This window comes from Scyliorhinus torazame, chromosome 15, assembly GCF_047496885.1.
Source record: "Scyliorhinus torazame isolate Kashiwa2021f chromosome 15, sScyTor2.1, whole genome shotgun sequence".
NCBI classification, from domain to species: domain Eukaryota; kingdom Metazoa; phylum Chordata; class Chondrichthyes; order Carcharhiniformes; family Scyliorhinidae; genus Scyliorhinus; species Scyliorhinus torazame.
The window spans coordinates 31,649,802-31,793,980 of NC_092721.1; positions in this window are offsets into that span (position 1 = coordinate 31,649,802).

Genomic DNA, 144,179 nt, shown 5'->3' on the forward strand with positions numbered 1-144,179 from the left:
GCAGCCCTGGCAGTGCCAAGATTTTATTGGTGGGCACTGCTGAGACTGTAACCAATCCAAAGTAGAAGGTACAATGGATCCCAGGTTAAAGTAAGCCCAGGCATTGGGTCGGAACGGTTCAGCCAGCTGAGTGACAGAGTTGAGGGAGTGGAGGTGATCTGTTTTGTAGAGTGGCCTGGTAGTAATAAAGGGAGGGTACTATCGCAGGGGGGTGCCCTTCAATGCGCAAAGGGACCACCCGCCCTCTTCCTATCTAACGTTTTAAAAACATCTTTTTTTTAAATAGATTTAGAGCACCCAATTTTTTTTCAAATTAAGGGGCAATTTAGCGTGGCCAATCCACCTTTGGGTTGTGGGGATGAAACTCACGCAGACATGGGGAGACTGTGCAAACTCCACACGGACAGTGACCCTGGGCTGGGATTCGAACCCGGGTCCTTAGTGCCGCAGTTTCAGTGCGAACCACTGCGCCACATGCCACCCCTTGTTTTAAATGCTTCTGAACAGACACAGTCATTTCCGCCTGATTGGCCACGCCAACTCTATTATAATGTGAGCAGTGTATTATCAGGGGCAATGAGCTTGTTAACAAGCTCAACTGACCCTTGATTATTTATTTAAATATGGTGGGTGAGCTGCTGGTTTTGGTACCTGCCCAGCGACTGTGTTATGGGGGCGGGGGGGGGGGCACTCATCATCTTTTAAGTGCTCCCCCCCTCCCCCATCGTAAAAACATCCGGCGGGAGCACGTAAAATCCAGCCCTCGGTTTCCATGGCAATTAACATATATTTGCTTGTCTCCAAAGTACATTGCGATGGTTCTCGTACTCGTCAACATGAGGAAGGTGGGATAAGGGCTGCAGTGGGTACAGCAATGGAGCTGCAGGAAAGATTAATGATTTCCAATTCTATTCAGGTAACTTTGGGCATCAGTTTAAACTCTCCATCAAAGTTATAAGTATTGTCATATGCCCAGAATTTGTATACATAAATAGGGTTTCTGCCATATACCTGGTAAAGATAGCTCAGCGAAACAGCATCATGAGGGACGATATTCCTGGCCGTTGTTTACCATAAGGTAGACAGCACAGAGTCTGTGAAAATCTAGCCTGGATGCCCCTATGGCATTTTCTCAAGTAATTTTACTTGTTCAATATATATTGAATTATTATTGACACATTTACAGTGGTGCTGACAGCACTTTGCTGTGATGTTTCATAGAGAGAGGGAGAGAGAGAGTCACCAGGCAGGAACTCACGACAAATCAAATTGATATCCTGAGGATAACCGAATTAGGCTCTCTCAAGTTAAAAATGGATTGTCGATGATTTATTGGTAGTTGCGCTCTTTTGACGTGTTATTTTTAAACAATTATTTATAGGCCTCCACGAGTGACTAATAAGGATAATATAACCAGGCGATCTCTTTGGAGTGTTTCTCCTTCTTAACATTTTAGATTGTTTACGGACCAAATGTGGGCTGTACCTTTTCGCATGGGCTTCTGTTGAATGTTGATACTTGATGTTGTTAATTAGCCTGTGAGCAGTAGGGCAAGGGAAGCATCAAGTATAAATATAGGATGTTCAATACATGTATGAAATGTAAAGTAGCTTATTGCTGAATCAGTAGGGGTAAGGTTATGGAAAGAAAAGTGTATTTTCCCTTTACTTATTTGGGAAATAAAAGACCCATTTCCAATCTTACTTGTCTTAGTATAGTTTGTTTACGTCCAAATGTTGCAGGCATGGGAGGCTTTGTTCAAGTGACCCATTTGTCGGGTGGGTGATAGTTGAACAAACCTACTGCTTTCCAAAGACAAGAAACCTTTTCAGGTCAGGCCTCGTCAGAATGAAGTTTGGCAAGCTGCCTCCATTGATAAGCAGCTTGCTGATTAAGGCACTGGCGCTGGAGGACAGGAAATCCAAGTGTTCATCTGTGGAACTGGTGTAAAAAGGATCATTGAAATCTCGAGGACAGGCTGATTGTGGGGGTAGGGGAGGGGGGTGGAGTATAGTAAAAGAAAAAAAACATGAAAAACAACTTTTGTGGCCTCAGGATGACCCAAAGCAATTTACAGCCAATTAAGTACTTTTAAATTTGTTGTCACAATTTTCCTCCCAAGTCCGAATATGATTGTGACCAAAGAGTCTGTTCTCGTGATGTTAATGGAGGCATAAATATTTGCCAGGACACCTGAAACACGCCATTGCCTTTGTAGCCACCTGGGTTGGCCACTTCCCGGCTTAAAATGGAGAACTGCAAAGGCTGAAGGGAAATTCAGCCAACACAGGCAAAGACTAGCAAATACAGAAATCATGTATATTGGAACCTGCAAAACAACCAGACAGCACTGAAACCAGCAGCCATCTGCATAGTAATGCAGCAGCCACCTGCATAGTAATGAGAAATTCCAAGGCACCATTGCAACAGTTAAGGGGAATAAAGCCAAGCCAGACTCCTCGGCGCCAGCAGGAGCCAAGACAAAGAAGGCCAACGGACATTTAGGGACCGCCCAACGATCAGGGAACAACTCCAGTATTGGAGAAATCGATCCAAGTGATCGGAACGCAGTCCAATCACTTGGAACCAGGTACGGGGTCTGCCCCGAAGGGCGGGAAGCCCCTGGGGACTATAAAGTAAAGCCCCCAAGTTCAAATTGTCCTTCTTGACAGGGTCACTCAACAATGCAAAGCAACCCCTGAGAGTGAACTGTTCAGCGGCCGCCAACCAAGTAAATCTCAAGTCAATACTCGCTACGAAATAGGTGCTCCTAGCTACCAGTCCATACCAGCTTTTGAATCCTGCAGACTCAGGACCTGAACGAAAGGCCATTTGTTCCCCTGACCTGGTGGGCCAATTCCAAAGCTAAGTATAGGCCTTTTAGTTATAGGAATAGCCTAGAAAGTAGAGTTTATGCATGACTGGTAATTTACTGTGTATAATAAATGTGTTTTGATTTGAATCTTACTAATTGGTGTGTTGAGTCATTGATCATTACTTAAACTTGACGGTATCATAAAGATACCTGGCGACTCTAGAGCAAATGTTAAACAAACAGAGCAAATTACGATTTAAGAGCCCACCAAAAGTTAGCAACACCGTCTTCAAAATAGTGCTGTTTAATATCTTACATCCATCAGAAAGGGCAGGTGGCATTGTGTCACTGAATGTTTCATCTGAAATTTTTTTTCAATTTTTCAAATGCCAATGCAAACTGACATTAGTAATGCACTGGAGGGTCAGCATATAATCAGATGGAATTTTCACTCCTTGGTCAGGGAGCACAGATTGGGGACAATTCCCGCTCTGCAAACGTAGCCAGGGAGAAAGAGCACCAGAAGGTCATATTTTCACACCGTGATTCAGGACTGGCGACTCCACAATAAGTGCAGAAGTTGCTGGTTATGGAGACAGACACAGCGGGTCGAGCTCACTGCTCTGGCGCTGTGTCAAGGTTTTCTTTGGTAAAAACGCATATAACAGCCGTCCATCCATCACCACTCACACTCCTCATCCACGCAAAAAATTCCCATGCGCCATCCATGTCAAACCACGTCACCTCATGCTCTCTACCCAGCCCCCAATTAGTTTGTACACCTTTTTGCATATATTCATATCCAAGTTTGACATCTTACCTCTCCCAAAACGGCATCTTATCACTCCCATAAGGCACTTGACCACCCAAAATGTGCCCCAGGCCTATATACAAAGGATGTGGAGATGCCGGCGTTGGACTGGGGTGAGCACAGTACGAAGTCTTACAACACCAGGTTAAAGTCCAACAGGTTTGTTTCGATGTCACTAGCTTTCGGAGCGCTGCTCCTTCCTCAGGTGAATGAAGAGGTCTGCTCCAGAAACACATATATAGACAAATTCAAAGATGCCAAACAATGCTAGGAATGCGACCATTAGCAGGTGATTAAATCCTTACAGATCCAGAGATGGGGTAACCCCAGGTTAAAGAGGTGTGAATTGTATCAAGCCAGGACAGTTGGTAGGATTTCACAGGCCAGATGGTGGGGGATGAATGTAATGCGACATGAATCCCAGGTCCCGGTTGAGGCCGCACTCATGTGTGCGGAACTTGGCTATAAGTTTCTGCTCGGCGATCGCCAAGTTCCGCACACATGAGTGCGGCCTCAACCGGGACCTGGGATTCATGTCACATTACATTCATCCCCCACCATCTGGCCTGCGAAATCCTACCAACTGTCCTGGCTTGAGACAATTCACACCTCTTTAACCTGGGGTTACCCCATCTCTGGATCTGTAAAGATTTAATCACCTGCTAATGCTCGCATTCCTAGCATTGTTTGGCATCTTTGAATTTGTCTATATATGTGTTTCTGGAACAGACCTCTTCATTCACCTGAGGAAGGAGCAGCGCTCCGAAAGCTAGTGACATCGAAACAAACCTGTTGGACTTTAACCTGGTGTTGTAAGACTTCGTACTATATACAAAGGAGCACCCTACCACTTGCTATTACTACAGCAGATGTAAATTTCTGAGCAAACCAAATCCCAAAGGGAAGCTTGGTTTCTAAGCCATACCATGTTTTTGTATTCTGAAAATGAGAAAAAAAAATACTGATCTCGGCAGCACAATGTCCTGTAACAGTTTTCAAATTTAACAAGGAAAGAAAACTCAAGCACACAAGATTACAGTTACTCAGTTAAAATTTGTCCTCCAAAACATTCCCCAGGAGACTTCCTACTTGGTCAGACCCAGAAGTAAACATCTTCAAGCAACAATCCCTTATAGATGTTTAACCATAAAAGTCCATTAATATTATCCAAGGCAAAATGCTGTATCTTAAATAAAGTATACCACATAACCACTCAAACCACTTCCCACTCTGCTGTGGAAATTCAAGACTTCAGAACAAGACTGCTCATTGAAGCCCAAGACTTTATTGGCTTGATGGCTGATTAAAACTGCACCTTCTCCCAGCTCAGAGCTATTTCTAGGAGACCTTCCTCACATAGCCAACCACAAACCAGCCCAACACCTCTCCTTACATATTGCTTTCCCCTTTCATCTTCAATTCCATTGTCCTCAGCACTCCTTTGAACTTAACTTTTCTAAAATATAAAAACCTTTCATGTCTTTCCTACTGCCTCCATTTTTCAGAGCAAATGAATGTTAGTAACCTTCCCTTGGTCGTTTATGAATCCTTTGCAAGCAGTAACATCTTTTACCTATTTACTTCTAAAACACTTGACCGTTTTTCGTTACAAATGCATACAGTTATCAACTTCATTCCTTTTCATGTCTCAATTCTTCCAGACAAATGATCTCCATTAACCTTTTCCCAGCTAAATTAAATTCATTTACACAAACACAGCATTCTTTTCAGAATAGCACAAAATATTAAAAGAAACATTCTCACTCCTTCCTAAAGGGTACCCCACCTCTCCAAAAGGACTTGATAGAGTTTAAATCTGCTCCTACCATACCTAATCTAGATGCCGCATGCAACAAAAATCAGGCATGACTCAGGGTAGCTATCTCTTCAAAATGCATACATGCAAATGCTGACCTGCACCCATTCCCACTCTGTTTTTAGGGGCAGGATTTCTGTATTTCAGCCTCCTCTGCCCTTTCTCAACAACGATGGGAAGGCCCCCCGTTATCGTGAAAACTCAAGTCTTGGTCTTCCAGTTGTAACTGGGTCTCAAACAAGCAGCTTAAAAACTAGCGGAATAGCTCCAACAGTGATCAGGAGGACTCTTGCAGGAGTTTAGGAAGGGAACTCACCTAAATCATACCACTCTGATGTACCAGCTAACAGCAGGGTACAAGTGATACAATAGAACAGAGTGGGCATTATGTGTTGAGCTGCAACTGGAGTCCTCCATTGACCTTCCATTGAGGTTACAACTTGGAATTGGTAGAACTTCAGTGGAATATTAGACTCCCTTAGTTTGCACCAAATTGGAACTTGAAAATTAAACGTTTCATAGTTCACATTCATTGACACCCTTAACCTTCTGCCAATAATCCCATTAAAATGAGCTACAAGGAGTTGAATTGCTTTCACCCTCTTAAATATGGGCATCAATGTCAAAATGTTGAATAAAGTCATTCAAGAGGACATTGGATGCTTATTTGATTAGAAACAATGTGCAGGAGTACTTGGAAAAGGCAGGAGACTGACACTAAAGTCACAATGCTCGTTTGGAGAACCAGTGCAGACTCAATGGGTCAAATGGCCTCTTTTGACCCACAACAATTCTGTGAGTCTGTGAACAAAGAACTTATTACCATTTTTTAAATTAGAGACCATCCAAACTATTTTGGAAAGGTGGAGTAAGAGATCCATAACTTTTGGCTGCTGTTGAACCACGATGAACGAGGTGTTGTGTATTTAGCAAGGATTTCAGCACCCAGGTCCCAATTTCCGCATGGGTTGCAAATTGTGTCAGCTTGGCAAAAAGAATGGCTTCAGCGATTGAATTGCATTTTGTCAACCACTTCAGACATTTAATGAAGATTATGCTGGTTAAAAATAGCATATCAAAGCTTTCTGCATTCCCTGCATTTTCTTACTACTTCCAAATGGTAACCCGTGCATATTGGGTTCCAATAGAGGTAAATATGATTCTTAAGGAAAAAGAGACGGCTAACCTGGAATGTTGCATTCACAAATACCAATGTTGTGTAATTTATTTTGCATTTGTTCTTTCACAGGATCACTGGCTAGGCCAGCATTTATTGCCCATCCCTAATTGCCTTCAAGAAAGTGGTGATGAGCTGTCTTCTCCAACTATTGTAGCTCATGTGGTGTGGTAGACACACTCCAAGTGCAATTACAAAGGGAGTTCCAAGATTTTGACAAAGCGAAAGTCTTGGAATAGAGATATAGTTCCAAGTTAGGAATAGCATGTGGCTTGGAGGGGAACCTTCAGGTTTTATGGGATGTGAATGTCACTGGCTGGCCAGCATTCATTGCCCGTTGCGAACTTCCCTCCATTTCAGAGGGTATTTAAGATTCAATCACATTGCTGTGGATCTGATGTCAGGTTTCCTTCCCTAAAGGATGTTAGTGAACCCGATGGGCTTTTACAACAATCAACAATTATTTTATGGTTAGCATTAGTCTTTTTAATTCCAATAAAAACTAGCGTAATAGCTAGTTTTATTGAATTCATCGGCCATGGTGGATTTCAGCTCAGGACCCCACACCTTGTTCTGGGTCTTTGGATTGCTCGTCCAGCGATAATTCCACTTTGTCATGAATCTTCTGTCCTGTCCTTCTAAGTGGCAGTCATGGGTTGGGAAATGACTGCGGAAGGATCCTTGCTGAGTTGCTGCAGTGCATTATGGTGATGGTGCACACTGCTACCACTGTGCGTTGTTCACGGAGGGAGTGAATGTTTGTGAAAGGCGTGCCAATGAAACTGGTTGCTGGATGGTGTTGAGTTTCATGAGTATTGCTTGATATGCGCTCGTCCAAGAAAGTGGAGAGTTTTCCAGCACACTCCGGACTGAGACATTGTAAATGGTGCATAGCTCTGGAGAGTCAGGAAGTGAGCCACTCATCACACAATTCCCAACCTCTGACCTGCTCTTGTAGCCATAGTAATTATATACTTCATCCAGTTCCATTTCTGTTCAATATTAACCCTCAGGATGTTGATAATAGGGTTTCAGTGATGTTAACAGCATTGAATAAGAACAAACGAAAGAGGAGCAGACATAAGCCGTTCACACCTTGAAGCTGGTTCCGCCATTGAATGAGATCATGGCTAATCTCCCACTTCATTTTCTTGCATTATCCCTGTATCCCTTGATATTTTTATTATGGTCTCTATCAATCTCAGTCTTAAAAATTCTTAACATCTGAGCCTCTACAATCATTTGGGGACAGAGTATTGCAAAGATTCACTACCCTCTGAGTGAAGAGATTTCTCCTAATCTCAGTCCTAAATGGTATCCTCCTTATTCTGAGACTGTTTCCCCTAGTCGTAGACCCTCCAGCCAGGGGAAACATCCTTTCTGCAACTACCCTGCCGAGCCCTGTAAGAAATGTGTATGTTTGAATGAGATCAACTCTCAATCTTCTCAACCCCAGAGAATAAAGCCCTCGTCTTTCCCCTTGGGACAATCTCTCCATCCCAGGGAATAATTTAGTGAACCTTCATTACACTCCCTCTGTGGCAAGTATATCTTTCCTTAGATAAAGAGGCCAAAACTGTACACAATATTCCAGATGCAATTTCACCAGGGCTCTGTATAATCGCAATAAGACATCTTTACTCCAAGATTCAAAACATTATGTAACAAAGGCCAACATACCATTTCCCTTCTGAATTACTTGCTCTGCTTGCATGTTAGCTTTTCAATGACTCATGAACAAGTCCTTTTGAAGTTCAACACTTCTCACCATTTAAGAAATACTCTGCATTTCTGTGTTTCCTACCAAAATGGATAACCTCACATTCCTCCACATTGTATTCCATCTGCCAAATTTTACCCACTCATTTAACCTCTCCAAATTCTGTTGAAGCGCCTTTACATCTTGTTCAGAAATCACACTTCCACCTAGTTTTGAGTCATTGCAAACTTAGAAAAATTACATAATGCCCATATTCTAATCATTGATGGCGAGTGTGAATAGCTCGGCCCAAGCACTGATCCTAGAAGACAATCTTTGAGGACAGTCTGTTAGAAGAGTCAACCAAAGTAATATGGATAATATTAAGCAGATCATTCAATATGTTTTCTCTCATTAACAACTGACCATTTAGTCACATCCTGCCAACTTGAAAATGACTTATTTATTCTTACCCTCTGTTTTTATTGTAATTCGCAAACTGCCAAACCGGTAAACAGCAGACACCATCTCCCTGGCCCTACTCTCATCCCTGGAGCATCTCGACAACAAGGATCCTGTGTCAGACTCCTATTCATTGACTACAGCTCCGCCTTATCACCATAATCCCAACCAAGCTCATATCAAAGCTCCAAAACCTCGGACTTGGATCCTCGAGTTCCTGACCCATAGACCACAATCAGTAGGGATAAACAACACCACCTCCACAATGGTCTTCAATACTGGGGTCCCGCAAGTCTGCATACTTAGCCCCCTATTATAATCCCTGTACACACAAGAGTATGTGGCAAAATCTGGCTCCGACTCCATTTACAAATTTGCTGATGACACAACCGAAGTGGGTCGGATTCAAACAATGAGTCAGAGTACAGGAGGGAGATAGAGAACCTAGTAGCATGGTATAATGGCAACAATCTCTTTCTCAATGTCAGCAAAACTAAGGAGCTGGTCATTGACTTCCGTAATGAAGTATCGTACGCCCTGTCTGCATCAACGGTGCTGAAGTGGAGATGGTTAACAGCATTAAATTCCTAGGTGTGCACATCATCCATGTCGTCCCAATGAACAAGAAAGCACAACAACACCTATACTTCCTTACGAACCTAAGGAAATTCAGCATATTCAATCGACTCTTACCAATTTTTACAGATGCACGACAGAAAGCATCCTACCTGGCTGCATCACAATTTGGCATGGCAACTGCTCGGCCCAAGACCGGAACAAACTACAGAGAGTCATGAACAAAGCACAGTTCATCACGTGAACCCGCCTCCCACCCATTGACTCTGTCTACACCTCCCGCTGCCTTGGGAAAGCGAACAGCATAATTAAAGACCCCTCCCACCCGGGTTATTCTCTCTTCCAACCTCTTCCATCGGGAAGGAGATACAGTCTGAGAACATGCACAAACAGATTCAAAAACAGCATCTTTCCTGCTGTTACCAGACTGCTGAATGACACTGTTATGGACTGAACTGATCTCTCTACGCATCTTCTCTACTGAGTAGCACTGCACTCTGTATGTTTCACCTCATGCCTATGTCTATGTATCTATATTGTGTATTTGTCGTATAGCTACCTTTTTCGTGTATGGAACGATTTGCCTGGACTGCATACAGAACAATACATTTCACTGTACTTCGGTACAGGTGACAGTAAATCTAAATCTAATTTTCTTTTTGTTAACCAGTTCTCATCTGTGTCAGTATATTGCCCCCAATCGCATGTGCTCTTATTTAGTTTATTAATCCCTTGTGTAGCATCTTGTCAAAAGCTTTCTGAAAATGTAAATATGTCACATTCTCTGGATGTGAAGGAGAGATGGTTAGATTCTGACTTGTTGGAGATGGTCATTGCCTGGAACTTATAAGAGGTTAATGCTATTTGCCACTTATCTGTCCAAGCCTGAATGGTTTTCAGGTCTTGCTGCATATGAACATGGACTGCTTCAGTATCTTATAATAATAATCTTTATTGTCACAAGTAGGCTTACATTAACAGTGCACTGAAGTTACTGTGAAAAGCCCCTAGTCGCCACATTCTGCGCCTGTTCGGGTACACAGAGGGAGAATTCACAATGTCCAAATTACCTAACAGCACATCTTTCAGGACTTGTGGGAGGAAACCGGAGCACCTGGAGAAAACCCACACCGACACGAGGAGAACGTGCAGACTCCACACAGTCACCCAAGCCGGGAATCATACCTGGGATCCCGGCGCTGTGAAACAACAGTGCTAACCACTCATAGGAGCTGTGAGTGATGCTGAACATTGTGCTATCATCAACAAACACGTACACTTCCGACCTTATGATGGAGGGAAGATCATTGATGAAGCAGCTGAAGCTGGTTTGACCTAAGACATGGCCCTGAGGAACTCCTGCAGTGATGTCCTGGGAGTGAGATGAATGACCTCCAACAACCACAAACATCTCCCTTTGTGCGAGATATGACTCCAACCAGTGGAGAGTTTCCCCCTGATTCCCATTGACTGAAGTTTTGTTGAGGGTCCTTGATATCACACTTGTTCATATGTTCCCCTGATGTCACGGGCATGAGTGAGAAAAGCGAACTCAATAAAGATACCTGGATGTATTTTTTCAGAGAGGATAATCAAGAATTGTGCAAGATAGCAGGACTCATTGAAAAAAACAACAGTGAGATGCTACAATGGAAAGTAGGTTGTCTTGATATAACAGGAGAATGAGATAAACAAAATAAAATAGTCCCTTATTCAAGGCCTAACCAGTGATATGTTGATTAGTCTAATTTGAGACGTCTCTTGGGGAGGATTCTCTGTCCTGCCGCACCAGTTTTCTGACGCAGCGTGGGTTTTCTCTGGGAGCTCCCGCCAACAGCAGGATTCTCCGTCCCGCCAGCCGGCCGGTGGGATTTCCCATTGTGGGCAGTCTCATGCCGTCGGGAAATCCCTGGGCGTGGGTGCTCTGCCGGCGCAACGGAGAATCCCGCCCACGGAGATCCCAGCCCCTCGTCTTTTCACTATTTAGCCACATTCTGTTTTGCAAGTCAAATTTGCCGGACACCACTTCTGACCAACTCTCGTCTCCTTTGAAGAAATCAATTTTAGGAACATAAATATTTTGAAAAACATCAGACATAAAACCTTCTTGGCCAAGGTGCAATTTCAGTGCAATTGTGCATGACAATAGTTTAATTAAAGATTAATGTTGTGTATATTGATGGTCAGCAGTATTATACTCCAGGGGAAAGTACCTCCCACTGGCACATGTGGAAGACAGATGCCATTCTTACCATACTTACTAAAATTATGTTGAAACCTGGATAAATGCATGTCTTTATTTTTATCCATGATGAATATTATCTTTAATATGCAGACTGGATTTTCTTGGGTGATACCACCTGATTCTGGACTGACAAAATGAAAATGAGCCGGATATCCATTCAGTCAGTCCTCAGGCACCAGCTGCCACTTATAGCTGCCTGCCAGAAGAGTCAGCCAAAGGAACATTGATTACACCCACCCATATTTAGGTAGCAATACTCGAATTATAGGACAAAGGCAAAAGCAAATCATTCAACTTATTTCCTCTCATTAACAACTTAGCAACAGTAGAGTTCAGGAATATTGCTTCATTCCTCGAATCCAGCGTTGCCAAGGCAGCATAGCAGTATGATCCATCGAATCCATAGAATCTCTACAGTGCAGAAGGAGGCCACTTGGCCCACCATGTCCACCCCTTCCCCCTTCCCCCCACCCCCGAAAGAGCACTCCACCCAGGCCTACTACCCCGTCTCATCCCCGCAACCTAACACACCGATTATGGGCAATCCACCCAAATCTGCATATCTCCGTGGGGCAAATCAGCAAGGCCAATCCACCTAAGCTGCTTTGGACTGTCAGAGGAAACACGAGCACCCGGAGGAAACCTACGCTGACACCACAAAGAGGGGTTCAACAAATTAAAGGCTTGTGTTACCTTATGTTGTTAATTACACTGGACAGCAGGAGAGATTTGAAATATATAACACAAATTTAATGCTTAACCAGCACTTCTGATGTGACAAATAGTAGGTGACTGCAGAAATAACTCAGGGAGGTCATCAGTAGGATTATACAGGCCCAACCCCAAAAGATCTACTGGGTTGACCTCAGTGGCATAAAGATTTATCTGCCGCAAATCCAGCAGGACCCCACCAAGCGGATAAATCAGAACCTTAACTCATAATTTCATTTTTCATTCTTGTAACATTATAATGGAAGTTCAGATCACAATAACGAAACATTCTGAGCCTGAACAAAATTGAAATAGCTTGTAACTCAATGCATGTTTTATGATAGCCACTTGGAAACTTTCATCAGTTGAGACTATGAACAATTAAGGTTGCATTTACAGGACAGTCGTGGTGTCAGTGAATAGTGAAACCTATGTTTGTAGTGTAAATTGATCCTTAATTATAGCTTCCTGGGTTGCATTGGTACCCAAAAGATGTGCTGGGGAAACACTTGGGAAGTTTCCACCTCAGGGTTTACCCGACAATTGTCCAGAAGTGCTATCTTCCTCTGGACCATTGAGCTGGGAGGGGAACCATCCAACAGAAATGATTTAAATAGTTAACTTCAGGCAGTTCTGCCAGTTTTATCCTCATAGTTACTCTGAAAGAGTTGGAAGGAAAAAAAACACTTCTAACTCCAAAATATTTATTTTAAACACCCAAACCGACCCCATACGGGACATATCCCACAGCCCCCAACCGCCAAGACACCTCCCACAGCATTGCAACTCGCGATGTTCCAAGGGCCTCCCCAAAATTGCCAACCCCCGATCACCCAGAGGTTTCCCCACACCGCCCCACAACCAAATACCTCTGCCCCTTCCTGATCTGACACCCCCCCTCGACCCAGACACAGGCTCGACTGTCACCCCATCGACCAGAACGACCACCCCTCCACACCCTGTTCCAGCTCAACACCTGACACTCTACCCCCTACGCCCGATGCCCCCCCCTACCCCCCACCCACCCCCGAACTGGCAACCAATACCCCCCGCACAGTCCCAGCTTGACATCCACCGCAGATTGCCACTCCGAGGAAGTTACAGGCTCATCTCTTAGCTCACTCCTGACAACTCTCAGTCTACAATTACATATACACTCATTCTTTTGGTTTATCTAATCTGTGAAATTATTTGCCATTGCAGCTTGTTCCAAAATGCAAATTAAATCATCTTTGACGTTACCTCCGTTCAAATTTTCAAATCGTGCCTTTGTTCCCCAACTTAAACCTATCGAAAATGTTGCCCTCTGGATAATGTCACAGATCTCCTTGGAATGCATCACGTCTTGACCTCTTAGTATGTTCTTAGCATTTTGTTCCTTCATTCATGCTCTGCGGCACTTCTGCACTTGCAACACTAATGACATATTTTTCTTGCAAGTTATTAACCTCAAAGGCTATTCAGGATACCAAAGCAACTTCCTGAAATGTAGTGGGAGGAAAGAGTTGTCAGAAAGTTAAATGTTAACTCATGGAATTAAAATATATCATAACTATTATTATCATCATTATTGATATTATTATCATTTGTTCATGGGATGTGGGCAGTGTTGGCGAGGCCAGCATTTATTGTTCATCCCAAATTGCCCTTGAGAAGAGTAATTATTATTATTATAAATATGAAAATTATTGTGAAGTCTGTCACTGAAGAGTACCAACTTTGGCCCACAGATCATGAGGAAAATGCCCTTGAGGCAGCAGCTTGCTCTCCCACTAGCTGACTTGCCAGATTTGGTGACCACAGCTAATTATGGCAATTATATTATACAGTCTGTGTGTGTTTCCACCTGTGCAGGAAATACTGTGGCTACCTCTTTAGAGGTGAGAAAAGGAAAGGTTTAAATTACAATCTGGTCTCACGAGGTTCTTGGTGTTGGAGAAGCTACTGCAGTCATCCCATCGACCTCCGGGGTCCTAGGTTTGGGGGCATCTACGTTTGGCGCATGACAGATGTTACAGGGCAGCACAGTGGCACAGTGATTAGCAATGCTGCCTCACAGCTCCAGGGACCCGGATCCAATTCCTGCCTCGCGTGTAGTTTGCACTTTCTCCCCGTGTCTGCGTGGGTTTCCTCCAGGTGCTCCGGTTTGCTCCGATGGTCCAAAGGTATGCAGGTTGGGTGGATTGGCCATGTTAAATTGCTCCTTAGTGTCCAAAAGGTTAGGTGGGGTTATGGGGATAGGGTGGACGCATGGGCTTAAGTAGGGTGCTCTTTCCAAGGGCAGGTGCAGACTCCATGGGTCGAATGGCCTCCTTCTGCACTGTTAAAAAAAAAGATTCAATGGTCTATACCTTCAAAACTAATGTTGAAATTGGTGGGTACAGAGGGAGGGGAAGTGACAAAGATCTCCTGCACCTCCGCCAACTGGGATTTCCAGCAGTCATTCAAGTAATAGGAACTCAGAAGATCTGTGCTCCTAACTTCTGTATTCCGAATGGGTAAAGTTTCACCACTCCCCCACACTCCCAACACCAAGCTGTCTCCTCTTTAAAGGGGACAGCTCTAGCAGTTGATCCTCGGTACATATTTCCATTCTCTTCAGACGCAACACACAATACGGTAGCACAGTGGCTAGCACTGTTGCTTCACAGTGCCAGGGTGCCAGGTTCGATTCCCAGCTTGGGTCACTGTCTGTGTGAAGTCTGCACGTTCTCCCCGTCTCTGTGTGGGTTTTCTCCGAGCGCCCTGGTTTCCTCCCACAAGTCCCTAAAGCTGTGCTGCTAGGTAATTTGGACATTCTGAATTCTCCCTCTGTGTACCCGAACAGGGGCCGGAATGTGGTGACGTGAGGCGTTTCACGGTAACCTCATTGCAATGTTAATTTATGCCTTCTTGTGACAATAAAGATTATTATAAAGATTATCATGAAAAAAGTTTAAAAAACGTCCATTTAACCCAAGCAACACTTCATGTACCTGAGAAATCAATCATATTAAAATTGCAGTGGATCAGAGGTACTTTTCCCAGTCCTTTAGCGATTGACTGGGAGAGGGGAATGCTAGCAAAATGACACTGAAATGTGAGAAGGCATCATGTGGTATATCATTTTATCAATAGTTGGAAAGATAGAAGTAACCCCACCCACCTGAAACCTAAATGGCCAATATGGCCATATTCACCTCCAATGGCATTTTACCAGTGGGCGGAGGCCCTGCTGCCATATGGTAACCTACAGAAAAACCCTGGAGGCCACCAAGTGGACATCAAGGGGGTCTTTTGTTGGGCACCCTTTGACCCACAAAAGAACACCTGTGGCAGCAATCCCTTTCACCTGTGACAGTGGGATCCATGTCGTCGCTGCAAGATCCACTCCAAAGAGGGACATCTGCTGTATTTTAATTTTTCACTTCCCAAACACCCACACATGCACATTTGGCACTTGTCGGCTGAAAAAAAGAAAACATTTTTCAAGGACTCACTCACCATATTATGATGGGGATGTTGGGTCTGAATGGAGCCCCTCAATTTTTTCATATTATTCCATGACCCCAGCTCCTGATGGAATTGGCAACAGATACCTTACATTTTCCCATTAAAATTATTGATCAGTCCAGGTCCCCAGAAATAGAGAATCTGCAAAATTGTGGTGTCTTCGACAAGAACAGGAGGCTTTGAGTGAAAGCTGCCATGTTGCCACTGCCAAGGGACAGGGCGTGAAGTGGGGAGGGGGGGATAAATGACAGGTATTAAGGAGGAGACTGAAGGGTCTTATGACGAGGACTGGGGCGGAGGAGCTGAAGGGAGGGACTGAGGGGGGAGCCGCACCATCTATCCAGGTTGGGGTGCAGCAGCATTCTGAGATCAATCTCTCAAGTGTAGGACCAGTCAGAGAAATGAGGTCCCACCCTTTTCAGGTCCAGTGAGAACACCGGTGTGTCATTGAATGGCGCATGGGGTTCGCTTCTAGCGTCAGTGGGAATCTCTCCGGTTTTCCCGCTGGTGGGAGCTGGCGGGAGAATCGTGCCCAAGATGTGACTCTGCCCCTGACTCATTCCATCTGCTGCTGAAGTCCTCGCCCATGCTTTTGTTACCTCTGGCCTTGATTATTCCAATTTTTTCCTGGTCGGCCTTCAATCTATCACCCTCCATAAATCTGTGTTCATCCAAAATTCTGCTACAGTATCGGATCCTAGATCAATTCCTGCTTACCCATCTCACCTGTGCTTCTTGGCTTCAGAAGTGGGAAACCCTCGATTATAGATTCTCATCCTTGTACCTTCATCGCAGTACTATTCTCTCCTCCTTAAAGATGCTGCTTCAAACCTACCTCTCTAATTCAGCTTTTAGCAACCTGTGCAACCGGTGTTGACTATTGCTGGCATGACACCCACCCAAGGCCCAAGATTGTCACTGGATGCCAGGCTACAGTTGAGTGATGGCATGAGTCTTCCATCAAGGCAATACCTCTGAGGTAAACGAGAGAAGGCCTTGCATAGATGTGCTCGCAGTAACAATGGCAGTCGAATAAATAGTAGGGAAGTAAGAATTTTTCAAAAAATTGTAAGAAAGTACTCTACATCGAAATTACATTTACTAAACCTTGCTCAGGTTTTATCAATCTTTCTTTCTAGCTTATCTACAAATTTGACCTCCCCGATAGGATCTCTCATATATTTAGCTGATATATGGTATACCTTCTGTCATGATATGCAAACATGCAGCTAATGAACACATAGAATAGGACACGACCAATGAGCAGTCAGGACACTCAGAGGTGGTATCTCACTATAAAACGGATGAGGCGCACACACCCCACCTTTTTCCACAGACCAGCATCTACAAAGTGAGACAGGGTGTATCCTCAGCATCACACCCCAGCACATGACTTAGAGCAAGGCTGGTTCAGTTAGACTGAATTACTACATTTAGATTAGCAGAGAGTCAAACTCATTGAAAACTGTGCTAATAGTTCAATAAAACACGTTGAACTCATTTCAAAGTCTGGAGCATCTTTTACTCAAAACTGCATCAAGTGGCAGCTTGCGTTATTCCAAATTACATAACACAACACCTTCCTTTCTTGTGAACTCAGGACTTCCATTGATAATGATCTTTTTCCAGTCATCCACATCTGGCATTCATTCTAGGCCATCTATTTTGGCAGGAAAAGGGCGATGGCCCATAACGCCCGTGTATCAGCAGGAAGCCATGGCCCACCTATGAGGAGGTGCAAAAGTGCCCACTTATCAGTGCTTTAAAACTGTGATGAACTTTCCAACTCCAGCAACAGCCTTGGGCCTGCATCGGGACACTCTAAGTAGGCCCCAGCACTGCACAGTTTGAATGTAGCCACGCCTCCTTGTGACGGGAAAACTAAGGGAATGCCCTTTGACATCAGGGATTTAAACCACAGGTTTTAATTTTTTTAAATAAATATTTTTATCAGCTTTTCCAAAATTTTTCACACAAGTTACATGACACAGATTTAACTAACATTTAACAATCCCTCCCTCAAACTGAAAACAATTAATTAACAATTGATTAATTAAGTGAGGTATGAACGGACACCATCTTTTGTGAATCCGCTCCGCATTCTCTCTTACGCTAAATTTAAGTTTCACTAGGCTGAGAAACTCCATTCAGTCTCCCAGCCATACTGGTGCACAGGATGGAGCAACTGACCTCTGTCATGATATCACATCAGCATATCATGGTGCAATCACACACACACTGATGGACAGGCAGTTGGACCAACCAGCACACACATAACATTGCAGCCAATCACCAGTGAGAGCACACGCACTATAAAACAGGGAACACCACAGTTCCCGCTCATTATACCAGGAGATAGCTCAGAGCACAGAGCTCACAGCGTGCCACTCAGACATAGTCCATGTGCTGAGTGCCTCACTAAGATAGTGATAGGGCTGGGTCCACAGGTTAGCTGGTGAAGCACGTACCCAAGCCAGCAGTTAGTTGTAACCATTGTTAAGATAATAAAACAGAGTTGTACCATCCTCAGCCGGTGAATCCTGACCCACCCTTGAGGCGGTCAACCCAAATTTGTCGCCCACCTGAGAGACTTGACTTATGAGCCTGTTAGCACATTGGACTTACTGAATTGTTTTACAGTACTGTTAACGAATTTCTTTTCTTGTCGTTCATTGTTCCAGAAGTTTTCTCTCGTTGTTTGCTGATTGCATTTGTTCTGTTATTGGTACAACCTCGTTGCTCTGTTGCACCTGACACCTTCCTCTGTATATAGTTCAGCCTCATGTACATGATGTAAATATTGCATACACATACTCAGATGCACTCAGTACACATTTCTATTTATTCGCATGTAGGCACATATCCTTTGTGAAAGGGGGGATGTCATGATATCCACATCAGCATATCATGGTACAATCACACACACACTGATGGACAGGCAGTTGGACCAACCAGCACACACATAATATCGCAGCCAATCACCAGTGAGAGCACACGCACTATAAAACAGGGAACACCACAGTTCTCGCTCATTCTACCAGGAGATAGCTCAGAGCACAGAGCTCACAGCGTGCCACTCAGACATAGACCACGTGCTGCGTGCCTCACTAAGATAGTGATAGGGCTGGATCCACAGGTTAGCTGGTGAAGCACGTACCCAAGCCAGCAGTTAGTTGTAACCGTTGTTAAGATAATAAAACAAAGTTGCACCATCTACAGCCGTGTTGGCTCATTTGTGCACATGAACACCCAACACGACAACCTCCAAATCAATAGGATCCGCCTTCTCTCCACCAGCGAGGCCAAGGCTAAGATATCAGTCCCCGCCCCTGTCTGGAGCTCCGGCGAGTCTGACTCCAAATATAACCCCTAGGGAACTGAGTTCTAGGTCCACCTGTAACACTGTTGAGATGGTGCTGAAGAAGGTGGGTTGGATTCTCCGCCGGCGGAATGCTCCATTTTGCTGGCAGCCCGCCCGGGGTTTCCCGACGGTGTGGGGCTGCCCCACAATGGGAAACCCCATTGACCAGCCGGCGAAATGGAGCATTCCGCTGGCGTGCTGCACAGAAATCTGGCGCGGCAGGATAGAGAATCCAGCCCTCTGCTCCAGAACCTCCTCAGTTTTAGGCCAACAAAAAGTTATGCAAAGGTTTTTATTTGGAGCCAGCATGCAATCGGTTTCACAGCTGTTTTAAAGTATGGTGATGATGTTTTTTTACAGCTTCTATTCACCTTTCTTTCAAACAGGCAATGCTATTGTTACTGGTGCTTTGAAAATAAATTTTAATTTTATTATTGAGAATTGAAGATGACTCTTTCTTTATATTTATTAGTGAAGATAGGTATTGCTGTTTGTTTTAAACCTGTGAAACTACTATTTAAATCTGCATTCTATTATTATATAATTTTACGTTGGCATGCTTAAAAGTGTGAGTATGTTTTAATTTAGAACATGGAAACTGAAAATTTAGTCGAAGAGAAGTCAGAATTTCTCTGACCAATAACAATGGAGATTCTTGAAGTAGGGCAAAATGTAAATAAAACCATTTCTTGATAGACCCGCAGAAAGTGACTTAAAGTGATGTCGCAAGATGGTTTTGATCTGGTCATAAGATTTAAAAGGTGTCCCTCAGGGCTTTTTGCTTTTAGCTGTCACTGTCCTTCTTCCATCTGATTTTATTTTAATTTGTGTTTATCATTATTATAATTCTGCCTTGTTTACTTCAATTATCTCATTCATTTATAATTATCTCATAATTGAATGTTGTGTTTTGATGTTTCAGTAATTCATTTGTAAAACTTTGTAAAGTTTAATGGAAAATATTTATCAACAAAAATAATGTTAGAAATACAAAACTTTAATACCGTGTTAACATTTCACTTAACGTTTAACATTAGCAACTTTGGTATGATATTTTGTTTAATAAATACATCAACTTTTCCAAATGTCTTGCAATAAAATATATCTTTTCACTTTAGCACAACGATCAATCAACTATTATTTTACTTGAACAAAAGGGTTCTGTTGTCTTTCTGTGAATAGAGGAGGGAGGGGAGGGAGGAGAAGGGAACAAGAGGGGGAAGGCAGGAGGGGAGGAGGGAGGGAGACGAGGAGAGGGAGAAGGTGAGAGCTTTCAATGTCCAAAAGCAGCAGTTGCCAGGTGAACACAAACTGGTCTTGCATCTTCTGGCTCTGGCTTGCACCCCTACACGTAGAGGTATGTCCGCATCAGGCCCCATATTGTCCACCTCCAAATCCTCCACATCTGATGGCAAGTCATCTTCTGGGTAAATGGTCAGTCGATGTGAAAGGCAAAGTTATGTAATGCACAATACACTATAAATTTTGTGAGTTTTATCTTCACTGTTAAGGCGGTGCGGCAGTTTAAGTTCAGCTTCAGATCTTCCTTCAACATTTCACAAATGCGTCCCATTGCAACCTTGCTGAAAAGCAGTCTCCTGACACAAATCGGCTCAGACATCATTTCACATGATATCCTTTGCCTGTATACTCTAAGCAGTGAGTAATTTATTTGCTTCATCAAGCACACATGTAGCCGGACTCCAGATTTTGAATCTGCACTGGATTCTGCAATACCTGTCAGAGAGATAGTTCACGTTAGCTTACAGGAGGCTTGCATATGTCAACTAAGGCATTAAACTTTGTTAAAGCATTTGAAGTAACCACTGAGTCTTGTCAGGATCAATATTGTATTCGGGAGACTCTTAAACAACACAGCTTTCAATGCATTGCAAAATCCAAGTGTACTTTCACTCCGCATCAGCTAGGAGGACAGGCGCGTTAACATCAGCATCCTTGAAGGAGTCAAGAACACCAACATAGAACATAGAACATAGAACATTACAGCGCAGTACAGGCCCTTCGGCCCTTGATGTTGCGCCGGCCTGTGAAACCACTCAAGCCCATCTACACTATTCCCTTATCATCCATATGTCTATCCAATGACCATTTGAATGCCCTTAATGTTGGCGAGTCCACTACTGTTGCAGGCAGGGCATTCCACTCCCTTCCTACTCTGAGTAAAGAACCTACCTCTGACATCTGTCCAATATCTATCTCCCCTCAATTTAAAGCTATGTCCCCTCGTGCTAAACATCGCCATCCGAGGAAAAAGGCTTTCACTGTCCACACTATCTAATCCTCTGATCATCTTGTATGCCTCAATTAAGTCACCTCTTAACCTTCTTCTCTCTAACGAAAACAGCCTCAAGTCCCTCAGCCTTCCCTCATAAGATCCTCCCTCCATACCAGGCAACATTCTGGTAAATCCCCTCTGCACCCTTTCCAATGCTTCCACATCCTTCCTATAATGCTGTGACCAGAATTGCACGCAATACTCCAAATGCGGCCGCACCAGAGTTTTGTACAGCTGCAACATGACCTCATGGCTCCGAAACTCAACCCCTCTACCAATAAAAGCTAACACACCGTACGCCTTCTTAACAACCCTCTCAACCTGAGTGGCAACTTTCAGGGATCTATGTACATAGACACTGAGATCTCTCTGCTCATCCAAACTACCAAGAATCTTACCATTAGCCCAGTACTCTGTCTTCCTGTTATTCCTTCCAAAATGAATCACCTCACACTTTTCTGCTTTAAACTCCATTTGCCACCTCTCAGCCCAGCGCTGCAGCTTATTTATGTCCCTCTGTAACTTGTAACATCCTTCCACACTGTCCACAACTCTACCGACTTTAGTGTCATCTGCAAATTTACTCACCCATCCTTCTACGCCCTCCTCCAGGTCATTTATAAAAATGACAAACAGCAGTGGCCGCAAAACAGATCCTTGTTGTATACCACTAGTAACTGGACTCCAGTCTGAACATTTCCCATCAACTACCATCCTTTGTCTTCTTCCAGCTAGCCAATTTCTGATCCAAACTGCTAAACCACCCTGAATCCCATGCCTCCGTATTTTCTGCAGTAGCCTACCATGGGGAACCTTAGCAAACGCTTTACTGAAATCCATATATACCACATCAACTGCTTTACCCTCATCCACCTGTTTGGTTACCTTATCAAAGAACTCAATAAGGTTTGTGAGGCATGACCTACCCTTCACAAAATCGTGTTGACTATCTCTAATCAAATTATTCCTTTCCAGATCATTATACATCCTATCTCTTATAAATCTTTCCAAGCCTTTGCCCACAACAGAAGTAAGGCTCACTGGTCTATAGTTACCGGGGTTGTCTCTACACCCCTTCTTGAACAAGGGGACAATATTTGCTATCCTCCAGTCTTCTGGCACTATTCCTGTAGACAAAGATGACTTAAAGATCACAGCCAAAGGCTCAGCAATCTCCTCCCTAGCTTCCCAGAGAATCCTAGGATAAATCCCATATGGCCCAGGGGACTTATCTATTTTCACACTTTCCAGAATTGCTAACACCTCCTCCTTAAGAACCTCAAGCCCTTCTAGTCAGTAGCCTGAATCTCAGTATTCTCCTCGACAACATTGTCTTTTTCCTGTGTGAATACTGATGAAAAATATTCATTTAGCACCTCTCCTATCTCCTCAGACTCCACGCATAACTTCCCACTACTGTCCTTGACTGGCCCTACTCTTACCCTAGTCATTCTTTTATCCCTGACATATCTATAGAAAGCTTTAGGGTTATCCTTGATCCTACCTGCCAAAGACTTCTCATGTCCCCTCCTGACTCTTCTTAGCTCTCTCTTTTGGTCCTTCCTAGCTAACCTGTAACTCTCGAGCGCCCTTACTGAACCTTCATGTCTCATCTTCGACCACTTTCTCCCTGCCTGACAGGTACATACTTATCAAGGACACGCAGTAGCTGTTCCTTGAACAAGCTCCACATTTCCATTGTGCCCATCCCTGCAGTTTTCCTCTCCATCCGATGCATCCTAAGTCTTGCCTCATCGCATCTTAATTGCCTATCCCCCAGATATATTTCTTGACTTCGGTATATATCTATCCCTTTCCATCACTAAAGTAAACGTAATCGAATTGTGGTCACTATCACCAAATCTAACACCTGTCCTGGTTCATTACCCAGTATCAAATCCAATATGGCCTCGCCTCTCATTGGCCTATCTACATACTGTGTCAGGAAACCCTCCTGCACACATTGGACAAAAACGGACCCATCTAAAGTACTCGAACTATAGCGTTTCCAGTCAATATTTGGAAAGTTAAAGTCCCCCATTGAGGTCATGATCATCCAAAACCAACTCCGCTGGGCCGGCCACATGCTTAACATGTTGGAGTCCAAATTGCCAAAGCAATTCTTCTTCACTCAGCTCAAAGTTGATTCCCGAACAAGAGGAGGACAAAGGAAATGTCTCAAATGCAACCTGCAGGCTTACCTGAAGAAATGCAACTTAGAAATCGGGAGGCCCTTGCTCGGAAGAGACCTACTTGGAGGAACCTCCAGACTGAAGGCTCCATGGCAAGAGGAGGCCTGGAAAAGGAGCCTGAGAAAGGAATGCATGCAATCTAGAGTGCAAGGACCCATCACACGTTCTGGAAACACGTGTTGTGTGTAGCCATAGTTGCGGCTCTAGGATTGGGCTCATCAGTCACGCAACGATCCACAGACCCCAGAACCAGCAACACGGCGTTTCTTAGATGGACAATCATACTCCTTCGCGAGGGCTCGCCGAAGGTTACATACACTCCATACCCACTGGGTCCATTACAGTTCCTTAAATGGAATTAACGTCCTCATGACAAACCAAAGCTTAAAAGACATCTTTCTTTCACATTCTGTGACTCCAAACTCACTTTATAGAGCAAAGTACTTTTTTTACTGGAATCAACAGCCTCATGACAAACCAAAGTTTAAAAATATAAATATCTCTCACTTTATGTGCATGTTAAACAAATTTATAAACAATTTTATCAAACATTAACCCACCGAAAAATGGTCTCTCGATGTCTCCTGCCTTTGCTCAATGATTCTACACGAGAAAAAAAACAAGCAAAATGTTTGCCTCAGATCATGGCAAGCCAGTTAAGTTAGCACTGTCCGTTCAATTTCCATTTAGCGGGTTCAGCGCAATGCTTCCACGAAAACAATTTTTGAAACAGGTCGGGAGTTTGAATGCGGCACACATTCAGCGCTCACATCCATGTGTCGAGACTTCCCCCTAGTCCAAATGCATGTCCGGCACAATCTCCGTATGTCAGAAGATTGTACAGATGCTATGGGCCAAAGTTGGGTCCCAAAGGTGTCATAAAACCCTGCCCCACATTAGGCCGCATATGCCATGATGATGGGAAGTAAAATGGCCAATTAACACTTTCGTGCACCCGCCAGCGGAGAATGGGAACTGGTCTCAGTTGGTGCTTTGAGCGAGGCTGAGATATGAGTCTCTCTCCTTACCCTTGGCAAAATGTGCACGGTGGAGAGCTTGCCGGATTCTGTCGGAATCTCAGTACCTTAGGGTGCCATTTTGAGCAATCCTGAGGTCCAGCAGCGGAACTCCTCTCCCCCACAATGCTACTCCTGCCCCCACCCCCCCACCCTCCACTGACAAGTAGGGGCATCCTGCCCCTCCCCTCCGACCATGGGAATAATGGGTCACCCCCCACCTCCCGCACAGTACATATGCATGAGGGTGATCCAACCCCAATCAATCACCCCTATCAGGGACCCCCATCAGAGACCCACATCAAAGACATCATTGAACCCCCATCAGAGACCCTCATTCGTCACCACTGCCTGAAAGCTGAAGAGCATTCCAGGCATTATTGTAAAAAATCACGGCATTGTCACTTCCACATCTGCTGCTTCAGACAGAAGTGTTCAACGCAGCAGCTGTTACAAGGGTCAGAGGCTTCCTCAAAAGCCAAGTGCACTTGAAAGGGCTTCAAGTCCCCTTTGGCAGCAAAACTCCAATGTAATTTCAAACAGCAATACATTTCACTGGCAAATGGAATGTTTTATTAGTTCAGAGACAGGTGCTTGGTGGATTGTTTATCAATCCTTCCCTTCATGCGAGAATGCATCTCTAATACCCTGCTTTGATTATAACCACAATGTTTATAAACACTCATGCTATAATTGACAGCTCCTCACTCGATCAAAAGAAGCTTCACTTCCTCTTGTTCACAGCAGAAAGTTAGCGATCCTGCAGTGAATAACTCACCTCCTGACTCCCCAAAGCGTGTCCAACATCTACAAGGCACAAGTCAGAGATGTAATGGTGTTCTCTCCACCTGCCAGGATGAGTGCAGCTCCAAAAACACTGAAGATGCTTGACTCCATTCAGGACAAAGCAGTTTGCTTGATTGGTGCCCCTTCTACAAACATTCATCCTCACCACCACTGACACACAGTAGCAGCAGTGCGTACTATCCCCAAAATGCACTGCAGGAACCCACGACCCCCAGCGTCTCAAAGGATTTGGCAGCAGATACTTGGGAACACCGCCACCTGGAGGTTCCCTTCCAAGCCACTCACCATCCTGACTTGGAAATATATCACTGTTCCTTCACTGTCATTGGGTCAAAATCCAGGAACTCCCTCCCTAACAGTACTGTGGGTGTAACGACATCACAGGAACTTCAGCGGTTCAAGAAGATGGCTCACAACCACCTTCTCGAGGGCAATTAGGGATGGGCAATAAATGCTGGCCTAGACAGTGAAGCCCACATCCTGTAAAATTATTACTTTGCTAATTAATCTCTTTCCACATGGTGGTGGGCCAGGGTGGGAACAGACTGCATGCCTGCCTCTGTCACTCTCCCCAAATGGCCAACAGCACTAGGGCTTCCAGCCCTTGGTACCCTTCAACCTCTCAATTCTGTCTCACAGCTGTCATTGTCAATCTGGCAGCTTTTTTCTGCCATCCTCAGATGCTACTCTTGCCCCCACCGCACCCACCCCCCCCCCACCCTCCATCTGCCGCTATTAATTGTACACTTTTGTGATAGAAGTTAGACTTGCTGCAAGCGCTCTTCAACAAAAACAATAGCTATATTTTCATAGTTAATCAATTATACAGAAGCACCACAGATAGTATTCAAGCACTAAGTTCTCCAGACAGGATAGCCATTGTCCGGGATGTCACTGAATGGTCGCAGGGCATCCTGAAGGGGGAGGGTGATAAGACGGAGGCTATGGTACATGCTGGTTCCAATGACATAGGTAGAAAGAGGGAGCTGGTCTTGCATCAGGGAGTTAGGCTGTAAAGGAAAAGTAGGACCTCTCGGGTTGTGATCTCTGGATTACTCCAAGTACCAGGTGCCGGCAAGTACAGAAATAGGAGAACAGCACAGATGAAGGCGTGGCTTAAGCGTTGGTGCAGGGGGGAGGGTTTTCGATTCCTGGAAGAGTATCTGGGGAAGGTGGGACCTGTACAAGTGGGTCAGTCCACATCTGAACCAGAGTGGAATTAACATCCTTGCTGGCGGGTTTGCTAGTGCTGTTGGGAGTTTAAACTAATTCAGCAGGAGGAGGGGATGCAAACTGTTAGCAGAATAGGGACACAGCATAACACAGAAAATCAATCAAGTCAGAGGAAATACAGTGGTAGTAAGTTTCAAGGGAGTAAGACAAGGATGGATGGTCTCTACTTTAATTACAGGTAAAACGGATGAGTTAAGGGCAAGGGTTGACATGTGAAAAAGTAGCCATTACGGAGATATGGTTTCAGAATGGGCAGGATTTGCAGTTCAACGTTCGGGACATAGAATCTGCAGGTGAGACAGAGGAGGGGGTAAAAGAGGAGGAGGCATCGCATTATTGTTTAAGGAGACTGTTACTGCTGTAAGGAGAGATGATATCTTGGAGGGGGCATCAAATGATGCTTTGTGTATAGAATTTAGGAATAAAAAAGGGACAGCCACATTACTAGCTGTTTATAATAGTCACCCAGATAGTCAGCATGAATTTGAGGAGCAAATACGTGTGCAGTTCGCGGAGGTGTGTAAAAATAATAATATTAGGTGATTTGAACTTTGTCATGTGAGAGTACTTTTAAGAAATGGGTGTTTAAGAAATGTACCTTTATGAAATGGAGCTGCTCACGTTACTGGAGTGATGTCAGAGTGTGGGTGGAGCTGAGCTCTGCTTCCGCTTTTTGTTTCAATTTGAGAAAAAGCTTGGGTGTGTCTGTGTTTATCAGTGAGCTGCATCTGGAGTTAAAACAAAGGGTTGTACTGTTGATCGCTGCCATCCAAAAACTATCTGTGGATCACTTGGTGAACCCAGAATTGTAAAAGGTCTCAGTATTGAATGTAAACCTAATGTGCTCCTATTTGAAGGTTTGTTAAGTCTTTTGGATGTTAAAAGAACAGCTTAAAGGGTTACTTAATGTTGTAGTCTTTGGAGTCGTATTTGATTTACTGGTTGCTTAGATGTTCACTGTTTGTTTTAAAAAAGGTTAACTTGCGTTCATAGAATAAACATTGTTTTGTTTTAAAAAATACTTGTGAGCATATTGTGGTTGCTTTTCAGGTGTGGTATTTTAGTCTAAGTGGGGAGTGTGTTGTGGACAATGGCTCTTTCAAAGGCTCTGAAGTTTTTGGGGGTGGAGACGATCACACGCAGTGCCTTATGGGCAGAGACTAAAAGCAGACTGTTAGATTTGGCGAAAAGATGAGGTAATTATGGCGGTGGCTAAGCATTTAAAGTTGCCTGAGATACAGTCTGACTCATTAGAAATGGCAAAGATCCAGTTGCAGATTAAGCAACTTGAACATGAAAAAAAATTAAAGCAGCTTGAATATGTAATGAGGGAAAAAGAAAGAGAAAGGGAGGTACAGATCGGGGGAAAAGAAGGGAGAGAGAAGAAAGACACAAAGAAAGAATAGCCCAGCAGAACAAAAAGAAAGAGATAGGGAGGAAAGGGAAAAAGAGAGAGAGTTTGAACTTCAGAAAATGGCTATGAAACATAACAGTCAGTTAAAATTGACAGACGTAAAGGGAAACGTATAGTTGGATGACAGTGATGAGGAGAGTGAGAAAGAGCATCATAGTCGAAGGCGTGGTGGGGATCTAATTAAATATGTCCAAGCATTGCCAAGGTGTGACGAGAAGGAGGGAGAAGGCTTTTTCATTTCATTTGAGAAGGTAGCTAAACAAATGAAATGGCCACAGGACGTGTGGGTATTACTGATTCAAACAAAGCGGAAGGGAGGGCTAGTGAAGTGTTTGCATCATTACCGGAGGAGGTATCTGGGTTGTATGAGGAGGTGAAAAAAATCCATCTGAGGTGCATATGAACTAGTGCCTGAAGCCTACAGACAAAGGTTTAGAAATTTAAAAAGGAATATGGTCAAACATACATGGAGTTTGAAAGGCTCAAACAGAGTAATTTTGATAGGTGGATAAGGGCTTTGAAAATAGACCAAATGTAAGACGCTCTCAGAGAAATTATACTTTGAGGAGTTTAAAAATTCAATTCCTGATGTTGTGAGAACTCATGTGGAAGAGCAAAGGATTAAAACTGCGAGATTAGCAGCAGAAATGGCAGATGATTATGAATTAGTTCATAAATCAAAGCTTGGTTTCCGACATCAGTTTCAGCCTGTGAGGGATAGAAACTGGGGACATGAGAAATACTCAAGTGGTAAAAGTAAAGGTGATGTGATGGGAGATAATCAGGCGAGTGTGCCTCAGATTAAAAACAAAATCCAGGAAGGTGGAAAAGAAATGAAAAGTTTCAAATGTTTTCATTGTACTAAACTAGGCCATGTCAAGACATAATGTTGGTGGTTGAAGAAAAGCACTGGGATAAGACAGTGGGGTTTGTTAAAGTGTTAATGGAAAGCCCAAGTGAAGCAAAGGAGGTGGGAAAGATTGTACAGCCTGGTCAAGAGGTGATTGATAAGAAGGTGCCAAATGTCTTTGAAGAATTTACTTGTGTGGGTAAAGTTTACTCATGTGTATCAGGAGGAGCAGGTAAAGAAGTCACAATTCTAAGAGATACGGGAGCTAGTCAATGTTTAATGGGAAGAGGTGAGGAGTTATGTAGTTTGGGAAGAATGTTGCCATAAAGGGTGATAATATGTGGAATTCAGGGTGAGAGGAGTAGTGTTCAATTATATAAGGTAAGGTTGGAAAGTCCAGTGAAGAGTGGTGAAGTGGTAGTTGGAGTAATAGAGAAACTATCTTGTCCAGGAATACAGTTTATCTTGGGTAATGATATAGCTGGATCGCAGGTGGGAGTGATGTCTATTGTGTTTGATAAACCAGTGGAAAATCAGACAACTGAAGTGTTGAAGGACGTATATCCTGGCATTTTTTGATGAGAAAATGGAGACCTTTACATATGCAGGCGGATGAAAAGTGAGCAGAAGTTCATCAAGTAGTATTGCCGGTAGGGTATAGAAAGGAGGTGTTGCGAGTTGCACATGAGGTACCAGTGGGAGGTAATTTGAGAATAAGGAAAACCCAAGCTAAAATCCAAAAACATATTTATTGGCCTGGACTACATAAAGATGGAGTTAAATTTTGTCAATCATGTCACACATGTCAAGTGATAGGGAAACCTCAAGCAGTGATAAAACCAGCGCCCTTAATACCCATTCCAGAATTTGAGGAACCTTTTACAAGGATCCTAATTGATTGCGTAGGACCGCTTCCTAAAACGAAAAGTGGGAACCAATATCTTTTCACTACAATGGATGTGTCTACTAGGTTTCCAGAGGCCATTCCAGTATGTAACATTCCAGCTAAAAAGATTGTGGAAGAGTTACTTAAATTCTTTACTAGATATGGACTACCCACAGAAATACAATCAGATCAAGGATCAAATTTTACCTCAAAGTTATTCAAAGAAGTTATGGATAGCTTAGGAATAAAACAATTTAAATCAACTGCGTACCATCCAGAATCACGGGGACCATGAGAAAGGTGGCCTCAGACATTATAGACAATGTTAAGGGCTTATTGTCAAGATTATCCAGAGGATTGGGATAAAGGAATTCCATTCGTACTGTTTGCAATTAGGGATGCACCTAATGAGTCAACTAAATTCAGTCCTTTTTAACTAATTTTTGGTCATGAGGTAAGAGGACTACTTCAATTGATTAAGAAAAAATTGGTGGGTGGGAAATCGGAAATTACATTATTGGATTACGTGTCAAAATTTTAGGGAACGATTAAATAGAGTAGGTAAATTGGCTGGACAACATTTAAAAGTTGCACAACATGTGATGAAACGGGTAGCGGACAAGTAATCCAAAGTTTGTAGTTTTGACAGTGGAGATTAAGTTTTAGTGTTGTTACCAGTGGTAGGTGAGCCTTTAAAAGCAAGGTTTTGTGGACCATATGAAATTGAAAGGAAATTAAGTGAGGTGAATTATGTGGTAAAAACTCCAGATAGAAGGAAGACTCACCGAGTGTGTCATGTGAATATGTTTAAAAGATACTTTGAAAGGGAAGGAGAGAAAAAGGAGGAGGTTTTAATGATTCTAACTCAAGGTGACAAACAAAATCCAGATGACTGTGAATTTGACATACTTCAAATTAAATTGGAAAATGAGGATGTTCTTAAAAATTGGGATAAATTGCTGAGTTACCTTCCAGAGGAGAAACAAACTGACCTGATAGAGTTATTGATATCACATGGGCAAGTTTGTGGAGATAAATTGGGAAGTACTAAAATGGCTATACATGATGTAGATGTGGAAATGCTGTTCCAATTAAACAACAGCCATACAGACTTAATCCTTTAAAATTGGCACAGATTAACAAAGAGATTGAGAGTATGCTTAAAAATGGCATAATTGAGTGGGTTGGAGCCAAATGGAGCTCATCCATAGTGATGGTACCTAAACCAGACGGTACTCAATGGCTGTGTGTGGACTATAGAAAGGTTAATGCAGTTACAAGAACGGGCTCTTATCCTATTCCACATTTGGAGGATTGCAAAAAAGTGGGACAATCAGCTTTTATTTCCAAATTTGATTTACTTGAAGGTTACTGGACGGTACCTTTATCCGAAAGGGCGAAGGATATTTCAGCTTTTGTGACTCCAGGTGGTATATACCAATTCAAAGTTATTCCATTTGGCATGACAAACTCCCCATTTCAGCGGTTAACTCACACAGTCATTTCAGGATTACCCAATTGTTCGGTATACATCGACGATCTGGTAATTTTCAGCCAGACATGGAAAGAATATTTCAAATATCTGATGGAGTTAATCAATCGACTTCCGGGAACGCGTTTGGTGATAAACCTAGCCAAAAGTGAATTTGGAAAAGCCCAAGTCACTTTCCTTGGCCATACAATCGGACAGGGTCGAATGGTCCCACAGGATGTGAAAACGAAAGTTATTGGGGAGTTCCCGATACCCTCGACACGACGGGAAACAATGCGATTTGTTGGTATGAGTGGATTTTACCGGAGATTTGTCCCAACTTTTAGCAGTGTGGTCACTCCACTGACGGACTTGCTGAAACATAACAAATTCCAGTGGACAGCGGAGTGTCAAAAGGCATTTGACGGCCTGAAAGCTGTGTTAACCACTGCTCCTGTGTTAGTCATCCCAAATTATACCAAACCATTCAAAGTGGTGGTTGATGCGAGTGATGTGGGTGTAGGTGCGGTGCTTCTATAGGATGACGACGAAGAGCTAGAGCGGCCTATTGATTATTTTTCAAAGAAATTGAATTGGCACCAGAAAAAGTATTCGACGATTGAGAAGGGGACTTTGAGTTTGGTGCTGGCTTTGCAACATTTTCACATTTATGTGACCAGCAATCCATCTGACACCATTATATATACGAATCATAATCCGTTGATGTTTTTGGAGCGATTCTAGAATAGCAATGCAAGGCTGTTTCACTGCAGTTTATTGTTACAGCCACTTCATTTAAAAATAGTACATGTGGCAGGAAAACGTGATAGCCGATGCTTTGTCACGAATGTGATGAACAGAAGGATTTCAGTTGGAGGAAGAAGAACGGAAAGAATGGACTATATTATTATACCTGTTTGCGTGTGTTGTTTTTTGAAACAAACAAGTATATTTATTGTGTGTATTTCTTAAAGGATAGAGCAAAGGTGAAAAATGAAACCATCTTGAAATTGATGGTTTACTGGTTTTCTTGGGAGGAGGTGTCGTGTGAGAGTACCTTTAAGAAATGTGTGTTTAAGAAATGTACCTTTAAGAAATGGAGCTGTTCAAGTTACTGGAGTCATGTCAGAGTGTGGGTGGAGCTGAGCTCTACTTCTGCTTTTTGTTTCAGTTTGAGAAAAAGCTTGGGTGTGTCTGTGTTTTTCAGTGAGTTGCATCTGGAGATAAAACAAAGGGCTGTACTGTTGATCTCTGCCATCCAAAGACTATCTATTGATCACTTGGTGAACTCAGAATTGTAAAAGCTCTCAGCATTGAATGTAAACCTAATGTGCTTCTGTTTGAAGGTTTGTTAAGTCTTTTGGATGTTAAAAGAACAGCTTACAGGGTTACTTAGTGTTGTAGTCTTTGGGGTCATATTTGATTTACTGGGTGCTTAGATGTTCACTGGTTGTTTTAAAAAAGGTTAACTTGCGTTCATAGAATAAAAATTGTTTTGCTTTAAAAAATACTTGTCCTTTTTTGCTGTACCACACCTGTAGAGTGAGCCGTGTGCTCCCCATACCACAATCTATTAAAAGTTGTGGGTCAGGTGAACTTCATGATACACTTTGAGGTTCTCTAAACCCTGACCCATAACAACTTTCCCAACATTCATTCGGATAGTCATCGTGTTAAGTGCTTAGATGAAATGGAGTTCTTGAAATGCATACAGGGGAACTTTTTATCTCAATCTGTAGAGTGTCGAACAAGAGATGGTGCATTGCTGGACCTAATTCTGGGGAATGAAGCCGGGCAGGTGGTTGATGTGATGGTAGGGGAGCATTTTGGTGATAGCGACCACAACATGATCCAATTTAAGTTTGTTATGGACAAAGAAATAGTTACAAAAAAAGATTTTACATTGGGGGAATTTGGCTAAATTCCCCCAAGGATCTGGCCAAGTTACATTGGAAAGAGTCACATATGGGGAAATCTACAGAACAGCAGTGGGGGACATTCAAAAAGGCAATGCGGAGGGTACAGGCCCAAACTGTTCCTTCTCGGTTAATACAATAAGAAGTCTTACAACACCAGGTTAAAGTCCAACAGGTTTGTTTCAAATCACTAGCTTTCGGAGCACTGCTCCTTACTCAGGTGAAATTCCTATTCTCGGTTAATAGGAAGGAATAATAAGCCCAGAGAACCATGGATGACCAGAGACATTCAGCGTATGATGATAAAGAAAAGAGAGAATTTTAGCACGTGCAAGGAGAGTAAATCAATGGAAACATTAGTGAAGTACAGAAAGTGGAGGATGGAGCTTAAGAAAGCAATTAGGAGAGCAAAGAGGGGATATGAGAAAGCTCTGTCTGGTAAAAGTAGGGAAATTCCCAAGGTATTTATAAGTATATCAATAGGGAGCAGCACGGTGGCGCAGTGGTGAGCACTGCTGCCTCACAGCGCCAAGGTTCCAGGTTCAATCCCGGCTCTGAGTCACTGTCCGTATGGAGTTTGCACGTTCTCCCCATGTTTGCAAGGGGTTTGCCCCCAGAACCCAAAGATGTGTAGGGTAGGTGGATTGGCCACGCTAAATTGCCCCTTAATTGGAATTTCTTTTTATTTTTTAAAGTATATCAATGGGAAGAGGATAACCAGGAAAAGAGTAGGGCCCATTAGGGAACAAGGAGAAAGTCTGTGGGGGAGCCAGAGGACATTAGTAGAGTGTTGAATGAAAACTTCATATCTGTCTTCACTCAAGAGAATGAGGGACAGAGACTGTGAGATTCTTTAACAAATTGTCATAGGGAGTGACAAGGTGTTGGTGTTGGCAGGCTTAAAGGTGGACAAATATCCTGTGGGAGGTGAGGGAAGAGATTGCAGGGGCTCTGACACAAATTTGTCATTCCTCTCCAGCCACAGGGGAGGAGCCAAAGGACTGGAGAATACCTAATGTGATCCCACTGTTTAAGAAAGGCTTAATAGAGAGAAGCCAGGGAACTGTGGACCAGTGAGTCTCACGTCAGTGGTAGGGAAACTATTGGAGAACATTTTGAAGGAGAGAATCTATCTCCCCTTGGAGAGGCAAGGTTTGATCAGGAATAGTCAGCATGGCTTTGTCATAGGGGGGACATGCTTAATAAATTTAATTGAATATTTTGAGCATGTGACCTGGTATGTAGATGAAGATAGTGTAGTTGATGTAGTTTACATGGTTGTCATCAAAGCCTTTGACAAGTTCCTTCATGGGAGACTTTTAAAAAATGCACATGGGATACAGGATAACTTGATGAGGTGGATTCAAAATTAGTTTAGCTGTAGGAGACAGAGGGTGAAGACAGATGGCTGCTTTACTGACTGGGAGCCAGTGTTCAGTGGCGTACTACTGGGATCTGTGCTGGGTCCCCTATTTGTCATTTACGTAAGCGACATAGATGACTATGGGGTGGGTGGGATCAGATGAGGTTGAATGTCTTGAGTTACAGGAAGATATAGACTGGGTGGTCAAATAGGTAGAAAAGTGGTAGATGGAGTTTAACCCTAAAAAATATGAGGTGATACAGTTTGGAAGGAGCAATTTTACAAGGAAATATTCAATGAATGGCCTGACACTGGGAAGTTCCGAGGAACAAAGTGACCTTGGCATGTTTGTCCAATGGTCTCTGAAGGCAGAAGGGCAGGTTAATTGGATGATGGTAAAGGCATTTGAGCCACTTGCATTTATCAATCGAGGCCTGGGTTACTAGAGCAGGGAGGTCCTGTTGAGAGTTGTAGCGAACGTTGGTGAGGCCACAGCAGGAGTACAGTGTACGATTCTGATCGCCACATTATCGACAGGATGTGATAGCACTGGAGAGGGTGCAAAGGAGATTCACTAGGACGTTGCCTGGGATGGAACATTTAAGTTATGAAGAGAGGTTTTGTAGGCTTGGGTTGTTTTCACCGGAGATGAGAACACTGAGAAGCAACCCGATCGAGGTGTACAAGATTATGAGGGGCATGGACAGTTTGAATAGGGAGTAACTGTTCCCCTTAGATGAATGATCAGTCACGAGGCGACACAAGTTCATAGTGAGGGGCAGGCGATCTGGAGGGGGGGTGGGGGGGATTTGTGGAAAAACCTTTTTACCCAGAGGGTGGTGTCGGTCTGGAATGCACTGCCTGCGAGGGTGGTGGAGGCGGGTTGCTTCACATCCTTTAAAAATGCACCTGAATAGGCACTTGGCGCATCATAACATTCAAAGCTATGGACCAAGTGCTGTCAAATGGGATTAGGTAGGCAGGTCAGGTGTTTTTGATGCGTTGGTGCAGGCTCGACGGGCCATAGAGGTTGTTCTGCACTGTATTTTCTGTGACTCTGTGACAGTTACCTCATCCAATTATTGAAGAAAGCATTTTCAGTTTCACTGGATAATCTTTTGCAATTTCATTGCACTTGGCACCTCATGGGATTGTTAACTTCGGGGCTGCTGGTTGGTGCCTGTATCTAATCAATGGATACAATTCTCTTCAAAGTGAGATAAACCAACATTCTTTTTAGTAGTCCAGAACTTCCCCACTCACAGGATAAAATTTAAGAATGCCCACTTCATTAATATATTTTTTTAAATTCATGCAAGATGTATAAGACTCCCAATACTTCAGGTCTGAACCATAACATATTAAGTAAAATGAAGGCTAATATTCTTGGAGACTGCACAACAGACTGGCTTCATTCTTCTTCACTGCTCAAGGTTAGCTACCCCTCCCCCATCAAACCAGTTCCTGTCTTGAAATTTATTTCAACATCTTTCAATCCGTATTGGCCGCCTTCCCCTTATATAACAACCAAGTAATCTGACAAATCTGATTTACTCTTCTCAAAGTATTTGTCATGTTGCCTTGTACACATTTTGTGTAAGCTGCAAGGAAATAGATTGGGTATCACATGGAGAGTTGTTTCTACATGTGTACAAGTCCCACAGGATGTTTTTTTTTGCGACTATTGTAAAGAGAAACAACTTGATTGTCCAGAATGACCAAACAATGCAACAATTTCAAATGTGGTCATAAATACACTGAGTACCTTGTTTATCTTAATATCGGCATTGCAGCTTGAAAAATGTAGGCGCTATTCAGACTGTTTTTTCTCACTGGTCCACATTTCATATTCAGGTTGCAAAACTCAGTTACTTTTCATTTCCAAATGGAAAATCCTTGGGCTGGATTCTCCATCGGCGGAATCCTCCATTTTGCTGGCAGCGCACTCACGCCCGTGGATCTCCCACTGACATGGGGGTTCCCACAAGGGGAAACCCCACTGGCCGGCTGCCGGGATGGAGAATCCTGCTGCTGGCAGGGGCACCCCGCACCAGAAAATGGAGAACCCCGCCCCTCATTTTCTGGTAGCGGCGAGAGAAAGCTTTGCAATCAGAACCGAATGTTATGGGATAGACTTTGGCCTTGAGTGCAATCAGCGAATCGGACACAAATTCCATTGGAAATTGCATGCATTTTGAGGAATGTCTTTTGGTCTTGATTTTCCACTGTCGCAATCCTGGACCAAACCCCAACAGTGGCTGGGAAACGGGACAGAAATCCCAATATTTTATTGTAATATTGTAAGGCTGTGAGGAAAGTATACCTTGCCCCAGGAGTGATTTTGCACAAAATAGGGATACGGCATATTAAAACAAAAACCATTACTAACGCAATGTTAAAATATCTTTAGCATCATACAAGAAAAATAGCTTACAATTAACCCGTCAACAATGTTAAGCAATACAGGGATACAATACAACTTAACTGCTATCTTTATTTTGGCTCAAACAAAAGAACCATCTCAGATTTCAATCCACTTTCAAATACAATTAGCGGACCTGGCATACCTGGTTTGTAGAGACGTTCTTTGAGACTGTTTTAAGGAATAGACCTGAACCCTGTCAGAACCATGCTGGAACTCTGGCTGCATTTCTTCAGAACCTGCTTCTCAGCTTGTTTCAGCTCACCTTCCAGTCACATAATTCTGAACTGCTTGGAAAGGAACTGCTAATCTGTCTACAGACATATCTTTAAGTGAACTGCAAGGAGAGCAGATGCTGGACCTCTGCTCACTTCTCAATCTAAAACTCAACTAAAACTGCTTTTCTGCAAAATGCCGGGTGCTCCTTCTATTAATTCCATCATTATGTCCAGCCCAAAATCCAATTAACTCTATAGGGAACCCCTTAATCCAAACAGAACTGCATTAGCCCAAGCTTATTTAAGGTGCCTTAATAGCACCTTTTGCTCCCAAAACCTTTTGAAAACCAGGATTCTTTAACAACACTACTGCAGCAGTCATAGACACTCAAACACAGGCTTTTAACCCTTACTACACCAAAAACCTATAACGTAATATATCTGCAGCGGAATTCTCCATTGGCAGGATCCTCCCGTCCGCCAGCAGTGCGCCCATACCCGCGTGTTTCCCATAGGAATGGGGTGGCCACAATGGGAAAACCCATTGACCAGCTGCGGGAACGGAAAATCCAAAAACACAGCTGGCGGACAGAAGAGTCCCGCCCCCGTTATTCCTACATTCATCACATCACTCAAACTCGTTTTCCTATCTCGGGATGTAAATCTGTCATGAATCAATGCAATTGGGCGTAAGAGTGATGTGGTTTGATTAAAGTGGGTTTGTAATAAAAATAAGCAACGTGACAACTTTTTCCTGCAATCCTCCAAAGTTCCGCCTTAACCATCTGAAGCTATTAATTGCACACTTTAGTGACAGAATACAGACTGTTGTTGCAAGGCCCCTTCAGTAAAATCTGCAACAGTGTCAAACATTTTCACAGGGAATCAGTTTTACACAGAAGTACCATAGATAGTATTCAAGCACTACGTTCTCCAGAGAGTTATATAATCTAATTATTTAAAACAGGGTTTTCAACATCACGGGATAGGAATCTTTTGCAATTTCACTGATCATGGCACTCTGTCAGTCAAGAACCCACCTGCTTGGATGCAGCACCACACATGATAATAATGTGTTCCTGTCTTGAAATTTATTTGAACATCGTTCAATCCGTATTGGCCGCCTTCCCCTTATATAACAACAAAGTGATCTGACAAATCTGATTTACTCTTATCAAAGTATTTGTCATGTTGCCTTGTATACATTTTGTGTAACCTGCAAGGAAATAGATTGGGTATCACATGGAGTGTTGTTTTACACGTGTACAAGTCCCACAGGATGTTTTTTATCTTTTTGCGACTATTGTAAAGAGAAACAACTTGCATTGTCCAGAATGACCAAACGATGCAACAATTTCAAATGTGGTCACAAATACACTGAGTACCTTGTTTATCTTAATATCAGCATTGCAGCTTGAGAAATGTAGGCGCTATTCAGACTGTTTTTTTCTCACTGGTCCACATTTCATATTCAGGTTGCAAAACTCAGTTACTTTTCATTTCCAAATGGAAAATCCTCGGGCTGGATTCTCCATCGGCGGAATCCTCCATTTTGCTGGCAGCGCACTCACGCCCGTGGAACTCCCACTGACATGGGGGTTCCCACAAGGGCAAATCCCACTGGCCGGCTGCCGGGATGGAGAATCCCACTGCTGGCAGGGGCACCCCGCACCAGAAAATGGAGAACCCCGCCCCTCATTTTCTGGTAGAGGTGAGAGAAAGCTTTGCAATCAGAACCGAATGTTATGGGATAGATTTTAGCCTTGAGTGCAATCAGCGAATCGGACACAAATTCCATTGGAAATTGCATGCATTTTGAGGAATGTCTTTTAGTCTTGATTTTCCACTATTACAATCCTGGACTAAACCCCAACAGAGGCTGGGGTACGGGACAGAAATCCTGATATTATATTTTAAAATTGTATGGTTGTGAGTAAAGTATACCTCGCCCCAGGAGTGATTTTGCACAAAATAGGGTTATGGCAGAAAAAACAAACACCATTACTAACACAATGTTAAAATATCTTTAGCATCATGCAAGAAAAATAGCTTACAATTAACCCTTCAACAATGTTAAGCAATACAGGGACACAATACAACTTAACTACTATCTTTATTTCCGCTCAAACAAAAGAACCAGCTCAAATCTCAATCCACTTTGAAATACAATTAGCGGACCTGGCATACCTGGTTTGTAGAGATGTACTTTGTGACTGTTTTAAGGAATAGACCTGAACCCTGTCAGAACCATGCAGGAACTCTGGCTGCATTTCTTCAGAACCTGCTTCTCAGCTTGTTTCAGCTCACCTTCCAGTCACATAATTCTGAACTGCTTGGAAAGGAACTGCTAATCTGTCTACAGACATATCTTTAAGTGGACTACAGGGTGAGCAGATGCTGGACCTCTGCTCACTTCTCAATCTAAAACTCAACTATAACTGCCTTTCTGCAAAATGCCAGGTCCCTTAGCTCCTTCCATTAATTACATCATTATGTCTAGCCGAAATTCACTTAACTCTGCAGGGAACCCCTTAATCCAAACAGAACTGCATTAGCCCAAGCTTATTTAAGATGCCTTAATAGCACTTTTTGTTCCCAAAACCTTTAAAAACCAGGATTATTTAACAGCACTACTGCAGCAGTCATAGACATACAGGCTTTTAACCCTTTCTACACCAAAAACCTATAACGTAATATATCTGCAGCGGAATTCTCCATTGGTAGGATCCTCCCATCCGCCAGCAGTGCGCCCATGCTCGCGTGTTTCCCGAAGGCATGGGGTGGCCACAATGGGAAAACCCATTGACCAGCTGCGGGAACGGAAAATCCATAAAACACAGCTGGCGGAAAGGAGAATCCCGCCCCCGTTATTCCTACATTTATCACATCACTTGAACTCGTTTTCCTATCTCTGGATGTAAAATCTGTCATGAATCAATGCAATTGGGCGTAAGAGTGATGTGGTTTGATTAAAGTGGGTTTGTATAAAAATAAGCAACGTGACAACTTTTTCCTGCCATCCTCGGATGTTCCGCCTTAACCATCTGAAGCTATTAATTGCACACTTTAGTGACAGAATACAGACTGTTGTTGCAAGGGCCCTTCAGTAAAATCTGCAACAGTGGCAAACACTTTCACAGGGAATCAGTTTTACACAGAAGTACCATAGATAGTATTCAAGCACTACGTTCTCCAGAGAGTTATATAATCTAATTATTTAAAACAGGGTTTTCAACATCACGGGATAGTAATCTTTTGTAATTTCACTGATCATGGCACTCTGTAAGTAAGGAACCCACCTGCTTGGATGCAGCACCACACATGACAATAATCTGGGATCTGTGAATAGTGAAAGGCTAACAATAAACAGTTCATGCTTAAATCTATAAGTCTCAAGACCTCATCACTGAAACTGCACCTCAGCAGTGAGACACAATGGGCGGGGTGTTCTGATCTCCAGGCCATGTGTTTCTCATGGCGGGAGGCAGTGCGCCACTCGCTGGTGGCGGGATTCTCTGCTCCCGCCGCTGTCAATGAGAATTCACATTGATCCACCAGGAAACCCATTGGCGGGGATGCCCTGCTGGTGGGAGCAGAGAATCCCATCACCAGCGAACGGCCAATTCTGGCCAATATTACAACATGGTTGGCAGTGATGAGAGCTCCTAAAAGACATCACATCATAGATAGTGCCATCACCCAGCCTAATGATCCATGGCGATATGAAACGTGGCAGCTAAATTCATGAATCCAGAACAGTATCCCAAGGTATGAAAAACTAAAGCCTAACCAGAGAGAGGTGCACTTCAGAAGAAACGACCTCTCAGTGAGAGATCACAATACACGTGAAAGATTCTACAGAAATTGCAAGGACCCTGAATGAAAGTCCACAAGATGTGAGAGCAAGAATGCAAAACAAGAAGTTGTCCTTACATTGTAGAACAGGTGGCAGTCCCACAGGCTCAGTAGCTTGCAGGAACTGAAAGGGAAACCCAAATAATAATAATAATCTTTATTAGTGTCACAAGTAGGCTTACATTAACACTGCAATGAAGTTACTGTGAAAATCCCCTGATCGCCACATTCCGGCGCCTGTTCGGGTACACAGAGAGAGAATTCAGAATGTCCAAATTACCTAACAGCACGTCTTTCGGGACTTGTGAGAGGAAACCGGTGAACCCGGAGGAAACCCACACAGACAGGGGGAGAACTTGCAGACTCCGCACAGACAGTGACCCAAGCCGGGAATCGAACCTGGCACCCTGGCACTGAGAAACAACAGTGCTAACCACTGTGCTACCGTGCCGCCGTAAACACAAAGGTTTACCAAAACACATTTTTAAAAAGGCTGACAGAATTGAATACAAAAACATGCAGTGCATTGTAAGAAAATCTAAGAAAAGTTGTCGAGCTTAAAAAAAGAATTAACGCTGCTCTGAAAATTATTTTAAAAAACAGCATTCAGAGCAAACACAAAGAAACGCTGTTGCTTTAAGTTTTAAAAAGCGCACATGCCAAAACTCCTCAGAGTGAGACATTTAACAGAGAAGGGGCCTGCAGAGGGAAAAGAATAAGAAGAGAAGATATCGTTTTTTTTTTACAAAAATACATTTAAAAAGTTTTGGGGAATAAAGAGGAATAAAGAGGGATCCTGAAAATGCGCGGGAGAAATAGAGAGAGAAAGGTTCCTGCCATGGTTAAAAAAAAACGATCACCCTCAAACCGGTCTACAGACCAAAGAGGAATTACTGCAGTTTCCAATGTTAAAACAAAAGCACCCCTGTTTGCTGGTGATCCAGCCGAATCCTGAAAAACACGAGAAACTCAAGGACAGAAATCCAACAGACCGAGTGAAAGAAAAACGGTTCCTGTTTTAAAGCGGCAATAGATTCAAAGCGGTAAATACAAGATGAGCAACAGCCATGGACAGCAAATTATAAGAGCCAGACAGACACATTTGTACAATGGAAAGGATGAAACCAACCCAAGAGTGGGAGTCTTGGAAAAGAGCATTTTAAGCATATAGGAGAAATGCAAAATTAAACCAAGAATCAAGAGAAGTACAAGTTGAAAAGCTCTTTTCCATTTTTGGTTCATTTTCTGGTGAAAGTACTCCACAACCAATACATCAATCAATACTCAACAACATTTGGCGAGATGTTAAAAGGCTTTTGGCAGATATTTTAGACTCCAAATTGTGGAGAGTGCAGACGATAGAAGAAAGTTTAGCACAACCCTAATAAAGCGGCAAGCGCAACAAGGGGCTTTAGAGAACATAGAGAACATAGAACATACAGTGCAGAAGGAGGCCATTCAGCCCATCGAGTCTGCACCCACCCACTTAAGCCCTCATTTCCACCCTATCCCCGTAACCCAATAACCCCTTCTAATCTTTTTTTTTTGGTCACTAAGGGCAATTTATCATGGCCAATCCACCTAAACTGCACATCTTTGGACTGTGGGAGGAAACCGGAGCACCCGGAGGAAACCCACGCACACACGGGGAGGATGTGCAGACTCCGCACAGACAGTGACCCAAGCCGGAATCGAACCTGGGACCCTGGCGCTGCGAAGCCACAGTGCTATCCAGTTGTGCTACCGTGCTGCCCTTAGAGAGAGGGTAACTCCACCGAGGGCAACAAAAGACCCCTGAGGGAGGGCTCTGAGAGAATACACAGTTGAAAGAATGGTAGCATGTCCTTCAAGATCGAATGGAAAGGGAGTGCATGACCATCGAACAACATGGAGGAATGAAGAAGAACACCTTAAACAGCAGAATGAATGCACAACAGAAGACAGTTGATGTGACTCTATTGAATCGGAAGAAAGGTAAAGATGAAGCAAGTGAGCTTCATCATGAAAAATGTCTTCACATGCGACAAGAATCCATCAGGACATAGTTTACACTTCTGGAAAATTATGAAGGGAAGGAAAATGCATTTAATGTCACTCTGCACAGACTGTGGAAACAGTTGGCAGGGAAGACTCAGCAATGTTATATCTTCCAGGAAGAAGTCGAAAACTACAAGAAAGGGGCCAAAGAGCTGAAGATCTGAGGAAGTAATTGAATAATAAAGAGCAGGCACTGAAAGGAAATGCCATGGAACTTTCCAAGCTGCAAGCAAATAATGAAGATATGAGTAGCACAATTCCAGAACTGAAACAAGTTAAAACTTCGCTGGAGACAGACCTGGGCAACAGTCAATCGAAAATGAAGGACAAAGTTCTGCTGCAGACGGAGAAAGACATGACAGCAGTAAGATCGGAACATGTAAATCCATCACTGAAGCGCAAAGTAGTCAAAGAAGAAAGAAGCTGAACTGGATGAACAGACTCATAAGCTGAGATTGGAAATGAAGGTTCCGTTTGCAGCCTGTCAACATCCAGGAAGAACATGGCGGACACCACGGGAAAAGAAAATTCGAGTCCATTCTAGGAATGAACAGAGTGCACATCCCCCATGAAAGGAACGGGACAAATCCACTGTGTCCAAAAAAAGATGAGTTGCTAATGAAGAGAAATACAATTTGGAGGAGCATAAAACACGAGTAAATGGAGAGTACTATTGTTATGAGCCAGAGTTTAGAGAACCCCAAAGTGTATCATGGAGTTCACCTGACCCACAACTTTTACTAGATTGTGGTATGGGGAGCACACGGTCCACTCTACAGGTGTTGTACAGCAGAAATGGAAAAGTATTTTTTAAAAGCAAAACAATGTTTATTCTATGAACTCAAGTTAACCTTTTTAAAACATACAGTGATCATCTTAGCAACCATTAATTCAAATACAACCCCCAAAGACTACAACACTAAGTAATCCTTCAAGCTTTCCTTTTAACATCCATAAGACTTAAAACACCTTTCAACAGAAGCACATTAGGTTTACATTCACTACTGAGAACATTTATAATTCTGAATTCACCAAATGATCAAGAGATAGACTTTTGATGGCAGAGAGAACACCAGTACACCTGCTTGATCTGGCTTCAGCTCCAACACTGAAAACAAAACTAAAACACACCCTGCAGCAAACAACCTAAAATGAAAATAAAAAGCTGACAGACAGCCCAGCTCCGCCCACACTCTTACATCACTGCAGTAGTAAACACCCATTTCTTAAAGGTACTCTCACTTCAGATATTTATATACACACCCATTTATAAACATCCATTTCTTAAAGGTACTCTCACATGATACTATAGTGAAGAAAGGGGGATGCTGTAATATTGCCTGCATGGCATTGTGATGTAAAGGTTCTCGGCAGAGCAAACGTTAACATGGGACTGAAAAATAGTGCCAACCATGGTATGATGTATAGAGCCACATAGTAAGAAACTCGGGAGGGGTACATTCGAGAGAAAACACCCTGTAAGTATACAGCCAATCATACTTACAGACAGAGCATTCCAGACCCAAACCACTCACTGTGTGAAATCATTTTTTTTCTCTCATCACATTTGTTGCTTTTGCAAATCACTTTAAATCTGCGCCCTCTCATTCCCGATCCATTTCTGAACTACTTAGTTGGATACAATTTCGGTTTTGGGAATCTGCAATGGCTTTCCTGGTCAATCCACATTTTCCTACGTGGCTGCGAATTCTCGCCCAAATAATTGTTTCTACAAGCTTTTACCGCCCTCCCACCCCCCCCCCCCCCCCCCCCGCCCCACTTCCCCCAGAGCCGAGGGACGAGTGGAAATTATTACCAGCACTCCTGCAATTTTCTCTCTTACTTCTCCAATATTCCTGGATGCATCTCATCCAGTCGCGGTGCCCTGACAATTTTACGTCCTGACAGTTTATCCTACATTTCCTCTTTATCAATTTTGATTTTGTCTGGTGTCCCCTCCTCTGTCACCATGGCCTGGCTAGCATCGACCTGCTTGGTAAAGACAACTGCAAAATATTGATTTAATGCCCCAGCCATGCTCCCTGCCTCCACATGCAAATTCATTTTTAGATCCCTAATTGGCTTCCCTTCCTTTTGCCGCTCTTTTACTATTCATACGCCTATAGATGATTTTGGGATTTCCATTGATGTTGACTGCCAGTTTTTGTTTCTGTGAATCTCTCTTCGCTTAATTCTCTAATATCCTTTTTTAACCTACCCATTCATCTTCATTCTCAAATGACATCTGCATTAAGCACACTTTTTCATCTTTATCTTAATTTCTATCTCCTTTTTCATCCAGGGAGTCGTGGATTTGGTTAGGTGGATTGGCCATGATAAATTGCCCTTAGTGACCAAAAAGGTTAGGAGGGGTTATTGGGTTATGGGGATAGGGTGGAAGTGAGGACTTAAGTGGGTCGGTGCAGACTCGATGGGCCGAATGGCCTCCTTCTGCCCTGTATGTTCTATGTTCTATGTTTGTTCTACCTTTCCCTTTTGAGGGAATATATCTTGACTTTACAGAAAGCATTTATTTTCTCAAGGTCGTCTATTGTTCAGCTGCAGTATTTTCCAACAACCTTTTGTTGCAGTCTATCTGGCCCAGCTCCGTTCTTGCCCCATTCAAGTCGGCTGTGCCCGACTTAATTATTCATTCCCTGGGTTGCCCATTGTCTTTTTCTCTTGCAATCCTAAATCTTCCGATAAAATTATCGCCCTGTCTAAATGTTCCCCAACGATACTTCAGGAGCGATTTAACGGCCGCGTCCCACGGGACTTGAGACGAGATGTGGCTGGTAGATTCCGAGAGGGGTCTCTCCCAGGATTCCTGACCGCAACTTGTGAGATATCGCGATCTGGATCCTGCCCACAGTGGGCGGGACCCAGACTTGCATATTTAAGTGAGTTTGCCAGCCGAGTGACGTTTAGCCCTGGTCCCGACAAATGGGGACAACCTGGCAATGCCACCCTGACACCCTGGTAGTGCCACTCCGGTGTCACATGGATGCTGCCAGGGTGCTCAGTTGACACTGCCAGCTGGTAGCGACACTGCCAGGGTGCCAGGCTGTCAGTGCCAAGGTGCCAGGCTGGCATTTTTACCTCGCTATGGATCGGGCCTAGGATTGCCTGCCCATGTGAGGTGGGGTGCGGTGGGGGGGAAGGGTGCGAAGACCCCTAATAGATGATTTGGGGCATTGAGGGTTCAAGGGGTTGCATCTGGGGGTCGAGAAGTTGAGATGGTATTTAAAAATGGCATCCCAATCTCTTCCTGCACTGAGGAGCTCAGCTCAGCAGGATATGACACTAAATACGACCTCGGGGTTGTGGGCGGGCGGAAGCAGTTTTGCCCACCGGGGGCCGAATTATCAACAAAGTGCCATTGGATAGCGGGGTCATGAATAGCAAATTCTACTTCAGATAAATACCCAATATAAAAGCTTGTGAGATTGAAATAAAAAATGTCCTAATTAAGAATCAATCATGCGAGAGTCTTTACTTGAAATCATGTGCCATGCTCATGGCACCTTAATGCCAGTATACATTTAATGTTAAAAGTTTGTGGTCAGAGTATCAGATTTTTAAGCTCCTATTGCTAATGGGTTGAAATACCAATCAAACTCATTTTAAGGAGATTGGTCTCATGAACTTCGGAAATGTACGGAACATCAACTTTGATCTCACTTATATTATGCAACTGATAAGTGTCATGCGCACCTTGTTCTGTTCATCTTACTCTCTGGGTGCGATCTAACTAAAGGAAATATAGAGTCCGTGCGGGAACGGCTCCGCTTTCTAATGCACTCTGTATTTTTTAGTGCACTGGTGGGGAACACCCTCCCGAGGCCACACTCAGCATAATTTCCTGCACTGAGGAGCTCCGGTGAGTCACCTACCCCAGGTCGAACTCTGATGATTCCCCTCAACCCTGGTCCACGCCCTTGCACCCAGCAGGCACAGATTTGCGCGCTCTGTCCCCGCGGGTTCCGGCTGGGTCACGTGGCCCATGAAGGACCACCCCTTAAGGGGGTCATGCTATCTCGCCTTGTATACAGGAATATTTAGTATTCAGCCAGACCCTTTTTTTGAGCCAAGTCTCCTTTATCATCACAACATCAATCTCCCATGTGGTAACATGCTCACCAATCTTATTTACCACACTTTGTTCTTTCACATACATGCATTGAAAACTTGTGGCATGCTTTTTACTGTCAAAATCATGGTGATGAATACAGTTTAATCAGCTGTGAAGATATAACTGACTGACTTTAACATAACACGTTGGACTGTCAATGAACTGTTGGTATTATTTCAAATATAGCAACTGCATGAAAAAAAGGACTCATAATTATCTGATCTACTGCTGGTGCACGAAACAATCATGGACGTAAAACATTAAACATGAAGAATTCCAAAACTTTATAAATATTGCTGTCACGCATAATGGAAGACATTTAAGGGCAGCACGGTGGTGCAGAGGGTTAGCCCTGCTGCCTCATGGCCCCAAGGTCCCAAGTTTGATCCCGGCTCTGGGTCACTGTCCGTGTGGAGTTTGCACATTCTCCCCTTGTTTGCGTGGGTTTTGCCCCCACAACCCAAAGATGTGCAGGGTAGGTGGATTGGCCACGCTAAATTGCCACGTAATTGGAAAAAAATCAATTGGGTACTCTAAATTTAACAAAAAAACAAATGAAAGACATTTGAGACATATTTGTATGAAAAATCACTGATTTTAAAGATAAAAACAGCATTACCGTACTTAGGAGTGAAAATTGACATTGCGATATTGTTGTTGAAAATTTACATAGCCGATTTTTGGCCAATCAACTTTTCAAGTGCACTTGTTTTGTGTTTGTTCTTGGGTAACGTAACACATTTCATGTCATTAATTTATATGTGACAATCATCTGCAATTGTCGGCACTTTAGACTATTTATTATCTTCCTGACCACTCTGGCCAAGATACCAGTAATATTGTTTCATTATCAAACAACGCATGTTTCATTATTCAGAACCATTTAATCAATGACTGGAGATTAGGCTCACTGAAACAAAGAGGAAGGTTTATGTCTCCCTCCTGTCCATTCATACTGAAAATTGGAGTGCTCAACAGATAGAAGAGAGGGACGAGTAGGTCATGGCTCCTTAAGATTTAAAATGGATGACCAGTGCTTCTGAACTAAACAACCAGGGATCTTGGGCGAAATTCTCCGTCATCGGCGGAAAGTCCGCCGATTGGCGCAAAAAACGGCGCAAATCCGACTTGTGTCACGTCGGAAAAATGGGTCGAAAGTCTCCGGCCCGAAACGGGCTAGCAGCGACATAACGGGATCCACGCTTGCGCAGTGGTTCACGCCGTGCAGCGTCATACGCGCCGCACGGCGTGACAGCTCATAAGGCCTCGCTGCTCCCCCCCACTCGACCGGAACACCCGACCGCAACACCCGACTGGATGGCTGGCTGCCGCTCAGCCCCGAGGTTTGAGTCACGGGATGTGGAGGCGCTCCTGGACGCAGTGGAGCAGAGGAGGGACGCCCTGTATCCCGGGCACGGCCGCAGAGTTGCCCCACGCCACAGCCGGCGTCTGTGGAGGGAAGTGGCAGAGGCCGTCACCGCTGCGGCCCTGACACCACGGACAGGCACCCAGTGCCAAAAGAAGGTGAACGACCTCGTCAGAGCAGGCAGGGTGAGCCTCCCCATATCCCCCCTCCCCATATCCCCCCTCCCCCATATCCCCCCTCCCCCATATTCCCCCCTCCCCATATCCCCCCTCCCCCATATCCCCCATATCCCCCCTCCCCCATATCCCCCCTCCCACATATCCCCTCCCCCATATCCCCCCTCCCCCATATCCCCCATCCCCATATCCCCCCTCCCCCATATCCCCCATATCCCCCTCCCCCATATCCCCCCTCCCCCATATCCCCCCTCCCCCATATCCCCCATATCCCCCTCCCCATATCCCCCTCCCCCATTTCCCCCCTCCCCCATATCCCCCATATCCCCCCTCCCCCATATCCCCCATATCCCCCCTCCCCAATATCCCCCATATCCCCCCTTCCCCCATATCCCCAAGTGAATCCAGCCCTAACCTTAACCTCTGCAATGCACGCGCAACCGATGGCGTGCATTCATATACCTGTCTAACAGTGTTGCCTTTTACCCCTGCCACCTCCGCCCCCACAGGATAAGCGCGCACACAACAATAGGGAGCATGTGAGGACTGGAGGAGGCCCCGCTGATGAGAGGCCACTGACCGAACACGAGGAAAGGGCCCTGGAACTGGCTGACGGACCTGACGACCGGGAGGTTGCTGATGCAGAGGTCGGGGGCGTAGTAGCAAGTGAGCCACCGACAGCCCGTCCCCATATCCCCCCTCCCCTATATCCCCCTCCCCCATATCACCTGATCACTGCCTGATGTCTAACCATGCATGCTTCATTGTGTATCGCAGGACCAAACGTCCAGGCACCCATCCCCGCAGATGCAGACCACCCGCAGGATGCCCCTCGGAGGCCACGGGAGGCGGAGAGACCCGGACCCTCCAGCATGCGACGCCCGCAGGATGCCCCTCGCACGCCACGGGAGACGGAGAGACCTGGAGCAACAGGGAGACGACACCCCCGTCACATGCGGGAGCGACCACCCAGCGACGAGGGGGGCAGCCACAGGCCCCTGTCACATCCGAGCCAGGACACCACTACCCAGGACACCACTACCCAGGACACCACTACCCAGGACACCACTACCCAGGACACCACTACCCGGGACACCACTACCCGGGACACCACTACCCGGGACAGCACTGCCCAGGACACCCCTACCCGGGACAGCACTACCCAGGAAGACAAAATACCGGACAGTGACTCAGAGTGGATGGGTGGAGACGAACCCCCACCCCAAAGTGCCATGGACTCAGAGTGGGACGAAGAGCACGACACAACGCCACTGCTGTCACCAACACCCTCCACCATCGCAGAAACACTCACCTTGGTTGGGCACTTTAGTGATGAGGCGTCTGGTATACTCACTCGTGCACACAACACAGCCGTCCCGGTACAGCAGGTGGAGGTAGGAGCAGCAGAGGGGCTGGGCGGTCGGAGGGCAGCCCAGCCCAAGCGAACATCTGCCGCCCAGATGGATCCCGGGTTCCTGCAGTTACCACACCCACATGTAGATCCGATGCAACCACCGACCCGGAGACGAGCGAAGAGGGTGACGGGCGGCTTGCGGCGGCTGCAGTCTCAGGTGGAGGAGTCCACCCACGTCCAGGAGCTGGGAGTGGTGCCGGTCATACGTGCCACCCAAGCTGACACCGCACGAGTGGCGTCCGCGGTGGAGGCAATGGGTGCGACGGTGTCAGACATGGGGAACGGTTTGCGAGGCCTGGGGCCCAGGAAATGGCTGCCCTCTCGCAGGAGGCCATGAGCCAGCGCCAGATGGCAGAGGCGCTCAACGCCATAGCCCAGTCTCTGCAGGCTATGGCCCAGTCTCAGCAGACCATGGCCCAGTCTCAGCAGGCCATGGCCCAGTCTCTGCAGGCCATCGCTGAGGGCATCGGCGCCAGTAGCCATGTGCGAGCCGGCGTCGCACTGTCACAGACAGGGTTTGCCAACCCCCTGGGCTCCATGGCTGCAAACCTGCAGACCCCTGTCGATACCAGCACGGGCCTCCAGGACTGGCAGCGCCAGATGTCGGTGGGGCGTCGGATGGCCAGTCCGTTCGCATCCCCCACCCTTGTAGAGGCCTGGGGGCCATCGGGCACCACGAGGGAGGAGGAGGTGGTGTTGTCCGTCCCGGCTCCCCCTGTAGGGAGGTCCCGGTACACCGAGACACCTCGGACTCCCCCCCCCTTCCGTCCCAGGTGCATCGGGTGGGCAACGGGCAGGACAGGCTGGCAGCTCGCCATCCCAGTCGCCCGGGCCGCAGCCTGGCCCATCTAGGCCAGGACGCCCCAGGAAACGGCCGCCAAAGGGATCCAGTGTCAGAGGGCAGGAATCACAGGAGTCCACCTCCAGTTCTGCTGTACCGTCTGGGGAACCACGTAGACGTAGTCAAAGGGCCCGTAAGGCCAAACAATTAGACACTGAGTAAGTTGGCACGGGTGCAGGGCACAGATGAGTTTCAGGGGCTAGGGCACGTGCATGAACTCCTTTGGTTATTAAAGTCAATGTTACACCTACAGAAGCTGCCTTTGTGCTCTGTCCAAAGCATGCGGGGGTGACATGTACGTTGAGCGCAAGTGTGTGTGTGAGGGGGGGTGTTACCTCAGCCCCAGGTGAGTCTACCCCCTTCCCCCTGGGCCGCCATCAACATCCCCCGGGCAGAGGACGGGACCGTGCGCTGCAGTGTCACAGCCGCATGCAGGAATGGTCCGGGTGGATGGTGGTACTGTGGCCATGGGTCACACATAGTCCAACGATGTAGAGCCAGGAGCTCACCGCAGGGCGGGTTGTCATCATCCTCCATGGCCTGCAATAGACACGCGTCTACCCGCAACTGTGTGAGCCCGGCCCGTTGTGCCGCAGGTGGATCGGCAATGGGGGGGGTGGTGTGCATGCGGGTGGGGTGGGTGGGGTTGGGGAGGGGGGTGAGAGTGCTGGGTGGGTGGATGGGTGGGGGGTGTGGGTGGTCGGCTGTTGCCATGGTGTGCGGTCTGTGGCCATACTACCCGATTCCCACGCCCATCTAGTCAGTGAAGCGGGCGGCTATCAGTCTGTCCCGTGCCCGCTGGGCCAGCCGGTAACGGTGGACAGCCACCCGCCTGTGTCTACCCCGTCTGCCCTGACCATTACCCCCATCCCCCTCATCTGGGGAGGACTGCGCCTCTTCCTGCTGCTCCTCCACTCCGCCCTCCTCTGCCTGCGGCACATCGCCCCTCTGCTGGGTTATGTTGTTCAGGACGCAGCACACCACAATGATGCGGCCGAACCTATCTGACCGATACTGGAGGGCGCCCCCAGAGAGGTCCAGGCACCTGAAACGCATCTTCAGCACGCCAAAGCACCTCTCTATCACTCCCCTTGTCGCTACATGGGCATCATTGTAGCGGTTCTCCGCCTCATTGCGTGGCCTCCGTATAGGCGCCATCAGCCACGATCGCAATGGGTAGCCCCTGTCGCCCAGCAACCAGCCCCTCAGCCGGGGATGGCGTCCCTCGTACATGCCGGGGATGGATGACCGCGACAACACGTATGAGTCGTGTACACTGCCTGGGTAACGGGTGCAGACGTGCAGGATCATCATGCGGTGGTCGCAGACCACCTGTATGTTCATCGAATAGGTCCCCTTCCTATTGGTGAACACGGCCCTGTTATCTGCAGGTGGCCGCACGGCGACGTGCATCCCATCGATCGCGCCCTGGACCATGGGGAACCCGGCCACGGCAGAGAAGCCCACGGCCCGGGCATCTTGGCTGGCCCGGTCCACAGGGAAGCGGATGTAGTGGTGCGCCATGGCATATAGGGCATCTGTCACTGCCCGGATGCACCGACGCACCGATGTCTGCGATATGCCGGACAGGTCCCCACTCGGTGCCTGGAATGACCCCGTTGCATAAAAGTTCAGGGCCACCGTAACCTTGATGGACAGGGGGAGAGGGTGTCCCCCGCCAGTGCCACGCGGTGACAGGTGTGCCAGCAGGTGGCAAATGTGTGCCACGGTTCCCCGCCTCATCCGGAGTCTCCTCCTGCATTCCTGGTCCGTGAGGTCCTGGTATGACTGCCGGGGCCGGTACACACGGGGCGCCCTTGGGTGCCTCCATTGCCGTGGGGCCGCGACGTCCTCCTCCCCCTCCTCGTCCTGTCGGTCAGGTGTCCCTCCAGCCTGGGCGGCTGCCGCCTGTCCCTCTGCGGCAGCCTGCGCCGCCTCTCTGGCATGCTCCTCCTCCTCATCCAGGGCAACATAGACATGAGCGGCTGCCGCCACGGCGGCCAACATCGCTGGATGATCGGAAAACATGACGGCCTGGTGGGGGGGAGGGGAACGACGACATGTCATCATTGCCCATATCCCCTCCTCACCCCAGCCAGGTGGCATGGACCGCATGGGTCCAACTGTTGGAGGCTGGCACCTGGCCAGGTGGACCAACTCACTTGCCCTCGCACCCACTCCCCGGCACGGACCCCCCCCCCAACCTCCACCCCGGCAGGGACCCCCCCCCAACCTCCACTTTGGCACGGACCCCCCATCCCCCTCCCCGGCACGGACCCCCCCCATCCCCATCCCCCTCCCCGGCACAGACCCCCCCCATCCTCCTCCCCGGCACGGACCCCCCCCATCCCCTTCCCCGGCACGGACACCCCCCATCCCCCCCTCCCCCGGCACGGACCCCCCATCCCCCTCCCCGGCACGGACCCCCCCCAACCTCCACCCCGGCACGGACCCCCCCACAACCTCCACCCCAGCACGGACCCCCCCCCCCAACTCCACCCCGGCACGGAACCCCCATCCCTCTCCCCGGCACGGACCCCCCCCCAACCTCCACCCCGGCACGGACCCCCCCACCCAACCTCCACACCGGCACGGACCCCCCCCCCGGAAAGTCCGCCGATTGGCGCAAAAAACGGCGCAAATCCGACTTGTGTCACGTCGGAAAAATGGGTCGAAAGTCTCCGGCCCGAAACGGGCTAGCCGCGACATAACGGGATCCACGCTTGCGCAGTGGTTCACGCCGTGCAGCGTCATACGCGCCGCACGGCGTGACAGCTCATAAGGCCTCGCTGCTCCCCCCCACTCGACCGGAACACCCGACCGCAACACCCGACTGGATGGCTGGCTGCCGCTCAGCCCCGAGGTTTGAGTCACGGGATGTGGAGGCGCTCCTGGACGCAGTGGAGCAGAGGAGGGACGCCCTGTATCCCGGGCACGGCCGCAGAGTTGCCCCACGCCACAGCCGGCGTCTGTGGAGGGAAGTGGCAGAGGCCGTCACCGCTGCGGCCCTGACACCACGGACAGGCACCCAGTGCCAAAAGAAGGTGAACGACCTCGTCAGAGCAGGCAGGGTGAGCCTCCCCATATCCCCCCTCCCCATATCCCCCCTCCCCCATATCCCCCCTCCCCCATATTCCCCCCTCCCCATATCCCCCCTCCCCCATATCCCCCATATCCCCCCTCCCCCATATCCCCCCTCCCACATATCCCCTCCCCCATATCCCCCCTCCCCCATATCCCCCATCCCCATATCCCCCCTCCCCCATATCCCCCATATCCCCCTCCCCCATATCCCCCCTCCCCCATATCCCCCCTCCCCCATATCCCCCATATCCCCCTCCCCATATCCCCCTCCCCCATTTCCCCCCTCCCCCATATCCCCCATATCCCCCCTCCCCCATATCCCCCATATCCCCCCTCCCCAATATCCCCCATATCCCCCCTTCCCCCATATCCCCAAGTGAATCCAGCCCTAACCTTAACCTCTGCAATGCACGCGCAACCGATGGCGTGCATTCATATACCTGTCTAACAGTGTTGCCTTTTACCCCTGCCACCTCCGCCCCCACAGGATAAGCGCGCACACAACAATAGGGAGCATGTGAGGACTGGAGGAGGCCCCGCTGATGAGAGGCCACTGACCGAACACGAGGAAAGGGCCCTGGAACTGGCTGACGGACCTGACGACCGGGAGGTTGCTGATGCAGAGGTCGGGGGCGTAGTAGCAAGTGAGCCACCGACAGCCCGTCCCCATATCCCCCCTCCCCTATATCCCCCTCCCCCATATCACCTGATCACTGCCTGATGTCTAACCATGCATGCTTCATTGTGTATCGCAGGACCAAACGTCCAGGCACCCATCCCCGCAGATGCAGACCACCCGCAGGATGCCCCTCGGAGGCCACGGGAGGCGGAGAGACCCGGACCCTCCAGCATGCGACGCCCGCAGGATGCCCCTCGCACGCCACGGGAGACGGAGAGACCTGGAGCAACAGGGAGACGACACCCCCGTCACATGCGGGAGCGACCACCCAGCGACGAGGGGGGCAGCCACAGGCCCCTGTCACATCCGAGCCAGGACACCACTACCCAGGACACCACTACCCAGGACACCACTACCCAGGACACCACTACCCAGGACACCACTACCCGGGACACCACTACCCGGGACACCACTACCCGGGACAGCACTGCCCAGGACACCCCTACCCGGGACAGCACTACCCAGGAAGACAAAATACCGGACAGTGACTCAGAGTGGATGGGTGGAGACGAACCCCCACCCCAAAGTGCCATGGACTCAGAGTGGGACGAAGAGCACGACACAACGCCACTGCTGTCACCAACACCCTCCACCATCGCAGAAACACTCACCTTGGTTGGGCACTTTAGTGATGAGGCGTCTGGTATACTCACTCGTGCACACAACACAGCCGTCCCGATACAGCAGGTGGAGGTAGGAGCAGCAGAGGGGCTGGGCGGTCGGAGGGCAGCCCAGCCCAAGCGAACATCTGCCGCCCAGATGGATCCCGGGTTCCTGCAGTTACCACACCCACATGTAGATCCGATGCAACCACCGACCCGGAGACGAGCGAAGAGGGTGACGGGCGGCTTGCGGCGGCTGCAGTCTCAGGTGGAGGAGTCCACCCGCGTCCAGGAGCTGGGAGTGGTGCCGGTCATACGTGCCACCCAAGCTGACACCGCACGAGTGGCGTCCGCGGTGGAGGCAATGGGTGCGACGGTGTCAGACATGGGGAACGGTTTGCGAGGCCTGGGGCCCAGGAAATGGCTGCCCTCTCGCAGGAGGCCATGAGCCAGCGCCAGATGGCAGAGGCGCTCAACGCCATAGCCCAGTCTCTGCAGGCTATGGCCCAGTCTCAGCAGACCATGGCCCAGTCTCAGCAGGCCATGGCCCAGTCTCTGCAGGCCATCGCTGAGGGCATCGGCGCCAGTAGCCATGTGCGAGCCGGCGTCGCACTGTCACAGACAGGGTTTGCCAACCCCCTGGGCTCCATGGCTGCAAACCTGCAGACCCCTGTCGATACCAGCACGGGCCTCCAGGACTGGCAGCGCCAGATGTCGGTGGGGCGTCGGATGGCCAGTCCGTTCGCATCCCCCACCCATGTAGAGGCCTGGGGGCCATCGGGCACCACGAGGGAGGAGGAGGTGGTGTTGTCCGTCCCGGCTCCCCCTGTAGGGAGGTCCCGGTACACCGAGACACCTCGGACTCCCCCCCCCTTCCGTCCCAGGTGCATCGGGTGGGCAACGGGCAGGACAGGCTGGCAGCTCGCCATCCCAGTCGCCCGGGCCGCAGCCTGGCCCATCTAGGCCAGGACGCCCCAGGAAACGGCCGCCAAAGGGATCCAGTGTCAGAGGGCAGGAATCACAGGAGTCCACCTCCAGTTCTGCTGTACCGTCTGGGGAACCACGTAGACGTAGTCAAAGGGCCCGTAAGGCCAAACAATTAGACACTGAGTAAGTTGGCACGGGTGCAGGGCACAGATGAGTTTTAGGGGCTAGGGCACGTGCATGAACTCCTTTGGTTATTAAAGTCAATGTTACACCTACAGAAGCTGCCTTTGTGCTCTGTCCAAAGCATGCGGGGGTGACATGTACGTTGAGCGCAAGTGTGTGTGTGAGGGGGGGTCTTACCTCAGCCCCAGGTGAGTCTACCCCCTTCCCCCTGGGCCGCCATCAACATCCCCCGGGCAGAGGACGGGACCGTGCGCTGCAGTGTCACAGCCGCATGCAGGAATGGTCCGGGTGGATGGTGGTACTGTGGCCATGGGTCACACATAGTCCAACGATGTAGAGCCAGGAGCTCACCACAGGGCGGGTTGTCATCATCCTCCATGGCCTGCAATAGACACGCGTCTACCCGCAACTGTGTGAGCCCGGCCCGTTGTGCCGCAGGTGGATCGGCAATGGGGGGGGTGGTGTGCATGCGGGTGGGGTGGGTGGGGTTGGGGAGGGGGGTGAGAGTGCTGGGTGGGTGGATGGGTGGGGGGTGTGGGTGGTCGGCTGTTGCCATGGTGTGCGGTCTGTGGCCATACTACCCGATTCCCACGCCCATCTAGTCAGTGAAGCGGGCGGCTATCAGTCTGTCCCGTGCCCGCTGGGCCAGCCGGTAACGGTGGACAGCCACCCGCCTGTGTCTACCCCGTCTGCCCTGACCATTACCCCCATCCCCCTCATCTGGGGAGGACTGCGCCTCTTCCTGCTGCTCCTCCACTCCGCCCTCCTCTGCCTGCGGCACATCGCCCCTCTGCTGGGTTATGTTGTTCAGGACGCAGCACACCACAATGATGCGGCCGAACCTATCTGACCGATACTGGAGGGCGCCCCCAGAGAGGTCCAGGCACCTGAAACGCATCTTCAGCACGCCAAAGCACCTCTCTATCACTCCCCTTGTCGCTACATGGGCATCATTGTAGCGGTTCTCCGCCTCATTGCGTGGCCTCCGTATAGGCGTCATCAGCCACGATCGCAATGGGTAGCCCCTGTCGCCCAGCAACCAGCCCCTCAGCCGGGGATGGCGTCCCTCGTACATGCCGGGGATGGATGACCGCGACAACACGTATGAGTCGTGTACACTGCCTGGGTAACGGGTGCAGACGTGCAGGATCATCATGCGGTGGTCGCAGACCACCTGTATGTTCATCGAATAGGTCCCCTTCCTATTGGTGAACACGGCCCTGTTATCTGCAGGTGGCCGCACGGCGACGTGCATCCCATCGATCGCGCCCTGGACCATGGGGAACCCGGCCACGGCAGAGAAGCCCACGGCCCGGGCATCTTGGCTGGCCCGGTCCACAGGGAAGCGGATGTAGTGGTGCGCCATGGCATATAGGGCATCTGTCACTGCCCGGATGCACCGACGCACCGATGTCTGCGATATGCCGGACAGGTCCCCACTCGGTGCCTGGAATGACCCCGTTGCATAAAAGTTCAGGGCCACCGTAACCTTGATGGACAGGGGGAGAGGGTGTCCCCCGCCAGTGCCACGCGGTGACAGGTGTGCCAGCAGGTGGCAGATGTGTGCCACGGTTCCCCGCCTCATCCGGAGTCTCCTCCTGCATTCCTGGTCCGTGAGGTCCTGGTATGACTGCCGGGGCCGGTACACACGGGGCGCCCTTGGGTGCCTCCATTGCCGTGGGGCCGCGACGTCCTCCTCCCCCTCCTCGTCCTGTCGGTCAGGTGTCCCTCCAGCCTGGGCGGCTGCCGCCTGTCCCTCTGCGGCAGCCTGCGCCGCCTCTCTGGCATGCTCCTCCTCCTCATCCAGGGCAACATAGACATGAGCGGCTGCCGCCACGGCGGCCAACATCGCTGGATGATCGGAAAACATGACGGCCTGGTGGGGGGGAGGGGAACGACGACATGTCATCATTGCCCATATCCCCTCCTCACCCCAGCCAGGTGGCATGGACCGCATGGGTCCAACTGTTGGAGGCTGGCACCTGGCCAGGTGGACCAACTCACTTGCCCTCGCACCCACTCCCCGGCACGGACCCCCCCCCCAACCTCCACCCCGGCAGGGACCCCCCCCCAACCTCCACTTTGGCACGGACCCCCCATCCCTCTCCCCGGCACGGACCCCCCCCATCCCCATCCCCCTCCCCGGCACAGACCCCCCCCATCCCCCTCCCCGGCACGGACCCCCCCCATCCCCTTCCCCGGCACGGACACCCCCCATCCCCCCCTCCCCCGGCACGGACCCCCCATCCCCCTCCCCGGCACGGACCCCCCCCCAACCTCCACCCCGGCACGGACCCCCCCACAACCTCCACCCCAGCACGGACCCCCCCCCCCAACTCCACCACGGCACGGAACCCCCATCCCTCTCCCCGGCACGGACCCCCCCCCCAACCTCCACCCCGGCACGGACCCCCCCACCCAACCTCCACACCGGCACGGACCCCCCCCCAACCTCCACCCCGGCACGGACCCCCCCATCCCCCTCCCCGGCATGGACCCCGCCCCAAAACCTCCGCCCCGGCACGGACCCCACATCCCCCTCCCCGGCACGGACCCCCCCTCCAAACCTCCACCCCGGCACGGACCCCGCCCCCCAACCTCCGCCCCGGCACGGACCCCCCATCCCCCTCCCCGGCACGGACCCCCCCTCCAAACCTCCACCCCGGCAGGGACCCCCCATCCCCCTCCCCGGCACGGACCCCCCCCCCCCAACCTCCACCCCGGCACGGACCCCCCCCCCAACCTCTACCCCGGCACGGACCCCCCCCCAACCTCCACCCCGGCACGGACCCCCCCCCCATCCCCCTCCCCGGCACAGACCCCCCCATCCCCCTCCCCGGCACGGACACCCCCATCCCCCTCCCCGGCACGGACACCCCTATCCCCCTCCCCGGCACGGACCCCCCCCCCCCATCCCCCTCCGCGGCACGGACCCCCTCCCGGCACTCCCCCGGAGCCCAGCCTACTCTAACCAACCCCCCCCCCCTGCCGCACACACACACACACACAACCCGAGACACACCTCTCCTCACGCATTCAGAATGTGGCCACGCCATCGCCTGCCCAGAGCCAACCCCCCAGGCCGTCACTCACCTCCACGCTGGTCGGCGTGACCCTGGAGCACAGGGTCACGCCGATGAAAAGGAGGTTTAATTTACGTCGACGAGAACGGTCATCACGTCGACGGGACTTCAGCCCATCCGGAAGGGAGAATATCGGCAGGCCGAAAATCGGCTGCCTTGCGCAGACCCGTGACATTCTCCGACGGCAGCGGCGACATTAACGCCCCGCCGACTTTTCTCCCTTCGGAGACTTCGGCAGCCGGCGGGGGCGGGATTCACGGCGGCCAACGGCCATTCTCCGACCCTCTGGGGGGTAGGCGAATGACGCCCCTTATTTCAATCTTGAATTCATGGCCCTAAGTTGGTTGTAGAATTTTGGTTGCTATTTTCGATTATCAATAAAGGGAACGATACGTGCTTTGCCGATAGCAATACTGAGCATATGGGGCCTCTGTATTGGTCCATAAAGGGATCACTGGGACTATTGTGTTCAAAACACCTGCTACAATCAGTTACTTGCCTGCTTCTGAGAATCTTAGCTCCCATTTCATCGTGACGCTTAGCTCCCAACCCTGTGATGGGAAACTGCTTGAAAATGTTGGTGCTGCACCCACAGCACCTTGGCAATAAGCGACTGACATCCTGCTGTAAAAAAATGTCTCGAGCCTCTCATTCATGTCATCAGGTAGCATGATCAGCCCACGTATCTGCATGTTCCATGAAACTGTTCTGATTCTTCCAGAGTTTCAGTATGAGTCGCTCACTCCACTTATTGTTACCACAGTCTGTAATCAGAAAATACAAACATACAAACACGCAACGTAGGAGCACGAGTCGTCCCTCCGAGCCTGCTCTGCCATTCAATAAGATCATGGCTGATCTGATCGTAACCTCGACTCCACATTCCCACCTACCCCAAATAACCTTTCACCCCTTGCTTATTAAGAATTTATTTCGAGCTGCTGTAAAAATATTCAGAGTCTCTGCTTCCACTGCTCCATGGTCTCACAAACCTCCATGAGAAAAATTAATTCTCCTCATCTCTGCCCTAACTAAATGACCCCTTGAGGTGAATTTTCCGCCTCCCCGGCAGCTTGTTTCTCTGCTGTGCGCCGTCGCTGGCAGCAGGATTCGACGCTCCAGCCGCCGGCCAAGGGCTTTCCCATTGTAGCCACCCCGCTCCGCCGGGAAACCCGTGGGCAGGAGTGCGTTGGGGGTAGAACGGAGAATCCCACCGGCAGAGAATTCACACCCTTATTTTTAAACAGTGACCCCTTGTTCTAGGTTCTCCCACAGGAGGAAAAATCCTGTTCACATCCAACCTGTCAGGACCACTCCTTATTTTATATGTTTCAATGAAGTTGCCTCTTACGCTTCTAGACTCCACCGGGTACAAGCCGAGACTGCCCAACCTTTCCTGATAAGACAACCCTCCCAATCCAGGTATTAATCTGGTGAATTTCTCTGAACTGTTTCCAATGCATTTACACCCTTCCTTAAATAAGGAGACCAATACAGTACGCAGTACTCCAGATATGGTCTTACCAATGCCCTGGATAACTTAAGCATAATCTCCTGACTTTTGTATTCAAGTCCGTTCACAATAAAACATACCATTTTATGAGCTTTCCTTATCACTTGCTGCACCTAGTGATTCAAGCATTAACCAAAACCCAAAACCCTCTGCATCTCAGAGCTCTGCAACCTCTCACCATTTAGATAATATGCTTTTTTATTTTCCCTGTCAAAATGGACAATTTCACACTTTTCCACATTCTCCTCCATTTACCCAGATATTTGCCGACTCACTTGACCTATCCATATCCCTTTGTGTGTTTTCTTATTATCCTATCGATCTTTGTGTCATCAGCAAATTTAACAACTCCACAGTTGGTCCTTTCATCCATGTCATTTACATAAATTGTAAAAAGGTGACGCACCAGCACTGATGCCTGTGATGCAGCACTCGGCATATCCTGCCAACCCTCTCCTACTGTCTCCAGTTAGCTAGCCAATCTTCAATACATATTGAGATGTTACCCCCACACCATGAGCTTTTATTTTCCGCAATAACCTTTGATGAGGCACCTTATTGGTGATGGCATGGTAGCACAAGTAGTGGCATGGTAGTACAGTGGTTAGCACTGTTGTTTCTCAGAGCCAGGGTCCCAAGATCGATTCCCGGCTTGGCACACTGTCTGTGCAGAGTCTGCACATTCTCCCAGTGTCTGCGTGGGTTTCCTCCGGGTGCTTCAGCTTCCTCCCGCACGTCTCGAAAGACGTGCTGTTAGGTAATTTGGACATTCTGAATTCTCCCTCAGTGTACCCGAACAGGTGCTGGAATGTGGCAACTAAGGGATTTTCACAGTATCTTCATTGCAGTATTAATGTAAGCCTACTTGTGACAATCAAGATTATTATATCAAATTAGTTCTGGAAATCTGAATATCAGTACATCCGCCGATTCCCCTTTATCCACCTGTTACTTTGTTAAAGAACTCCAAGAAATTGGTTAAACATGATTTCCCTTTCTCAAAACCATGTTGACTCTGCCTGATTACTCTGAATATACTCTGCTATAACATCATTAATCACACCTTCTAACATTTTCCCTATGACAGATGTTATGCTAGCTGGCCTATAATTTCCTTATTTACACCCCCCCATCCTTTCTGAATAAAGGATTTACATCTGCTATTTTCCAATCGAATTAAACTTTCACCAAACCTCGGGAATTTTGAAAGATTAAAGCCAAAGCATCAACTTTCCCATCAGCCACTTCTTTTAAGGCCTGTGGATAAAATCCCAGAGGCTTGTCAGTCCACAGCTCCAATAATTTTCTCAGTGCTACATCTCTGGTGATTGTGATGTGAGGTTATCCTCTTGGGTAGCAAAAAATAGGAATGCAGATTATTATTTGAATGGGTGTAAATTGAGAGTGTTGGATACTCAGCGAGACCTTGGTTTCCTTGTGCATCAGTTGCTGAAAGTAAGCGGGTAGGTACAGCAGGCAGTAAAGAAGGCAAATGGTATGTTGGCCTTCATAGCGAGTAGACTTGAGTACAGGAATAGAGATGTTATCCTGCAATTGTATAGGGATATTGGTGAGGCAACGCCTGGAGTATTGTGTGCAGTTTTGGTGTCCTTATCTGAGGAAGGATGTTCTTGTTATGGAGGGAGTGCAGCAAAGTTTTACGAGGCTGATTCCTGGGATGGCGGGATTGTCATATGAGTAAAGACTAAATCGGTTAAGATGATATTCATTTGAGTTTAGAAGAGTGAAAGGGGATCGCATATATACTTACAAAATTCTAACAGAATTAGACAGGGTAGATTCAGAAAGAATGGGCGGGATTGGCTGATCCTGGGGCTGAGTGTTGACGCCATCATAAACACTGAAGCGTTTTTCGACGGCGTCAACAGGCCCCTATTATCAGCGATCCTGCGCTGCACAGGGGGCCAGCACGGCACAGGAGAGACTCACGCTGCTCCAGTTGCTGATACGGGCATCAGAATGGGTGCCACGGGTCCGCGCATGCGCGCTACGGCCGGCGCGAGTTTGCGCATGTGCGTAGGTTGCCTTCTCCGCGCCGGCCCCGATGCAACATGGCGGAGAGCTACAGGGGCCTGGCGCGGAGGAACATAGGCTCCCACCAGGATAAGCCCACCCGCCAATTGGTAGGCCCCGATCGCAGGCCAATCCACCGTGGAGGCCACCCCACACCCCCCCCAGGGTCGGATCCCCCCTCCCCCCAATAGGCAGCCCCCCGCAACATGAATGCCGAGGTCCTGCCGGGTAGGACCATACGTGAATGGCCGCCGGCGGGACTGGGCCTACCTCAGCGGGCACTTGGCTCATCGCCCGGGGAGAATCGCCTGGGGGGTGGGGGGGTGGGGGTGCTTTCAACGGCCAACGACCGGCGCTGCGCCATCAGCCCCGATTCTCCGGTTACTGGATAATCGGCGGACCGGCGTCGCCTGATTCTCGCCCCCCCGCCAGTGATTCTCCGACTCGCGCGGGGTCGGAGAATCCCACCCAATGTTCCCAATGGTGAGAGAGTCCAGAACTAGGGGTCATAGATTAAGGAAAAGGGGTAACCTTTTAGAACTGAGGTGAGGAGAAAATTTCTTCACCCAGAGAGTGGTGAATCTGTGGAATTCGTTACCACAGAAAGTAATTGAAGCCAAAACGTGGTGTAATTTTAAAAAGGAATTAGATATAGCTCTTGCGACTACAGGGATCAAGGGATATGGGGGTAGGTAGGATCATGATATTGAACTTGGTGACCAGCCATGATCATAATGAATGGCGGAGCAGGTTCGAAGGGTCGAATGGCCTCATCCTGCTTCTATTTTCTATGTTTCTGTGTAATTTTCCTGCATTCTTTCCTGCTTTCTATTGCCTGATTTGCAGCTTTTTCTGGGATGTTACTTGCATCGTCAGGGAGTACAAGCTTTGAATTGTGGGTTCCGAATGTGTGAGGGAGATGTAAGGCATACACATGTATGCCGGCGGTTTTATGTCTGAGTCTTGATTAATAAAAATTATTGGTAGTTGAGTGATGGGGGTGCAGTGAATTGAACTGTAGATTAAGCTAATGATACAATTGGCATGACATGGGACATGAGGATGTATTCACCGACCTTGATGACTTCTGTCAGATCATTCACCTTCTTCCCACTTTGCATATCGAGCCTTTAAATCCCAATTCTGCCATTGACTTCCATTATCAATTCCCACTGCCTTCTGAACATGTACCTAGAGCATGTATCCGCTTGAAGCCACAGGATATCTCTCATCACCATCTCTTCCACTGAGGCCTCCACTGCAACATTCAAAAATCTGGGGACACGCTCTCTTCCCTGGTCAACCATTGCTGATCCTTGAACAACACATTAATCAGAACAATCACAACACCACCAGCATCCAGAATACGGCTCTGAATTAAGAGGTGAGGCGACCTTGAAGTAGGGTTACGTAGTCACAATATTTGATGCATGTAACAAATAGCATGGGGAGAAGTGGCTGGACACAACAATCACTGAAATCAGCAGGCAGCACAATGGTAACATCTGTAATGCATTACGTTGAGCAGATACAGCGGTAGCACATTGTGATCCCTACATCTACTCTCTGGGGTTATTTCATTTAACCCCTTGATATGAAGAGATTGTCATTACAATGTTCAATATTTCCTCGAGATATTTTTCTTGTCTTTTACAACACTCCAAAGGTGAAGCCCACTTGCGCGCAGTGAGAGCTTAGCTGTCTGCGTCAATATCTAAGTCATTTGTAGTAAGTCCAAGAATCGACTTGTTGTGTTTTCAGTCCTGAACCTATTCCAGGTACTAATGAATAAACCAAACCACAGCATAGGCCGTAAAAGAACAAAAGGATTCATTAAACAGCAAATTAACTTGTTAACAAATCCAATGACATAGTATAGATTTACATTTGTCACAGGCTGAATTTTCCCTCCTTGGTTGATAGAAATATAATGAACAGTCAGTGTGCAGCATGTATACTGGACTTCACACGAGGGTGTGGAATTCTACTTCAGAGTAACAGAAAGCAGGTGAAAGCCAATCAGAAACCTGCTTGACAACCCTTCTCACTTTCCTTTCCCAGGTAAGTTGCAGTGGTCACGGGAAGGCCGGAACGGTGGCGGGGCGGGGGGCTGGGATTTGTGAGAAGACGGCGATTACGGGGCCAATGGAAGATGAGGAGAGTACTTGAGATTGAAAGATTGATGGAGACAGAGATCATGGGGTTTGAATGTGAGTTGTGGAAAATTGTTCACATGTTGGGCCTACTACTCCTCCTGGCTTCCAAGCTTGCCGTAGATATACGTAACTCATGGACGCTGCCCTTCTTGCCTCCATTTACCATCTGGAATTTCAAGCTCCAGGATACCAAGGTCGGAATTCTCCATTTGGAAGACGAGGTGATGCCGCTGGGACTGAATGGCGTGTGATTAGCCATGCAAATGTCATGCAAATGTGCCAACACCCTGCCGGCTCAAATTGAGAGCAATTCCCGGCCCACCGTGCGTTGTAACTGCAGGAGCCAGAGTTGGCGCCAAAGAGCCTGGCAGGTGGAGCAGTTTTAAGCGTTCCCCTTACCACATATTCACTACAGACACGAAGATTGCTCACAGAAGACCCCTCGCCCAAGTTCGGGATTCCAAGGTAGACCCACAGCTCCATGCCAGTGAGGGGAGGAGGGACACCCTTTTCCCCAGGGTGTGCCGTAAACTCAAGCCTGTCCTCCTGAACACCGCTTTGGAGGTGGTGGCGTAGGCAGTCAGCGCTTCCTGTCTCACCAGGAGAAGACAGCTGGTGATCCTGAGAGATGGAGGTCACTGGCGAGGCCTCTGCCATGAAAAAGGCAGAGAACCTGGGAGGGTTCCAAAGGCCATGGTGCAGGTTTCCTCTGGTTAGGGTGAGCTCTGCTCACCCTTGCTTCCTCTGCAGCGGAACAGTGCTTCTGAGGAGTACCAACACCTGGTGGGCCCCTGATTGAGCTTTGTCAGGCCCATCCCGTTGCTGATACAGCTGGGGTATGAGGGTGTCAAGAGGTGTGGCTTTGGGGGGCTCCTGATGACCTGAGGCCTTCTGAGCATTCAAAAGACACAGCCAGCACTCAGCAGTGTGAGCAGCCGAGGGGCCTTTAAGTATCACCAAAGGGATGTGTTTAACACACATACACAGCAATGGCGAGTCCACAAACCTGGTATCAAGTCATTCCCCGGTACTGCCCCTGGTGCAGGCCGTCGCCCTCCAGCAAGCCCGACAAACTTTTTCAAAGATTTTGTAGCCTCCCGCTTGTAAACAATGGCACTAATTTGCACCGTCGAGACTTCCGCATAAGAGGGGCGGAGCATCATGGGGCAGTGGAGCATAAGGTGTCCAACCCGTTAGTGATATCAAAATCCATGCCAGTGGTGGTTTTGCATGGATCCGTCAGTGGGAGGTGCAAGCAATGATGCAATGATATCACTGCCGGCGGGAGACCGGGGAGGGGGGCGGGGTTGCAAGATCAATTTTTCAATTGTGCGAGATTCTCCGTCTGATTGCAATTCGCGCTTCAGGCAGAGAATCGAGCCCCAAATCTCTGTGGCATTTTTCCCGTGCTGCGGATTGGGCCCAGGGGAACCCGACATGGGCGTGGGAGTCGTGGGGTGGTCCTGAGGACCCCCTTATAGATGAGTTGGGAGTTTGAGGGTCATGTTGGGGAGTTGGGATTTCGCAACGCAATTTAAAAATGGCGCCCCGATCTCCTCCTGCACTGAGGAATTCCGGTGAGCGTAGCTCCTCAGTGCAGAAAATGGGACTAAGTACGACCTTGTCGGGGCGTTCCTTCCCAGGCCTGGTATCTACCTGAATGGGCGTTCAATGGTGTTTCTCGGTGTTCCGAGCATTGGAAACACCTGACTAAAAGCACTCGCTACGGGACTCTGTTCCCATTCGGGTAGATCGTGCGCAGCATCTCTCATTTTGTTCTGGCTCGGCTCCTGAAGCAGTTTCAGCAGCATTGTTGAGGCCAGCCTTCATCAGGACATGCACCACATTTCTAATTGGTCTTCACAGGCATTAAGACTTTGGAATTAAGCCATGTCGAATTGCAGCATTACGGGAGGAAGTGGGGGAGGTATAGTCTACAATCTTCTAATTGGGAAGATCACCCCTACCCCTCCCAGTTCCCCATTCATGCACGTTTAGGGACTTTCCTGCTGGTCAATGCCACATTGGACTGTATTGGTTTGGCACTTAGCAAGTGAAGTGTTGCAGTGTTGAAAAATGGAAAACAGGTCCTGGAACAAGGATAGGCCCCTTATTTAAGTTACTTCTTCCCACCTCACAATATTTCCGATGTAGAAATTTGACGTTAGCACCAATATCTTCCCCAATCTGCTTGCTGGTGCATTTCTGATTACAATTGACCATGTACTCCTTGCTCGCAGTTCAGAGGCTGAGGAGGACAATTTGCATTTGAAAATTGGGTGCTGCGCAGTTGAATTTATAAGTCTTCTGTTAATAGCAAACAGATTTTTTAAATCAATTCATGCACAAAATTATTTCATAGCTCATGTTGCAGACTTGAATGGCTGAAGGCAGGACACTTGCTCTTTTTAACTGGACACAGATATGACAGTTATTAATGATGATATTGCTTTTCAGAGTCGCCAGGTATCAAATGATACAACCACAAGGTTTTACCGGATATCGATCAAAGACCAAACAACCAGTTAGTTAGTACAAGTTCAATGATAGTTTATTTACACACAAGAATTACTTCGACATGCAACATAAAACAATACAAGCTAAATTACACCTAACACTACAACAACATGTACATAACTTCAGGCACCCGGCTTTATGCAGAGGAACAAGGCCTTTGTTCGGATCTTGCGTGGCTGGGTCGAAGAAGTGACTTTGTTTCTGCTGGGCTCATCCATCTGGTAGCGATCGTTGGTCTTGAACTTGTCTTCTGGTCGTGATGCTACACTTGGTTTTAGGTGTAGGTCGGGGCCAAGAGAGACCGAGCGCCGGGGCCAAGAGAGACTGAACAGTGTCTCTCTTTATCCATCTGGGGTTTCGCGCTCTTTTGGGCGGTCCTTAGCTTTGGACCCAATAATTCGGCAGGCTTCGATTACTGCCTTCGATTTTGGCCAATAAAGGGGCGGGTGCCTTGATGGCTGGGCGTGTCCTGAACGGTCATTGACCTTGGCTTTTTGGGCTCCCTGAGCAAAGGGAGTGGCACCGATGAGTCTGTTTCTGTATCAGTTACCTGAGTACAGGTCTTTTGTTCTGGGGAAATGGGCCATTAGAATGCAAAGTAGTTGGGGGTTTCGATAGCATCTAGTCATTTGAGTTGCCAATATACATAAGGTCTTGCATTCCGGTGGCGACTGTGAAGGAGTAAGTCGCACATTTGGTGGCTCCCACTCTGGTCGGACTTTTGGACCTTTCCCCCATTTTTCTACCGGACTTGAATTGTAAAACGGGTGTTAGTGGCAATTGTTTACTGAATTCCCACTTTGGTGCAAGGACTAGAAGTATTCGTAAGGGCAGAAACAAAAAGATAGAGAAGGCTCAGGCTGTAGCTGCAACAGAAGACAGCACGGCGGAGGTTCGGACCTCTGGCTTATCGACCCAGCAGTCTATGGAGCAGCTGATGCAAGTCATTCAGGAAGGCTTTGCTACGCAGAAACGGGACTGCTTGGAACCGATAAAAGAGTCGAATGAGCGGTTGGAGCACAGAATGGACGCCCAGGATCGGGTGATCTAGTTGGTGGAGAAGTCGATGGCTGAGCAGAAGGAACATCAGACTGCGGTGGAGCTGGAGATGGGGATGCTGAGGGACCAGCAGAAGAAGTTCCCGGAGAAGGTGGAGGACCTAGAAAATAGGTCCCGCCGGCAGAACCTAAGAATCGCCGGGCTCCTGGAGGGGTCCGAAGGAACGGATGCTGGGGCGTATATCACAGACATGTCTGTGAAGCTGCTGGGGGATGGGGCATTCTCCCGGCCCTTGGAGGTGGATAGGGCTCACAGAGCATTCGCGAGGAAGCCGCAAATGGGTAACGCCCCGAGGGCAATGGTGGTGAGATTCCACAGGTTCTCGGCTAAGGAGCGCATTTTACAGTGGGCCAAGCAGACACGGAGCTGTAAATGGGACAATAGCATCCTGCGGGTTTACCAGGACCTGAGTGTAGAGGTGACCAGGAGGAGAGCAGGCTTCAACCACATCAGGTCGATCCTTTTTAAAAAAAAGGTGAAGTTTGGACTGTTATACCCAGCCCATCTCTGGGTCACGCATGAGGATCAGTACTTCTACTTCGAGTCGCCTGAGGACGCATTGGATTTTGCGAAAAATAAAAGGGCTGGTGAGGTATTGAGAACTTTTGAACTTGGCTGCAATGTTCATGTTTTTGTTTTTTCTTTTTGTTTCTCGGTTTTTGTAAAAAGATTCCCAATTTGCGTTTCATGGAAGTTGCCGTTTGGACTGATTTGGAACCAGCGGTAGAGCTGAGTGAGTTCAGGTTTTCATTTGCACTGTTGGGGGATGGAGGTGTGCTTGTTTTGATCTTGGTGTTTTTCTGTTGGGCAATTGTGTGGGGTTTGTTTGATGTTGGAGTTTATTTGTATGAGCGGGGTGGGGGTTGGGGAGGGAACACTAGGTGGGAGACTATCTGGCGCTGGGGATGGGGGCCACCAAGCTAGCTGGGTGAGCTAGCTCTCGGAAACGCAGTGGGGGGTGTGCATATGTTTGGTTTAGTAAAGGGGTTGGGCTACAGGGAGTTGTTACCTGGGGGGGGGGGTGAATGTTCTGCTAACGAGGGAGGGACTTGGGCTGAGGGTCAGTGAGGAGGTTGGGGCGGGGGCTGCCTGGGGATGGACCGTTGGAGGTGCGGTGTACGGGCTGGAGGTGGGCCTAAAAAGGGGATGGCTGCTCGGCGGAGGGGGGGCAATGAGCCCCCAACTAGGCTGATCACCTGGAATGTTCGAGGGTTAAATGGACTGGTCAAGAGGGCACGTGTGTTTGCGCATCTTAGGGGACTGAAGGCAGATGTGGTAATGTTGCAGGAGACGCACCTTAGAGTAACTGACCAGATTAGATTGAGGAAAGGCTCGGTCAGTCAGGTAATTCACTTGGGACTAGATTCAAAGACTAGAAGGGTCGCGATCCTGATCAATAAGCGGGTGGTGTTTGAAGCGGGTGGAATAGTCTCGGACGTGTGAGGTCGGTACATTATGGTCAGTGGGAAGCTAGAGGGGGTGCAGGTAGTATTAGTAAATGTGTATGCGCCAAATTGGGATGATGTGGAGTTTACAAAGAGGATGCTGGGGAAGATACCAGATCTGGACTCGCACAAGTTGGTCATGGGAGGGGACTTCAACACATGGATCCTGGCTTGGACTGGGCAAGCTCGAAAATGGGCAGGGTGTCAGCAACGGCAAAGGAACTAAGAGGGTTCAGGGAGCTGATGGGGGAGTGGATCTCTGGAGGTTTGGGCAGCCGAGGGTGAAGGAGTTCTCCTTCTGCTCACACGTGCATAAAGTATATTCCCGGATTGATTTCTTTATTTTGAGCATTGCCTTACTGGCAGGCTGGTGGACATGGGGTACTCAGCGATTACACTCTCAGACCATGCTCCGCACTGTGTTGACCTGCAGGTTCGTAAAGACATTAACCAGCGCTCACACTGGATGTTAGATGTGGGACATTTGGCGGATGAAGGGGTGTGCGAGCGGCTGAGGAAATGTATTCAGAGCTACCTGCAGGTCAATGACACGGGGGAAACTTCAGCAGCGGTGGTCTGGGAAGCACTGAAGGCGGTGGTCAGGGGGGAGCTGATCTTGATCTGGGCCCATAGGGAGAAGGTGGACAGGGCAGAGATGGGCCGACTACAGAGTTACTACAGATTGATAGGAACAGAGAAAATAGGAACATAGAACATACAGTGCAGAAGGAGAGGAACATAGAACACAGGAACATAGAACATACAGTGCAGAAAGAGGCCATTCGGCCCATCGAGTCTGCACCGACCCACTTAAACCCTCACTTCAACCCTATCCCCTTAACCCAATAACCCTATCTAACTGACACTAAGGGCAATTTAGCATGGCCAATCCACCTAACGTCTTTGGACTGTGGGAGGAAACCGGAGCACCCGGAGGAAACCCACGCAGACACGGGGAGAACATGCAGACTCCGCACAGACAGTGACCCAGCGGGGAATCAAACCTGGGACCCCGGAGCTGTGAAGCTACAGTGCTATCCACTTGTGCTACAGTGCTGCCCGAGGTATGCGGAGACACCAGAGGCAGGGCTTTTAAGGGAATGGCGGATGTTACAGGCGGAGTTTAGCTTGCTGACCACAGGGAGCTTGGTGGAGCAGCTGAGAAAGGTGAGGGGGCGATCTATGAACATGGAGAGAAGGCCAGCAAATGCTTGCACAGCAGCTTGGGAAGAGGGAAGCAGGTAGGGAGATAGGGAAAGTGAAGGGCGGAGATGGGAACCTGGTTGGTGATTCAGTAGTGGTGAATAAGGCGTTTAGGGATTTCTACAGCAGGCTGTACAGGTCGGAACCCCCTACGGGGCCGGAGGGGATGAGGCACTTCTTGGAGAGGCTGTATTTCCCAAAGGTGGACGGGGAGCGGGTAGAAGGGCTGGGGGGCCCCATCGGACTGGAGGAGATAGTGGAGGGCTTGAAGGCCATGCAGGCGGGCAAGGCCCCGGGTCCGGACTGATACTCAGTGGAGTTTTATAAAACGTTTTGGGGGATATTGGGGCCGGTGTTGTTGAGGATGTTCAATGAGGCAAGGGAAAGAGGGATGTTGCCCCCAGCGATGTCACAGGCAACGATTTTGCTGATTCTTAAGCGGTACAAGAACCCGGAGCTGTGTGGGTCCTGCAGGCCGATCTCCCTGTTGAATGCAGATGCCAAGTTGCTGGCCAAAATTTTGTCCTCCAGGATTAAGGATTGTGTTCCAGACGTTATTGGGGAGGACCAGACGGGGTTTGTTAAGGGCAGACAGTTGATGGCCAATGTAAGAAGGTTGTTAAACGTGATCATGATGCCCTCGGAAGGTAGCGAGGTGGAGGTAGTGATCGCAATGGATGCAGAAAAGACTTTTGACCGGGTAGAATGGGACTATCTGTGGGAGATACTGGGACGGTTCGGACTCGGGCGGGGCTTTATTGACTGGGTCAGGTTACTATATCAGGCGTATAGGACAACATCGGACTATTTTACACTGAACCGGGGGACGAGACAGGGACGCCCCCTCTCCCCACTGTTGTTTGCGCTGGCTATAGAGCCATTGGCAATTGCTCTGAGAGCCTCTGGTCTGGCGGGGGTGGGGTGGAGTTGGGGGGGGGGAGGCGGTGGAGCACAGGGTTTTGCTCTATGCGGATGACCTGCTTCTGTACGTTCCGGCCCAATAGAGGGGATGGAAGAAGTCATGAGGACTCTAGGGGAATTTGGCCGGTTTTCGGGGTCTAAGTTTAATATGGGAAAGAATTAGATGTTTGTGGTCCAGCCGAGGGGACAGGAGAGGCGACTGGGAGAGCTGCCGTTTAGGTTAGTAAAGGGAAGCTTTAGGTACCTAGGCATCCGAGTGGCGCGGGAATGGGACTGCCTGCATAAATCGAATCTGGCCCGGCTGGTGGACCAAATGAAGGACGATTTTCGGAGATGGGACGCACTTCTGTTGTCTCTGGCTGGGAGGGTGCAAATGGTGAAGATGTCGGTCCTCCCGAGATTCCTATTTGCATTTCAGTATCTCCCCATCTTTATTCCATGGTCCCTTTTTAAGCAGGTCAACAGAGTGAACACAGGCTTTGTCTGGGCGGGCAAGACCCCGCGAGTAAGGAAGGTAATGCTTGAGCGGAGTCAGGGAGAGGGCGGGCTGGCGCTGCCAAATTTGAGCAACTATTACTGGGCGGCTAATATAGCCATAATCAGGACGTGGGTGGTGGGGAGGGGTCGGCATGGGTGCTTATGGAGACGGCTTCATGTAAAGGCGCACAAGTTTGGGGGCGTTGGTAACTGCGCCTCTGCCGTTCCCGCCGGCACGGTACGCCACCAGTCCCGTGGTGGTGGCGGCCCTGAGAGTTTGGGGCCAGTGGAGGCAGCACGTGAGAACAGTGGGAGCATCGGTCTGGACCCCAATCTGTGATAATCACCGGTTTGCCCCGGGGAGTATGGACAGGGGGTTCCGGTTATGGCGGAGAGCGGGGATTGAGAGGATGGGGGATTTGTTCATAGAGGGGAGCTTTCCGAGTATGAGGGCGTTGGATGAAAAGTTTGAGTTCGCGAGGGGAAATTAATTCAGGTATCTGCAGGTGCGGGACTTCCTTCGTAAACAGGTGTCAACCTTCCTGCTCCTACCACTAAGGGGGATTCAGGACAGGGTAGTTCCTAGAGGGTGGGTAGGAGAAGGGAGCGTCTCGGACATTTATAAGGAGCTTATGGGGTCGGAGGAGACGCAGTCCGAGGAGCTGAAGCGCAAGTGGGAGGAGGAGCTGGGAGGTGAGATAGAGGACGGTCTATGGGCAGATGCATTGAGTAGAGTCAACACGTCCGCAACATGTGCCAGGCTCAGCCTGATACAATTTAAGGTTGTTCACGGGGCTCACATGACAGTGGCCCGGATGAGCAGATTCTTTGGGGTGGAGGATAGGGGCGCAAAATGTGCGGGAGGACCGGCGAACCATGTCCACATGTTTTGGACATGTCCAAAGCTTAGGAGATTTTGTCAGGGGTTTGCGGACCTCATGTCCACGGTGTTAAAGACAAGGGTGGGGCTGAGTCCAGAGGTGGCGATTTTCGGGGTGTCGGAAGACCTGGGAATGCAGGAGGAGAAAGAGGCAGATGTTCTGGCCTTAGCTTCCCTGATAGCCCAGAGACAGATACTATTAGAATGGAGGGACTCAAAGCCCCCGAAGTCGGAGACCTGGCTATCGGACATGGCTAGCTTTCTCTGTTTGGAGAAAATCAAGTTCGCCTTGAGAGGGTCACTGTTAGGGTTCACCCGGAGGTGGCAACCGTTCGTCGACTTCTTTGCGGGAAATTAATCGTTAGCAGACGGGTTGGGGGGGGGGGGGGGAGTAGTTTATATTAGAGTAGGTCAATAAGGGTGGAACCTGTACGAGAGGTAAATGGCTTTTGCACTATGTTTATGGTTTCATGTATATTATTTATCTTGTTGTTGTCACTATACCAAAAATACCTCAATAAAATGTTTATTAAGGGGCAAAAAAAATATATATATACATAAGCTCTGAGCGTCTGAGTCCTGGGTTGACCATAATTCCCATGGTCCTTTGCAGGTGGCCATATTTCCCAGGCTCCTTTGTACGTGGCCATCCCAGATGGCTCCAACACCGGCGCTGGGTGGGGCAAAGAGTACAGATGAAACTTGTGTGAAATACAGAGAGTTACAGCACAGTGACTGAGGGATTGGGTTGAATTTGCCAATATTTAAGGGGTAGAGCTGAAGAAGTAACAGGCAAAAATAAAAGGAGAGGAAGCCCAACATGCACGCACTTATCTGCAGGCATCTTCAACAGCCCGGCATACAATTCCCTGTTTAAAGACTGCGAAAGGCAGAATTGATCTTCCATGCAACGGTTGTGAGAAGGATTGCCTCCTGTTGCTATGAACAGGAAATGGATTCAGGGTTGTCTTCTGAAGCAAGAGGAAGTTAGCAGACTCTGCAGCTGTGGCACCTCTATGTCGCAAAGTCAATGTAGGTGTTCTATCAACAAAAGACATAGTTCTGTTTTCTTTAGCGTCTGACAACCTGGACCACATGAAGACAATGTTTCACGCCTGCTGAGCGAGGAAAGTGTGGCATTCCTGTAAATAATTTAGCAACATTTTGGAGCTGTAATGAATCAGGCATCCTGTCTGTCATGGACAGAATCTATGTGTTCGCTTACTGGTGATAATTTTTGCATAGAATTTATAGTGCAGAAGGAGGCTATTCGGCCCATCGAGTCTGCACCGTCTCTTGGAAAGAGCACCCTACCCAAGGTCAACACCTCCATCCTATCCCCACCAACACTAAGGGAAATTTTGGACACTAAGGGCAATTTTTGCATGGCCAATCCATCTAACCTGCACATCTTTGGACTGTGGGAGGAAACCGGAGCACCCGGAGGAAACCCACGCACACACGGGGAGGATGTGCAGACTCCGCACAGACAGTGACCCAAGCCGTAATCAAACCTGGGACCCTGGAGCTGTGAAGCAATTGTGCTATCCACAATGCTACCGTGCTGCCCCTTACACTTTAAATCAGTGTATCTTGTATGGATACAGGTCTATATTTTCTTACCTTCAGAGTGCCTGTTCCAATTGAATAATTCAGCAGCCAACCATTTTGTGAGTTTAAAAGACAATTATTATGGTCATATACTTACCCCAGATTAATGCACACACGTACACACACACATACATTGGACACAGGTAAAGAGAGTGCACTTTTAGAAATTACAGTTGTTTCAGTCTCTGATTTATGATTGTCTTGGAGGTAAGTATCCAGGAGATGAAATACGTTGGCTGATTGATAACTTACAGCTAGTTGGTCATAGTCTCATACTGGCCAATGGTTAATGATTCTATATAGATCTGTGGGCTCCTGTGGTAATAAGGGTGCGGTCCCAAAAAACAGTTTCAGTCACATGACTGCAGGTTAACACTTTTGAGGCCCACCCAGTCAGGTTTGGTTGGAGGAGACCCTCATAATACAATGCCAAGTTGATACTAACCATTGAGTTTTGAACTTCCCTCTTGTCCAGAATAAAACATGGAGGTAGGCAGTCTAGAAATCCAATAGACTTTAATTGTTTCCCCATCCTTAAACAATGTGATATGTGACTTCCACAAATGGCTCTGAGATACCCTCACCTATGTCCATTTTTAATTAACTATTTTCTGGACACTCAATGCTGTCTGTAGCCCAAATGGCAGAAGCCACCTGAGTTGTGGCAGTCACCTTAACAGCTTGTTTGTGTCCACTTTTTAAAAGCATTTACTGAAAGTTTGTCATATGATGTGTCTGCACTGGGCATGAGACTTCCCAACCCTAACATAGCTTGAAGGTAATGTCACTAAAGGCCTGTTTTGCTCTGGTTAGATGGAGCCAAATAACTACCAAGATTACAGTGAATCAAACATGTTAGTGTTGACCTCAGGGGTGTTTTGTAGCTTCCTTTGGAATAGGAGATGTAGCATACGCTAAACATCTGCATCTGTGTTTACAGATGTGTGGTAATACCAGGTATTGCGGTACCTGAGAGGTGGATGACCATTGGCTAGACCCAGGAGTCTACTTTTGGCCGATGTACATAGCTCCGCCCTGCGAGGCGGAGTATAAGAACCAATGCCGTCCCAGCAGCCTTCACTTTCTGTATCGAAGCTGCTGGGAAATAGTTTAGCAGATTAAAGCCTATTAGTTATGACTCACCTTGTCTTGAGAGTAATTGATTGCGCATCAATTTAATCTGCTACAATTTCAGTGAAAGGATGGATCTCCGCATCAAACCAGAGTGCCTTCAGCTCATCCCCCACGCGGACAACTCTGCTGCTATCTTTAAACATTGGCTGGCGCGATTTAAGGGCTACCTCGACACGGCCGCCGACACCCCCATGGAAAGACAAAAAATGCACCTTCTACGCTCGCGGGTCAGCCCTGGGATCTACCCTCTGATCGAGGAGGCGGAGAATTATGCTGCGGTGATCGAACTGCTAGAAGGACACTATATCCGCCCTGTGAACCAGGTCTACGCTTGTCACCTGCTGGCGACTAGGTGGCAAAGCCCCGAGGAAACGTTGGAAGACTCCTACCAGGCGCTGCTGCTGCTGGGCCGAAACTGTGGCTGCCCGCCAGATTCGGGGAACAAGCACACGGAACTTTTGATCAGGGTTGCTTTCGTGGCAGGTATGACTTCCCCCGACATCCGCCGCAGGCTCCTAGAAATGGACATTCTTGGACTGACTGAGGCACAGGCCCTGGCGGGGTCCATGGACGTTGTGTATAAAAACGCGCTGGCTTTTGCTCCCGGACGCGCGGCGGCCCCCTGGGCTGTGTGGCACCCCTCTGTGGCAGCGCCTCAGACTTTTCCGCTGACCCCGCAAGCCTACATGATGAGACGGCCTGCTAACGCCGCCGGGCCCCGCTGTTTCTTCTGCGCGCAGGCGAATCATCCCCGCCCGCGCTGTCCGGCCTGCACCGCCACCTACAAAGGGTGCGGCAAGAAGGTCCACTATGTCGGGGTCTGACAGGCCCGCGCCGTGGCCGCGGTCTCCAGCGACTATCGGCAGCCCCCTTTTCGGGCCCCGGCTGTCCTAAGCCCACCGCCACCCCCCCCATCCTCTGGCCACGTGCGATCTGCGGCTGCGGCCATTTTGCCCCCCCCGGCCACCACGCTGGATGGGTGTGTGCCACCATTTTGTCCATCGCCGCCGCCATCTTCTTTGTCCCTGGACTCCATGTGCGACCCATGGCTGACGCCATCTTGGATGGGGCCTCAGGCCCCCAGCACAGCTGACTACACGCTGCCCGACCAGAACTTGAACTCTCAATTACTTCAGCAGGCCTCGGTGACTCTGGACCAGAGTCGGCCCCGGACGCTTGTGAAAGTCACCACAACGATCTCCATCAACGGCCACGTGACGTCGTGCTTGATCGACTCTGGGAGCACAGAGAGCTTTATTCACCCCGACACGGTAAGGCGCTGTTCTCTTGTCACCCATCCAGTTAACCAAATGATCTCCCTGGCCTCCGGGTCACACGCGGTGGAGATACAGGGGTTCTGCCTAGCGAATGTCACGGTCCAAGGCCGTGAATTCCACAATTTCCGCCTGTACGTCCTGCTGCACCTCTGCGCGGCCACCCTCTTTGGGCTGGATTTCCAGTGCCATCTGCAAAGCCTGACCTTTAAATTTGGCGGCTCTATACCCCCCTTACTGTCTGTGGCCTTGCGCGGTAGCATAGTGGTTAGCATAATTGCTTCAATGGGCCGCACGGTAGCATAGTGGTTAGCATAATTGCTTCACAGCTCCAGGGTCCCAGGTTCGATTCCCGGCTTGGGTCACTGTCTGTGCGGAGTCTGCACGTTCTCCCCGTGTGTGCGTGGGTTTCCTCCGGGTGCTCCGGTTTCCTCCCACAGTCCAAAGACGTGCAGGTTAGGTGGATTGGCCATGCTAAATTGCCCTTAGTGTCCAAAATTGGCCTTGGTTGAGTGGGGTTACTGGGTTATGGGGATAGGGTGGTGTGGGCCTCGGTAGGGTGCTCTTTCCAAGAGCCGGTGCAGACTCGATGGGCCGAATGGCCTCCTTCTGCACTGTAAATTCTATGAAACTATCTATGACCCTTAAGGTCGACCCGCCTTCCCTGTTTGCGAACCTCACCCCGGATTGAAAACCAGTCGCCTCCAGGAGCAGATGGTACAATGCCCAGGACCGGACCTTCATCAGGTCAGAGGTCCAAAGGCTGCTGAGGGAAGGGGTCATCGAAGCAAGCAACAGCCCCTGGAGGGCTCAAGTAGTGGTGGTAAAGACCGGGGAGAAACACAGGATGGTCATTGACTACAGCCAGACCATCAACAGATTTACGCAGCTGGATGCATACCTTCTCCCCCGCATATCCAACCTGGTGAACAGGATCGCGCAAGACAATGTTTTCTCCACGGTGGATTTCAAGTCTGCCGACCACCAGCTACCCCTCCGTAATGGGGACCGCCAGTACACTGCCTTCGAAGCAGATGGGCGGCTCTATCACTTTTTAAGGGTTCCCTTCGGTGTCACGAACGGGGTCTCGGTCTTCCAATGAGAGATGGACTGAATGGTTGACCGGTACGGCTTACGCGCAACATTCCCGTATCTTGATAACGTCACCATCTGCGGCCATGATCAGCAGGTCCACGACACCAATCTCCGAAAATTTCTCCAGACCGCGAATATCCTTAATCTGACTTACAATAAGGATAAATGCGTGTTTAGCACCGACCGGCTAGCCATTCTAGGCTACGTAGTGCGAAGTGGAGTCATAGGCCCCGACCCCGAGCGCATGCGAACCCTCCCTCACTGCTCCAAGTCCCTAAAGCGCTGCCTCGGTTTCTTCAGCTATTATGCACAGTGGGTCCCCAATTACGACGACAAGGCTCGACCCCTGATCCAGTTCACAACCTTCCCCCTGTCGACGGAGGCCCGCCAGGCCTTCTGCCGCATCAAGGCAGACATTGCTAAAGCCACGATGCGCGCCATCGACGAGTCCCTCCCCTTCCAGGTCGAGAGCGATGTGTCCGACGTAGCTCTGGTGGCCACCCTCAACAAAGCGGGCAGGCCCGTGGCTTTCTTCTCCCGCACTCTCCATGCTTCCGAAATTCGCCACTCCTCAGTCGAAAAGGAGTCCCAGGCCATAGTAGAAGCTGTGCGACACTGGAGGCATTACCTGGCCGGCAGGAGATTCACTCTCCTCACGGACCAATGGTCGGTTGCCTTCATGTTCGATAATGCGCAGCGGGGCAAGATTAAGAACGACAAGATCTTGCAGTGGAGGATCGAACTCTCCGCCTACAATTACGAGATCTTGTACCATCCCGGGAAGCTGAACGAGCCTCCTGATGCCCTGTCCCGCGGCACTTACGCCTCCGATCCCTCCACGAGGACCTCTGCCACCCGGGGGTCACTTGTCTCTGTCATTTTATCAAGACCCGCAGCATGCCCTACTCCATCGAGGAGGTCAGGTCCGTCACCAGGGACTGCCAAATCTGCGCGAAGTGCAAACCGCACTTCTACTGGCCAGAGAGAGCGCATCTGATAAAGGCTTCCCGTCCCTTTGAACGCCTCAGCATGGATTTCAAAGGCCCCCTCCCCTCCACCGACTGCAACACGTACTTCCTGAACGTGATTGACTAGTACTCCCCATTCCCATTCGCCATCCCCTGCCCGGACATGACCTCAACCACCGTCATCAAGGCCCTCCGGGGTTTCTTTACACTGCTCGGTTTCCCCGTATACATTCACAGTGATAGGGGGTCCTCCTTCATGAGTGACGAACTGCGTCAATTCCAGCTCAGCAAGGGCATCGCCTCGAGCAGGACGACCAGTTACAATCCCGGGGAAACGGGCAGGTTGAGAGAGAGAAGGGCACGGTCTGGAAGACCGTCCTGCTGGCCCTACGGTCCAGGAATCTCGCAGTCTCCCGCTGGCAGGAAGTCCTCCCTGTCGCCCTGCATTCCATCCGGTCGCTGCTCTGTACTACCACAAATCAGACACCTCATGAACGTCTCCTTGTTTTCCCTAGGAATTCCTCATCCGGGACCTCGCTCCCAACCTGGCTAGCGACACCCGGACCCATCCTGCTTCGGAAACATGTGAGGGCGCACAAGTCGGACCCGTTGGTCGAGAGGGTCCACCTGCTGCACGCCAACCCCCAGTAAGCATATGTAGCGTTCCTGGATGGCCGCCAAGACACGGTCTCCATTCGGGACCTGGAGCCCCACGCGCATCCGCACCAGTGCCCCCACCCCCACCCTCCCCACAACACCTGACCAGAGGGTCAGTACTCCCGCCGCCCCTGCCTCGGCCCGAAACAGCACCGACGCCCCCTACAGGCGCCCCCCCCCCCCCCCCCCCCGGTCTTGCCGACTTTTCGGCCCAACAGCGCTGCCTAGGGGGGACGAAGCTGCCTGGGAGGACAACACCACGTTCCCGGAATCGCAACCACCGGGACCATCATCAGGATCACCACCGAAGCCCAGACGCTCCAGAAGGATGACCAGGCCACCCGATTGACTGATTGCTGCACCATGAACGCTTTGCTATTACCCTCCTCGTCATCACGGCACCTCAATACCTGGTCCTACCATGCGAAAGGCGACATTAACGCTGGCCATCACCCCGCCGGGTTCTTTTTAACAGGGGGTGTCTGTGGTAATACCAGGTATTGCGGTACCTGAGAGGTGGATGACCATTGGTTAGACCCAGGGGTCTACCATTGGCTGATGTACAAAGCTCCGCCCTGAGAGGCAGGGTATAAGAACCAATGCCGTCCCAGCAGCCTTCACTTTCTGTATCGAAGCTGCTGGGGAATAGTTCTAGCAGATTAAAGCCGATTAGTTATGACTCACCTTGTCTTGAGACTGCTGTCCAGGCATTAGTAAGATTATCCAAAGTAGCCTATCCTGCATAAAACCTTCCTCCTTTGTGCCTTCTCCTTCTCCTTCCAATCATGGGAGACACTGGATTGGTGGCTGGAAGCGTGTCGAGGTGGCTAATATTGCTGGATTTAAATCGTTACCAACACTCATGACAAACTAAACGTCAATCGAAAGAAATGAAATCTGTGCAGAGTTAGTTGCCTCCAGGCCGTTGAGTGATTCATTTCACTAAACCCCTTATACGTAATTCTGCACACACTATGGCACCTCCCAACCAGGGGACCCCATTCAATTTATCCGTGAGTAGGATTTGACCAGGAGGACTGACTGAAAAATAATTTCCACAGGATAATAATCTTGTGAATCTCTTTTCTCTTGACATGTCAGGGAAGCTGCCAAGGTCACAGCCCCTTTTCCCCATCTGATTACTTGCCAAGAACAGGTGCACACAGGGTATTAATGTCACAAAAATCGATCCTAATGTGACAGAAATACTAAGAAAACAACTCAAATAGATCAATAGACCAATAAGTGCTAAATAGTTTAGACTGGTCTCGAGAGAGAAAAATGGAAAATCAAAAGCTTGGTGCTGGAAACAGAAAACAAAGTGAATACAGTTTCTGCATTGAAAGAACAAGAAAGGAGCTGCTCCTGGCCAGATTAGCATTTGAATAATATGCTTTTATTTTTTCAAAAAATCATTAAACCACAGCGGTCATTTTAATGAAATGAGCACGGCTTCAAACTTTACCTGAATGGTTCATACCAGAAGCTTTTGTAATTGGTATGAAATATTGTTTAAATATTATTATGCAACCCTCATCTTACAAGGCTGCACCGTCAGTGTGATTGTAGATGGCGCGCATATCTGATTAGCAGTGGGTTTCATTTTGTGACAGGACGATTTTGATGAACAGGTTAAGCCTGTGCCACCCTTGCAGTTCAAGGCTCCTTCCTGCTGAAGAATGATTTAGATTAGGGGCTGGATTCTCCATTCCGGAGACTAACGCCAGCCAGGAGACATTCAGGTCATGAAAATGGGCCATCACGCGGCACGCATACAGTCCAGACGCTTCCAGGCCCCGCTGGTGTCTGATGCGCTGTGGTCGGGATTCTCGTTCAGAGCCTGACAAGCTGGGCAGCTTTCTATCGCTCCACTCACCACAGACTGTCATTCCAGCTAAGAGGATGGCTGCGAGAAGACCTGACCCAATATTCCTGGATGCTGACATTGACCGAATGCTGGGCGCTGTTGAGGAGAGGGGGAAACCTATCCTGCACCTATCCTTTGTGCCCTCTCCTTCTCCTTCCAATCATGCGAGACACTGGACTGCTGACTGGAAGCCTGTTGAGGTGGCTAAAATTGCTGGATTTAAATCATTACCAACACTCATGAGAAACTAAATGTCAATCGAAAGAAATGAAAATCTGCCTGCCATTCTAAACAAGTGGGTGGCACGGTGGCAACAGTTGTTAGCACTACTGCCCCGGGTTCAATTCCTGCCGCGGGTGACTGTCTGTGTGGAGTTTGTACTTTCTCCCAGTGTCTGTATGGGTTTCCTCTGGGTGCTCCAGTTTTCGCCCAAAGTCTAAACATGTGAATGATCAATCGCCCATTAGTGTCCAATAGGTTGGGTGGGGTCACTGGGTTACGGGAATAGGGTGGGGGCCTGCCCTAGCTAGGGTGACCTTTCAGATGGTTGGTGCAGACTTGATGTGGTGAATGGCCTCCTTCTGCACTGTAGGGATTCTGAGGCCGAGGCTGAGGTGGCAGGGTGTGTCAGTGCTGTCAGTCTCAGCAGTCGGACCAGCAGAAGATGAACAACATCCTTACAGCAGTTCGGGTGAGTAACCATCTCTGTGCATCTAGCATCACTCCCATCCCTCACTTCTCACATCTGCCTCCAACCCCCAAGAGACCAGCAACACCCCACCTGCCTGCATCACCCCCCCCCCCCCCCCCCCACCCCCCACCCCCCTCCATGAAACCACAATACATGTATTGTCCTTTTTGGCCAGGTGCCTGCTAAAAAAACCCAATAAAACACAGCCAGCCCAGCATCTCACTCTGTCCTTTCAGGGTCCCCAAGGATAAAACAGCCCATAATCTCCAGGAGCCCCAGAGGATCTGAGGGGGCACCCCAGATATCTGGGTCCTCCCTGGGGGAGGCTGAGGAGAGGATAGTGGCTGCAATGCAGTTTGGCATGCACCAAACAAGTGAGAGTCCAATGCAATGCTGGTGAGCTAACAATTGGGCATGGACACCCCGATCCCCTTGATGACGCTGCTGGGCTATGAGGGTTTCCAGATGGGCAGCCTGGGTGGGTTTCCATGGACCAGACGCTCTCAGGGAATTGGCAGGTTACTGTCAACAGTCAGCAGTCCCAACAGCCAGGAGCCTGTAAGTTGCAGCTAGGGAGTGGGTTTAAATAATTTTATGCAGTAATGGTGGTCTCAGCCAGGGCACCCCAATCCTGAGGAGGGCACTCCGAATCCACACACTTGCCACCAAGTCATTCCCCGCTACTCCCTGGTGTCCACACGGGGGGCAGGAGATTGGGGCTTATAGCCCATTAATCAGATGCAAATGGATGCAAATCACTGACTTGCATGATGCCATCGGCATGGGGAGTGTAGCACGGTGCCCCAGCGGGGGCTGGAGCGCTGGAACATTGATTGTCCAACAGTTACTTCCATTTGTCAAAATTGGTGTAGTATTCCAGGATTATATGCTTTGTTTTCATGCCTACTTTTGTATTGATCATAATCTGATGCAACATGACTCAACAAATTCCTATGCATCCCTTAAAGTCCCAGATTTGTATTTATCAGACAAGGCCCTTCTGAGGGGACCTGAGGAGTGATTGAGTTTTGTGTGACTGACGAGAGTGACATGCTGTTTAGTTCCCAGTTGCTCGATGAAAGAGACTGTCCGTTCTTATTTTGAGACCGAGCTTCATTTAAATCAGGTATATGAACAGGTTGCCAAACAGACGTTGCCTGATAAGTCCAAGGTTGCAGTTGCCTCGGCAGTTACATGGAAATTGCGATCATTGTTGCTGGAGGTCCTGAATAGCCCGGAAAGAGAGACTTCTGTGCTCTGAGGGAGCATGGCAGACAAAGGCAGCAAACACTTAATCTTCATCTTATCTGCCTCAGTTTTGTCCCTGTTATCTGCTCCAGGTCAAGCTTCAGACATTTATGGGAATTAGAACTTCTTTGTCCTTCATAGTGAATGTCACCACAACATTAAGGTTCTCTTTTGTAAGATCGTTCTGACCATCATTTAGCACACTGGGCTAAATCGCTGGCTTTTAAAGCAGACCAAGGCAGGCCAGCAGCACGGTTCAATTCCCGTACCAGCCTCCCCGAACAGGCGCTGGGATGTGGCGACTAGGGGCTTTTCACAGTAACTTCATTTGAAGCCTACTTGTGACAATAAGCGATTTTCATTTCATTTTTCATCATATGGGATGCCTGTAAAGACAGCCTGTCCTTAGATGCAGAAAGCAAATGAGAAGTATATTTGCCAGGGAACTTCCTCTGTGACTTTCCCTATAGAAGCTAAATGGCTGCAAAAGAGGACACAGAAACCTTTCCACCTGACAGGCTTCTCGGTTCAGATATTGTAGAAAGTATTAATGTGACCGACCCATGGAAATTCTTAAATGAGGGAGTTGTATTCAAACACTCAACCTGTTTGGCCACATTATGAATGAATCTTCCTTGGCCATCAAGTCATGGGGTGGGACTTGAACCTGGGACTTCTGGCTCAGCGACAGGGATGCTAACCACTGTGCCATAAGGCCCCACTTTCTCCTCCTTTAATACAGTTAAAACCCACTGTAGAATCTGAAAGGTGAGAAACACTCATAGGACGCACGGGAGGATACCAATTCAAGCATTTATCAAGATACACCAATAAGCTGCCATGCCCCGAAGGGTCACCCTCCCTGAATTACACCCAGGCTGCGTTTTTTGTACTGTGGAGTTTTCCCAGTCAAGGGGGCAGCTCTGCCCCAATTACCGGGGGAGTTCATACTCGTTATGAGTCAATGGGAACCAGAGAGTGCACGCTTCCTTACTTCTTTGGTCTTCTGCCCTATTATCACCTTATGTAACTTGGTGTCAAATTTTGCTTCACGGGAAGTGATCTGGGATGTTTAGCCACATTGCAGGTGCTTTATAAATACAAGTGGTTGCTATTTTTGTCCAGTGGAAGCTATTAGCTCACCTGAATGAAAGGGTAAGATATCAGTGTTATCACAACAAAAGGATGTTCAGAATAGAGAGAGGTTATCTCCATGCTTTGCAAGCTGAGGTATAGACTTGTGCATGATGGTATAAATGGGAGTTATCTGCTTAGCCACCTGTTAAACTTCTTCCCAATTGAGAATCGGGAGAAGTGAATAATGGGAAGCTGATCTGATATTATCCCCCTGTCTCTGTTGAACGTGGTAGCTGGTATCATTGAGCAATCTGCTCTCGAGGTCAGTTGGAGCAATCCTATTCATACCCACCAAATGCAGCACGAGACTCTATTCACCACAGCAGAGAGCTGGGCCTGAAATCATTCCGTATCCCTGCATAGGTTCTGCTTTGCACCCTGTAGCACCGTCAATATGACGCGAGGCAGGTTGAGGTAATGTCAATTGAAGGCTTTATTAAGCAGAACTTTATCCTCAGCAGCGTGGTTACAGAATACAACTGCTGAGGGAAATGGAAGGAAAAACTGGGTTCTTATACCGGCATTTCTGGGTGGAGTCCAGTAGGTGGCAGATCCTATCATGACCTGGCATCCCTCCACCAATAGCCTGTCGACACGTGGTGTACCGTATTACCCCTAATACATATCACCACATTCACCCCTTGTTGAAAATAAACCCGGCGGGATGGTGGTTCGCATGGTGGTAGGGGTTTACAGAGTCGGTACTGTGCCGTAACTTTGAACAAAACACAAAATTATCGCTTCAACTGGGCCAACGGGCCAAATAGTGTTGGCATGATGCCATAACTATAACAAGACACAATAACTGAAAACTGGGCCAACGGGCCAAACAGGGTCGGCATGATGCCATAACTATAACAAGACACAATAACTGAAAACGTTAAAGTGATTCGATGAGCCGGATGGGCGCCCTGGTCGTCCTTTCCGATCGTCTCGGGCGTGGTGGTGATGGCGCTGGCTCGAGTCCCGTCGACTCTGGGAGCGTAGCGCTGTCCCCTGTGTCCTTACTCCTGGGTGGGTCTGGGAGGAGAACCGAACCCCCTGGGAATGGGGTGGCTGCGGGAAGAACCGGCGGGAGTGAGGAGGTGGTGATTGGCGTTGGGTGGGTGTGGGTAGCTCCGGCGGGTGCCAGATCTCGCAGGGAGACCGTGTCCTGTCGCCCATCGGGATACTCCACATAGGCGTATTGCGGGTTGGCGTGAAGGAGATGCACCCGTTCCACCAACGGATCTGACTTGTGCGCCCGCACATTTTTCCGGAGCAGAATGGGTCCCGGAGCTGCTAGCCAGGTCGGAAGTGGCGTTCCAGAGGAGGACTTCCTAGGAAAGAGGAGGAGGCGCTCGTGACGCGTTTGATTCGTGGTGGTGCACAGCAGGGACCGGATAGAGTGAAGGGCATCCGAGAGGACTTCCTGCCAGCGGGAAATTGGGAGGCTCCTAGACCGGAGGGCCAGCAGGACGGCCTTCCAGACCGTTCCATTCTCCCTTTCTACCTGCCCGTTCCCCCGGGGGTTGTAACTGGTCGTCCTGCTCGAGGCTATGCCCCTGCTGAGCAGGAATTGACGCAGTTCATCACTCATAAAGGAGGACCCCCTGTCGCTATGGATATAGTCGGGGAAACCGAACAGTGTAAAAATGGTACCGAGGGCTTTAATGACCGTGGACGCGGTCATGTCGGGGCAGGCGATGGCGAAAGGGAAACGGAAGTATTCGTCAACGACGTTCGGGAAGTACGCGTTGCGATCGGTGGAGGGGAGGGGGCCTTTGAAATCCAAACTGAGGCGTTCAAAGGGTCGAGAGGCCTTAACCAGATGCGCTCTATCTGGCCTGAAAAAGTGCGGTTTGCACTCAGCGCAGATCTGGCAGTTTCTGGTGACTGTTCGGACGTCCTCGACGGAGTTAAGGGAGGTTGCGGGCCTTAAAGAATTGGCAGAAATGAGTGACCCCCGGGTGGCAGAGGTCCTCGTGGAGGGCTTGTAGACGGTCCACTTGTACATTGGCACATGTGCCGCGAGATAGGGCATCGGATGGCTCGTTCAGCTTTCCGGGACGATACAAGATCTCATAATTGAAGGTGGAGAGTTCGATCCTCCACCGCAAGAGCTTGTCGTTCTTGATCTTGCCCCGCTGTGCATTATCGAACATGAAGGCAACCGACCGTTGGTGAGTGAGGAGAGTGAATCTTCTACTGGCCAGGTAATGCCTCCAGTGTCGCACAGCTTCCACTATTGCTTGTGCCTCCTTTTCCACTGAGGAGTGGCGGATTTCTGAAGCGTGGAGGTTCGGGAGAAGAAGGCTACGGGTCTGCCTGCTTGGTTGAGGGTGGCCGCCAGAGCTACATCCGATGAGTCGCTCTCGACCTGGAAGGGGAGGGACTCGTCGATGGCGCGCATCGTGGCCTTTGCGATATCCGTTTTGATGCGGCTAAAGGCCTGGCATGCCTCTGTCGTCAGGGGAAAAGTAGTGGACTGGATTAGTGCATGGGCCTTGTCTGCGTACTGGGGGACCCACTGGGCGTAATAAGAAAAGAAGTCCAGGCAACGTTTCAGGGCTTTGGCACAGTGGGGGAGAGGGAACTCCATGAGGGAGCGCATGCGTTCAGGGTCGGGGCCTATCACTCCATTACGCACTACGTAGCCCAGGATGGCTAGATGATTGGTGCGGAACACGCATTTTTCTTTGTTGTAAGTGAGGTTCAGGGCGTGAGCGGTCTGGAGGAATTTTTGGAGGTTGGCGTCGTGGTCCTGCTGATCGTGGCCGCAGATGGTGACGTTGTCGAGATACGGGAACGTGGCCCGTAAACCGTGCTGGTCAACCATTCGGTCCATCTCTCGTTGGAAGACCGAGACTCCGTTCGTGACGCCGAATGGAACCCTTAAAAAGTGGTATAACCGCCCATCTGCTTCGAAGGCAGTATATTTGCGGTCACCGGGACGGATGGGGAGCTGGTGGTAGGCGGACTTGAGGTCCACGGTGGAAAAGACCTTGTACTGTGCAATCCGATTGACCATGTCGGATATGCGGGGGAGAGGGTACGCATCTAGCTGAGTTTACCTGTTGATGGTCTGACTATAGTCGATGACCATCCTCTGTTTCTCCCCGGTCTTAACAACTCCCACCTGGGCTCTCCAGGGACTGTTGCTAGCCTGGATGATGCCTTCCTTCAGCACCCTCTGGACTTCGGACCGGATAAATGCTCGGTCCTGGGCGCTGTACCGTCTGCTCCTTGTGGCGGCGGGTTTGCAATCCGGTGTGAGGTTCGCAAACAAGGAAGGCGGTTCAACCTTGAGGGTCGCGAGGCCGCAGACAGTCAGTGGGGGTATAGGGCCGCCAAATTTAAATGTTAAACTCTGGATGTTGCATTGGAAGTCCAACCCTAGGAGTGTGGGCGAACAGAGATGGGGGAGGTCATACAGCCGGTAATTTCGGAACTCCCTCCCCTGCACCGTTAGGTTAGCGATGCAGAACCCCGTGATCTGAACGGAGTGGGATCCTGCCGCCAGGAAAATGTTCTGGGTGCTTGGCCGAATTATGAGGGAACAGCGCCTTACCGTGTCCGGATGAATGAAGCTCTCCGTGCTCCCAGAGTCGATAAGACACGGCGTCTCGTAGCCATTCACTAGGACTGTAGTGGTTGCAGTCTGGAGCGTCCGGGGCCGCGACTGGTCGAGGGTCGTCGAAGCCAGATGTGGTTGTTGAAGTTGAGCATCGTAATCAGGCAGTATGTGGCCATCTGTGTCGGGGTCCTTCAGCCAAGATGGCGGCGTCCACGGATCGAGCGCGGTCGGGGGTGGACAAAGTGGCGGCGCCCATCTCTCCCTCGTGGCATCCGGGGTCCAAAATGGCGGCGTCCGTTGGTCACACGTGGATCGCTGGGGGGGCTGGGTCTGTGGTCCCGTTTCTTCCCCAGAGATAGCGGCGACCCCGCGGGACTTGCACACCATCGCGTAGTGGCCTTTCTTCCCGCAGCTTTTGCAGGTAGCCGCGCAGGCCGGGCATCGCTGCCGAGGGTGTTTCGGCTGGCTGCAAAAATAGCAGCGGGGCCCCCCCGGTTGGTCTGGTGTTTTGGCCACGCAGGTTTGCGGGGGTGGGGGGGGTGTCGGAGAGTCGACCGCAGCGGGGGTCCACGGAGCCCAAGGGGCTGTAGTGCGGTCGGGGGCGTAGGCGCGGGCGTTACGCGAGGCCACATCGAGGGATGCCGCCAGGGCCCGAGCTTCTGCAAGTCCCAGAGATTCTTTCTCCAGAAGCCTCTGGCGGATCTGGGAAGAGGCCAAACCTGCCACATACGCATCGCGGACCAGGAGCTCTGTGTGTTCACTCGCTGTTACCGCCGGGCAGTTGCAGTTTCGACCCAGGATCTGCAGGGCATTATAAACCTCGTCCAGCAATTCCCCCGGAAATTGCCGTCATGTGGCGAGCTGGTAGCGAGCAAAAACCTGGTTGGCGGGCCGGATGTAGATATCCTTCAGCGTGGCGATGGCACCGGTGAAACCGTCCTCGTCCTCGATAAGGGAGTAGACGTCAGGACTCACCCTGGAATAGAGGACCTGCATCTTTTGTTCGTCAGTCGGTGTGCCGGGGGCCGTTCGGAGGTAGCCCTCAAAGCATGCCATCCAGTGTTTGAAGATAGAGGCCGAGTTAGCTGCTTGGGGTGCGATGCGCAGGCACTCCGGGGTGATTCGGAGCTCTATGTTCCCACGTCGTTTTCTTCAATTTAAATTCTGCTTAATAAATTGTAGCACCGTCAATATGACGTCAATATTAAGCAGAACTTTATCCCCAGCAGCGTGGTTACAGAATACAACTGCTGAGGGAAATGGAGGGGAAAACTGGGTTCTTATACCGGCATTTCTGGGTGGAGTCCAGTAGGTGGCAGATCCTATCAGGACCTGGCATCCCTCCACCAATAGCCTGTCGACACGTGGTGTACCGTATTACCCCTAATACATACCACCACACACCCGTACCTTAGCTTTTCTTTCCCTTATTTACACAACCATCCCAAACCCCCCCAAACTACCGCTACCAATATAGACATTTACAGCCTTTGGAAGTGTTGATAACAATTAAAATCTACCTTTCCTCAATGTTGGAGATGTGAGGGGTGTGCAACGAGGAGTGAATGATCTTTAACTCAATTTTCCAGATCCTAAATTTTTATAGTAAGGAAATTATGATGTAGTACTGTGTCGATAACATTGATTGCCATTCTGATTTTGTAATGAATTGAATTGAAAGCATCGAAGCGAGCTAATTTTCACAACCTTTGACAGTAAAGGGAAATGGTATTGCCTGAACAACCTTCTGTAGCTAATGGTAAAGCTTGGCAAAGAAAGACTAACCTCTACTTACAGAAAGTGATAGAATTATTCACTTGTCTCTGATAGCTTGCAAGTGCAAATTCATCTACGTGAAGCTTGATGTACTGATGTGGTACTTCGTAGCCCATTATGGCAGCAGGCCGAAAGTCATCAAGTCAATGGTTATTATTTTTTTGACTGGAATATCGGTATCTCTGGTTGACCTTCGAAAATGGCCGTAATCCACCTCTTGAACCATTGCAGTGCCTGTGAGGAAGGTACTTGCACAGGGAGTTCTAGCATTTCACCCCAATGATAACGAAGTATCTGCAATACATAAAAGAGAGACATGAACCTATCCAGCACTTTTCAAGATTTCAGAGAGTGAAGTATTTTAAAGATCATTTTTCCAAGCTGATTCCTGCGATGGATAAGACTGATGTATGAGGAGGGATTGAGTGAGTTAGGATTATATTCACTGGAGCTTAGAAGAATGAGGGGGGAGGGTGGTCTCATAGAAACCTTAGAATCTGAACAAGACTAGACAGGGTAGACGCAGGATGGATGTTCCCGATGACGGTGGAGTCCAGAACCATGGGTCACAGTCTAAGGATACAGGGTAAACCATTTAGGATTGAGATCAGAAGAAAGTTCTTCACCCAGAGAGTGGTGAGCCTGTGGAATTTGCGATCATAGAAAGTAGTTGAGACAAAAACATAGCCTGTTATCAAGAATGGGTTAGATATAGCTCTTGGGGCTAAATGGATCAATGAATGTGGGGGGGACTGTGGGAACAGGTTATTGAGTTGAATGATCAACCATGATGATAAAGAATGGTGGAGCAGGCTCAGAGGGCCGAATAGCATACTCTTGCTTTCGATGTTTTCATGTTTGTACGTGAACCCAATAAAATATATTTGGACTGTAGTCATTGTTTTAATTCAGGGAATGTGTTTGCATAGTTTGCATACAGCAAGTCTTTAATGACCAGATAATTTATTTATATTGTTGCTGATTGAGGGATAAATATTGACATTACACCTTGGATAACTCAACCTGATCGTCTTCAAAATAGTACCACTGGATCTTTTGGGTCCACCTGAGGGGGAAGAGCTCATAGAGCAATGGCCTACTCCTGCTTCCAAGTCCAAACTTTAGTGTCTCAGCCAAAGACATTTGGGTGAGAACTTCCAGCTGTTCATGCCAGTAGGATCTTATGATCCCGCCAATGGCGCACCGTCGCCGTGGGTTTCCGAACGACGTAAGTTGGATTCAATGGGAAATCGCATTGACAGTGACGGGACCAGAAGATCTCACAGCCAGACGATGGTGGGCTGCCTTCCGCCATCGAGGAACACGCCAGTGTTATGGCATGGCAGATGGTAAGTGCCAGGCTGCTAAAATCCCAAATTGTGAAACAAGCTACAATAACAGCTTGTAATTTGTACATTATGAGGAGTTACCTGAAGTCAAGATGGGTCATTCTCAGCCTACTTCTGATGATCTTAAATATTAAATTTAGCATTTATTAAAATAATGAAAAATAAAGTAAAACTTAAAACACCTTTACGCAGTTAACAGTATTTCTCCAACCATTTCCTAAAAGATTTTGCCCCTCATAGATTTTCAATCCATAAAATTCCAGGAGCTTTATCACACACTGCTGCTCCCAGAGGAATCGTACACAGACTTGTGTAAACAAACTTGTGTTCACGGGTCTGACTACAGCACACACTACCTTGATCACGATCTCACAGCCACACACAACAGCCTTCAGTCTCACTTTAAATATATCTTTTCCTTTGATTTTCAACTCGACTGTTTGTACAATTCTTTAGATGTTCCGCTTCCCAGGATTGATCAACCTTTTTTAAGATATTACTTTATCACGATTGTATTTATAAAGTGCACTTACCATATTGCCTCGCAAATTTATGACCTCACAACTTTATACCTTTCCTTTGAAATCCAACGAGCAAACTTAAAATCACTTCTCTTATCTGCTTAATATAAATTCCTTGGGCTGGATTCTCCATTATTGGGACTATGTCCCCATGCTGATGTCAAAATGGTAAAGTTTTACGCCATAAAATCTTGCTTCAAAGGGACACGAATTCCCAGCCCTGCAGGGCGCGAGGAGGGACCCAGCGTAGATCTCGCAGCTTTTGCGACAGATAAGGGCCCCTGCACTTCCGGGTCGGAGGCCACGCATGTGCCTTCAGCAGCCGCACGGATGGTCCATGGCGGACTCAGACCGCGGAGCTTGACCCAAAAACAAGACCCGCCGATCGGCTATACACCCGACCCTCAACCCCCGCACAAGCATTCCCCGGCCGCCTATAAGGACCCCCTGGCCTCCGATCAGCCCGCTCCCGACCAGGGTGGTGGCAGACTGAGTCCGCAGCCGTCAGGCGAGTAGTCCAAACAGCTGGACCACATTAGTTCCACGCTGTCGGGACTTCGGCCGGTCGGGGGAGGAGAATGGCTGAGCGAGCCTCTGGCAATGGCCTCAGATAGGTCTCAGGAGGCACGGCGCTTTTCAGGGCCCGCAGAATCGGTGAACCGGCACCAGTCCCGATTCCTTGTGAGAACATGGATTCGCCGGCCGCGATTTCGGCGTGAGGGTGCGGAGAATCCAGCCCCTTGTCATGCTGCTTCATTGATCCCTTGTTCCTTACAATTTCAACCACGTACCTTCACAGCTATTTGATTGATTGTTTGACCTTTGTGGTCTGTCTCCAGTTTAATCAAATCAGTCACACCCATATTCACACATGCAAGCTTGTTTCCCAGTATATGAAACTGTTTTCTTTCCATTTATTTCTAGGACACGGGTGCTATTGGAATGGTGTCCTAATTGCACAAACCTGGTTACCCAGGGAAGACAACTGATACTTCTTAAATTGACACACTCCTTGTCGTACCGGCTCCCAAAATTACTTTTCAAGAGCTAAAAGCCACAGATAATTACCTGACTGACCTTCAAAAGACAACAAATGAGAATACCTTCTCCAGATGTATTTTTTGAAGTGAAAGAAAATTCCATTTCCGGCAGTGTTCTGCAGTATCCCAACGACTCAGCCAATTTAACAAACTTGACAGAAGTGTGGTGATATTCATCTGATGGTGAACTATCTTCAGCCAAGCCAAAGAATGGATCATGCTAATGATGTGACATTTTGCTTTAACACTTCCCCTCCATCTCTGAATGTGCAATTAATTCTACCCTGCATAGCTGGTTGTAAAGGCTGATTTCAAGCTGAAGAAATCAGTGCTTATTGTAGGCAGATTCTTCCAATTATTGTCTTCATTGTTATCTTTGGCAACACTGAGAACAGAATATGGTGGAAGTGATTAGTTAGCTGCTGTTGGTCTTTAACACGTCTGAAATCTCACTCATTGACAAGGCTGCCTCGGATCATTTCTTTGTCTTCATTTCCACCCTCATCCTCCTCTCTGATAGGAATCAATCTATCGTGACTCCGCAGACTTAGGCAAAATGATCAGGCAACTTCCTTCCCAGCTGTTGTCAACTCTCCCATCTCGCACGGCATCACCATTTCCATTAGCTTTCTCAATAGTCACCTTCGCTCTACTTTTGATGCTTGCACCTCTTTCAGATCTCACCGCCTCCCATCCCCTCAGTGCAGTCATCATATTCAACAGCTAAAACCTGACGATAAGTCAATAGGACACATGGGCCCGCAGCTTCCTCTCGGGTCAACGATTCAAGTTGCTGGTGTACCGTACCTGCGCGGCATGACGACCCGAAAGTGCAGGCGTTCTGGCGATGAGCTCGGAAAGTGTATGTCTTTCAAATTCTCAGCCATTTTTCTTTTGACGGCTTGAAGTCCTGCGCTGCGGAATGAGAAATCCAACCACAGCGCTAATTTGGGTCACTCACTGAGGTTTTAGTTGAGCTTTTACATCTTTTTATTTACACTGAACATTTTCGGTCCAGCAGAGGCAAGAGACATCGGGAGACATTTATTTGGTAGGTTAAGGTTTTGTATTATTAGTGTTTAGCATTTATAAATATGCTTAAAATGCAAATAAAATTAAAGGAAGATATATTTATTAAAATTTTGGTTTATCATGAGCATGTCAATTCCATTAAAAGGATACTTTACTGTTTGAAGTGAATTTGAAGTCACAGAAAGTGAAATAAAGATTTTTTTAAACTTTGGTTTGTCAAGAGAACGTTAATTCCAATAAAGGGGTTTCTAATTGTATGTGGTTAAATACTCTGTTGTTAATTATTTGTTTCATTTAGAGCAGTATTATGCATTCAAAATCGAAAACCAGTGATCTTGATAATTGCCATTCTCTACTCTGATTACTTGAGGTGTGGCTTGAAGTCTAATTGAGTCTGTGTTATTCCCTCTGCTTAGTGTTAAAGAGCAATTTGTATTATGAAACTTGAACAAAACCAAAATTATTTTGCTAGGTAATACATGTCAGATCAATGATGGGAATGATGTATAAGCAGTGACCAGCTTGGCAAGTGGAGCTGATCTCTATTGTTGCTCAAGTACCATCATTTGTAAGGAACCATTTATGAATATGAATGCTCTGTTATATATAGTAAACTTTACAAAATATTTCATGAAAAAAAATTCAATTAAAGGAACTACAATGGATAGAATGCGGTGATCACTTGCTAACAAGTATAATCGTCCACCTAAGATACTCAGTATTACTGGCTACAGGTTCTGTGGGCCTTTACATGGCTGATGAGCCTGATCCAAGAGCCGCATCTTCAATCACTCACTTGGCAGGAGTATCCAAAAGGTTGGATCAATCCTTGCACTCTTGGTCGCGGGTATTCCTTTCTCAGGCTCCTTTCCCAGGTTTCCTCTTGTCCTCAGGTGTCTTGTGACCTTCAATCAGGAGGTTCCTCCAACAAGGTCTCTTCTGAGCAAAGAACTTTCAGGTATTAGCGTCTATGTTCCAGTTTTTGAGGTAAGCCTTCAAGGTTTCTATGAAGAGCTTCCTTTGGCCTCCTCTTCTTCGGGATCATTCCTTGAGCTGGATGAAGATTTGCTTTGGCAGTCGACATTCTGACATCCTAAGCATATGGGTGGCCCAACAGATATGGTTTTGGATGATCGTGGCCTCAGTATTGGTGCTTTTGACTCCTTCAAGGACCACTAACATCAGTAGGCCTGACCTCCCAGCTGATACAGAGCCAAAGTACATTTGGATTTTGCAATGTATTTTAAGCAGTGTTGTTTAAGAATCTCCCTGATGTAATATTCACCGGCACAGCCTCAATGATTACTTCAAATGCTTTCACAAAGTTTGACACCTTAATTGACGTATGCAAGCCTCATGTAAGCTGATGTGAACCATCTCTCTGACAGGTATTGCAGATTCAAAATCCGCAGTCAAGCTACATCTCCACCTGGCAAGGAAGCAAATCAATTCCCCACCTCAGAGGCGGGATTCTCCACTCCCGCGCCGAAGTGGCCGCGCCACCGTGTACGCCATCGAGGTTCACGACCGCGCGAAACGGCCCCGACCCCGACCGATTCAGGGCCTGACAATGAGCTCGGACCGGGGCCGCATCATTTACACGCGCCAAACCTTGTCGCCCGCATAAATGCGGCGCTGCATAGATGACGCGGCCGGCGCCACATTACTGGCGTCATCCGTGCATGTGCGGGTTGGCCGGCGCCAACCTGCGCATGCGTGGTTGCCGTCCTGTTTCAGTCCGCCCCGCAAGAAGATGGCAGCCGGATCTTGCGGGGCCGTGGAAGGAAGGAGGTCCTCCTTCAGAGAGGACGGCCCAACGATCGGTGGACACCGATCGCGGGCCACCGCACATTTGAGGTACCCCCCGGTGCAGGATCCCCCCTCATCCCCCACAGGCCGCCCCCCTACCGTTCACGCGCTGTTCCCGACGGCAGCGACCAGGTGTGGACGGAGAATACCGGGGGTGCCGGAGAATCGCCATTTTGGGTGTCTCCAGCGATTCTCTGGCCTGCGGCCCGCGGAACTCGACCGGGCCATTCCCGCCGCTTGGGAGACTCGCAGGAGGGCGTTGGACTGGCGTCCTGGGAAATTTTGACGGCCCAGGCGATTCTCCCAACCGGCGCGGGAGTGGAGAATCTCGCCCCCTATCTGCACTGCACTGATTCTATAAACTCAACTTTTAAAAAAAATCAAATGTTACAAGGACAGTGACAGCAAAAAGCCCTTGGGGGCTTTTAAAATCTCATGACCATAAAATAAATAAAAACATATGAACATTTTTAAGCATGCCACACATAAAATTATATAATACAGTGCAGGTTTAAATAGTTCAACAGATTTTAAGCAAATAACCAACCCTTGTTCACTTATAAATAATCACCTTTAATCATAAAAAAAATGTAAAATTATTTTAAAAGAAAGAGCAAAAAACAGTTAAAAGTACGTCTATATATCTTTAAAACATTGTAAAAAAAAAGTTACCTGCTGTGTTCAATACAAGTGCCTGCGCCCAATGGGCGTTCCCGAGCTGGCCTCATCACAAGAGGGTGGGGCTGAACTCCTGCTGCGCTGCGCTGGAGCCTGCACAGATCGGGGCATTGGAGGCCCGAGGCTGCTGCAGAAAAAGGAAGGCTGGATGCATCATTTGAGCGCAGGTAAGTGCGCGCATTTCTCTTTTACATTTGGTGGCATGTGGCTTCCCTCCGCTAGCCGGAAGTTAAGGGCCATATTGTGCCAGACATAGCCATCCATTGCCAGATTTTACCTTGACTCACGAAGGAAATATTACTTTTTCCATCCTCTCAGCCAAAGTCTCAGTACTCCAGAATCAAGCTTGTTTTCCACTACTCATTCAGCCTTCCTTCAACATCCCTCAGTCATAATTTCTGGCACCGAATATTCAGCGGTGCAGGTAACATTACACGTGTCAGCAATTCATGAGTTTACTTGTGTACAAATTTGAGGACATGATGATAACCATCTCTGCCTTCCCCAGTCTCATCAGCTCCCCACCTTTGATAGTTCCCACATGATCCAACTTCCATCAAGCAGAGATCAGCAAGTTTTTCAGCATTCCCGGTCTTCGTTTGACTCATCGCTCCCATGCACCATCAGACCTCATCTCAAAATGATTCCTGACCAATCCCTTTGATCAAATGTTTTCTAACGTCTTAATCTTCCGACCCCCCTCCCCACCATTTTTCTCAGACATTTATTTGTAAATCCTTCAAAACTACCATCATCACAACAACAACTTGCGGCATATTACACCATTGAATTAGAGAAACATCCCATCCTTTTTTAGAAGGCTACTCGGCACTCCTACATCAAAGATAATTACTCTTCCATCTGCAATATTCATTTTGTCACTCCCGTACAAGCCTCCCCGAACAGGGGCCGGAATGTGGCGACTTGGGGCTTTTCACAGTAACTTCATTTGAAGCCTACTTGTGACAATAAGCGATTTTCATTTCATTCATATACAAATTCACCGCTAACACATAAACCTACATCCACCTCTCTAACCAATTCATTCAGTTTAATTACAATTCTATGCAAAGCACGAGATTGTGCTAATCAAAGTTAGCAGTAAAATTCTACATGATTGAACCCATGTTGTGCTAATCGTTTCAATGTTTTTAGTCTCTCCAGGGCTTTCAAGAGGATCAATTTAACATCCTGCATCGCTCAGCCTAGTTCCACATTCAGGTAAGTGAAAAGAACTCAAAGCTAAGCTCTTTTTTAGCATCTTCAATGGTTCCTGTCAGGATTGCTGATTTGACTCCTGTGTGACCAGTGCACACTGGAGTCACTTACAAATCAATTTCATAAATTTATGGGCGGCGCAGTAGCACAGTGGTTAGCCCTGTGGCTTCACAACTCCAGGGTCCCAGGTTCGATTCCCACTTGGGTCACTGTCTGTCTGGAGTCTGCATGTTCTCCCCGTGACTGAATGGGTTTGGTCCGGTTTCTTCCCACAAAGCTCCGAAAGACGTGCTTGTTAGGTAAATTGGACACTCTGAATTCTCCCCCACTGTACCCGAACAGGCGCCGGAGTGTGGCGACTCGCGATTTTCACAGTAACTTCATTGCATTGTTCATAAAAGAACAAGAACAAAGAAAAGTACAGCACAGGAACAGGCCCTCCAAGCCCGTGCCGACCATGCTGCCTGACTAAACTACAATCTTCTACACTTCCTGGGTCCGTATCCCTCTATTCCCATCCTATTCATGTATTTGTCAAGATGCCCCTTAAATGTCAGTATCGTCCCTGCTTCCACCACCTCCTCCGGTAGCGAGTTCCAGGCACCCACTACCCTCTGTGTCAAAAACTTGCCTCGTACATCTCCTCTAAACCTGGCCCCTCGCACCTTAAACCTATGCCCCCTAGTAATTGACCCCTCTACCCTGGGGAAAAGCATACTTGTGACACTAATAAAGATTATTATTATTATTAAATGGCCTGAAACAGATATTAGACTCTCAATTTGCAAAAGCAATGGCTCAATGCTATTTTCAGGTGAGCATCATGTCCTAACTGATGTGTTGGGTGCTCTGGATCCATGGAACACATACAGGCCACCAACACTTAAAATAGTTCAACACTATTTTATTAAGTTAGAAACTGTTGAACATACTTTCACTGTGGGTTAACACGATGTTAGATTAAACTAAAGACCTATGCCTGTCCTAACCAGTCTATGCACTCAGCACACGGTGAAGATCTGTGCTGTAAGCTGTAAGCTCTGTCCTTCTGAGAGGCTGCATCCCGAATGAGCGGGAACTCTGATGCCCCGTCTTTATAGTGAGTGTGCTCTAACTGGTGATTGGCTGCGGTGTTGTGTGTGTTGATTAGTCTTGCTGCGTGTCCATCAGTGTGTGTGTATCTGCACCATGATATACTGGTGTATATTATGACATCCCCCCTTTTATGAAAGAATGTATGTGTGTGGCAATAAATAATGTATGGTGATAATGTTCCTAACTACGTGTGGGGTGCGAAGACATATTTACAGGACTACGTACATGAGAACTAAGCTATTTACATGGGAAGGTGCCTGGTGCAGGGAAGCAGTATGCAACAAGAATAACAAGATCAAAACCATATACAAACCAGGGAAACGATCAAACAAAGCAACAAAACAATTCAGAGAGTACACAAGTCTGCACAGTTCATACATTAAGTCTCTGAGGTGGGCGACGAATTCTGGTTGACCGCCTCAAGGCTGGGTTGAGAGCCGCTGGTTCAGGAGCGGGCTGGATTGCGTCAAAGTCCGGGGGATGCAGAGTGACAGGGAGCTCTGCATAGTCTGTGGCAGAGTCAGCAGGAGGGCGAGGCGACAGTGGCGGATCACGTGGCGAGCGTGGAACGAGACTGCGCGTCGATTGCGGCGCAGAATAGAGCCATCCAGTAGACGAACCAGGAATGAGCGGGGGGCCACCTGCTGAATGACAACAGCAGTTGCAGACCAGCCACGATCCGGAAGATGGACGCGGACGTTGCCATCTGGAGCCAGAGCAGGGAGATCAGCTGCACGGGAGTCATGAGCCGCCTTGTGCTGTGCACAAGACAGCTGCATCCGGCGAAGGACAGGAAAGTGGTCGAGGTCTGGGACATGGATGGACTGCACCGTCGTCCTCAGGGTATGACCCATGAGTAACTGGGCTGGCGACAGGCCAGTTGACAGTGGGTGGAGCGATAGGCCAGCAAGGCAAGGTAGAAATCAGACCCAGCATCGGCAGCTTGGCAGAGGAGCTGTTTGACTATGTGGACGCCTTTCTCCGCTTTGCCGTTGGATTGGGGGTACAGGGGACTGGACGTCACATGGGCAAAATTGTACCGCCTGGCAAAGTTGGACCATTCCTGGCTGGCGAAGCAGGGGCCATTGTCCGACATAACCGTGTGCGGGATGCCGTGTCGAGTAAAGGTTTCTTTAGATGCACGAATGACTGCAGACAAGGTGAGGTTGTGCAACCGTATCACCTCCGGGTAATTCAAAAAGTAGTCCATGGTCAGGACATAGTCTCTACCCAACGCTTGGAACAGGTCGATGCCTATCTTGGACCATGGTGACATGACCAACTCATGGGGCTGCAGGGTTACACGTGGTTGGGCCAGCTGGAAGCGCTGACAAGTGGGGCAGTTGAGCACTGTGTTGGCTATGTCCTCATTAATGCTGGGCCAGTACATTGCCTCTCGGGCCCGTCGGCAGCACTTTTCCACGCCAAGGTGGCCCTCGTGTAGCTGTTCCAGGACGAGTTGGCGCATGTTATGCGGGATGACAATGCGGTCCAGTTTTAGAAGAACCCCGTCTACTACCGCCAGATCATCTCTGACATTATAGAACTGAGGGCATTGGCCCTTGAGCCACCCGTCCGTTAGGTGGTGCATGACACGCTGTAGCAAGGGGTCAGCCGCCGTCTCACGGCGAATTTGGACAAGGCGTTCATCCGAGGCAGGTAGATTGGAGGCCGCGAATGGCACATGGGCGTCAACCTGGCAGACAAATCCCACTGGGTCACATGGAGTGTTGACTGCCCTGGAGAGAGCGTCAGCAAGGATGAGGTTTTTGTCTGGGGTGTATACCAGCTGGAAGTCGTATCGCCGGAGCTTGAGAAGAATACGCTGGAGGCGAGACGTCATGTCGTTCAAGTCTTTCTGTATTGTATTGACCAGCGGGCGATGGGCGGTCTCAACGGTGAATTGAGGAAGTCCGTAGACATAATCGTGAAACTTAACCACACCGGTCAGAAGGCCGAGGCACTCCTTTTCTATCTGCGCTAGCGCTGCTCCGTGGGGGTCATCGCACGTGACGCATATGCAACGGGGCCCCATGATGAGGCCTCATCACGTTGAAGGAGCACTGCCCCAATGCCGGATTGACTGGCATCGTTCGAAATTTTGGTCTCCTTTGCTGGATCAAAGAAAGCTAAGACCGGGGCCGTGGTCAGTTTTGCCTTGAGTTCTCTCCATTCGCGCTCATGGGCAGGGAGCCATTGGAAGTCTGTCGTCTTCCTGACCATGTTCCTGAGAGTCGTGGTATGAGAGGCGAGGTTAGGGATGAATTTCCCTAAAAAATTGACCATGCCAAGAAATCGGAGGACCGCCTTCTTGTCCTCTGGTGTTTTCATAGCTGTGATGGCAGCTACCTTGTCCGCATCCAGCTGCACACCCAATTGGGAGATGTGGTCCCCGAGGAACTTGAGTTCCGTCTGGCCAAAAGAGCATTTGGCCCTGTTGAGGCGGAGGCCATGCTCATGTATACGTCTGAATACGTGCTGCAGGTAACTAACATGCTCCTGCGGGGTGGTGGACCAAATGATTATGTCAGCAACATAGAAGCGAACACCTTCAATGCCTTCCATCATTTGTTCCATAATCCTATGCAACACTTCTGATGCCGATATGATACCAAACAGCATCCTGTTGTAACAATATCTGCCAAAGGGGGTATTAAATGTGTAAGCTTCCTGCTGGATTTATCGAGCTGGATTTGCCAGAATCCTTTTGAGGCGTCGAGTTTGGTGAAGAGCTTGGCGCGAGCCATCTCACATGTGAGCTCTTCATGCTTGAGAATTGGATAATGCTCCCTCATGATATTGCGATTTAGATCCTTGGGATCAATGCAAATTCTCAATTCGCCGGAAGGCTTTTTTACACATACCATGGAACTGACCCAGTCGGTCGGTTCCGTGACTTTGGAAATCACTCCTTGGTTCTGAAGGTCCTGCAGCTGCTGCTTGAGGCGGTCCTTAAGAGGTGCTGGGACCCTGTGAGGTGTGTGCACCACAGGCGTGGCATTCGGTTTTAATAAAATCTTGTAGGTATACGGGAGCGTGCACATTCCCTTGAAGACGTCGTGGTACTGGTTGATAATGGCGTCGAGCTGCGCCCTGAATTCGGTGTCCTGAAAGGCAGACGCGTCAGCAGGAGAGAGAGAGTGAACTCTCTGAACTAGGTTCAACAGCTTGCATGCCTGCGCGCCAAGCAGGGAGGCTTTCGAGGAGCCCACGATTTCAAAGGGAAGGATGGCTTTGCGTGACATGTGCGTCACTTCAAGTTGGCATGAGCCGCTGGCAACAATGGCATTGCCATTATGATCTAATAGGTGGCAGGCTGATGGGAGGATGGCTGGTTTGACACAAAGGCTTTAGAGGTCAGACCGCACAATGAGATTGACAGAGGCACCAGTGACCAGGCGGAATCATATTTGGGACCAGTTGACCGTAAGGGTGGCACACCACTCATCGTCTGGATCGATGCTGTATACCGATAGAGGCTGGATTCTTTGCTTCGGGGACACCCTGTTTTTTGTAACGATACCGACTCGAAAAGGCGCCTTCGGGTCTTCGGTGTCAATATCGTGTAGGGTTTCCGCATCGGACATGGTGACCATGGGTTTTAATGGCCGGACATTCCTGCGAGGCTGGCTGGAGCGATAAGAGTTGACAGGCTGAGCTGATCTGCATAAAGCAGCACAGTGGCCAAGTTTGTCACATCTCAGGCATCATCGGGATTTGGCAGGGCATTGCCGCTTTAAGTGGGCGGAGCCACAGTTGCCGCATGTTGTAGTGTCAGTACGTTCGCTGCGCCACCGCGCATGCGCGGTGCGGTTGTACGTAGCGCGCACCAGCGCAGTACGTTCGTCGTCGTCGATGGTGAAGATCTGTGCTGTAAGCTGTAAGCTCTGTCCTTGTTGGAGGCTGCATCCCGAATGAAAATGAAATGAAAATCGCTTATTGTCACAAGTAGGCTTCAAATAAAGTTACTGTGAACAGCCCCGAGTCGCCACATTCTGGCACCTGTTCGGGAAGGCTGTTACAGGAATTGAACCGTGCTGTTGGCCTGCCTTGGTCTGCTTTCAAAGCCAGCGATTTAGCCCTGTGCTAAACAGCCCCTGACTGAATGGGAACTCTGATGCCCCCTGTCTTTATAGTGAGTGTGCTCTAACTGGTGATTGGCTGCGGTGTTGTGTGTGTTGATTGGTCTTGCTGTGTGACCATCAGGGTGTGTGTATCTGCACCATAATATACCGGTGTATATTATGACACTAACCTATTAACACTTTCGATATGGACTGAGTCTGCAATTGGCACCATATTAGCTGCTGCAGCACCAATACTTTGCCCATAAAGCAGGCACTGTATAATTGAATTTATGGGCCAATTTGTTCATATTTTGCTATCTATTTTGTGCACACTTTCTTTCTACTCTTCCCTTCCTTTTGCCAGATATTTTGAACACAGCTTAATTCACAGCCTGCCAATTTTTCTGCATTTCTTTGGCTGCCTTGCAGGATTTTCAGTGTGGAATGTAACTTAATGCCCACGTGCCTTAGGTGCAAAAATTCTACTCAGCTCATTAGCAGAGCGAGAGTGAGAGCATTTCTCTTGCTCATACTGCACTTTCTGTGAACCAGAGGGAACTGCCTTAGGTTTTTCGCTCGCCGTAGTTGCAGTTCCAGCATGATCGGCATCATTGTATTGGAATTCCTGGGCATATATAAGAGCGGAGAGGTTATACTGGAGGTATAGAAAACATAATTCAGGCCACAGTGTGTGTACTGTGTGAGGTTCTGGTCAGCCCATTGAAGAAAGGATGCAATTGCACGGGAGAGGGTAGAGAGGTGATTTACCAGGATGCTGCTGCCAGGACTGGAAAATTACAGCTGCGAGGAAAGATTGGATAAGGCTGGGGTTGTTCTACTTGGGACAGAGAAGGCTGAGGGATGATTTGTTTGAGATGTTCAAAAATGTGAGAGGCCAGGATAGAGTGGATGGAATGGACCTACTGACCTTCGCAGAGAAATCAGTGATGAGAGGGGGAATAGATTTAAAGTGATTGGTCGGAGGATTAAAGAGGATTTTTATGTCACTCATTTCATTTAAAAGGTGTCTGGATGTGCACCGAAAGTGGAATAACCGACAGGGTCACGGACAGAATGCTGGAAAGTGTGATTTGGCTGGGTGACTCGTTCTTTGGCCAATGTAGACATGATCGGTCAATTGATCCCTTTCTGTGTCTTACACATTTTACGATTCTATGTCTCTTCCTCCACGGGTTGTTTGGTTGGCTACACCCATTCTTGTACTAGATGCATTGCAAGACTTTGGTGCAATCCATTGGTTATTGGGGCCTCTCAGCTCTGAGCTTAACCTGCTCCTTTTGATATTTTGTATGTCAATAACTCTTCGTTGTAGCTTCACTGGTTTCCTGCATCATTCTAGATATACCAAGTGCAGCACCTGGAACACAAGTTCACATTTCCCATTTGTTTTTTTGGCTAAATAAGGGAGAAGGGCTAGAAATGTGGCAAGGTGTTAGGCAAGGCAATAGTGCGGGTTCAATTCCCTCACTGGCTGAGATCATTCATTAAAGCCTCGCCTTCTCAACCTTACCCCTCGCCTGAGGTGTGGTGATTGTCAGGATAAACCACCACCAGTCAGCTCTCCCCCTCAAAGGGGAGATCTGGGATTATCGCAACTTTATCTTACTTTTACAGTTTATGATGATGTACAGTTCCAACCCTGATACTGACCACACTACAAGATGGAGCACATTGTGACAGTGGAGAACATGTTTGTCTTCGCAGGGTTTTTTGTGATGGTCACATCTACCGATACACCTGCGAGCAACTATGCCTGACACAGCTAGGGTGGTGAGGAAAGTTCACACAAGTTGTGTTGCATTTCTGTTTTTAATGAGGTCACTTGCTCGATGCACTAAACTTCTTCAGGGACAATGGACATGCCCTTCAAATGAGGCTCCCATTTAAGGCACAGTGCAAACCTTCTGGGCCTCCCAATGGCAAACTGGAATAAGTGAATGATCAGCAGTTGGGTATCTCTTTGAAATTGGGTTTGTGTTATATTCAAACAGTGCATTCCACAACTTGTTGCATCCCAGCTGCTGTTAATAGTGGGCAATGCAGAGTTCAGAGTTAACCCTGCCTTCAGAGTTCCTAACTTGTTTTGGAAGACTTGGAGGAAAGTTACTAAATAAGTTCACAGGAGTCTGCTGATGAATGTTTAATACAAATAATAAAATATTCACTAAAACAAGAAAATTTAACTGTATTACACCAGACAAAAATGTTGGAAAGATCTTAATACAAGCACAAGAAGATAGTTCAAATTCACACTATTCCTTTACCCCAGCAATATCTTTGCAGACACTTAAACCAGTGAAGATTTGCAACTAGCTTGACACAAAAACTTCTCATTTGTGAATGACATAATTACAAACAGTCTTCATTCAGTGAATTCCTGAGTATTGACTTGTGTGGTGAATGTTCAAAATTGGTATATATATTGTATTTTATATCTGTTGCAGTAATGTTTTTAAAAGCCTGAGTTCAAGTATGTATCTGTTGCAGCAATATTATTACAGAACCCAGGTTAAGGTATCCAGACTCTGTGGCTGCAAAAAGTGCAATTAAGATACTGTAAAAATGAGATCATCATTCATTCCAACATGTATTTGTTTACAGACAAAGGCCTAATAGAATTGTGTTATGATTGCTGGAGATTCCCGGGAGATTTATTTGAGTTTAGATTCAGGTAAGCAGCTCATGGGATCTGAGTGGGAGAAATATGATGTAATTAATGGGAGGAGCCAGGTTTGTAGTATTATGGGTGTCTGGCCAGCTCTTAGCAGGGGCTAAGATACTGGACCAGCGCCACAAAATGTTAAGTTTTAATGCAATATTAAAAAATTGATTTGTTCCAGGAGTGATAAGATACAAAATAGGGCTTGGGTATTTTATAAACAAACTTTATTAAAACAAAAGAAAAACAATATTTAAACTTTTAAACTTCAACCCGAATAATAATAGATTTACTGTAATTTCTTAACCCAAACACAGGAGTTCCTATTAAACAACACTTCCAAGGAACATGCAGCTCAGTCCACTTAGAAAGTCCGGCAAATGTGATAACTTTTATTTACAAGCAATTTTTCTTCCATTAGTGAAGTTACTTCAGAACCCTTTTCGAAAGCCTGTCTCTGCAACAGCTTTCCATGACCTCTCTCTGTGGCTTTTCAAATCCTTCTCTCCACCTGTTCAAGTAGGATTATTTCTCTCTCTGTCTGAGCTCCACCCAGCCTCTTAAATAATGGTTCTCTCATCGACTGTGCAGACTTGAAGCCATTTTCATTGTCTGAGGTGTCCGATTTCCCACTCCCGTTTATATAGAAGTACAGAGCCATACTATTAATATGTAACTAACCTCCCATTTACGAACAAAAGAGACCATCAGACTCTGTAACGGGCTAATAGCTGGTCAAACAAGAGTATCCTGAAGGACAATAGATCTTAAGTGGATAATTGTGGCTGAACAGAGGCCTCCTGTGTATTCCCACTAACAAGTTTAAGCCTGAATGAGACCATGTTACTCAGGCTAGGTGTGGGTGTATCCCGTTTACCTTTTGCAAGCAGTTTTCCCTCAATCTGCTGATCCCTACATTGTCTGCTGCATGTTCCATCCCACTTCTGGACCCAAGTTCCTAATATCTCCCTCTCATAACAGTAGCTAACAGTTTAGCTGTTAGTCTGCCAAAGACAGCAGTGCCTGCAGCTGTTGTCTGAAATGGTTTCTCTCTCTCTCCAAGCAGTCCTTCAAAGACATTTCTACCTAGAGGACAGCAGGTATGCCTGTGTTGTCTAATTGTATTTACAAGTGGCTTTTGACCTGTGATGGGTTTTGCTTAATTGGAGATAATGCCGGTTTCAGTTAGGAGTTAGTGTTCCCTTTTATTGTTAAGAATTGTTCCACTGTTAATTGTAAGCTATTTTCTGTGATGTTAATGCAGTTTAATCCCGTGTTGATAATAAATATTGTTTTAATATGACATATCCCTATTTGTAAATGAAATCACTCCTGGAGTGTTTCTTCACATGGAGAGTAAACATATGAGTTTACTAAACTTAGTCTTCAGGAGCACCTCCACTAAACCAATCACTTTACTGAGTGCCATATCTGATTATTTGATTCACTATTGTCCCACCAGCCTTGCAGGTTTTCTTCTCAAAGAGTACAAAATCATGACTTCTCTCCCAACCTACACACTGAACACTCAACTCCTGCTAGGTGACAATGAAGCTTTTCTACGTAATTTCCTTTTTTTTCAGAATCTTTGAACTTTCAACATCTTTTACCTCATCTCTTTCCTTTCAGGGGTTTTCACACCTTGTTAAAAAATATACTAATGAATTCAAAAGAGCTGACTTTTTAGTCACAAGTCTGTCCAGACTCCCAGGCACCAAGGCTCACAAACAAAACATGAATGCAACTGAAAGCATTTGCACCTTTCTCAACAGACATATCTGAATTAAACTTAAAATAATACATTCTTCATAAACAAATGCAGACAAACGTCCATTATCAAAGGCTCTTAAAGCCTTTACATTCATCTGTAGATAGTCAGCAATATTTCAGATCCTCACTTACTCTCGCCTCTTGTCATTGTTTACTGTTAACAGAAGGTTTACTGTACATTTCTGAGGGGCTGGCCTCAATGCGGGTTTCCTATGCTGAAATAAGTTAGCGTGAATCTCCGTGAAATGAGGTACTGCCTGGTATCACCTGAACCATTCTGTTGCATTGATTCTTTTTATTCTGCTGAAGCATCAGCAAAGTTTGTCAAAAAAAATAGCATTTAATACTTCTAAAGGAGAGGGTATATAACTCACTCAGGCCTCAGTATACTGTAACAATGTCCTGACAGGGTTTTGACAACACATCAGTTATTTATTTGACAGATAGGAAATCTTAGCTGGGTTTCGATGATGTTGACGACTACTCAAATATCTGAATAAATGCCTGGTTTGAACTGTATTGCTGTAAGCACTTTACATTTTGACAGACCATTCCACTGAGTGATATTCAGAAGCTCTAATGACCTTAAGGTATTTTTGTTAGTCGCTTATTGGCTTTCACTCTGCACTTCTTTGCTTCATATCAAAGATGGCAACACTAAAATGACCTCTGTACCTGCATACTGAAAGAATGGGGGTAATTTTCCCTTTGGGCATGGGTGAAAAAAGTGACTATTGCTAATCAGTTGCAATTCAGTTGCAAAAACCCAACTGCCCCAACAGTGTCGGACACCTATACCTACCGTCACAGCTCCCAAAGTCAGATCGGCCTTCTTGAAAGTGAACCCTCAGAAAGTAACATGTCCTGATGGAGTCCCTGGTCATGCACTCAGATCCTGCGCGGACCAACTTATGGGTGAGTTTGCGGACATCTTCAACCTCTCCCTACTTCATTCTGAGGTTCCCACATGCTTCAAGAAGACTACCATCATTCGAGTGCCAAAGAAGAAATAGGCACCGTGTCTCAATGACTGCTATCCACTTGACATCTATCATTATGAAGTGCTTTGAGAGGTTGGTCAGAAGACACATCAATTCCATACTCTCAGAATGCCGAGATCCACTGCAATTCGCAGACCGCCACAACTGGTCCACAGCAGATGGCATCTCCCTGGCCCGACAATCATCCCTGGAGCATCTCGACAACAAGGACTCTATGTCAGACTCCTATTCATTGATTACAGCTCTGCATTCAACACCATAATCCCAGTCAAGCTCATATCAAAGCTCCAAAACCTAGGAATTGGATGCTCACTCTGAAATGGAAAAATGAAAATCGCTTAGTGCCACAAGTAGGCTTCAAATGAAGTTACTGCGAAAATCCCCTTGTCGCCACATTCCGGCGCCTGTTCGGGGAGGCTGGTATGGGAATTGAACCGTGCTGCTGGCCTGCTTTCAAAGCCAGCGAATTAGCCCTGTGCTAAACAGCCCCCACTCTGCAACTGGATACTTGACATTCTGACCCATAGACCACAATCAGTAAGGATAAACAACAACACCTCCTCCACGATAGCCCTAAAGATGGAGGCTCCATAAGACTGCGTACTTAGCCCCCTACTACGCCCTATACACACATGACTGTGTGGCAAAATTTGGCTCCAACTCCATCAACACGTTTGGTGATGACACGACCGTAGTGGGTTGGTTCTTGAACATCGGTGAGCCAGAGTACAGGAGGGACATAGTGAACCTAGTGGCGTGGTGTGATGACAGCATTCTGTCCCTCAACATCAGCAAAACTAAGGATCTGGTCATTGACTTCAGGGAGCGAAGTATCGTACACACCCCTGTCTGCATCAACGGTGCTGAGCGTAGATGGTTGACAGCTTCAAATTCCAAGGTGTGCACATCACCAACAATCTGTCCTGATCCACCCACATCGACGCTATGACCAAGGAAGCACAACAGTGAACAAAGAACAAAGAAATGTACAGCACAGGAACAGGCCCTTCGGCCCTCCAAGCCTGTGCCGACCATGCTGCCCGACTAAACTACAATCTTCTACACTTCCTGGGTCCGTATCCCTCTATTCCCATCCTATTCATGTATTTGTCAAGATGCCCCTTAAATGTCACTATCGTCCCTGCTTCCACCAACTCCTCCGGTAGCGAGTTCCAGGCACCCACTACCCTCTGCGTAAAAAAACTTGCCTCGTACATCTACTCTAAACCTTGCCCCTCTCACCTTAAACCTATGCCCCCTAGTAATTGACCCCTCTGCTCCGGGGAAAAGCCTCTGACTATCCACTCTGTCTATGCCCCTCATCATTTTGTAGACATCTATCAGGTCGCCCCTCAACCTCCTTCGTTCCAGTGAGAACAAACGGAGTTTATTCAACCGCTCCTCACAGCTAATGCCCTCCATACCAGGCAACATTCTGGTAAATCTCTTCTGCACCCTCTCTAAAGCCTCCACATCCTTCTGGTAGTGTGGCGACCAGAATTGAACACTATACTCCAAGTGTCGCCTAAGGTTCTTGCCAGTGACTTGCCAATTCTTATACTCAATGCCCCGGCCAATGAAGGCAAGCATGCCATATGCCTTCTTGACTACCTTCTCAACCTGTGTTGCCCCTTTCAGTGACCTGTGGACCTGTACTCCTAGATCTCTTTGACTTTCAATACTCTTGAGGGTTCTACCATTCACTGTATATTCCCTACCTGCATTAGACCTTCCAAAATGCATTACCTCACATTTGTCCGGATTAAACTCCATCTTCCATCTCTCCGCCCAAGTCTCCAAACAATCTAAATCCTGCTGTATCCTCTGACAGTCCTCATCGCTATCCGCAATTCCACCAACCTTTGTGTCGTCTGCAAACTTACTAATCAGACTAGTTACATTTTCCTCCAAATCATTTATACATACTACAAACAGCAAATGTCCCAGCACTGCGGAATACCACTGGTCACAGCCCTCCAATTAGAAAAGCATCCTTCCATTGCTACTCTCTGCCTTCTATGACCTAGCCGGTTCTGTATCCACCTTGCCAGCTCACCCCTGATCCCGTGTGACTTCACCTTTTGTACTAGTCTACCATGAGGGACTTACTGAAGTCCATATAGACAACATCCACTGCCCTACCTGCATCAATCATCTTAGTGACCTCCTCGAAAAACTCTATCAAGTTAGTGAGACACAACCTCCCCTTCACAAAACCATGCTGCCTCTCACTAATACGTCCATTTGCTTCCAAATGGGAGTAGATCCTGTCTTGAAGAATTCTCTCCAGTAATTTCCCTACCACTGAAGTAAGGCTCACCGGCCTGTAGTTCCCTGGATTATCCTTGCTACCCTTCTTAAACAGAGGAACAACATTGGCTATTCTCCAGTCCTACGGGACATCCCCTGAAGACAGTGAGAATCCAAAGATTTCTGTCAAGGCCTCAGCAATTTCCTCTCCAGCCTCCTTCAGTATTCTGGCGTAGATCCCATCAGGCCCTGGGGACTTATCTACCTTAATATTTTTTAAGATGCCCAACACCTCATCTTTTTGGATCTCAATGCGACCCAGGCTATCTACACACCCTTCTCCAGACTCAACATCTACCAATTTCTTCTCTTTGGTGAATACTGATGCAAAGTATTCATTTAGTACCTCGCCCATTTCCTCTAATTCCACACATAGATTCCCTTGCCTATCCTTCAGTGGGCCAACCCTTTCCCTGGCTACCCTCTTGCTTTTTATGTACGTGTAAAAAGCCTTGGGATTTTCCTTAACCCTATTTGCCAATTACTTTTCGTGACCCCTTCTAGCCCTACTGACTCCTTGCTTAAGTTCCTTCCTACTTTCCTTATATTCCACGCAGGCTTCGTCTGTTCCCAGCCTTTTAGCCCTGACAAATGCCTCCTTTTTCTTTTTGACGAGGCCTACAATATCTCTCGTTATCCAAGGTTCACGAAAATTGCCGTATTTATCCTTCTTCCTGACACGAACACGCCGGTCCTGAATTCCTTTCAACTGACACTTGAAAGCCTCCCACATGTCAGATGTTGATTTGCCCTCAAACATCCGCCCCCAATCTATTTTCTTCAGTTCCCGCCTAATATTGTTATAATTAGCCTTCCCCCAATTTAGCACATTCATCCTAGAACCACTCTTATCCTTGTCCACCAGTACTTTAAAACTGACTGAATTGTGGTCACTGTTCCCGAAATGCTCCCCTACTGAAACATCTACCACCTGGCCGGGCTCATTCCCCAATACCAGGTCCAGTACCGCCTCTTCCCTAGTTGGACTGTCTACAGATTGTTTTAAGAAGCCCTCCTGGATGCTCCTTACAAACTCCGCCCCATCTAAGCCCCTGGCACTAAGTGAGTCCCAGTCAATATTGGGGAAGTTGAAGTCTCCCATCAACACAACCCTGTTGTTTTTACTCTTTTCCAAAATCCGTCTACCTATCTGCTCCTCTATCTCCCGCTGGCTGTTGGGAGGCCTGTAGTAAACCCCCAACATTGTGACTGCACCCTTCTTATTCCTGATCTCTACCCATATAGCCTCACTGCCCTCTGAGGTGTCCTCCCGCAGTACAGCTGTGATATTCTCCCTAACCAGTAGCGCAACTCCGCCTCCTCTTTTCCTCTTTTACATACCCCTCTATCCCGCCTGAAACATCTAAATCCTGGAACGTTTAGCTGCCAATCCTGCCCTTCCCTCAACCAGGTCTCTGTAATGGCAACAACATCATAGTTCCAAGTACTAATCCAAGCTCTAAGTTCATCTGCCTTACCTGTAATACTTCTTGCATTAAAACATATGCACTTCGGGCCACCAGACCCGCTGTGTTCAGCAACTTCTCCCTGTCTGCTCTGCCTCAGAGCCCCACTGTCCCTATTCCCTAGTTCTCCCTCAATGCTCTCACCTTCTGACCTATTGCTCCCGTGCCCACCCCCCTGCCATACTAGTTTAAACCCTCCCGTGTGACACGAGCAAACCTCGCGGCCAGGATATTTATTCCTCTCCGGTTTAGATGCAACCCGCCCTTCTTAGATAGGCCACACCTGCCCCGGGAGAGCTCCCAGCGGTCCAGATAACGGAAACCCTCCCTCCTACACCAGCTGTTTAGCCACGTGTTTAGCTGCTCTATCTTCCTTCCTATTTCTAGCCTCACTGGCACGTGGCACAGGGCGTAATCCCGAGGTTACAACCCTAGAGGTCCTGTCTTTTAACTTTCTGCCTAGCTCCCTGAACTCCTGCTGCAGGACCACATGCCCCTTCCTGCCTATGTCGTTAGTACCAATATGTACAACGACCTCTGCCTGTTTGCCCTCCCCCTTCAGGATGCCCTCTACCCGTTCGGAGACATCCTGGACCCTGGCACCAGGGAGGCAACATACCATCCTGGAGTCTCTTTCACATCCACAGAAGCGCCTATCTGTGCCCCTGACTATAGAGTCCCCTATAACATTGCTCTTCTGCGCTTTGACCCTCCCTTCTGAACATCAGAGCCAGCCGTGGTGCCACTGCTCTGGCTGCTGCTGTTTTCCCCTGATAGGCTATCCCCCCCGACAGTATCCAAAGGGGTGTATCTGTTCGAAAGGGGGACAACCACAGGGGATTCCTGCACTGACTGCCTGCCCTTTCTGGTGGTCACCCATTTCTCTGCCTGCACATTGGGTGTGACCACATTTATATAACTGCGATCAATGACGCTTTTCGCCACCTGCATGCTCCTAAGTGCATCCAATTGCTGCTCCAACCGAACCATGCGGTCTGTGAGGATCTCCAGTTGGGTGCACTTTCTGAAGATGAGGCCATCCGGGACGCTGGAAGCCTCCCGGACCTGCCACATCTCACAGTCAGAGCACTGCACCCCTCTAACTGACATTGCGTCAATTAATTAAAATTAAAAGTTTTTTTTAAAATTATATATTTTTAAAAAAATTTCAAAGTTACTGTTAACTATCTGTTTCCTAGCACTAGATTTCTCATATCAATGCGAAAGCTAAATATAGTACTCTCCGATCTCTGGCTTAGATACCCCTCTAAATTATAATTCAGTAATTATGTTTAATTAGTTACCAATGCTTAATTTTTTTAATTTAGTGTAGATTCCCAACCAGCCACTCAGGTCACAGCTTTTCTGTGATGTCACTTCAGTTTCCCCACGACACACACAATTTGAAAAAGGTTTAAAAGTAAAAATGTGTAAAAATCACTTACTTCTTACCTTCTGAGTGTCTTAGATGTTCTCAGGTTCTCTCCCTGACAGAGACTGCTCCTCCTCCTCCGAACGGCTCCCGAAACTAGTGCCTATACTTCCTCAGAAAGTTTAGGAAATAAGGCATGCCTACACTGACTCTTAGCAATTTTTACAGATGCACAATAGAAAGTATCTGTCTGGCTACATCACAGCCTGGTATGGCAACTGCTCAGCCCAAGACTGTAAGAAACTGCAGAGCGTCGTTGTGGTAATACCAGGTATTGCAGTACCTGAGAGGTGGATGCCCATTGGCTAGACCTAGGAGTCTACCACATAGCTAACGCACATAGCTCCGCCCTGAGAGGTGGGGTATAAGAACCAATGCCATCCCAGCAGCCTTCACTTTCTGTATCGAAGCTGCTGGGTACAGTTCTAGCTGATTAAAGCCGATTAGTATGACTCTCCTTGTCTAACGAGTAATTGATTGTGCATCAGTCGTGAACACAGCCGCGTCCATTATGCGAGACCGCCTCCCTTCCATTGACTTTATCTACACCTCCCGCTACCTGGGGAAAGTGGGCAACATAATCAAAGACCCGTACCAACCGTGTTATTCTCTCTTCCAATCTCTTCTATCAGGCAGGAAATGCAAAAGTCTGAGAACACGCACTAACAGGTTCAGAAATAGCTTCTTCCCCACTGTTACCAGACTCCTGAATGACCCTCTTATGGACTGAACTGATCTCTTCACACATCGTCTCCACTGAGCAGTACTACAATCCTTATGCTTCGCCCGATGCCTGTGTCTATGTATCAACATTGTCTGTTTCTGTCTGTCCTATGTTTTTTCCATGTATGGAACGATCTGTCTGGACTGTACGCAGAACACTGTGCCTTGGTACAAACCAAATCCAATCATACACCCCTTCCCCGCTATCTCCATAAATGCAGCTGCAATTTTTTCACCCACTTCCCCATTTCCTGCACCACAACAGTAACTATATTTATTTTCAAAGTACATAATTCATAGTAAATTGCTTTGAGATGTCTGGGGCACTATATAAATGCAAGTCGGTTTTATATGAAGTGAAAATAACCTCCAGTGGCTTTTTCTTTGCATTTATCTACTTTCTGAAAATCAAAATACATGACAGTCACTTGTTCTCCCTTGTTGACACAAACCTTCTCCATTATTTTTCATCTAGCCTTATTAACATACCTTCTATTCCTTTCTCCCTCAGAAGTTTATCTCGTTTTTTTCCCTCAAATGTATCTCTGTTATTCACCTCAGCTACTCCTCGTGGTGATCACTTCCACATTCTAACTATTTCCTTGGTCTATAATTTTCCATTTCAACTTCTTATTGGATTTATTAGTTACAATTTTATATTTATGACCCAAAGCTCTCATCTCATGCACATAAAATATCTCTTCTCCATGTCTACTTGATCAAATCATTTGATAAGACTACTTTGGGCACAACATCTATCTTCAGTTCATAGGAGGTATGAGTTGTCCTCTGAAGGTCAATTTTTATGCTGATGGTACAGTTTTTGCACTCAAAATATTTGGAGAAACTTGAATTGAAGCTTGCTGTAATCTACATTATTTCATGATTACAAATAAATATAAGTCATAGTTTATCAAGCCAAGTGTGTGTCATATATAAATATAATACTATACAAATTATGAATAAACATATTCAAAATGATTTAAAACAATCACAGGTATATAATAGTGGATTATATTTTGATGCATGGCACTTCATGATGCTGTCACATTGATCCATAAAATGATTGCGAGCACTAGCATTCATTCAATAATTGCTAATCACATTCATAGGAAACACACACTTACACAACAAAAAACAAGTGTGGATTACTAAGTATTGAAATATATAAATCACCTTGGAAAGATTTGAGGTAAAGCTGAGGAAGGGAGAACTAACTTTCATCAATCAGACGTACTAACAAATTATATATATTGTCAGCATAACTTTGAAAGATGATAGAAGTCAAGCAATTGCCTAAGATAGTCTATGTTTGTGAAGAAATACTGATTCCTCTTGACACACCAGAGAACCGTACCCTTTGAAGTTTTGAGGCTTGCTTTCTGATCTAATTTTGTTGGGTTACTTTGCAAAAGAAAGCAAGTTACTTCTCTTGGTAATCAATAAATCAATAATTGGCATTGGTCAGCCACTGATCACTCAGCTGTCTCTGGTAAAAAGGGGAAAAAAAGGCTTGCATATTATAGTGTTTTCACGATCAGTGGACATCTCAATGTGCTTCACAGCCAATGAAGTATTTTTTGAAGTCACTGGTGTAATATGGGAAGCAAGTCAGCCAATACGCGCACAACTAACTCCCACGAACAAAAATGTACTAATGGCCATATTATCTAATTTTGTGATGTTGTTTGAGGGATAAACATCGGCCAGGACACGGAGGATAACTCTGCTGCTCTCCTTTCAAAAATTGCTGCGGGATCTTTCCCATTCATCCAAGCAGGCGGCCAGGGCTCAATGCAATGTCTCATCTGAAAACTGCACATTCGACAGTGCAGCACTCCCTCAGTGTATAACAAGGGTCAGCCTTGATTTTTGTGTGCAAGCCCCACATTGGAAATTGAACCAAAAAGCTTGTTCCTCTTTATTTATGTATGATGTGGAGATGCCGGCTTTGGACTGGGGTGAGCACAGTAAGAAGTCTTACAACACCAGGTTAAAGTTCAACAGGTGTGTTTCAAACGCTAGCTTTCGGAGCACTGCTCCTTTCACCTGAGGAAGGAGCAGTTCTCCGAAAGCTAGTGTTTGAAACAAACCTGTTGGACTTTAACCTGGTGTTGTCAGACTTCTTACTTTATTTATGTATCCATGAATGTCTGTCTATTGACATAATAAAAAGAAAACTAAACTGACCAGGAGTAAGTCCATGTTCTTTTCTAATACTTTGGGTGAAATTCTCCGGAAACGGCGCGATGTCCGCCGACTGGCGCCCAAAACGGCGCAAATCAGTTGGGCACCGTGCCGCCCCAAAGGAGCGGAATGCTCCGCATCTTTGGGGGCCGAGCCCCAACCTTGAGGGGCTAGGCCGGCGGCGGACGAATTTCCGCCCCGCCAGCTGGCGGAAAAGGCCTTTGGTGCCCCACCAGCTGGCGCGGAAATGACATCTCCGGGCGGCGCATGCGCGGGAGCGTCAGCGGCCATTGACGGCATTTCCGCGCATGCGCAGTGGAGGGAGTCTCTTCCGTCTCCGCCATGGTGGAAACCGTGGCGAAGGCGAAAGGAAAAGAGTGCCCCCACGGCACAGGCCCGCCCGCGGATCGGTGGGCCCCGATCGCGGGCCAGGCCACTGTGGGGGCACCCCCCGGCGCTGGCGCCCCCCCCCCCAGGACCCCGGAGCCCGCCCGCGCCGCCTTGTCCCGCCAGTAAGGTAGGTGGTTTAATCTACGCCGGCAGGACAGACATTTTAGCGGCGGGACTTCGGCCCATTCGGGCCGGAGAATCGCGGGGGGGGGGCCCCGCCAACCGGCACAGCGCGATTCCCACCCCCGCCAAATGTCCGGTGGTGGAGAATTCGGCAACCGGCGGGGGCGGGATTCACGCCAGCCCCCGGCGATTCTCCGACCTGGCGGGGGGTCGGAGAATCTCGCCCTTCATGTCACACCATGACATATTTGCTGATAGCTGTTCTAGCTCTACCACTGAAACCTCAGCAAAAGTACAATGGACATCTCATTACCACACCCTACAGGGTTTCTGCTGTGCTTCTGACCAAGGCACGGTGGTCTTATGGTCCATTGGAACTACACTCCATAGGGCAGCACGGTAGCACAAGTGGATAGCACTGTGGCTTCACAGCGCCAGAGTCCCAGGTTCGATTCCCTGCTGGGTCACTGTCTGTGCGGAGTCTGCACGTTCTCCCCGTGTCTGCGTGGGTTTCCTCCGGGTGCTCCGGTTTCCTCCCACAGTCCAAAAACGTGCAGGTTAGGTGGATTGGCCATGATAAATTGCCCTCAGTGACCAATATGGTGAGGAGGATAGTGTGGAAGGGAGCACTTAAGTGGGTCGGTGCAGACTCAATGGGCCGAATGGCTTCCTTCTGCACTATATGTTCTAAGTTCTATGTTCCAGAATCTTCTGCAAGCAGTTATTCAAGTCAATTAATGGATACCTTCAGTTTTTTTAAAATAATCTTTATTGTTTCAAGTATGCTTACATTAACACCGCAGTGAAGTTACTGTGAAAAACCCCTAGACGCCACATTCCGGCACCTGTTCAGGCACACAGTGGGAGAATTCAGACTGTCCAAATTACCTAACAGCTCGTCTTTCGGGACTTGTGGGAGGAAACCGGAGCACCCGAAGGCAACCCACACAGACATGGGGAGAACGTGCAGATTCCACACAGACAGTAACCCAAGGCGGGAATCGAACCTGGCAGTGAAGCAACAGTGCTAATTCAAGAATGATTTCACTGGAGCTGGAGCAATATGCCCAGATAACATGGGCATAATTATATATTTTGACACACTGATTACAGATGAGGGTCAAGCTAAATACATTGACAATTTATAACTTGTTTTTCTTCAAGTGATGTAATAGGTTTAATCATACTTGGATCTTATATGCTTCAACTTATCCAGGCTGTCACTTTTATTAGTGTTTTATATGCCAGAATTAAAAGATTAATTCACTCAAGAAAAGGAAACTTCAAACACCTCAGAAGATCATAAAGGGCTTTAACTTAGTTATATGAATGCTGACAGTTCACTGTGTAAAACCTTCACTCATTCTCCCATTCAGCTGCTGAAACTGCAGATCATTTCCTATTTGATTTCGGTAATGCGCTTGACATTTCAAACTAGTTTTTTTTCGGGGGGAGGGAAGGGAGAAAAGGAAACCTGGATCTGTTATTCTTCCTAAATATGTTTTCTTTTTAAAAAGAACTGTGTGTGAAACGGCTCAGTTCATTTTAAAATGACACATATTCAGCACATCAATGCCTTAGACCTGTCCAGAACGTTGGTCATTCGGATTGAGTTTCAAGGTTTCTTGTTGTATAAATCCATCAGTAAGAATCATGTTGTGCATTGCTAATTATGCAACGGAAGGTACACAGAGCCCTGTATGTTGGAAAGGTATACAGCCTTTGGGAAGGACACGTTTCCAATGCCTCTGCTACTTTGTTACAGGAGCACTTCCAACATACAAATAATGAAGAAAGGATTTAGATTTATTGGCAACTTATCAAATCCAAAGCACTGATGTTTTTTGATTGATCTAGAAGTTTTTAATTTCTGTAGCCAAGAGCTGATTGGCATCATTCTCTGGTGAAACCTTCCATGGATCTGTGGGTTGCTTTTGAAATACTGCCCAATTTGTACATAGCAAGGTCCCATAAATAGCAAATGACTGACCAGGCTAATTTGTTTCAATAGTGTTGGCGAAGGGAGCAATTTTAACAGGGCACAAGGAGAACTGGCTGCTCTTTTCTCAAAATATTATCACAGATTATTTTACATCCATCTAAGCAGTCAGACAGAGCATTGGTTTAATGTCACATCCGGAAGGTGACGCCATTGACAATTTAGCATTCCTTTGGTTCTGCACTGAACTGACAGCTTAGATTCTATGATCAAGCCACAACTTTCTTGAACCAATAGCCTTTTTAATTCATAAACTGAAGTGCTATCCAACTTTGCAGACTTTGGCACCATGAGAAGAATTCTTCGCTCTTTTCAATTGGCGGGAAAGGGACAGGAGAGTAGTGTAGTTTCATCGCCCCCTCTGTTCCCATCCATTCTCCATTTCAATGCCACTGGTTTGAACACTCCATGAGACTTACATTGGAATTAGCAAGGTACAGATTATGATCCTAGACCAGACCCTAACATTTGCTAGGATACCGACCAGTAACCCCAATATTGTTTTGAATTTGTAAGGCCGTGAGGAAAGGACTTCATTCCAGGAGTGACTCCATGCCCAAATAGGGTATGGTATATTAAAACAAACTTCATCACTAATACAGTATTAAACTAACTTTCACATCATACCAGTAATGTCTTACAATGCCCAATTATACAATGTTCAACAATAAATGCAACACTTTAACCTGTAACTGCTATCTTTTGTGATCTCCAATCAAGCAAAACCCATCTCAGTTCAAAATCTACTTTTAAATACAGTTAGCAAACACTGGAATACTTGCTGTGTAGAGATGTCTCGGAGAAACGGTATTAAGAGAGAAAGATCCTTCAGAAAACAGCCTGCAGATTCTTGCCTGTGTCAAACTGTGGGGCAGCACGGTAGCAGGGGCAGCACGGTAGCACAAGTGGATAGCACTGTGGCTTCACAGCGCCAGGGTCCCAGGTTCGATTCCCCGCTGGGTCACTGTCTGTGCGGAGTCTGCACGTTCTCCCCGTGTCTGCGTGGGTTTCCTCCGGGTGCTCCGGTTTCCTCCCACAGTCCAAAGACGTGTAGGTTAGGTGGATTGGCCATGCTAAAAATTGCCCGTAGTGTCCATAAGGGTTGGGAGGGGTTATTGGGTTGCGGGGATAGGGTGGAAGTGAGGGATTAATGTGGGTCGGTGCAGACTCGATGGGCCGAATGGCCTCCTTCTGCACTGTATGTTCTATGTAATCTATGTAAAAACTATTGGTTAACTTCCTAGAATTTGTCAAAAAACTCCTGTTCTGTTCACATCCAAATCTAAACTGAAACTTAACACCTGACTGCTTCAGCCCCTGGTTCCTCCCATTAACTACTTCATCTCCTATAAACAAAAATTCCTTAGCCCTATTTAGGTAAACACCATACATGGTTGGAATGAATGATTACCTCATTTTTACAATGTTTTAATTACCTGTTTATAGCCCCAGTGCCTGCCTGTCTTTTAAATCAGGATTTTTAAAACCTTTACTCCACCAGATACATATAATACAATATATATCTGAAATTCCTACATTCATCACAAGATTCATAAATTCAAATAATAATTGTAACTTGCGTCTGAGTAAGGATCCCACCGCAAAGCTCCATTGAGTAAACTTTCAGAAAGTCTACAAGGCCCTCTATGATTAGAGAAAAAAAACATAATTTAATGTCACATGTATGGCTAAGAGGTGATTGAATGCTCCTTCATGTTCCTCAGCAGAAGTCCAAACCGCTGCTGCCTCAGGCTACCCCTATCCAACAGCCACTTGTCCTTTGCACAATTCATCCCTGGAATTATTTTATGGCTGGCAGCCTTCTTTTGGTTGCCACCACAGGCAAGTAGCTGGCATTGGATTCCAACCAGAACCGCTGCCCCAAATCTCTGTCCATTGTAAGGGGTTTCTAGCTGGGAGTTAAAATTAGGCCTCTCATATTGGAAAGCTCCAATGGCTAATCGTCTGAAAAACGGAACTGTTATTTTCAGGGGATACAATCAAAACTCATGCACAATTGTGTTTGAAATATAACCCACCTAAAATATTTTTTAGCAACTTAAAGGTCTGAAGATGTTATATATATTTGATGTGATTGTACAAATTTCTTCTTGAGTTTAAATAAAACATATGACATCCTGTCATGGCTGGGCAGAATCTGTCTGGGGCTTCTGGAACAAATTGGTGTGTGGGTGGGACATTTAGGATGAGATGAGGAGAAATTCCTTCACTCAGAGGGTGGGAAACCTGTGGAATTCTCTGCCACAAATGGCTGTGGAGGCTAAGTTACTGAATGTATTTAAGAAAAATATATATTTCTCGACACAAAAGGCTTCAGAGGGTGTGGGGAGCGGACAGGAATATGGCATTGAGATAGAGGATCATGCCTGATCCCGTTGAATGGTGGAGCAGGCTCAATGGATCAAATGGCTTTCTCCTGGTCCTATTTTCTATGTTTCTGTGTTAATATTCCACTAATTTGTAAATAATTTGTTGTTTTATTTTTCAATTTCAAGCCGGAGGCGCAAAGAAAAAGTCCCAGGTCCCTTCTGCCTACAGATTAAATGTTATACAAATGTGCTTCTGCATGTTTACTACTGAACATTGGTTCAGAGCTTTGGAATTCCCCAATACGCAGTAAATTTATTCCATTATTAATAAATGATTTTACAGATTAGTAAATACATTTAAATGCTGATTGTGTTCAAATTGCTTTTGAAATATTAATATAAGCTTCAACCCCTTTCCTTTGGATTGCATTTACTGATGTTATTTCAATATTATATTGGAATGTAACCCACTTCAGTCAATTTGTGTTTTCTGATTGAAATAATAGAATTGTGTCCTCGTTCCCAATTCTCAAATTACCTTTCCTTTGACAGAAAGGTGCGTGGAAAATATAATGAGACAAAACATACTGTCAGTGGGTCCTTTGTCACAGCAGCTCCTCTCTGAGTTTATCATTGTGATGCTATTAACACTGGAAGAGTAAAAAATATAGCGCCGGCTGCTTGATTATGATGGTGAGCAGGAGGATATTAGAGACATAACCCTCTGTGGATCATCAGCGTCACAAGTAGAGAATCCAGACTGCTGAGTAACCGTGTAACAACTGGCAGGAGGACATATAATAAGCACTCGTTTAGGAACCATACATATGTAAGAAATAGGAGGAGTGTATTTATATGATCGCTCAATCCTGCTCTATCATTTAATCAAATTGTGCATGATTTCCTCCTCGAATCAAGAATACCAGCTTATTCCCATATCCCTTGATTACCTTGGTATCTACCAATGAGAGTCCATGTAAAACCATGTAATGGAAATTGAAGCTGCAATAAATCCATGATATTAGAAGTAGCTATAGCCAAGATCACAGGCAAGTGTAGTCAGCCCATGAATATGAGATAGTTACGAATAAATGCAATAAGATCAGGGGGAATTACCCAGAGAGTTAGCTGGAGCGTAGAGCTGGTTATCGCTGGAGCAGCATAGCTGCAGTGAAGGGGCAAGTCGGTAAGTACATGAGGGTGAAAGGATGAATATATAGATAGAATAATGTGAGGTTTTTACACCAGCATGGCCCAGTTGTGTTGAATGGGCTGCTTCTGTGTTAGAAAGCGTATGGAATTCTACATAATCGGTATTTTACATTCTCTTTAGCATTTATTTATTTGGTGACTTTAAGTTGGATTTTAATTTTGCGACACACTGGTTGGAGCAGGATGGAGCTTTAAGATAGCATAAGGGAAAGCCAGAAAAATTGCAGTGTATCTCTCAGTGCCCTTTTAACCCAGCCATCACTGGTTTAACATGTTGGGCAGGAATTTGCCTTTTGAGTTAGGAAGCACGGATCAGGTCGTTTTCCGAAGGAATATTTCTCAGGTCCATTAGTCGAGAGATTTTGGCCTCCATGAGGTGGGGGCAGACTAGATTCGGGAATGCTACCTCATGAAGCAGGCCTGAGGAGGTAACAACTGGTTAGAAGGCCTGTCTCAGTTTGCTGGTACAGTATTGCAGTCCTGTATGTGGTTGTTAGGCCCACTAGCCATCACCACCTCTCCACCACTGTGTTCCTTCCATGCCCCACGTGCATTCTCCATACCCACTCTTCAGGGGCGAAATTCTCTGGTATCGGCGCGATGTCCGCCGACCGGTGCCAAAAACAGCGCTAATCAGTCCGGCATCGCGCCGCCCCAAAGGTGCGGAATCCTCCGCATCTTGGGGGGCCCAGCCCTAACCTTGAGGGACTAGGCCCGCGCATGACTGATATCCGCCCCGCCAGCTGGCGGAAAAGGCCTTTGGTGCCCCGCCAGCTGGCGCGGAAATGACATTGCCGGACGGCGCATGCGCGGGAGCGTTAGCAGCCACTCACGGCAACCCCGCGCATGCGCTGTGGAGGGAGTCTCTTCTGCCTCCGCCATGGTGGAGACCGTGGCGAAGGCGTAAGGAAAAGAGTGCCCCCACGGCACAGGCCCGCCCGCGGATCGGTGGGCCCCAATCGCGGGCCAGGCCACTGTGGGGGCACCCCCCGGGCCCAGATCGCCCCGCGCCCACCCCAGGACCCCGGAGCCTGCCCACGCCGCCTTGTCCCGCCGGTAAGGTAGGTGGTTCAATCCACGCCGGCGGGACAGGCATTCTAGCAGCGGGACTTCGGCCCATCCGGGCCGGAGAATCGCGGGGTGGGGGCCCGCCAACCGGCGTGGCCCGATTCCCGCTCCCGCCGAATATCCGGTGCCGGAGAATTCGGCAACCGGCGGGGGCGGGATTCACGCCAGCCCCGGGCGATTCTCCGACCTGGCAGGGGGGTCGGAGAATCTCACCCCAAATATCCATGATGTATAGAACCAATGAACCATAAAATAATGCTGGCAAGTCTTTGAAATGCTCCTGAAACTAACAAATAAGTAAATGGCGCTTTGAAAATCTCCTTTTAAAAAGTGCTTTACAACCTCATTCACTTTCCAATCAAACATATAGCATCAATGTAAAAACAAAATGCTTTTGCCCTCTTAGCATCTGAGAATTACAGAATTGATACAGCACACAAGGAAGCCACGTGACTGCATTGACTCTCGGTGGGAACAATTTACCGAGTGGCTACTCTTACCTCGTGCCAGTCTCACAAAACAGTGCTGCAACCGGTATAGGACCGGTATTTAAATATTTGAACAAACTTGTTAAATCAATCCAGCACATGCCTCAGACACTTATGGAGGAGTTCAATCCAACAATGTAGTTAGCACAATTCTGCTGTGGGACAGTTTTGGCAAACCATCTACTGTATTCATTCCCTTCGGCACCTGCTTTTTTTGTCTGAAAATGGGCATCGTTTGATTGGAGCCGGAGGCCATTGTTGTTTTTAATTACTTCACCGAGCTTATTTCTAAAAGTCCCATTTGTCGTGACACCATGAAGTGGCAATGCTCATCCTCAGTTTCATAAACCATACAATGTTCAGTGATGTACTTCAATGCCATTCTCCTGGACAATTTGTGAATGTTAATGTATTGATAAATGACAAATCTACATTGACTATATCCAATATTCAATTAGAATTGCATTGATATTCTTTTGGTGCATCTCCATTCATTTATAATGGAACGTGATTGCGTTGTTTATCCAATGTGAGTGCATGCACCCCAGCTTTCCTTTGCTCTTATGGCCACCACCATTGTAACAAAGTAAAAATTACACAGTGTGTCGGGAGCATACGGTCACAGTGCAGAATTTCAGGACTGAATGAAAAAAATAAACATACAATGCACCCTACCAGCTGCACATGAAAGGAATAATAACAAGCTTTTTGAAACAGTTAGAAAGTAGCAGCTTGTGAATATAAACGAGCTGCGATTTCAAGAAATGCAACTTGCCATTTTCCATTCAGAAGAACCTAAGAATTGTGTAGCACCAGAAAAAGGCCACGAGTAAACCCCAGTTTGATGATTTTTACCATATTTCTCAATTTTCTTTCTTCGGAAACACATATTATTTCCTTCTTGAACCTTTTTAATGTTGTCTGCTTTAATCACCTCCCCATTAGGAAACGTGGGGTGAAATTCTCCCCAAACGGCGCGATGTCCGCCCACTGGCGCCCAAAACGGCGCCAATCAGGCGGGCATCGCGCCGCCCCAAAGGTGCGGAATGCTCCGCATCTTTGGGGGTCGAGCCCCAACATTGAGGGTCTAGGCCGGCGCCGGAGGGATTTCCGCCCCGCCAGCTGGCGGAAACGGCCTTTGTTGCCCTGCCAGCTGGCGCGGAAATGACATGTCGGGGCGGCGCATGCGCGGGAGCGTCAGCGGCCGCTGACAGTTTCCCGCGCATGCGCAGTGGAGAGAGTCTCTTCCACCTCCGCCATGGTGGAGACCGTGGCGGAGGCGGAAGGGAAAGAGTGCCCCCACGGCACAGGCCCACCCGTGGATCGGTGGGCCCCGATCGCGGGCCAGGCCACCATGGGGGCACCCCTTGGGGTCAGATCGCCCCGCGCCCCCCCCCCAGGACCCTGAAGCCCGCCCACGCCGCCTTGTCCCGCCGGTAAATAGGTACTTTAATTTACGCCGGCGGGACAGGCAATTTATCGGCGGGACTTCGGCCCATCCGGGCCGGAGAATCCAGCGGGGGGCCCGCCAACCGGCGCGGCCCGATTCCCGCCCCCGCCGAATATCCGGTACCGGTGACTTCGTCAACCGGCGGGGGCGGGATTCACGGCGGCCAACGGCCATTCTCCAACCCGGCGGGGGGGTCGGATAATGACGCCCCAGATTTTTTTTTTTAAGCAGAAAGAAATCTGCCTTCCATTCTAATTCCTAACTTCATTTTTATAAAATCACATGTTTGGACATCTATGTTGATTCCGTGACGTGTCAGGAGCAGGGTGTGTGTGTGTGTGTGGGGCGGGTGGGGGGCTAACAACATAATACGTACACATGAAAATAAGTTCTGCGCATCTTTTTTCACTTGGCCACTTCATTATCATTTTACTTCTGGGTTTCCTGTCCAATCTGCAGCAGTGGGTTGTGACGTGGACCGAGTTGATGCAATCTCAGCTTCAATATTTAAAGGGACAATCCAAAGATTTACGTTTGGTAGATTAGAGTTGGCAAGAAAAGGAGGGGAAATCGGACATTAAAAGTTGGGATGTGCAAAGCCGGTGCCTCATCTTATTGACACCTCCTACGATATGATGCTGGAGACTGTGAAGAGACATAGGGTGCCATTTAATGGGAAAAGTCCTAAGTGTTATACCGGACATGACTTCCCAACAGCTGCATTGGCGAGACCGTGACCCATATTTAATGGCACTTAGTGATCCCTCACGAGCTTCACGGCGGACTGGCTGTCCTGCCAGCTGAATCAACGGAATCGTGCCTGAAAGCTCCCAGCTAACAAGAGGGAGGTGCTCATAAATGCTCCCTCCAACCTAAATTCCAGCCAGCACAAGACCATTGCACCAGGGGGATCTGCTCCATGCAGTTGAAGTGACCATCTGCATATAACCCAAACAGGCCTCTGTCCTGGAAGAGTCTGGTAGTACAGACGGGCAGCAGCTGTAGTTGCCCCAGTTATGGGTATGTACAAGATTTGAGGATAGCCTGTAGGCCCCGCCGACATGGAGGCCCTCAACCCCCCCAGTCCAGAGGTGACCCCAGACCTATGATGCTAGCAACCTGACCCAGGCCCATGTGACCCGAATCTGAAACTCCTGACTCATAGGTAGGGATGCTATGCACTATGCCACAAGACCTCTAGGTATGACCTTAACATGCCAAGAAAGGTGAGTATAGGGTGACATTCACCTGCATCCAGCAGTGTGCAACCGCCCATCTCCTAAAACGGTCTTGTCAAGTCTCCTCCATCACATCACTACTCACAGCCACTTTGCGCACACAACCATCCTTCTCTGTCGATCCATGATTTCACCTGCCCGTCTATCTATCACCGTCACTCAACCTCATCCTTACGCAATTTCATGACCCTCCTCGAAAAATACCCCCAAACAATGTACTGAATCCATTTGATGAACACGGGCCCTTCTACTCACTCATGGGTCTGCCTTTACCGTCCTTGGGGAAGATGAGAACACAGAACACGATGGAGTGGGAGAGAACCGGACGTGATCCTCTGCAGATTTCTCAATCGATACCTGCAGTAAGGGCTAAAGGGCATCAGTTGAATCTCAGCATCTGTGGCTGTCAAAGATGGGGAGCCCCAGCTACCTGGCGACACAACAGTTGTTCAACTCAATGTGTAAGTCACGGAATCACTACAGTGCAGAACCCACCCTCCGAAAGTGCACCCTACCCAGAGCCACTTCCAGGCCTGTAACCCCATAACCCCACTTAACCTTTGGACACTAAGGGACAATTTAACATGGCAATTCACCTAACTTGCACAGCTTTGGACAGCAGGAGGAAATCAGCGCTGCCAGTTCTGGAGGCCCACCCTGGTATTGACCAGGGTCTGAACGTTAGCTGCCTTGGAGCTCAGGAAGTGGGCCATCCCTGTCTGGGTCTGAGCACCTGGGCAATGCAGCCGATGCTCTCAGCCATGGCCTGTTGAGACTGGGCCACACTGAGGAGCACCGCTGCGGTCTGCAGCTGGCTCTGGCTCATGGCTGCCTGTGAGTGGGCAGCCATGTCCTGGGCCACGGCCCCCGCCTGCACAGATAGCCACAGGCCTTGCATAACCTGACCCATGTCTGATACCTTCGCCCCATTGCCTCCACTGCGGACGCCACCCGTGGGGGCTTGGTCTGGGTGGCACGCATGACCGGCACCTCTCCCTGCTCCTGCATGCAGGTGGACTCCTCCACCTGCAGCTGCAGGTGCAGGAAGCTGGCCATCATCTGCTCCTCTGGTCCCTGGGCTGCTGCCTGCACCTTTGGGTGGGACTGGATATTCCAGGAACCCGGATCCGTCTGGGTGGCAGCTGGGGCCGGTCTGCCCTTCGACCGTCTGTCTCCTCCTGTCTGTTGCCTGTGTTTCTATCCCCTCGGTCGTGGTGTCCTGGCTCGTCTCAGACAGAGGGCTGTTGCGACGTCGGAGCTTGGGGCCCTATGGGGCAGCGGCCCTGACACTGACTGGGTGCGGGGGGCGGCAGGTGGCCCAGGCCCATCGCCGGCTCGTCCTGCAAGACACAAGACAGCATGTATGGTTAGACTAATGGACAGGGATGGGGTGAGCGTGTTGTGAGGTGACGGGGTGGGGTGAGGGGGTTGTGGGGTGCGGTAAGGGGGGTGGGGTGAGGGGGTGGGGTGAGTCGATTGTTGGGTGAGGCAAGGGGGGGTGGGGTGATGGGAGTGGGGTGAGGGGGTTGTGGGGTGGGGTGAGGGGTGTGAGGTGAGCACACATGTGTCATGAGATGCCGCATCCAGGCAGGGCATTCTCACTTGGTGGCGCACCTCCGACCTCCGCATTGCGACCTCCCGTTCCCCCGGCCCGCCAACAATGTCCAGTGCCCTCTGCCCGGGCACAGTGAGGGGACGCAGTTCTGATGGTCCCCCTCCAGTCTTCTCCCACTCCTGGCGGTTGTGCGCGGACTTCTCCTGGGGGGGGGGGGGGGCGCAGGCACAAACAGAAACAGTGTTAGACGGTCCGACGAATGCAGCCCAGGGGTTGGGTCCCTGATGGCATCAGCGTACAAGGCATCCGGCCATTGCGGCTGGCATGGGTGGGTGGAGCCATGTGGGTCTGAGTGGGGTTGGAACCACCCACCTGTGGGGGGGTGGGGGACTCACATGTGTGTGGGGGTAGAGTGATTGGTGTCAGGGGCACAGTGCTGGGTACTCACCCTGGCTGCCCTGAGAAGGTCATGCAGCTTCTTTCTGCACTGTTCTACAGTCTTGGCCATCGGCCTGATGGCACTGATCGCATCTGCCACCTCCGCCCACACATGTCGGACAATCGCGGCTGCTGTCCTGCATCCTGGCCGGGGTACAGTATCAGCCTCCTTCCCTCTACGGCGTCCAGGATTGCCTCCAACTCAGCGTCTCTAAATCGCAGAGCTGCTCTTCTGGCGGCCACATTGTCTGTGACGCTGTGTGTGTGGGGGGGGGGAGAATGTTTATGAGTGGCCGCGGCATCACGTCAATGACACAACTGGCGCATCGGCGGCCGAATAGCTCCACCTGGAGGCCCGATCCCGCCATCGTGAAACATCCGCGTTGTCACGATGGCGTCAACACTTGGTCTCATTTCGGGAGAGTCCAGCGCAGAGAGTCAGGATAAATGGGTCTTTTTCTGGATGGGAAGATGTAACTGGTAAGGTGCCACAGGGTTCGGTCCTCGGGCCCCAGCTATTTACAACCCATATTAACAACTTGGATTCAGGGGTAGAAGGGTCTATGGCCAAATTCGCAGATGACACGAAAATTAGTGGGACAGTAAGTTGCAATGAGGAAATAAGAGTCTTACAAATGGATATAGATACATTAGGAGAGTGGGCCAAAATGTGGCAAATGGAGTTTTACATGGATAAGTGTGAGGTCATGCATTTTGGTCGAAAAAATGAAAAGGCAACTTATTATCTAAATGGGGAGAGACTTTGGGGTGCTCCGATGCAGAGGGATCTGGGTGTCCTAGTGCATGAGTTACAGAAAATGAACATGCAGGTACAGCAGATAATAAAGAAAGCAAATGGAATGTTGGCAATTATAGAAAAGCGAATTGAGTTTCAAGTAAGGTAAACTAAACAAGACATTGGTAAGACCGCACCTGGAGTATTGTGCACAGTTTTGGTCCCCTTATTTGAGGAAAGATGGAGTGGCATTGGAGGCAGTTCAGAAGAGGTTCACTAGATTGATTCCAGAGATGAGGGGTTTGAGGTATGAAGAGAGATTGAACAGTTTATGCCTATACTCTCTAGAGTTTAGAAGAATGTGGTGAGATCAATTTGAGATATACAAGATGCTAAAATGTATCGATAATGTAGAGGTGGAGCAGATGCTTCCTCTTGTGGGGCATTCTAAAATGAGTGGTCATAATCTTAGAATAAGAGGTTGCAAATTTAAAACAGATTTAAGGAGAAACTACTTCTCCCAAAGGGTTATGAATCTGTGGAATTTGCTCCTCCAGAGTGTGGTGGATGCAGGGGCAATGAGTACATTTAAGGAGTATGTTGTTAATTGTGTTTCTCTTAGTTTGGCTCTGAAGATGGCGGCCAATATGGTCGCCTTCCTTAATTATAATTACGTTCGCTCTAGAGTCGCCAGTTATCTTTCGATACCGCCACAAGGTTCAAAACCGAATACTGATCAAAGACTCGATACACCAGTTAGTAAGTTCAAACTCAATGCTCATTTATTTACACACAGTCAAATATACTCATGCACAAAACTCTACAAACTAAACTATCACTACTGCTAAAGCCTATACTTAGCTTTGGGCGCCCACTCAGTCAGAGGAACAATGGCCGTTGTTCGGTTCTGAGGCTGCTGGGGTCGAATTGGTACGGAATAACAGCTAGGAGTGTTTGGCTTGTAGCGTGCGTTGACCTTGGACTTAATTGTTCTGATGTTGCTGTTGGGCATGTCTCTCCTTGGTGAGAGCCGGGGCCGCAAGAGAGCGATTCTCTCTTGGGGGATTCTTCTTATACCCAAAAGGGGCTTTGCATGCTTTTGGGCAGGCCTTGAACTTGGCCCCAATTAATTGGGCAGTTTCCCAATCGTTCTCATCGATTTCCTCCAATAGAGGGGTGGGTGCCCTGATTGCTGATCGTGTCCTAGGTGGCTGTTGGCCTGCTTTGTTCTGGTCTCCTCTGGCGCCGGGGTGTCTGTCTTGGTATTGCTTACTTAAATGTTACCTTTTTGTTCCCGGGGATGGCTCATTAGTATGGAAATGGTTTGCAGTATCGGTCTTGTCTGGGAGCTATGGCTCCAATCAACAAACAAACCTTGCACCTGCTTGCTTTCTTAGTATTGTCCATTTTCCCTGCAATCTTTGCAAAGTGTCCATTTTGTAATCGGGAAGTGACCATCCCAGATGGCTACAAGTAGCTAAAGTAGACTTAAGGAGGAGTTAAGACAGGAGGAGTTGAAGCCATGATGGGATAAACCATGACCACATTGAAGATGTTTAGGCTTGGGAGGTTAAATTGCCTACTCCTGCATAATAATAATAAACTTTATTGTCACAAGTAGGCTTACATTAACATTCCAATGAAGTTACCATGAAAAGCCCCTAGTCACCACACTCCGGCACCTGTTCGGGTGCATGGAGGGAGAATTCAGAATGTCCAAATTACCTAACAGCACGTCTTTCCGGACATGTGGGAGGAAACTGGAGCACCCGGAGGAAACCCATGCAGACACAGGGAGAACATGCAGATTCCGCACAGACAGTGACCCCAAGTGGGAATCAAACCTGGGACCCTGGCGCTGTGAAGCAACAATGCTAACCACTGTGCTACTGTGCTGCCCTAGGTCATGTGTTCTAGAGAGGAGATGCTCTGCCTGATTTTGCAATCCAGCTCTTGGTCTATAGGTAACAGATGAGGAACATATCAGCCATGATAGAATGGCAGAGGAGACTTGATGGGTCGAATGGCCTAACTCTGCTCCGATATCTTATATTCTAAAATGCTCTTTGACTGATCAGGGAAGTTAACTGCTGACCTGTCATGCAAGTCACCCTTTCGCATTTGAATCTCTCACAAAGTGAGCAATTTACCTGGATCAACATTGAGAATTTCCTGAAAGCCTCACTTCAGATTTCAGTGTTCGCACCACAGAGCCTTAAAGGACTCTTGAGACACAGGCGAAATAATGTACCTCAGCACTAAATTCAGAGAGCTTCAGCATGATTTTCCCCACATTGTGACTGTTGTGAGTACAGAATGTGAGGGCACGTCACTGCTGGGATCTGCAATCTAGGGGAACCTGTGATTGTATGCAGCTTGAACTAGCTTTCATTCCTGATACTAAATTGAGTGGCAAAAGTCTTTAATAACTAAAACCATTGTCCTGGTCTATTTATTAATGGCAAAAGATCGGGAAACAAAAGGCAGCTCATTTTAACCTAATTCACCGACAGCAAACTGACGGGATTGAATCACCCACCACTTTTTAATCCCCTCTTCCCAGTTCAATTTTTAATTTCCATTGACTCCTGTGCAAAGTAAAATCAGGAAGCCAATCTAATTTCAGCAGTTTTCTGCCAGGTAGGTTAGTTTAAAATCATGCCCAAAGTGACAGCTGAATAATACAAACAATTATTTCACACGCTAAATATTCGGGACACTGAGCTGAACTGGCCTTACTTCTTTTTCATTTAATAGCTGACAAATACTTCAGTGGTTTAGCAATCTGCAGGCCGAGCCAAATCTGCAAAGAAGACTCTTACTGTCAGTATTAAAACTAGGTTATAATTTTTTTGTTTGTTTTTAGTCAGGAATAATGCATTGTGCAAATGTTAGCAAAGTGAAATGTTCGAAATAAAGTATTGCTTTATCAGTATCTAGTTTGTGCAGCTTCTCACACCGTCTAAGCATAATGCATGCCTGTAAGTCGGTAGCATTAATATTTGTCATCATATCTCATTTGTATCAATAAAATGTAGCCGAGATTAATGCCTGCATTAAAATGGTGCTCAACGGCATTGCATACAAATATGTTAAGTGTTCATATGCTAGCTTCGCACAGCATTATTTCGAAGCTTAACTCTTCTAACCTAATCTCTTCACAAGGACAAAGGTTTGATTGGATCTCATGAGATTCTTAATTGTGTCTTTGTGGAGAAACTTTGTACACATTGATTTAGTGCAGCCTTCGTTCTACTTCAGGTGGTAAAAACAGAGATTAATGCACTCCTTTCTGATAATAACACATGGAAACCATCTTTGGTAAGAGATTAAAAGAAAGTAATACTTGCATTTATATAGCGCTGTTCATGACTTTAGGATATACGTACACACCTTAGAACCAGCCACTGTAAGGCTTTTTGATTTTGGAAATGTGGCAGCCAAATGCACACATGGAAAACCCAACAACAAGCAACCCGGTTATTCACCAGGTTATCTATTTTAAGTATAGAAGCAGAAAATTCTGGCAATATTCAGCAGATCAGGCAGTATCTGTGGAGAGAGAAAGAGAATTAAAATTTCAGGTTTTTGGCCTTGGATAAATAAGCCATGTTACTGGGTGCGCTAAAAGCTACATTTACAGCCAATTTAAGATAATCAGTCGAGTACATAATGTGGCTTATTTACCCTTGCTAGAAGCAACAAAGATTTGTGTGCGGGGACCTGTTTTCTGCAAACATAACAAATACGTTCAGGCTTAGTATCTTTTTGGAATTACCCAGGAGCTTGGGGAGCCTAAATTATCCCATTGCTTTCTCCATGGCAATGCCTAGGCCAATTGTTGAGATTGGTTGAAATTTGGCATTCTTGCATTTGTCCTGATGAGTGTAAAATGAAAAGCTTCAGCAACATGACAACATTTTTAGCAATTCTCAAGTTCTGTCTTGTCAAGCATCCATTTATATTATATTTATCTGCTCTTTCAATTACAACATGGTGATATCAACTGCCTTCGATTGGTATGGCATATTTCTGAACATAAAACATAATAGCCTCTGGCCATACCAGTGTAGTCATGAAGATATTACAAATTTTCAAACTGTTATTTTTGAAATGGACACTGATGAAATGTTAAGTGTCCAGTACAATTTCAACACATCATAACGCTTCAAGAGAGCTCTGAATTAAACTATAATGGGTGGAGGGGGATGGAGGGGCATTCTCCTAGAATGGACATTCCTAAACGGCACTCCTTTGTGGAATTTTATACCTGCTTTTGGCAAGGCTTGCTCCAAAACACAGAATCAATGGATCCCTAATCTCTATGTCTACAGGTCTGCAATATAACAGAGGAAGGATGGTAAGGCCAGTTAGCCACAAGTGAAGTGTGAAAGACCACCATTTATTTTCTACCGAATATCAATAGCATTTGAAGTGAAGTCTGTATAATAATGTCAATAAGACCAGACCTACAGAACATGGCTGTTCCACCTTTGCCCTTCAATAACTGTGGGGCTTAAAGTTTGTTTTAAAAGCTTCACCAGCCTGATTTCAAAAGCTTCAAGTTTACCTGTAAAGAAATTGGACCTCCTGGTACAACAGACACACGTACACATCGACATTGACATGCTGCACAATCATCATTTAAAGGAACCAATCAGTTCATCCAGATCTGCTTCCAACTGTCTGCACATCTCTGAACTACAGTTCCAGGGTGAGAAACGCTCCTCTCCTCACTCAATCTCAAAGACCCACGAGCTGTTAACTATTGTATTGGGCTAATACTTGTAAAATATACTACCTTCTTTAATTGTATCTTTCTTAGCTGACATAGCATTTAGGTTTGTTGAGGTGAGTGTATGAATAAATAATCCTCTTTGTTTAAACCCACAAAAGACTGCTGCTCCTGGCATTTGAATAGACCACCCACGAACAGGGGATTAGGAACACACATATCTGTCTTTTCAAAAATTAACTACACTGATTATGGACAGAAGGACCACCTGATTATCTCTTCTTCCCTGTCCATAACATTTAGCTAAGGTTAGCACACGTCTGCAGGATGGATTTTATGAATCTGCACCCACCTCATGCAGTTTTGACAGACATGAGCAAAAATAGACAATTTAGGCTCAAGCTTCAGCCAGAAGGGCTTCAGAACCAATGCTCTTTCTGCCACTTCTGACAAATGGATGTTTTGGCAATAATCTTGAAATTTGTCTTTTCTCAAACCCTCTGGCTAAGAGGTTGATCAGAAGCAATAAGTTCCATTTGTTGATGTTGACCCTCAATAAGGTACCAAGCAATAACTGATCTAGGAAATTGAGGGGTTGGTATGGATCTCCCTGTCATTTGATTTCCATGAAATGTCAATGCTTATGCCAATTGTGGATGCAAATGTTTCATCCCAATGGCCACCACCATTTCAGAGAAGCCCTTGTTCGAATATCTGAGTGATACTGTAGCCATCTGGGATGGCCACTTCCAACTAGGTACAGAGAAATTCGCAAAGCCTGGCGGGTAAAATGGACAAGCCAAGACTCAGGCAGGTTTAGAGCCTGAAATGCACATTTGTAAGCAAAAAGTCCAGATAGTATCGAAACTCCGTCCAATTAGCATTTTAATGGGGCCGATTAGCATTTGATGGCCCATCTTCTCTAAAACAAAAGACTAGTACTCAAGAACCGGGACAGTCCCAGATATTCCGGCGCCACTCCCTGCTCAAGGGAAACGCAAACAACGGGGTCAGTGACCGCTTGGGACACGCCCAGCCATCCAGATCCTCGGCCACTTATTTTGCAGTGTTTATGTTGCATGACTAATTGTGTGTAAATAAAGTACCCTTGACCTTGAACTAACTAACTGGTGTTTGGCTCTTTGATCAATAGCCGGTTGAAACTTGTGGTGGTATCATTTGATACCTGGCGACTCTAAGCATTCGGACATATATAACATAGAAAGAAGGGCAAATTCACTGATTGCCATAATTGGAACAGAGCCACAGAAAAGACAAAGTAGAAAAGAAAGGCAACAATACCAAAACAGAGGAAGCCTACTGTCATAGCTGTCACCTCCTTTGCTTCTCTGCTTTAAACCTGAAAATAAGTGTTGGCTGAGCTCAAAACAGCAGTCAATTGACCATATAGTAGCTTGTATAGGAGTTTAACTGATAGCAATTATCTGCACTTTATTTTATCCATAATATTAAAAAGATAGATTGGTATTTATATAACACTTCGACTGAGTATGGGACATCTCAAAATGTGTTGCAGGCAATTAAGAGCTTTGGATTTGTCGTCACTGTTGCAATATAACAAAAAGGCTTACAATCTCTCTGCATAGAACATATTTGTATTGTGTCTCTCAAATGGCTAGATTTTCTTTCAGAAACTGGAGGAGGCAGTGATGCAGTGGTATTGTTACTGGAAATCCAGAGATCCAAGTCTGGGGAACATAGACAGAAAATACTGGACAGTCTCAGCTGGTCTGACAGCATCTCCAGAGAGAGAAGGCAGCTAACGTTTAGAGTCTGGATGACTCTCTGTCTGGGGGCCCAGGTTCAAATCCCACCATGGCAGATGGTGAAATTTGAATCCAATAGAAATCTGAAATTGAAAGTCCAGTGATGACCATGAAACCATTGTCGATTGTCATAAAAACCCATCTGGTTCACTCATGTCCTTGAAGGAAGGAAACCTGTCAGACCTACCTGGTCTCGCCTGTATGTGTCTCCAGATCCACAGCAATGTGGTTGACTCTTAACTCTTAATTACCCTTTCGAGGGCAATTAGGGATGGGCAATAAATGCTGCCACATCCCGTGAACAAATTTTTAAAAATTCCTTCATAATAAGGTTTATTTGTGTCAGTTGATCACCTGTGTTGCTTATTTCAACTCAAATAAATCACATGGTTATAAGCTTATATTAATGTCCAGAAATGACTCGTCGCTATGGTAGTCCTTCCATTAAAATATCACGATAGCTGCCGCATGTTTATTTAGCCCAGCTGAGCCACATTTCTGTTTTACCCCACCGGCGGATTGCTCCGTTACGTCAGCTGGTCAATGCGATTTCCCATTGTGGGGCAGCCCCACGCCGTCGGGAAACCCCCGGCTGCCGACAAAGCGGAGCATGCCGCCGGCGGAAAATCCAGCCCATCTCTGACAGGTCCCAATCATCAGAGGTCGGAGTGCTGTTTTCAAAGGGCACCCCAATCTCATAACTCTGTTGTGTCCACCATCCGCGCAGAGCACTGTCAGGCCCACCCCCATGCACCGCCCATCTTCACCTTGAGCCACCCCAGTCCCCCTCTCAGTCCCCTTGAGACCCCATCAGTCCCGCCCTCAACCACCCGATAGCATCCCCTCAGCTCCCCCTTTCAGCCGTCCCAATCAGTCTTCCCCATTCAGGCTGCCTCCGCTCCCCCTTCATCCCCCCTTCAGCTGCTGCCCCTTGGTAGTGCCAACGTGGTACCTTGCACTCCTAGTGGTTGCAAGGGGATGAATATCCAACCTACACTTGCCTCCAGGGTTCCAAAGGTGCTCCTTCATGGAAGGTGGGGGATCGAGGGGTTTTGCGCTGGGCCGAAGGGGCTCAGATAGGGGGTCTTCCCTGTAATGGGGTCGTTTGGCTCATCCTCCCATCTGCAACCTTTCAACCCTGGACGCAAGTGCAGGGAAGGTACTCACCCCCTTGCCACCCCTTGGACTGAAAACCACCAGGTCCCCGTTTCTCAGGACTTGCACCAATGCATGCCAGTGGGACTCCCAGCTGAGGGCACTGGAGTATCCCAGGAGGTGGGTGAATTGGACGTCCTGCCTGATAATTAGGCCCAATGATCTTTTTGCTTGTTCCCGCCGGGTCTGGGCAGAAATATCGTCTGGGCCGGTGAGGTAGGCAGGGAGACTCACAGTGGGTTTGACCCCGGAATGAAACCCGTTTTGGACTGATGCCCAATTCCATCGCGAAACCCACTGCTAGTTAACAAGTCCAGAGAACTTCCCCCCTATAATTGCATCAATTCTACTTATTGGATTTTTTTTACCATCTGTTTTTAAGATACTTTAAATGAAACACTTACCTGGTACATGTTGTTCTTCAGGAAACATGTATTCATGGGACTCAGCCTTTCTCCTGTGTATCAATGTTGTGATCAGCTCTCAGAAAGAAAATACTTTTTAAAAATCACTTTCAGGTGCATTTTCTTACCATTAAGTTTTAAACCACAAACACAAATGTTTTTGAAAAAATACCCAAGCACTAAATTAAATAAAATTTTAATCATAAGACACACACACAGACCGTAGACTTCCAGTCAGTTTCCCGTCAATGTTTCAGCGTACCACAGACTGAGGTTGGGTAGAAGCAGTAAAGTTTTTGGAGAGATATATCTCTGCTTTGTTGCACTTCTTCCCCATTTACTGGCACTAGGCCACTTCAGAGTCAACCGTGCTATTGTAGATCTTCAGTCAAATATAGGCCAGACCAGGGAAGGACAGTCGATTTCCCTTCCTAAAGGACATTAATGAACCAGACTATGGTGCTCACAAAGTTAAATCTTCCACACAGTCCCCACAGCCTTTATTTTCGATCTCTTTACTTTCAGCCACAGGGGGACAAAACGGATCTATTTCGCCAGGACAACACAACCAGAGAAACCTGACACTTCCTCCAGCTCCCCATGTTAACTCAACCAGGAGGCAAAAGACTTATATATTCCCTAAACGATACTGTAAGTTTTTCCCTTATCCAGTCCAGTTGGTCCCTTATATTCATATTTGGAGTAAGGAGCTCAGGGGAAGTGATGTAACTCCTGATATGTTAGCAAACGTTAACTACACAGCGGCATGGTGGCACAGTGGTTGGCACTACTGCCTCACAGTTCCAGGGTCCCAGGTTCAATTCCGGCCTCAGGTGACTGTGGAGTTTTCACTTTCTCCTCAATGTCTCTGGGGGTTTCTTCCAAGTGTTCCAGTTTCCTCCCACAGTCCAAAGATGTGCAGGTTAGGTGGATTGGCCATGCTAAATTGCCCCTTAGTGTCTAAAAGATTAGGTGGGGTTTGTGGGTTACGGAGATAGGGTGGAGGCATGGACTTAAGTAGGGTGCCCTTTACACGTTCCAAAGGCCGGTGCAGACTTGATGGGCCGCATGGCCTCCCTCTACACTGTAAATCCTATCAAGGAATGCATGATTTTTTTTGTATCCTTCTGTACATGTGTTCAGAACCGATGGTAATCAAGGATTTGTTACTCCCTCATGGTCAGCTTTGAGTAGTCAATGGTAACGTCATTCCCCCGACCACGTCCCGATGAACTGATTCATATGTAACCAAAAATTGATCGGTTACATCATCAGTTACATCACGTCAGTCCATATTTTCAGTGGTGAGTCACATTCCTGAATCATTGTCGTCCATCTGGTATAGGTTCACCGATAATGCCATTGGGATGGGTGGCCCAAGAATTTGATCCAATAATAGCGAAGGAATGCTGATATAGTTCCAAGTCAGGATGATAGTTGCCTTGGATGGGAAATTGCAGATTAACGTGTTCCCATCTGTCTGCTGCCCTTGCAGTGATGGAGGTTGAAGATTTCAAAGGTGCTGTCAAAAGAGGCTTGTGGATTTGTTGCATTGCATCTTGCAGATGGCATACACTGCTACTACCCCTGTACATCAGTGGTGGAAGGAGTCAATGCTTAAGGTGGCAACTGGGGTGCTGATCAAGCAGACTGCTATGTCCTGGCTGGTGCTAGCTTTTTGAGTGTTGGAGCTGTACTCATTTCGCAAGTGGAAAGATGCCATCACACATGTGTCTTGTGGATGATGGACAGGTTTTGGGGAGTCAGGAGCAGGAGGTGCGCTACTTGCCACAGGATTTCCAGCCTCTGACCTACTCGCATAGCCACAATATTTATGTAGCTGGTCCAGTCCAGTTTCTGATCATTGGTAACCCCCAAGGCATTGATAGTGGGGAATTTAGCGATACGAATGTCAAGGAGAGATGGTTGGATTCTCTCTTGTTAGAGATGTTCTTTGCCTGGTACTTGTGTGGGCAAATGTTATTTGCAACTTATGAACCCAAGCCTGAATGTGGTCCAGATCATGCTGCACATGGACATGGACTGTTTCAGTATCTGAGGAATCGCGAATGGTATTGAACATTGTGCAATCATCAGCAAACATTCCCCTCAGACCTTGGAAGGAGCTCATTGAAGAAGCCACTGAAGATGGTTGGGCCAGGGACACTACCATGAAGAATTTCACAACAATGTCCTGATTTTGAGATTGATTTACATCAAATCACAACCATCTACCTTTACACAAGATTTGACTCCAGCCAGTGGAGAGGTTACCCCTGTTTCAGTACTACAGCCATGATACTGTCAGAGCCCATAGCCTTTGCTGTACCCAATGCCTTTTGACAGTTTTTGATATCATGTGGAGTGGATCAAATTGGCTGAAAATAGGCACCTGTGCCACTGGGAACCTCAAAAGGAGGTCAAATTGGATCATCTACTTAGCATTTCTGGCTAAGCATGGGATAATCCAACCCCATATGGGCAGGGATCATCAAGTGCTATCAAGCAGCAATTACTCAGAAATAACCTGCAATGGACATTTAGTTTGTGGTCCGCCAGGGTGACTCAACTGACCTCAACTCCTGACCTCATTACAAACTTAGTTTACAAATGGAAAAAAGAGCTAAATACAAGAGGTGAGGTGAAAGTGACTGTCCTTCACACCATAATAATAATAAAAACAATAGTCTTTTATTGTCACAAGTATGAAGTAACTGTGAAAAGCCCCTCGTTGCCACATTCCGGCACATGTTCGGGTAAGCTGGTACGGGAATTGAACCCGCTCTGCAGGCCTTGTTCTGCATTACAAACCAGCTGTCTAGCCCACTGAGCTAAACCACCAAGGCACCATTTGACCGAGTGTGACATCAAGGAGCCTTAAAAAATCTGGAGCCCCTGAGAATCAGGGGGAAACTCTCCACTGTTTGGAGTTATACCTAGTTCTAAGGGGACTGGTTGTGTTTATTGGAAGTCAATCATCTCACCTGCAGGGCTTCACAGTAGAAGTTCCTCAGGGTCATGTCATGGGCCCAACCATCATAAGCTGCTTCATCAATGACCTGCCTTCCATCAAAAGGTCAGAAGTGAGAGGATGTTCGCAAATGACAGCACAATGATCAGCAGCAGTTGAAACTCCTCAGAGAATGAAGCAGTCCATGTCCAAATGCAGCAAGAACAGGCTTGGGCTGAATGTTGACAAGTTACATTCATGCCACACAAGTGCCAGGCAATGACCATCTCCTACAAGAGAGGATCTAACATCCCCTTGACATTCAATGGCATTACCACCTTTGAATCCCCCACAATAAACATCCTGGGGTTACCATTGACCAGAAGTTAAACTGGACTAGCCACATTAATAATGTGGCTATGAGGACAGGTCAAAGGGTAGGAACCCTACAGCGAGTAACCCAGCTCCTCACTGCCCAAATCCTGTCCAGCATCTACAAAGCACAAGTCAGGAGTATAATGGAATACTCTCCAATTGCCTGGATAAGTGCAGCTCCAACAACACTCAAGGAGCTTGGCACCATCCAGGACAAAGCAACCCACTTGATTGCTCCCCTTTCCACTGGCATTCAATCCCTCCACCACCAATGAACAGTGGCAGCTGTGTGTACCATCTACAAGATGCACTGCAAGAACACACCAAAGTTTGTTCAACAGCACATTCCAAACCACAACTACTACCATCTAGAGGGACAAGAGCAGCAGATACATGAAAAGCTCGTCACCTGGATGTCCCCCTCCAAGTCACTCACCATCCTAACTTACAAATATGTAATTGTTCCTTCACTGCTGTTGGGTCATATTCCCTCCCTAACAGCACCTGTGGTTGCACCTACATCTTAGCGACTGCAATGGTTGAAGAAGGGTGGCACAATGGTTAGCACTGCTGCCTCCCAGCACCAGCTACCCAGGTTCAATTCTACCCTTGGGTGATTGTGTGGAGTTTGTACATTCTCCCCGTGTCTATGTGGGTTTCCGCCAGGTGCTCCTGTTTCCTCCCACAGTCCAAACATATGCAGGTTAGGTGGATTGGCCATGCTAAATTGCCCCTCAGTGACCAGGGATGTGCAGGATAGGATAGGGTGGGTTTGACGGGGGAGTGGATAAGGGGAGGGTGCTGCTTCAGAGGGTTGGTGCAGACTCAATAGGCCGAATGGCCTCCTTCTGCACTGTAAGGATTCTCTGATAAGGCAGCTCACCGCCACTTTCTCAAGGGCAATTAGGGATGGGCAATAAACGCTAGGATAACCAGCCACGCCCACATCCTGGAAATAAATAAATAAAAATGTTGCACGAATAGAAGGGTCCTCCAATAAATTCCCAAATACTTGCATCATTTAAGCAGTGAAGGCAGAGGATACAGATAAGTTGAAGACAGTTAACTTGCACTTCTGTTTCGGTGGTGGGGGCTGGGACCGGTGGAGGGAGTGGTGGGAGGGGGGGAGCTGAGGTCAGACCATTCTCAGACCAATGGCTCAAGGGAAAGGAAAGTTTTATTTTAAATTAACCATTTCACTGACAATTAGAGTACAATGGAACCTCCATATTCTGACTCCTATGAGTGGCAGAGGAGCTCCATTTCAGGCAGAGGGAGTTGTATCTCTACAGTAAATGAAAATCATGTTTCCCCAGAACTATGCCACAATTAAAAATGGGGGGGGGGGGGGTTGAAAAAAATCTGGGCCACATTGTGAGTGGGAAAGAGAATTATTAAGTAAATCACAATGTTTACTCAGGCATATTGAACTGTGATGCAAATTGAAGAAACTATTTCTGAATACTTTTTTTCATGCAAAATGTCTGATAATGCTTCCAATCATTTGCTCCATGAAAGAGATGCGTGAATCTGAGTGTTAAAGTGCAGGGTTGGGAAACCTTTTGTCACCTCACAATGGAAGATGGAGGCAGAGTGTTCCTTTGTATTTGTACATTTGCTTCCATGCCAATGTTCGATGAATGGAATCTGTCAACAGAGGATAAAAGATGCAGAAGATTTTCTGCACTTGCCTGAGATAGAACAGAAATGTGAAAAGTCAGAAAGTCCTTGGAGCATATTTTAACCTTCAGCGAACACAGAAGTATTCAAGTTAAAATTTGCAATAGTGGTTGCCACACTTCAAACAAGAGTACAGGCTTGAGAACATGGTCTACAATGCTACAATCTGCAATACGTTTTCCTGTTGAGTATGGCTTCATCAGAGGACATGCGGAGATTTACCCAATTAAACGAAGACTTTCCAGCCTTCAGATGAATATAGAAGGCTGGGCTCTCCACCAGCTGCCGCCGGTGGCAGTGTTCCCGATGCAGCGGATAATCCAGCATTGTGAAGAAAACAGGATCGGTGCATTTCTGAGGTTCCAACCCTCCTACTAGGGGAGGGATCAACATTCCCTTGGGTCCCAGTGGAAGCACAAATGAATTGCAATTCCCCTCCGGCAGGAGAACATAAGGTTGGATTCTCCGTTTCAGTGGCTAAGTGCCGGTTGAAACAGAGAATTTGCGGGTGTTTTACAATGCCAAAACTGGCGCCGAACACTCACCGATTCCGGGACCGGTGAGGGGCTAGCCGCGGCGCCGGGTGAAATATCCGGACACTGGCTGGGTCCCTTGCCGCGCATGCACATGGCGATGACCTGCAGCGGTTGTGCCGTGCAACATGGCGTCGGCCGTGCGCTGTTCCGATTCGCCAAATGCGATTCCACAGGCCACCCCCTGGCCACCCCCCACCAGTTCCCCCAGCCCTCGAGGAAGTCCCCCTCCCCCCCGGCCAGCGGCACGGAACCCGACCGAGTGTGGTGGCGCTGAACACAATCCGCAGCCGCCACTCCGAGTTCCC